Source organism: Oncorhynchus clarkii, chromosome 2 (assembly GCF_045791955.1).
Source record: "Oncorhynchus clarkii lewisi isolate Uvic-CL-2024 chromosome 2, UVic_Ocla_1.0, whole genome shotgun sequence".
NCBI lineage: Eukaryota > Metazoa > Chordata > Actinopteri > Salmoniformes > Salmonidae > Oncorhynchus > Oncorhynchus clarkii.
Window position 1 is genome coordinate 76,008,592 of NC_092148.1, and position 129,662 is coordinate 76,138,253.

Sequence of the window (129,662 nt, forward strand, 5' to 3'; positions counted from 1 at the left end):
CCCCGTCCCCGTCCCACACACACTCCTCCAACCCCTCTTATTTAAAGTCCCAGCTCCTATGAACACTTGTTGGCCAGTTTCAGAACTTTTCTGATCTGTGTCTTCCTCCACTGGCCCTGGGAACTCCAACATGCCCACATGATTAGGTTTTTAGGAAACTACTTACAGAGAGTGCTACCTTAGATTCTATTTTTCCACACATTACGATCACTTTCTCATTTCAATCCCCCATTTTTGCTAAGATGCCTTTTTATTTTATTTTTCTCAAAAAAGTTGCCTACTGAAAACCATCGACATTTGATCAGCTACACACTAGAAATTAGTCCAAAATGGCACGAGTGTGAATTTTTTTCAGTTTTCCCCATACTCCCTCTCTCTTTGAGGCAACCTTATTTTAGTGAGCCTCGGAGGAGAGCGCTGGCCACAAAGGGGGGAAGTAAAAGTGCAAAGCCTGAGGCTGGGGGCTCTGATGGAGTGCCTGTGAGCTGGAGAAGGGAAAGCTGTGATTAGAATATGAATGGAACCACAGGAGAGAGGGGGGAGAGGGCGAAGGAGAAAGGAGGAGAAAAGGGGATTACGGCTGAATTACTCACCACACCGTGGATGGCAGTGGAAGACTTTCTCCTCCTCTTCAGGGTTGCCAGTCCGTAGGCGTGGGGACACTGTCGGTGTCAGTGCTCCTACCATGCATCCAGAACAGTTGGGATAGAGCATGTGGGAGAATATGTGTGGTGTCCATGAGAGCACAGGTCATGTGGAGACTCACCAACATGCATTACAACACACGATACTTATAGCTAGCTATGCAGGATATACAGTGCCTTCAGAAAGTATTCATACCCCTTGACTTATTCCACATTTTGTTGTGTTACAGCCTGAATTCTAAATTGACAAAATATTTTTTTTCCTCACCCATTCACACAATACCCAATAATAAAAACATATTAGAAATGTTTGTGAATTATTGAAAATTAATTTACATAAGATTTCACACCCTTGAGTCAATACTTTGTAGAAGCACCTTTGGTAGCGATTACAGCTTTGAGTCAAATCCAGTGTAGATTTGGCTTGTGCTTTAGGTTTTTGTCCTGCTGAAAGGTGAATTCATCTTCCAGTGTCTGTTGAATAGCAGACTGAACCAGGTTTTCCTCTACAATTTTGCCTGTACTTAGCTCCTGTTCCTTTTCTATCCTGAAAAACTCCCCAGTACTTAATGATTACACGCATACCCACAACCTGATGCAGCCACCATTAAGCTTGATAATATGGAGAGTGGTGCTCAGTAAGGTGTTTAATTGGATTTTCGCCAAACATAACACTTCGTATTCAGGACAAAAAGTGAATTGCTTTACCACATTTTCTGCAGTATTACTTTAGTGCCTTGTTGCAAATAGGATGTATGTTTTGTAATATATTTTTTCTGTACAGGCTTCCGTCATTTTTCCTCTGTCAATTAGGTTAATATTGTGGAGAAATTGCAATGTTGTTGCAGTTTTTTTTATTTTACAGCCATTAAAACCTTGACGGGATCGGTGTCCCCCCTCGCGGGATGGTTGAGCTAACGTGGGCTAATGTGATTAGCATGAGGTTGTAAGTAACAAGAACATTTCCCAGGACATAGACATATCTGATATGGGCTGAAAGGTTAAATTCTTGTTAATCTAACTGCACTGTCCAATTTACAGAACTTATAACAGTGAAATAATATTGTTGTTTTGAGGGGAGTGCACAATTATGAACTTGAAAATGTATTAATAAACCAATTAGGCACATTTGGGCAGTCTTGATACAACATTTTGAACAGAAATACAATGGTTCATTGGATCAGTCTAAAACTTTGCACATACACTGCTGCCATCTAGTGGCCAAAATATAAATTGTGCCTAACCTGGGCTGATACATTATGGTCTTTCTCTTGCATTTCAAAGATGATGAAAAAAAAACAAGTTTTTTCTTTGTATTATCTTTTACCAGATCTAATGTGTTATATTCTCCTACATTAATTTCACATTTCCACAAACGTGTGGAAACACAAAAAGTGTTTCCTTTCAAATGATATCAAGAACATGCATATCCTTGCTTCAGGTCCTGAGCTACAGGCAGTTAGATTTGGGTATGTCATTTTAGACATAACATTTTTTAAAGGTCCGATCCTCAAGAGTTAAACTCCGTAACTGTTTTAAATTCACAATTTGGAGAAATTCCTACACGGTTTCCTTCCTCTCCAGCAACTGAGTTCGGAAGGAAGCCTGTATCTTTCTAGTGACTGGGTGTATCGATAAACCATCCAAAGTGTAATTAATAACTTCACCAATCTCAAAGGGATATTCAATGTCTGCCTTTTAACTTTTTTACCCATCCGCCAAAGATGCTCGTATCATATATCCTGATGCCTAGTCACCTTACCCCTATACATATCTACCTCTATCACTCCAGTATCCCTGCACATTGTAAATATGGTGCTGGATCTGACTGACCTTGTGCTTACTAACTTTCTCGTGTTCTTCTTATTTCTTATGTATTTTTAGTATTACATTGTTATTGTTGACTGCATAGTTAGGTTTAGAGCTTGCAAAGTATTTCACTGTACTTGTGCACATGACATAAAAACTTTAAACTTCTTTGCAAGGCATTGGAAAATCTCCCAGGTCTTTGTGGTTAAATCTGTGTTTGAAATTCACTGCTCGACTGAGGGTCCTTCCAGATAGTTGTATGTGTGGGGTACTTGTTAAGCACATGTTAACTCCTGAACTTATTTAGGCTTGGCAAAACAAAGGGTTGGAATCGTTATTGCCTAATTCGTACTTAATTAATTTGTACAAATTTCAAAAAACACCATTTCAATTTGACATTATGGGGTATTGTGTGTAAGCCAGTAACACAAACATCTCAATTTAATCCATTTTGAATTCAGGCTGTAACACAACTGTGGAAAAAGTCAAGGGGTGTAATACTTTCAGAAGGCACTGTATCCAGAATGATCAGGATGTGTATAGATCCGAGACACTCTACAAGTGAGTTACAACACAATACAGCCCTACCAAGCAAAAGGCAGTAACTGCTCATAGCGTGGAACTGAGAAGATTTTATTTTATTTACCTTGGTTTCACAGTAACTTTATGCAGTTACTGCTAACATCAATCAATCAAATGTATTTATAAAGCCCTTCTTACATCAGCTGATGTCACAAAGTGCTGTACAGAAACCCAGCCTAAAACCCCAAACAGCAAGCAATGCACGTGTAGAAGCACGGTGGCTTGGAAAAACTCCCTAGAAAGGCCAGAACCTAGGAAGAAACCTAGAGAGGAACCAGGCTATGAGGGGTGGCCAGTCCTCTTCTGGCTGTGCCAGGTGGAGATTATAACAGAACATGGCCAAGATGTTCAAATGCTCATAGATGACCAGCAAGGTCAAATAATAATAATCACAGTGTTTGTAGAGGGTGCAACAGGTCAGGACCTCAGGAGTAAATGTCAGTTGGCTTTTCATAGCAGATCATTCAGAGTATCTCTACCGCTCCTGCTGTCTCTAGACAGTTGAAAACAGCAGGTCTGGGACAGGTAGCACGTCCGGTGAACAGGTCAGGGTTCCATAGCTGCAGGCAGAACAGTTGAAACTGGAGCAGAAGCACAACCAGGTGGACTGGGGACAGAAAGGAGTCATCAGGCCAGGTAGTCATGAGGCATGGTCCTAGGGCTCAGGTCCTCAGAGAGAGAGAAAGAAAGAGAGAAAAAGAGACAATTAGAGAGAGCATATTTAAATTCACATAGGACACCGGATAGACGGGAGAAATATTCCAGATATAACAGATTGACCCTAGCCCCCAGACACATAAACTATTGCAGCATAAATACTGGAGGCTGAGACAGGAAGGGTCGGGAGACACTGTGGCCCCATCGGACGATACCCTCCAAAACACAACAGAGGCAGGATACTTGTCCACATGATTAAGCATTGAATGTAGCAAAAAATACATTAACTCATTTTTGACCAAATGAGCAGTAACTGCCTTTTTGCTTGGCAAGGCAAAATAGTACATGAAGCAAAACTGCTAAACATAACATTGGTATAACAGTATTACAGGTTGGGCTACTAAAGAAACCCGTTATCTAATCAATGTATGTGTGTATTTATAGTCGGCATTCAAATCACAGCCTTTAATGTTAGCTAGGTTTCCATCCAACTGGAGACAGATTTTCATGTGATTATTCTAAAATGAACATAAAAACAATATCCTGATATGTAATACTGTTAGGTTTATGTACTCTTGTTTGTATATTTCAGTTTTTTTGTTGTATTTGTTGTGTTCATAAAAACCACAACAATAAACAAACAAACAAAAAAAATATCCGTATTTTCCCACCAGAGATGTTTCAGTCAAATTGACTTGTTGCAGATAAAACTGTGTGTGACGACGTCGTGCACATAAAAATACCATTTGCGGTCAAATAAAGTTAAATGGGTTTCCATCGCATTTTCAACTTTGATGGTTAAAAAAAAAAACACGTTGAGTTATTCGCACACTTCGGTATTGGCACGTGTGGTCTAGCCAACAGCGCACATTTTGCCTACATAATGAGATTATGGTGTACTAAAGAGCGAGATTATTTGTATTTATCAAACGGCAACCAAGCATTACGATCATGTCACTAGAACAAGACTCTCGATATTTATTGGAAATGAGTATCAATCTCATCACATGGCACTTTCACCACCCAGTGAAGTTCATTATGTATTTAATCTGCAGCCTAATAAACTGCATGCTTTCCTGAATTACTATCAAAATAATGGCAATTATATCAATATTTTTCCCATAATTCATTTTACCGACACAAAATTATCCCACCTTGTCGACAATACAAAATACGCTAGACATTTGGAAAGTTTACCATAAATTTTTCGGTTTCCATCAGACCGGTCATGACATTTTATCCGACAAGTAGACTACTTTACTCGTGTAAAAAGGTTGGCTGGAAACCTGTTTGAGAGATGATCTGCTCGGTCAACAGTTTGCCTGCTGATAGAATAGGAACAGGATCAATACATCTGTAAATAACTAATTAGTTAACGTTATAACCGCCTAATTAAGGTGTCTTCAAGAGTCTTCAACATCCTAACACAACATCAAACGAGCCCAGAGACTCCCGTTGAGTTGGTCACGGTAAACTACAGCCCTAAATGAGGATCTAATTAATTTAGTAAAAAAAGGAACAAGAAGGCGGAGTCTTGTCTCCCCCTCGGCGGACATCCTTTTCCCATCCAGCCCTTTACTGGCTCTTTAGAGCCTCATTAGCTAGGACAGGTGCAGCCACCCTCTCTACCCTCCTCGCGGTCCTATTGATGTGCGCTGCTTTTGTCCAATCAAAAAGCTTCAATTCAACTTTGTGGGTGGGGGTAAACTTTAAACTGTGTATATGTTAGTGGTGTTAATTAAAGCTTTGCATTGAAACGGGATGACACAAAATAGTCAATGTATTGCTGTGTTGTTAATAAGAAGGACAATAGGCTTCTTTAGTGTTCACACTGAACACATCCTCAGTGGTGTCTGGTATTCAGTGTCAAACTCATCTACCCATACACATTGGGTCATCCTGTGTCAAATGTAAATATCCTCACATTTGCTATCCTTAGTCATAGAATACTGCTAAATGACAACCAATTTCTTATGTACCTTATCTTAAGATTATTGCCCATATTTTACCATTCAAAACTACCTGTAATCAAAGAGAGAAACTTCAAAATGTAATGTCCAACATCCCATTCAAGAAGAGTTTGGTTCCTGTATATTTTAACAATGTCTCCAACTATTTGAAAGGATGATTGGAGGCCCACAATAAAAATACAAAGTGAAACAAATCCTGAAATAATATTTGTTTATTAATTACACAACAAAACAAGAGTCAAAAAAGTACAAATGTAGCTAAACATGCATTCAAAACTCTTGAAATGTTTTAGAAATATTTAAACAATAAAAAATGTCAAACAAAAGCAAACCAAAAAATGTATTCCAGTAGCCAATATTTTTCTGTTCTGCAAACAAAAACAAGTACTTTTTGTATGCTTTTACATGAACTAATTTTCTGACATACTGTAGACATTCCATTATTGTAACAGTGCTATAGTATTTCCTGCTTCATTATATTGACAGTTGTCAATTTGGATAATCAATGCCGCTTGTTGTTGTCCGTCTCTTTTCTAGCTCCACCCACCAACAGCCAGCTCCCTCCCTCTCTGTGTCAAACTCGGTATGTGGTAGCAATATGCCTGGGGACAAGGTTACTCGTTGTAGCGTGCCAGTTTGAGGCGGGGAATGATGTTCATGGACTGCAGCTCCTGGAAGAGCAGTTTGCAGGCGTAGGGTATCCGTAACGAGGACACGTGACAGGAGGACTTACAGTAGTGGCACCTGGAGACACACATATCAAATATTTTATTGGTTGTAAGCAGCTAAATCTGCAGCTACAGTACAAGGAAACAGATCCTTGGCATCAAGGTCAAGTCTGACTACTATTATACAGAATCACAGACGGACCAAAAAGGACACTCACCACCCGGAGTATCCCAGCAGGCCACACTGACCGCACACGTCCACCTCGAAGGCGTCACTGGAGATCATGAGGCGCTCCAGCAGCAACATGCTGGCACCGTAGCCAATCAGACAGTCACGTTCCATCTCCCCCAGACGTAGGCCTCCGTCTCTAGAGCGCCCCTCCGTGGGCTGTCTGAGGTGAACAGCAGCATTTGACACGGCAGGTAAGATGGGGGGGGGGGGGGGGGGGGGGGGTTATTGGGTCAGGTATGGCTCATGGATTACTTTCTGTACTTAGTGGACAAATTATTTTTAAGTTTCAATATGACAGAGTACAAAACTGTAATATTAGATAGGGGAGGTATCATACAAACACAACCAAGTAGACATTTTGGGGTCTATGGTATTACTCCATCACCAACCATTTGGAAAAAGGTACCAAAATGGCATCCTGAGTAAAAGTTAGCCAAACTCTGTATATAACTTTTTGGGATTTATCTTACCTGGTGAGCACAGCTCGGGGGCCGCGGGCTCTGGCGTGCATCTTGTCCAGCACCATGTGCTTTAGTTTCTGATAATACACAGGTCCAAAGTAGATATAGGCCTCAATTGGCTCTCTGAGGGAGAGAACAACCCATCAAATTCTGGGACTTCACAGATAGCGCAGTGTTTCTCAATCCTAACCCCTGGGGACCCAAACAGGTGCACATTTTTGTTTTTGCCAAGACACCGGATTCAAATCAAAGACCTGATGAGTTGAATCAACTGTGTTAGTGCTAGTGAAAAAAATACAATGTATACCCCCGTTGGGTCCCCAGGACAAGGATTGAAAAAACAGAGCTAGAGAATGGCTATAATAGTAATAATAATATAATAGTTTATTAGGTACACCCATCTAATACCGGGTCGGCACACCACTTTTGTACTTCGCCATTATGTGGCCTGCCTGTCAGCTTGCACGATTCTTGCCATTCACCTTATCAACAAGCTGTTTTCACCCACAGGACTGCTGCTGACTAGATGTTTTTTTTGGTTTGTCGCACCATTGTCGGTAAACCCTAAACACTGTCGTGAGTGAAAAGCACAGGAGGTTGGCCGTTTCTGAGATACTGGAACCAGCGCGCCTGGCACCGACGATCATACCAAGCTCAAAGTCGCTAAGGTCACTCGTTTTGACCATTCTAACGCTCAATCGAACAGTAACGGAATTCCTCGATGCCTGTCTGCCTGCTTTATATAGCAAGCCACAGCCACCTGACTCACTGTCTGTAGGACCGAACCATTTTTCATGAAAGGGGTGGTCTGCCTAATAAAGTGAATAATACTGTTAAATCAGTGGATACAGAAGTCATGTTCGCAGCCATGCTGCAATGCTCATACATGATGTATACATTGATAAATACAACTAGCCTGGTTAAACCAGACTGAACAATGGACTAACCATTGTTTCACTTCTTGTATCAAACAGTACAATTTAACCAGGCTAACATACACTCATCCATTCCATGTCTCCTACTCAAAACATGTCTGTGTGTTTACCCAGTGATGCCCGAGGTGACGTAATCCTTGCCCTGGTAGTTGTACCCATAGCGGATCAGGTCCTCGCACACGTCCTTTACCTTGCTGCCCCCGAAGGCCGTGCCGTAGTGGAACCTCCCGTCCATCACCCCCGCTTTACCAGCCAGCAGCTCAATCAGCTTCCCCACCTGGTGGAGGAGATTGGTGCCTAATGAATAGGACCCTAACAGGGCAAAAAAACTGACTCAAAATGGGAGGGACTACCTGAACTTGTCCGATAAGGAATGCTAATTTTCTAAACATTTTGCTACGGTGTACTCTAATGAATACAACTAGTCTCATCACAATCATTTCAAGACAGTACATAAACTCAGCAAAAAAATAAACATCCCTTTTTCAGGACACGGTCTTTCAAAGATAATTCGTAAAAATCCAAATAACTTCAGATCTTCATTGTAAAATGTTTAAACACTGTTTCCCATGCTTGTTCAACGAACCATAAACAATTAATGAACATGCACCTGTGGAACGGTCGTTAAGACGGTAGGCAATTAAGGTCACAGTTCTGAAAACTTAGGACACTAAAGAGGCTTTTCGACTGACTCTGAAAAACACCAAAAAGAAAGATGCCCAGGTCCCTGCTCATCTGCGTGAACGTGCCTTAGACATGCCGCAAGGAGGCATGCAGATGTGGCCAGGGCAATAAATTGCAATGTCCGTACTGTGAGCACTTTTAGCGCCCTGTAGCGCCTAAGACAGCGCTACAGGGAGACAGGACGAACAGCTGATCGTCCTCGCAGTGGCAGACCACGTGTAACAACACCTGCACAGGATTGGTACATCCAAACGTTACACCTGCGAGACAGGTACAGGATGGCAACAACAACTGCCCGAGTTACACCAGGAATGCATTATCCCTCCAGCAGTGCTCAGACTGTCTGCAATAGGCTGGACTGAGGGCTTGTAGGCCTGTTGTAAGGCAGGTCCTCACCAGACATCACCGGCAAAAATGTTGCCTATGGGCACAAACCCACAGTCACTGGACCAGACAGGACTGACAAAAAGTGCTGACGAGTCACGGTTTTGTCTCACCAGGGGTGATGGTCGGATTCACGTTTATCGTCGAAGGAACGAGCATTACACCGAGGCCTGTACTCTGGAGCGGGATCGATTTGGAGGTGGAGGGTCCGTCATGGTCTGGAGCGGTGTGTCACAGCATCATCGGATTGAGCTTGTTGTCATTGCAGGCAATCTCATGTGGTACCCTTCCTGCAAGCTCATTCTGACATGACCCGCCAGAATGACAATGCCACCAGCCATACTCATTCTGTGCGTGATTTCAAGCAAGACAGGAACGTCAGTGTTCTGCCATGGCCAGCGAAGAGCCCGGATCTCAATCCCATTGAGCACGTCTGGGACCTGTTGGATCAGAGGGTGATGGCTAGGGCCATTCGCCCCAGAAATGTCCTGGAACTTGCAGGTGCCTTGGTGGAAGAGTGGGGCAACATCTCACAGCAAGAACTGGCAAATCTGGTGCAGTCCATGAGGAGGAGATGCGCTGCAGTACTTAATGCAGCTGGTGGCCACACCAGATACCGACTGGTACTTTTGATTCCGCCACTTGTTCAGGGATACATTCCATTTATGTTAGTCACATGTCTGTGGAACTTGTTCAGTTTATGTCTCAGTTGTTGAATCTTATGTTCATACAAATATGTTTACGTTAAGTTTGCTGAAAATAAACACAGTTGACAGTGAGAGGATGTTTCATGATGATAATGAACACAACTGTTTAAGATTGCTCTTTTATCTAATAACAGTTGTGTTGTAGAGCATTTACTGTTACAGGCCTACAGGTTCAGTGGTTTATGTCCTTATTTTAATGAGACCAATTTAGAACTGGCTAACCAGTGTGTGCATTCTCTAGCTAATCAATAACTTTGATTGATCAATTAAGGGCCAGAGAGAAACAAAAACCCAGCAGGAGTGTGGCTGTTGTGGGTTGTGCAGAGCAGTAGCTACCACTAAGGTCACAGGCAGAAGGACCCTCTGACCTCTAACTTTAGCACATATGATCATCCTCGCCGGCCAACCATTGATGTGTCCTGTCCATGACAACGCTAGCCAATGATAAGGGACTACTGTCAACAAGGCAGATCAAATTAAACTGTATATAAAACAAATGTAAACAGAGACAGTGTAAGTGCTTAATTCAAGTTCTCTAATTCGCTTGACACCGAAAAAAACTATAAAAACGTGCCTGATATTCCAAGAATTGATTAGTGTTGGGCCAGCCTGGGTTTAGTTTATGGTGTGATTAACATTGTAGCCAATATAGACCATGGCAATTGCTGTGGTGAGTGAGAAGCGCATCTGTATCGCTCACAGAACTAGAATAACAAACACTTTTTGACTGTTCTCTCTCCCCCCTCTGCTCTGATAGACATGAGCCTGCAACTTTCATCCCTCCAATGTTGCACATAATTTATTTCCTTATAGAATCATAGCCGTGGGAAGGGTGCTGGAGGTGCCCCAGCATGCTTGATAAATTGAAATACATTTGCCAAATATTACTGCGGTCTGTTCAGAAAGAAAGACATTCAATAATGCTTCTTAAAAAAATTGCCCAGCTGTGGATTGTGTTTAGCCCAACAACAATAGTTGGGAACGGGCAGCAAATCTGTCAGTGTCAAATGATGATGGGGCCGAAAAACATGGCTGACGTTTTACATTCTCCCAACCAATTGTGCTATTTTGTTAGTTTTTTTATTTTAATTTTACCCCTTTTTCTCCCCAATTTCGTGGTATCCAATTGTTGTAGTAGCTACTATCTTGTCTCATTGCTACAACTCCCGTACGGGCTCGGGAGAGACGAAGGCTGAATGTCATGCGTCCTCCGATACACAACCCAACCAGCCGTACTGCTTCTTAACACAGCGCGCATCCAACCCGGAAGCCAGCCGCACCAATGTGTCGGAGGCTACACCGTGCACCTGGCAACCTTGGCTAGCGCGCACTGCGCCCGGCCCGCCACAGGAGTCGCTGGTGCGCGATAAGACAAGGAGATCCCTACCGTCCAATCCCTCCCTAACCCGGACGACGCTAGGCCAATTGTGCGTCGCCCCACGGACCTCCCGGTCGCGGCCGGTTACGAAAGAGCCTGGGCGCGAACCCAGGGACTCTGATGGCACAGCTGGCGCTGCAGCCCTTAACCACTGCGCCACCCGGGAGGCCATTTTGTTAGTTTTTTAGCACAACTTATTTTTTAACTTATTATGTACATAATGTTGCTGCTACCGTCTCTTATAACCGAAAATAATTATGGACATCAGAACAGCGATTACTCACCGCGGACTGGGAAAAAAAAGTTTTCCTTTAACGAGTCCGACAAGAAGGATATCCTGCTTTCACGGGAACAGGCCCAGATACCCGCCTTTCGCATGAAGAAAAGATTGAGGAAAAGGGGAGCAGATCGGGCAGCCTCCTGAGAATCTGGAGGCAAGCGAGTAAACTCCCACCCGTTCTTCTTGCTAACGTGCAATCATTGGAAAATAAAATGTATGACCTACGATTAAGATTATCCTACCAACGGGATATTAAAAACTAACATCTTATGTTCCCCTGAGACGTGGCTGAATGAAGATGCAGACAATAGAGCTAGCAGGATTTTCCATGCACCGGCAGAACAGAGACTCTACCTCTGGTAAGACGAGGGGTGGGTGTGTGTGCATTTGTCAATAACAGCTGGTTTGCAATGTCTAATATTAAAGAAGTTTAAGGTATTGCTCACCTGAGGAAGAGTACTTTATGATAAGCTGTAGACCACACTGTCTATATTATTCGTAGCAGTCTACTTACCGCCACAGAACGAAGCTGGCACTAAGACCGCTCTCAACCAACTCTACAAGGCCAAAAGTAAACAAGAAAATGCTCACTCAGAAGTGGCGGTCCTAGTGGCCAGGGACTTTAATGCAGGCAAACTTAAATCAGTTTTACCAAATTTTTACCAGCATGTCACATGTGCAACCATAGAAAAATAAAATCCTAGACCACCTCTCCCCCACCCTCCATTTGGCAAATCTGACCATAATTCTATCCTCCCGATTCCGTCTTTTAAGCAAAAACTAAAGCAGGAAGAACCAGTGACTCGCTCAATACGGAAGTGGTCAGATGACAGATGCTAGGACAGGACTGTTTCGCAAGCACAGACTGGAATATGTTCCTGGATTCATCCAATGGCATTGAGGAGTACACCACCTCGGTCATCGGCTTCATCAATAAGTGCATTGACAACATCATCCCCACAGTGACTGTACGTACATATCCCAACCAGAAGCCATGGATTACAGGCAACATGCGCACCGAGTTAAAGGCTAGACCTAACGCTTTCAAGGAGTGGGAGACTAATCGAGACGCTTATAAGAAATCCCGCTATGCCCTCAGATGAACCATCAAACAAGCAAAGCATCAATACAGGATAAAGATTGAATCCGACTACACCGGCTCTGACAAGGCTTGAAACGATTACAGACTACAAAGGGAAACCCAGACATGAGCTGCCCACTGACGCCAGCCTACAAGACAACCAAAATGCCCTTTATGCTTGCTTAGAGGCAAGCTACACTGAAGCATGCACGAGAGCACCAGCTGTTCTGGATAACTGTGTGATAACGCTCAACAGGTCAACTTTCAAAGCCGCTGGGCCAGACGGATTACCAGGACATGTACTCAAAGCATGCACGGACCAACTGTCAAGAGTCTTCATTTACATTTTCAACCTCTCCCTTACCGAGTCTGTAATACCTACATGTTTCAAGCAGACCACCATAGTCCCTGTGCCCAAGGAAGCTAAGGTAACCTGCCTAAATGATTACCACCCCATGGCACTCACATCAGTAGCCATTAAGTGCTTTGAAAGGCTGGCCATGGCTCACATCAACAGCATCCTCCCGGACACCATAGACCCACTCCAATTCGCATACCGCCCCAACAGATGATGCAATCTCAATCGCACTCCACACTGCCCTTTCTCACCTGGACAAAAGGAACACCTATGTGAGAATGCTGTTCATTGACTACAGCTCAGCATTCAACACCATAGTGCCCATGAAGCTCATCACTAAGCTAAGGACTCTGGGACTAAACACCTCCCTCTGCAACTGGATCCTGGACTTTCTGACGGGCCGCCCCCATGTGGTAAGAGTAGGCAACAGTGGTAGGCCTGATCACTGACAACGATGAGATGGCCTATAGGGAGGTCAGAGAACTGGCAGTGTGGTGCCAGGACAACAACCTCTCCCTCAAAGTGTGCAAGACAAAGGAGCCGATTGTGGACTACAAGAAAAGACAGGCTGAACAGGCCCCCATTGACATCGACAGGCTGTAGTGGAGCAGGTCAAGAGTTAAGTAACTTGGTGTCCACATCACCAACGAACTATCATGGTCCAAACACACCAAGACAGTCGTGAAGAGGGCACGGCAAAACCTTTTCCCCCTCAGGAAACTGAAAAGATTTGAGGATCTGGGGACCCATGTAAAAAGGTTCTACAGCTGCACCATCGAGAGCATCCTGACCGTTTGCGTCACCGCCTGGTACGGCAACTGCTCGGCATCAGACCTTAAGGTACCACAGATGGTAGTGCGAACGGCCCAGTACATCACTGGGACCAATGTTCCTGCCATCCAGGACCTAAATAATAGGCGGTGTCAGAGGAAAGCCCATAAAATTGTCAGAGAATCCAGTCACCCAAGTTAGACTGTTCTCTCTGCTACCGCAGATTCCGGAGTGCCAAGTCTAAGACAAAAAGGCTCCTCAAAAGCTTCTATCCCCAAGCCATAAGACTGCTGAACAATTAATAAAAATCACCACCGGACAATTTACATCGACCCAACCCCCCCTCCCCCCCTCCCCCCCCCCCCTTTGTGCACTGCTGCTACTCGCAGTTTGCTTGTTATCTATGCATAGTCACTTCACCCCCACCTACATGTAATCTCAACTAGCCTGTACCCCCGCACACTGACTTGGTACCGGTGCCCCCTGTATATAGCCTCATTATTGTTATTCTTAAATTGTGTTACTTTTATTTTAGTCTACTTGGCAAAAAAAATGTTTTACCAACAGTGCAGTTCAAGAAGAGTTAAGGGCTTGTAAGTAAGCATTTCATGGTGAAGTCTAGACTTATTGTATTCAGTGCATGTGACAAATAAAGTTTGATCTGAATTGAACAGCATGCAGACAAAAACAGCCTTTTGCAATATTTCAAATACAGGTTGGGAAGCAAATGGATCCTACTGAAAAAAAACTAAATCGGTCTTTAGGCTACCAAGACAGAAGCTTCTTCCAAATAGGTCTATTGAGCGAACAGCACTTTACAAAGTAAAACAAGAGAAGCTTTTGGCACAAGCGAATTGGCCATCACCGGTGAGTGAGCTGCGCATCATTGGGTGAGTCAGTGAAACTGGAACTGTAATGTCCTCTTCATATTGTACAATATTTCTGTCTTTACACACCTAGGCCTAGACTATTGATGGATTCAAGGTTGTTTTTGTTGACCTCAGATTGTCAGTGTTAATGTAGCCTGTAATTTCAATCACTTGAGGTATTAAAAAATATTCTGCTCAAGTCTCCAGTCTTCTAAAATGATGTAGAATTGCATGAAATGCGTTTCTCCAGAAAACCATCCTCTGCAAAACATGCTGCAGGCCGGTCTCGACAACAGGCTCAAACACTACTAACCTCTTACCACCTACGCAATAATCATGTGAAATGTAGTCGAGTGCTCAAAACAAACCCCCGACTCAGACATTGCAAGAGGCTTTTGCACGCGGCACACTATATGGAAAAGAATAACGAAGATGGAAGGAGATAACAGCTGCCGTTACAATTTACATCTGCAAAGACATGGCCCCAATTTACACGGTCCAGAAATAGGGGTTTCGTGAGTTGGTGGCAACACTCGACCCAAGGTACCAAATTCCGGCGCCGACAGAGATGGCCGCCTCGCTTCGCGTTCCTAGGAAACTATGCAGTTTTTTGTTTTTTTACGTGTTATTTCTTACATTAGTACCCCAGGTCATCTTAGGTTTCATTACATACAGTCGAGAAGAACTACTGAATATAAGATCAGCATCAACTCACCATCAGTACGACCAAGAATATGTTTTTCGCGACGCGGATCCTGTGTTCTGCCTTACGAACAGGACAACGGAGTGGATCCTATGCAGCGACCCAAAAAAACGACTCCGAAAGAGAGGGAAACGAGGCGGTCTTCTGGTCAGACTCCGGAGACGGGCACAGCGCACACCACTCCCTAGCATTCTTCTTGCCAATGTCCAGTCTCTTGACAACAAGGTTGATGAAATCCGAGCAAGGGTAGCATTCCAGAGGGACATCAGAGACTGTAACGTTCTTTGCTTCACGGAAACGTGGCTTACTGGAGAGACGCAATCCGAAGCGGTGCAGCCAACAGGTTTCTCCACGCATCGCGCAGACAGGAAAAAACATCTTTCTGGTAAAAAGAGGGGCGGGGGCGTATGCCTTATGACTAACGTGACATGGTGCGATGAAAGAAACATACAGGAACTCAAATCCTTCTGTTCACCTGATTTAGAATTCCTCACAATCAAATGTAGACCGCATTATCTACCAAGAGAATTCTCTTCGATTATAATCACAGCCGTATATATCCCCCCCCAAGCAGACACATCGATGGCTCTGAACGAACTTTATTTAACTCTCTGCAAACTGGAAACAATTTATCCGGAGGCTGCATTCATTGTAGCTGGGGATTTTAACAAGGCTAATCTGAAAACAAGACTCCCCAAATTTTATCAGCATATCGATTGCGCAACCAGGGGAGGAAAGACCTTGGACCATTGTTACTCTAACTTCCGCGACGCATATAAGGCCCTGCCCCGCCCCCCTTTCGGAAAAGCTGACCACGACTCCATTTTGTTGATCCCTGCCTACAGACAGAAACTAAAACAAGAGGCTCCCACGCTGAGGTCTGTCCAACGCTGGTCCGACCAAGCTGACTCCACACTCCAAGACTGCTTCCATCACGTGGACTGGGAGATGTTTCGTATTGCGTCAGATAACAACATTGACGAATACGCTGATTCGGTGTGCAAGTTCATTAGAACGTGCGTTGAAGATGTCGTTCCCATAGCAACGATTAAAACATTCCCTAACCAGAAACCGTGGATTGATGGCAGCATTCGTGTGAAACTGAAAGCGCGAACCACTGCTTTTAATCAGGGCAAGGTGTCTGGTAACATGACCGAATACAAACAGTGCAGCTATTCCCTCCGCAAGGCTATCAAACAAGCTAAGCGCCAGTACAGAGACAAAGTAGAATCTCAATTCAACGGCTCAGACACAAGAGGCATGTGGCAGGGTCTACAGTCAATCACGGACTACAGGAAGAAACCCAGCCCAGTCACGGACCAGGATGTCTTGCTCCCAGGCAGACTAAATAACTTTTTTGCCCGCTTTGAGGACAATACAGTGCCACTGACACGGCCTGCAACGAAAACATGCGGTCTCTCCTTCACTGCAGCCGAGGTGAGTAAGACATTTAAACGTGTTAACCCTCGCAAGGCTGCAGGCCCAGATGGCATCCCCAGCCGCGCCCTCAGAGCATGCGCAGACCAGCTGGCCGGTGTGTTCACGGACATATTCAATCAATCCCTATACCAGTCTGCTGTTCCCACATGCTTCAAGAGGGCCACCATTGTTCCTGTTCCCAAGAAAGCTAAGGTAACTGAGCTAAATGACTACCGCCCCGTAGCACTCACATCCGTCATCATGAAGTGCTTTGAGAGACTAGTCAAGGACCATATCACCTCCACCCTACCTGACACCCTAGACCCACTCCAATTTGCTTACCGCCCAAATAGGTCCACAGACGATGCAATCTCAACCACACTGCACACTGCCCTAACCCATCTGGACAAGAGGAATACCTATGTGAGAATGCTGTTCATCGACTACAGCTCGGCATTCAACACCATAGTACCCTCCAAGCTCGTCATCAAGCTCGAGACCCTGGGTCTCGACCCCGCCCTGTGCAACTGGGTACTGGACTTCCTGACGGGCCGCCCCCAGGTGGTGAGGGTAGGCAACAACATCTCCTCCCCGCTGATCCTCAACACTGGGGCCCCACAAGGTTGCGTTCTGAGCCCTCTCCTGTACTCCCTGTTCACCCACGACTGCGTGGCCACGCACGCCTCCAACTCAATCATCAAGTTTGCGGACGACACAACAGTGGTAGGCTTGATTACCAACAACGATGAGACGGCCTACAGGGAGGAGGTGAGGGCCCTCGGAGTGTGGTGTCAGGAAAACAACCTCACACTCAACGTCAACAAAACTAAGGAGATGATTGTGGACTTCAGGAAACAGCAGAGGGAACACCCCCCTATCCACATCGATGGAACAGTAGTGGAGAGGGTAGCAAGTTTTAAGTTCCTCGGCATACACATCACAGACAAACTGAATTGGTCCACTCACACAGACAGCATCGTGAAGAAGGCGCAGCAGCGCCTCTTCAACCTCAGGAGGCTGAAGAAATTCGGCTTGTCACCAAAAGCACTCACAAACTTCTACAGATGCACAATCGAGAGCATCCTGGCGGGCTGTATCACCGCCTGGTATGGCAACTGCACCGCCCTCAACCGTAAGGCTCTCCAGAGGGTAGTGAGGTCTGCACAACGCATCACCGGGGGCAAACTACCTGCCCTCCAGGACACCTACACCACCCGATGTCACAGGAAGGCCATAAAGATCATCAAGGACATCAACCACCCGAGCCACTGCCTGTTCACCCCGCTATCATCCAGAAGGCGAGGTCAGTACAGGTGCATCAAAGCTGGGACCGAGAGACTGAAAAACAGCTTCTATCTCAAGGCCATCAGACTGTTAAACAGCCACCACTAACACTGAGTGGCTGCTGCCAACACACTGACACTGACTCAACTCCAGCCACTTTAATAATGGGAATTGATGGGAAATGATGTAAATATATCACTAGCCACTTTAAACAATGCTACCTTATATAAATGTTACTTACCCTACATTATTCATCTCATACGCATACGTATATACTGTACTCTATATCATCGACGGTATCCTTATGTAATACATGTATCACTAGCCACTTTATACTATACTATGCCACTTTGTTTACATACTCATCTCATTTGTACATACTGTACCCGATACCATCTACTGTATCTTGCCTATGCTGCTCTGTACCATCACTCATTCATATATCCTTATGTACATATTCTTTATCCCCTTACACTGTGTACAAGACAGTAGTTTTGGAATTGTTAGTTAGATTACTTGTTATTACTGCATTGTCGGAACTAGAAGCACAAGCATTTCGCTACACTCGCATTAACATCTGCTAACCATGTGTATGTGACAAATAAAATTTGATTTGATTTGATTTGATTTGATATGGGACACGTATTAATGCCAAAATAACATGCAAGCTCCCAGAAATAAATATTTTTTAGGTCTCCATTTTGTTTGCAACTATAGTTGAAGTGTTTATTTACCTTTAGATTTTATACATTAATATTGTTACATGCTTAATTGAAAATTTGCACAGATGTTCTAAATAAAAGGAGAAATAATCAAATGAGTAAGTACCTTTTATTTGTTGAGTATAATTCAACATGTAATAAGAAAAAGGCCTTTACGTGTGGTCATTAAAAACATACTATTTATTCATTGAATTTACAGAAAATGTGCTATATCGTGATATGCATTGTTATCGGGATATGAGATTTGGGCAATATCGCCCAGCCCTATAGTGAACAGTAAGATTGCCTGCTTACTGTTGTCAATGGGCGTTTTTTCATTTATTTAACTAGGCAAGTCAGTTAAGAACAAGTTCTTATTTACGATTGTGGCCTATCCCGGCGACACTGGGCCAATTGTGCGCCACCCTATGGGACCACCCAAATGACAGCTGGAAGTGATATAGCCTGGATTCAAACCAGGGACTGTAGCGACGCCTCCTGCACTGAGAAGCAGTGCCTCATATCGCTACACCACTCGGGAGTCCAAGCCCAGCCAATGGACATGTGTTCTGGAGGCCAATGATACTCCAGCCAATAGAGTGGGGGGAATAATGAGCACTTTGTCTAAAAAAGAGCCAATTGAAACTTGAAGAATGAGAGTTGGGCTTCTGCTTGTGTATCAAATAAATTAAGTGGAGAAAGTGAGTGAGAGCTGTCGAAGGCTTTGGGGGCTAGGTTTTAAACTATAAACTCTTAACAAAACAATTCATTTTTCGCACAAGTTAAAAGCCAGGTGAACCTTGGGATATTTTGACATTTCACATTCAGTTCCCATGAGTGGGTCCTTGTATCCCCCAAAGCAAAGAATAGGTGATGTTGAATTGTGTGGTGGTACCGTACCGTCATTCTGGAGGGGTAGCCGTGCGGGTTCATGATGATATCAGGGCAGATGCCCGAGTCACAGAAGGGCATGTCCTCCTGAGGAACGATAAGGCCACATACACCTGTAACAAACCACAGAGAGGGAGAGAGTTAGAGGCCCAAATGTAGGTACAGATTATACTGGATATTTAGCATAAGCATATCAGCATTTTTAATGCGTGGATGAAAAGTACCCACTGTAATCAATAAGATATGCTATAGTGAGTGAGTGAAGTGAGCTTGCAATGCTGAAGTGTCTTTAAATCCATTTCAAGAGTTTCTAGCCACGTCTCTGAAGCGTTTAATTGCCAGTGGCTTGCGCTTTTAATTTCTGCCTCCGATTACTGCTTCTAGCGAAGAATGCTAAAAACACCAATAACCAAAGAAAAACATGACACTTGCAGGGTAGTTCCACGCTAACCGTTACCCCCAGTGCAACATACACTTCAATGCTGCTGTGGTCTGGTGGGGCCTTCTTTAAAGTCACATGTGAGAAGGGCTCCAGACAACCAGTAGCTGCCTGGGACTGGAGGCCTTAAGTGTGAGTGTAAATGTTTGCCCAGGGACCGAGGCACTCTTCCTTACCTGGCCAGAGCAAACAGATTGTAGGCCCATTTGCAAATGAAAAAAAAAAAGAATGAGAAGAAGAGCATGAGCAGGAAGTGGAGAAGTGCTTAACCTGACAGTGAGACCAGGATTACGCACACAGCTTTGTCAGTCCAGCCCAGAGAGGAAGTGGAGAGGGATCAACTCAACAGGACACCAAAAAAATAATTCAGTGCACAGGGGAAAATCCAGTCTGGCAACACACTCTAGGACCGGTTGTTCTCTAGATGGGGAATGACACGGCCTGGTTCAAAACGTCACTTAAACAAATGTTCCTGTAGTTGTGTGTATTATATGTGAGGATAACAAAACAAAGTTAGAATATTACATAAAACAGAAATGCCTTCAACCCATTTCCCTGGAGTGACATATATCATTAAGATGTGGAGCAGTCATTCACTAGTGCATGAGAGCCTGCAGAGAGCATATCCTACTGACAATCTTTTAGGAAAAAAATATGAACTACTGGAACTTAGACTAAAAAAATAACTGATGTTGGCACAAGATGGAGGGAAAGTTGGAGCATAACTAACAAAATTAGTTACCTTAACCGTATTGAATTTATTATACAAGAGACAAAATTCACAAATTCTACAGCACAATGGCAGAGTCATGTCTTAAGTGTAAAACAAATAATAATTAAACAGTCCATGATTTATGAGAATGCTATAAAGTCCGGAAGTTGTGGGCAGAGGTAGAAAGTTGGCTGTCAGAAGTATTACAATATAAACATACTTTTAATCCATCTGTCTGCATATTTCAAGTCATTAGGGGTGTAATGAGATACAATGGGCTGGATGATTCTCTAGTCATCACTCATCTGGAAAAAATGTATAATAAAAGACAATCAAACTCCCATCATAAACACAATGGAAAAATCTAAATGATTTATTATTAAATATTGAAATAGCATGGGTGACCAAGAAAAACTAACTGGTACAATTTAAGGCCACATGGCAAACAATAATGCATTGGGCAGATACTATTTAGACATTGTTCGAAAGTGTCTAAGTTGTTGTTTGTTTATATAAGTGTGTATCTGGAGTGTAAAATATAAATGTACCAAAAAGTAAAACATACACAGTACCAGTCAAAGGTTTGGACTAGAGGTGGACCGATTAATCGGAATGGCCGATTAATTAGGGCCGATTTCAAGTTTTCATAACAATCGGAAATTTCTGGACACCGATTTTGCAGATTTTTTTTCCGCCTTTATTTAACCTTTATTTAACTAGGCAAGTCAGTTAAAAACACATTCTTATTTTCAATGATGGCCTAGGAATGGTGGGTTAACTGCCTTGTTCAGGGGCAGAACGACAGATTTTTACCTTGTCAGCTCAGGGATTCAATCTTGCAACCTTACGGTTAACTAGTCCAACGCTCTAACCACCTGCCTCACGAGGAGCCCGCCTGTTACGCGAATGCAGTAAGACGCCAAGGTAAGTTGCTAGCTAGCATTAAACTTATTCAATCATAATCACTAGTTATAACTACACATGGTTGATGATATTACTAGTTTATCTAGCGTATAATCGATGCAGTGCACATTCGCGAAAAAGGACGGTCGTTGCTCCAAAGAGTACCTAACCATAAACACCAATGCCATCCTGAAAATCAATACACAGAAGTATATATATATTTTTAAACCTGCATATTTAGCTAAAAGAAATCCAGGTCAGCAGGCAATATTAACCAGGTGAAATTGTCACATCTATTGCTTTCATTGCACGCAGAGTCAGGGTATATGCAACAGTTTGGGCAGCCTGGCTCATTGCGAACTAATTTGCCAGAATTTTACGTAATTATGACATAACATTGAAGGTTGTGCAATGTAACAGGAATATTTAGACTGATGGATGCCACCCGTTAGATAAAATACGGAACGGTTCCGTATTTCACTGAAAGAATAAACGTCTTGTTTTCGAGATGATAGTTTCCGGATTCGACCATAATGACCTGAGGCTCCCATTTCTGTGTGTTATTATGTTATAATTAAGTCTATGATTTGATAGAGCAGTCTGACTGAGCGATGGTAGGCACCAGCAGGCTCATTTGAATGAATGCTAACAGCACTTTCGTGCGTTTTGCCAGCAGCTCCGCTGTTTATGACTTCAAGCCTATCAACTCCCGAGATTAGGCTGGTGTAACGACGTGATGTGAAATGGCTAGCTAGTTAGCGGGGTGCGCGCTAATAGCGTTTCAAACGTCACTCGCTCTAAAACTTGGAGTAGTTGTTCCCCTTGCTCTGCATGGGTAACGCTGCTTCGAGGGTGGCTGTTGTCGTTGTGTTCCTGGTTCGAGCCCAGGTAGGAATGAGGAGAGGTACGTAAGCTATACTGTTACACTGGCAATACTAAAGTGCCTATAAAGAACATCCAATAGTCAAAGGTTAATGAAATACAAATGGTATAGAAAGAAATATCCCTGTAATTCCTATAATAACTACAACCTAAAACTTCTTACCTGGGAATATTGAAGACTCATGTTAAAAGGAACCACCAGCTTTCATATGTTCTCATGTTCTGAGCAAGGAACTTAAACGTTAGCTTTCTTACATGGCACATATTGCACTTTTACTTTCTTCTCCAACACTTTGTTTTTGCATTATTTAAACCAAATTGAACATGTTTCATTATTTATTTGAGGCTAAACTGATTTTATTGATGTATTATATTAAGTTAAAATAAGTGTTCATTCAGTATTGTTGTAATTGTCATTATTACAAATAAATAATAAATATTCGGTATCAGCTTTTTTTGTCCTCCAATAAAATCGGTATCGTCGTTGAAAAATCATAAAATCGGTCGACCTCTAATTTGGACACACCAACTCAATCAAGGGTTTCTTTATTTTTTTTTACTATTTTCTACATTGTAGAATAATAGTGAAGACATTAAAACTATGAAATAACACATATGGAATCATGTAGTAACCAAAAGTGTTAAATCAAAATATTCACCCTTTGACAGCTTTGCACACTCTTGGCATTCTCTCAACCAACTTCACCTATAATGATTTTCCAACCGTCTTGAATGTGTTCCCATATATACTGAGCACTCGTTGGCTGCTTTTCCGTCACTCTATGGTCCAACTCATCCCAAACATCTCAATTGGGTTGAGGTCGGGGGATTGTTGAGGCCAGGTCATCTGATGCAGCACTCCATCACTCTCCTTCTTGGTCAAATAGCCCTTACACAGCCTGGGAGGTGTGTTTTGGGTCATTGTTCTGTTGAAAAACAAATTATGGTCCTACTAAGAGCAAACCAGATGGGATGGCGTAAAGCTGCAGAATGCTGTGGTAGCCATGCTGGTTAAGAGTACCTTGAATTCTAAATAATTCACTGACAGTGTCACTGGCAAAACACCCCCACACCACCTCCTCCATGCTTCACAGTGGGAACCACACATGCCGAGATCATCCGTTCACCTACTCTACGTCTCACAAAGAAACAGCGGTTGGAACCATCAGGCCAAAGGACAGATTTCACCAGTCTAATGTCCATTGCTCGTGTGTCTTGGCCCAAGCAAGTCTATTTTTCTTATTGGTGTCCTTTAGTTAGTAGTGGTTTCTTTGCAGCAATTCAACCATGAAGGTCTCCTTCACGCAGTCTCCTCTGAACAGTTTATGATGATATGTGTGTGTTACTTGAACTCTGAAGCATTTATTTGGGCTGCAACTAATGAACTTATCCTCTGCAGCAAAAATAACTCTGGGTCTTCCTTTCCTGTGGCAGTCCTTATGAGAGTCAGTTTCATCATAGTGCTTGGTTTTAGCGACTGCACTTTAGATAAAAGGAAAATGTCAAGAACTTTAAAAGTTGACTGACCTTCATGTCTTAACTTCTTGGTGACAGGCAGCAGTATTTTCACGTCCGGATGAAATGCATGCCCAAATTCAACTGCCTGCTACTCATCCCCAGAAGATAACATATGCATATTATTAGTAGATTGGTATAGAAAACACTGAAGTTTCTAAAACTGTTTGAATCATGTCTGTGAGTATAACAGAACTTATTTAGCAGGCGAAACCCAGAGGGCAAACTATTCAGATTTTTTTTAAGTCACTCTTTTCAATGAGTTTTCATTGGGAATCCAGATTTCTAAGGGACCTTCTTGCAGTTCCTATCGCTTCCACTGGATGTCAACAGTTTTTAGAAATTGGTTGAGGTTATTCCTGTGTGTAATGAAGAAGTACGGCCATCTTGAACGAGGGTCACTTGAAGTGTACTGTTAGATAGAGGCGCGTGACCAAAAAGCATGCTACAGTTTGTTTTACTCCTGTATTGAACACAGATCATCCAGTCTTCAATTTTATCGATTATTTATATTAAAATATACCTAAAGTTGTATTACACAAGTAGTTTGAAATGTTTTGGCAAAGTTTACAGGTAACTTTTGAGATATTTTGTAGTCCCGTTGCTCAAGTTGGAACCGGTGTTTTTCTGGATCAAACGCGCCAAATAAATCGAACAAATGGACCATTCGTGATGTTTATGGGACATAATGGAGTTCCAACAAAAGATCCTCGTCAAAGGTAAGGAATGAATTATATTTTTATTTCTGCGTTTTGTGTCGTGCCTGCAGGGTTGAAATATGCTTGCTCTTTGTTTACGGAGGTGCTATCCTCAGATAATAGCATTGTTTGCTTTCGCAGAAAAGCCTTTTTGAAATCTGACATGTTGGCTGGATTCACAACAAGTGTAGCTTTAACTTGCTATCTTGCATGTGTGATTTAATTAATGAAAGTTAGATTTTTACAGTAATTTATTTGAATTTGGCGCTCTGCATTTTCCCTGGCTTTAGGCCAGGTAGGATGCTAGCGCCCCACATATCCCAGAGAGGTTAAAGTAATGGACTGTCATTTCTCTTTGATTATTTGAGATGTTCTTGCCATAATATGGTATTGATCTTTACATTTAAAAAAAGGGGTATCTTCTGTATACCACCTCTACCTTGTCACAACACAACTGACAACGCATTAATGAAGAAATTCCAAATGAACTTTTAAAAAGGCACACCTGTCAATTGAAATGCATTCCAGTTGACTACCTCATGAAGTTGGTTGAGAGAATGCCAAGAGTGTGCGAAGCTGTCATCAAGGCAAAGGGTGGCTAATTTGAAGAATCTCAAATATAAAATATATTTTGATTTGTTTAACACGTTTTTTGGTTACATGATTCCATGTGTTAATTCATATATATATTTTTTACACTTTATTTTTATTGCAGAACAAAAAAAGTACAAACAAAGTAAGTTATCAAGTATTTCACCCAAGTACAAAGAAATGAATGTTTGTTCTATGTCAAATCCCATTATTTTTCCAATGTTAGAACTAATTTCTCCCCAGTTAGTTTTGATTGCGGGGCAGGCCCAAAAGATATGAGAGTGATCCACCCTCAAGACAGCATTCTCTCCAACAAGGGTGTAGGGAGTCAGTCTTTTGATTTCAGTTTAGGTGTTATGAAGAAACGTATAACATTCTTCCAACAGAATTCTCCATGATCTTGAATTGGTGGAGCTTTGTTGAGTGACATACAGTATGTTCAACCATGTTTCATCAATGTTAAGTTCCTCCTCCCATTTCTTTTTAACATAGTATGCTTCTTTGAGGATTGAATACCAGAGTAGAGATTTGAAGTAGTTTGTTTCTCCAAGTTGTATGTGTTAGTGAATACTTGGATTAATTTGAGGTGCTTGAGGGTCAATCACTTTTATCTCCCTTAAGAAATAGTGTCGAACTTGTAATGTTGTATATCTAATTTTTGGTCTCTTACTGTTCCAGACAAACCTTGATATCCATTTATCCCATTCACTAAACTGTTTAGGCGGGATTTCTATGGGCAGTGATTGGAACAAATGCAGTAACCTCGGCAGGATGTTCATTTTGATTGTTTCAATTCTACTACTAAGATCAATGAGAAGTGAATTCCACCTGTACAGGTTATCATATATTTTCTTTTTGATGTGATCATAATTTATGTAATAAAGTTTGGGTGTATCTTTTGGTAGATATACTCCAAGATATTTAATGGATGAATAGGTCCAGTGGAAGTTAAACCTACTCTTCAGCTCTTCCTGTGGGGTATAATTATATACTAGGGCTTGGGTCTTGTGTACAGTCGTGGCCAAAAGGTTTGAGAATGACACAAATATTAATTTTCAAAAAGTTTTCAGCTTCAGTATCTCTAGATATTTTTGTCAGATGTTACTATGGAATACTGAAGTATAATAACAAGTGTCAAAGGCTTTTATTGACAATTACATGGAAGTTGATGCAGAGAGTCAATATTTGCAATGCAGCCCATTCTTGCATAATCAATTCTTGGAGTTTGTCAGAACTCGTGGGTTTTTGTTTGTCCACCCGCCTCTTGAGGATTGACCACATGTTCAATGGGATTAAGGTCTGGGGGGTGTCCTGGCCATGGACCCAAAATATCAATGTTTCGTTCCCCGAGCCACTTAGTTATCACTTTTGCCTTATGGCAAGGTGCTCCATCATGCTGGAAAAGGCGTTGTTCATCACCAAACTGTTCCTGGATGGTTGGGAGAAGTTGCTCTCGGAGGATGTGTTGGTACCATTCTTTATTCATGGCTGTGTTCTTGGGCAAAATTGTGAGTGAGCCCACTCCCTTGGCCCAAACAATCGGAAAGGGGATTCAGAGAAAATTACTTTACCCTAGTTCTCAGCAGTCCAATCCCTGTACCTTTTGCAGAATATCAGTCTGTCCCTGATGTTTTTCCTGGAGAGAAGTGGCTTCTTTGATGCCCTTCTTGACACCAGGCCATTCTCCAAAAGTATTTGCCTCACTGTGCATGCAGATGCACTCACACCTGCCTGCTGCCATTCCTGAGCAAGCTCTGTACTGTATCCCGCAGCTGAATCAACTTTAGGAGAAGGTCCTGGCGCTTGCTGGACTTTCTTGGGGGCCCTGAAGCCTTCTTCACAACAATTGAACATTGAAGTTCTTGATGATCCGATAAATGGTTGATTTAGGTGCAATCTTACTGGCAGCAATATCCTTGCCTGTGAAACTCCTTTTTGTGCAAAGCAATGATGACGGCACATGTTTCCTTGCAGTTAACCATGGTTGACAGAGGAATAACAATGATTCCAAGCACCATCCTACTTTTGAAGCTTCCAGTCTGTTATTCGAACTCTACCAGCATGACAGAGTGATCTCCAGCCTTGTCCTCGTCAACACTCACACCTGTGTTAACAAAATAATCACTGACATGTCAGCTGGTCCTTTTGTGGCAGGGCTGAAATGCAGTGGAAATGTTTTTGGGGGATTCAGTTAATTTGCATGGCAAAGGCGGACTTTGCAATTAATTGCAATTCATCTGATCACTCTTCATAACATTCTGGAGTATATGCAAATTGCCATCATACACACTGAGGCAACAGACTTTGAAAATGTATATTTGTGTCACTCTCTAAACTTTTGGCCACGACTGTACGTTAAGCACATACACTGAATATGTTCCAAATGTTTGTAAAATATCCATCAATCTAGGTACACTTGAGCCTGGGTCTTTAAGGAATAACAGAACGTCATCAGCATACATGCATATCTTATGTTCACTGCCTCTTATTGTTATTCCCTCTAAGGTTGGGTCCTGTCTTATTGCCTGTGCTAATAGTTCGAGGTACAAGGAGAAGAGTGTGGGTGAAAGATTACAGCCTTGTCTTGCCTGTCGCTCTTTTTTTATTTATTCGTGACTAATGTCCATTTATCTTTATTCTAGCAGTCAGACATGAATACAGTGATTTGATGCACTATCACTTCTTTATGAAACCAAATCATTCCAATACTTGGAATAGGTAATCCCTTCCCACTGAATCAAATGCTTTTTCTGCATCTATTCTGATTAATATTGCACGTGTCTTATTCGGAGTAATGTGGTCCATAACATGTAGTGTTCTCCACGTCCTGTGTCTGCCTATTTTGTATGAAACCAGTTTGATCTCCGTCAATCAATTCTGGGATTATGTTCTCCATTCTTTTGGCTATTATTGATGCATATAGTTCATAAGCAGTGTTAAGAATTGCGATAGGTCTATATCTACCAGTGGTGTGGGGGCTGTGCTTTGGCAAAGTGGGTGGGGTTATATCCTGCCTGTTTGGCCCGGTCCGGGGGTATCATCGGATGGGGCCACAGTGTCTCTAGACCCCTCCTGTCTCAGCCTCCAGTATTTATGCTGCAGTAGTTTATGTGTCGGGGGGCTAGGGTCAGTTTGTTATATCTGGAGTACTCCTGTCTTATCCGGTGTCCTGTGTGAATTTAAGTATGCTCGCTCTAATTCTCTCTCTCGAAGGACCATGCCTCAGGACTACCTGGCATGATGACTCCTTGCTCTCCCCAGTCCACCTGGCCGTGCTGCTGCTCCAGTTTCAACTGTTCTGCCTGCAGCTATGGAAACCTGACCTGTTCACCGGACGTGCTACCTGTCCCAGACCTGCTGTTTTCAACGGTCTAGAGACAGCAGGAGCGGTAGAGATACTCTGAATGATCGGCCATGAAAAGCCAACTGACATTTACTCCTGAGGTGCTGACTTTCTGCACCCTCGACAACTACTGTGATTATTATTATTTGACTATGCTGGTCATTTATGAACATCTTGGCCATGTTCTGTTATAATCTCCAACCGGCACAGACAGAAGAGGACTGGCCATCCCTCATAGCCTGGTTCCTCTAGGTTTCGGCCTTTCTAGGGAGTTTTTCCTAGCCACCGTGCTTCTACACCTGCATTGCTTGCTGTTTGGGGTTTTGGGCTGGGTTTCTGTACAGCACTGAGATATCAGCTGATGAAAGAAGGGCTATATAAATACATTTGATATATGAACTGCATTCCATCTGATCTTTACCCGCTTTTGGGATTACATATATGGATGGCCTCTCTCCATGATGGTGGAAGCCCCCCCCCCCGCCGTAGAGTCCAATTAAAGCAGGCTTGAAGTAGAGGTGTTAGTAGTTCTCTGAAGGTCTTGAACCATTCTGAAGGGAAGCCATCAGGGCCTGGAGACTTGTTGACTTTTAGTTGAGATATTGCTTTATTAATTTCTCCGGTGGATATTTCTAAAGTAAGTATCATTTTGCTCTGTCCCAATTGAGGGGAGATCAAATGAGTTCAAAGAATGCTCTATTGTCTGTGCATCTGCCTTCTCTGGTTGCTTGTACAGATGTGTAACATGATTCAAATGCATTCTGTATTTCATCTAATTTACATGTAATCTTCTTTGATTTGGGGTCTTTTATTTTAAAAATGGTTTTCTGTGCTGCTTGTTTCCTGAGTCTCCATGCTAGTAATGTGGTAGCCTTTGAGCCTGCTTCATAATATAGTTGTTTCAGGAACCTGAGCTTTTTCTCTACTTCTCCATAAATCTGGTCAATTTCCTCTTTTACCTTTTGAATCTCTCGTAATATAAGAGGGTCTTTCTATGGACTATGAGACCGTTCTAATGTTTCCTGTAATTTCAGTAGTTTCTGTGCTTTAATCTTTTTCTTGAGAGATGATGTGGTTATGATCTTTCCTCTAATAACCGCCTTAGCTGCATCCCACAATGTAGCAGGGGATACTTCCCCATTATCATTATTCTCCAGATAGATGTTCAATTCTGTCTTTATTGAGTCCTTGAATGCTGGATCATTCAGCATGCTTGTATTAAGTCGCCATATAGTATTTATTGGTTTGCTATCAAGGTGTAGAGGAAGGTAAACTCCATTATGATCTGATAAGGATTGCAGGATCGGGCAGAGTGACTTAAGCCTGTGTCTATCTGCATTGTACATGAAAAAGTAGTCTAACCTGTAGTATTCAGTGTGGTGGGTGTGGATGTCACACCATACATCAAGCAGTCCTAAATCCTATTTATCTTTATTTTCCTATTTTGATTTGTGCTGTCCAATTGAGTTTAAAATCCCCTCCACAGACAGAATAACAGTGAAGACAAACTACAATGTAGAAAATAGTAAAAATAAAGAAAAACCCTGGGTAGAGAGGGGGGGGGGGGGGGGGGAACAGTTGTAAAGATAAATGAGGACAGGAAAAGGGCAGAGCAACAGGCAAGAGGACCAAGGAGAGAGAGGAGCAGGCAAGAGAGGGAGAGACTAGTTCTCATAGCAGACATCCTTGGTGTTGTTGGTTGTGTGTGAAAGTGAATGATAAAAGAGGCATATAAATCAGACAAGGCAAGACAACAGTGATGGTCTAGAGGCCTCCATCACACCCTATACAGGTCCACACTGGCAGCAAGGACAATGGGCACACAGCACTCAACAACCCCCACCCACCACCCCTGGCCTGCACAGCCAACATCTTTGTGTGGTAAATAATTAACTTATTCTGCTGACCAGAGAATATGAGACTAGTCATGAGCAGTGGCTTCTTGCTTGCTGAGTGGCCTTTCAGGTTAGGGCGATATAGGACTCGTTTTACTGTGGATATAGATACTTTTGTACCCGTTTCCTCCAGCATCTTCACAAGGTCCTTTGCTGTTGTTCTGGGATTGATTTGCAGTTCACACCAAAGTACATTCATCTCTAGGAGACAATGCGTCTCCTTCCTGAGCGGTATTATGGCTGTGTGGTCCAATGGTGTTTATACTTGTTCATCTGTACAAACAATAGTACACGTGTTACCTTCAGACGTGTGGAAATTGCTCCCAAGGATGAACCTGACTTGAGTGATTTCTTCCGATTTTCCCATGATGTCAAGCAGAGGCATTGAGTTTGAAGGTAGGCATTGAAATACATCCACAGGTACACCTCCAATTGCCTCAAATGATCTCAATTAGCCTATCAGAAGCTTCTAAAGCCATGAAATTTTCTGGAATTTTCCAAGCTGTTTAAAGGCACAGTCAACTAAGTGTATGTAAACTTCTGACCCAGTGGAATTGTGATACAGTGAAATAATCTGTCTGTAAACAATTGTTGGAAAAATGACTTGTGTCATGCACAAAGTAGATGTTCTATCTAACTTGCCAAAACTATAGTTTTTTAACAAGAATTTTGAGGAGTGGTTGAAAAACGAGTTGATGACTCCAACCTAAGTATGTAAACTTCCAACTTCAACTGTATATGCACCACGTCGTTGTGCTCTCCCTCACTCTGCTGTGTGTGCATCTTACTAGCTGTCACTCAAATTGTAAGAGGCTGAAGCTCATTGGCAAACATCTAGGGGGCTGGCCCATGTAAATTACTACTTTGAGACATTTGCCCCTACAAAGCTAATTCCATCCCAACAGTATAGTCAGCCAGAACATAACCCTCCTAAAGATGGCTGCAAAAACATCTCTTCAGCCCCAAATAACTCTTCAGTGCAGTAACACCAAACAACCCAAAACATTCCACCACTGCCACAGTACAATACTACCATTTCTTCACTCCATCCTTTCCCAAATGCTAGGCCTAAGCCCTTGGAGATCTTTCACTCCTCCTGTAAGAGACAGTGGACATAGTCACGGGACTATACTGACCGGTCTGCCCCAGCAGCGATCCCTTTAATGAAGTGAGTAAATTATGCACTGCGCCAGTTGGCTTTCTGATTAAAAGCAACATACAGGCCTCATCTAGAGGGAGGTGCAGCAGCAAAATGGTGGTTGTAAACATTTTTTCCCAGGAGCGGCAGTGTACGGCTAGGGTCTAATACATTTGCATAGTCTGGCGCAGGACAAAGAGCCAATTAATTGAAAAGAAGAACCCCTCTAAAAGATGAGAAGGGGGCGCTGACTCAACACACGTGCACGCAGACACACAGATTGTTGCAAAGGAATGTCCTATTTCAGTTTGTAAACAATGTGTAATATGTATGCCCTCTAGTGTCAGAGTTCATGCAGATGTCTCAGGCTTTGCCCCCCCCCCATGAGTACTATATGAATATGGTTTGTCCCACCTAGCGACCTTAATATGAATGCACCAACTAAGTAGCTCTGGATAAGAGCGTCTGCTAAATGGCCCGGAGGGTAGATCAGGGAGGGTCAGTTGTACCTTTCTGTCCGTGCCGACTGCTGAACTTGTCTCCTATCTCTGGTCTCCTGGTCTGTCTCAGCAGGATCTTGATGAGGAAAGCATCGTCTGCGTTGGAGGAGATCATCACCTTCTCGATGTAGGAGTCTGTGGAGCCCTTGTAACTGTAGACAAGAGAACAGAGGTAACAGCTGACCTGATCTGACAAGGCTGAATACGTGAAGAGCGGACCTGAAAGGACTGGGTTGTTTACCGTCATATGTGTTTACCGTCATATGTGTTTACCGTCATATGGGGGAAACTAAGTATTTTGCTCAACGGTCAGAGGAGATGGTAGTAGGGCCGGGACAAAAACAGTATCGGGATACTCATTCGTATCGTGCAAAGGAAACAAAAACAGCAGGGAGATTTAACTTTTTTAGGAAGACAGCCCTAAAATGTTGGAAACATCTGATTTTTAAAACAGGACCAAAAAGTGAAGTCTGTTTCATGTTAAAATGTTTGCCATGGTAAAAAAATATTGTGATAGTGGTATAGTCATAGCCCTAGGTAGATGAGGAACGAACGTTATATTAATAGTTCAGGGAGTTTGTGGTATTGTTAACCAGTGGTATTGGGGGGGGGGGGGGCAGGGATGTATGAGTGATGAGGGGAGAAGGCACACCCACCTGACGGGCACATCTCTGTACTGGGGCTGTCCTGGCTGGGCACTGCCCTCCAGTGGTGTCTGGGTGACAGTGGGCATGGATTTGTTCACCAGCACCTGCTTATTCTCCACCTTCTCACCTGGGAGACACACAATATTGATGAATTACATATTTACTAATTCTGTATGCATGAATATCAAATCAAAGACATCAAATGTTTTAGGTTACTTTATACATAAAACACAAACACATGCTTCCACACGTTTCCATGTGGAGATAAGGATGTAACCAAATGGTTGTAATAATCAAATGGGTGACAGTGAGATTCTAGAGTAACAGAGCGGGTTGGGTCCTTCTCCAGGAGTCCTGCTGAAGGGTGCTACTCACCAGGGCAGCAGATGCCGTCAGCATCCAGGATACTGTGCCTCCAGATGGGCTTGCGTGTGGCCGCATCCAGCATGGGACCCATAACCTTGTCAAAGGTCTGGTTGGTGTAGCGCCTCAACGTGCACTTAGCGTTCTTGTAGACCAGGCATCTTCCAAATCCTGAGGCCGAAATAAATGGAAGATGAGGGACAGAGAGTTCAGTAACGCAAATAATTATTTATACTAGTACTTTTTGTATTTCAGGACAGTAACAAGAGCACTACATCAATGACTATGTTCAGAAGAGGGCAGCAGCCAGGAGCCAGGCAGCCAGGAGGCCAGGCAGCCAGGAGGCCAGCAGCCAGGAGGCCAGGAGGGCAGCAGCCAGGAGGCCAGCAGCCAGGAGGCCAGCAGCCAGGAAGTTATTGACACTTGTAATTTAAACACTTTACATTGTATTGAGAGTACATTGTTAGTTATTCGTCAAATATTCCTTCTTAGCCTATAGACATAGATCAGTAACTCACCTCTGTCTAGAGAGGCCTTGTTGAGGATCAGAGCGTCCTCTATGTCGTAGCCGCTGTAGCTCATCACAGCCACTGTGGCGTTCTGGCCCGCAGGCAGCTTCTCAAAGTCTATCAGCTCTATGGTTCTAGTCTTGACCATGGGCTTCTGAGGGTAGCCCAGCAGGTACATCAGAGTGTCTATACGGTTCCTCTGGTTATAGCCAATCGTACCTGACAGGAGAAACCATGGAAATAAAATTACAATGGACTTTTTAAAATGTATTCTTCAAAACGTAAAATATTTGATTACTCAATTGTCTGAGAAATCATTCAAAACTCATAAGAGCAAAGAATAAACAAAAGTAATTACTAATTTTAAATTTAAGGAAACATTTAAATCCCAGATTTACTCCATTGCGTGTGCGTCTTAACCAAACAGTGTATCACATCAGAGAGTATCCTAAAAGTGGACGAGTGGTTTTTAATCCTGCTTCTCCAGAGGCCGGGGTTGAGCCAGGGCCAGCTCCCTGGTACAAACACAGTGGAGAGAAGATGGGCAGGCCATGGAATAATGGCTGGCCTCCCTGGAGGCCTTGACATTTGTCAAATGCTATTACTTCACAATTAGGCAACAGAGCCCTGTGATAATAGGCCCCTGGTCACACACACATATTAGCACATGTATAGGCCTGGCCACACAAAACAGACACAGCAGAGGATATTAGGCCAAATATAGTCCTAGTCGCAGTGTTTTTGTGTAAAGATGGGGAGGGAGGGGGATGGGGGTGAATGGAGGGAGGGGGATGGGGGTGACTGGGCTCGTGTGAATGCTAGTGGAGTGATTTGGAGAAGTTTTGGTTCAGGGAGCTCCTGGGCTCCTCTGTGGTCTCTCCCTCACAGCTGAGCACACTTAACAGCAGACACAATGAATTGCTAATGACACTGGGTGACTAGCAGGGAAAGGCCTCTGCACACACAGGACACAAAGGAGGGCCTACGTAGGCACCTCATGTTTGGATGTCTATGTGCAGATACAAAAACACTCCATCACACAAAGTGCATTCTGACAAGAAATGTGTTCACATCGGTACACACTGCTCCCGTGGAGGATGTCTGAGGAGTCCTGATGCCTGATCAAAGGTGCAGCTTAAAAACAGCCACCCTCTACAGACCGAAGCAGAGGAACCAGCGAGTCTGTAGAACTGGAGAAATGTCTCACCCATGGCCTGCTTGCCCATAGCACACTGGTATGTGTTCCTGGGGGACTGATTATGATGGGGGTAGGGGATCAGACCAGCACAGACCCCTAGTAGTGTGAAGGGCTCAATCTCCAAGTGTGTAGTATCCCTACGTACAAAACAAGAACATTGGGACTGAGAATTACATCCAGCAGCAGAGACTATATTGAGTGCATATGAAAACAACTAGACCAGAGGGGCATAACGTGTCAGACATTATAGAGCCATGGCCAGAAGTTACTTATTAATCATGTGCTCATAGAGGGCGATCTGACAGTCATTCTCCTCGTTCACGTCCAGGTACTCCACCAGGCTCTCATGGAGGAAATCCTCAAAGGTTCTGACAGCAACAAAACAGAAAGATCATCAACACAAGCATTTCAAAAAGCCCACAACGTCCACCACTAATGTAAACATTTTAACCCTCTAGCAAGTACACTGGGCTGAGCTTAAAATCCAATCATATACAAGCTAAATTCATTGGTGGCAGATGCTAGTTTCTTTGTATTGAATAACGTTAGCTGTATGAGATAAAAACGGAGCCCACCTGTATCCCTGGGTCAACTCCTCGATGTGTTTGTTCTTAACCATTGGCTGTCCTTTCTTCACAATGATATACGGTCTGGCAGGAGCAAGAACATCAGTTAAAAAACGAGTTAAACTCACTTAAACCTTCAGAATGTGTTGAAAACGTTTTGGTGCTGAACCCAGGCTGTGTTATAACTCTGCTCCATGCACAGACAGTGGCGGGGTGTCATGTCGTCCCTGGTGCCCCTACCTGCAGAGGCGTCCTCCATCTGAGGAGACGTAGACACAGCGGTCGGTTAGGTTGGTAGAGATGGACACAAACTCGTTGATGAATCCAGCCCGTCGCATCAGTCTGAAGGTGTACACCAGCCTTTGGTGGTCCCGGATCACCCCCAGGATGTTACCTGTGAAGGATGGACACACCCAGAGAGACCGACTTTGAGGCACAGAGCGCCTTACACTAAATACTTACGGACTTGACTTTATTAGGGGTTATTTGACAGGGACAATGAAAGGATCAACATTTCTCTAAATGTGTCAGATTTAAATCAGCTGGCACATTTGCCTCTGCAGTCCCCCCTGGACTACAGATGAACACACCCACACACAGAAATAATGCATAATGCAGGACTTGGAGCTTGTCACTGAATAAATCCGATGTGTGCAGGGCCACAGACTCCAGCAGGGGATCTGGGAATAATATGAAACTTGAAGAAACGGAGGAGCCACAGTGTGGAAGGGTTTGCGAGCACTCTGGTGCTTTGACACCTGCTGTTACTAATTAATAAAGCCTGGTTAGTCAGTCAACATAATTTGACAGTTATCATTGGCTAGAAAAACAGACACTAATTAAAGGAACCAGTCCAATCTTTCTCATAGCGTACTAGTAGCACTAACTGAATAGCTTATCATCATCAAAACACACTGCATTAAGCACAACATATGCATTCCGGAAACTGGACGTTCCATGTTCTTTCCCTTCATGTTTGAGGCATTGTATTGAAAAGCAGAGGAAGGCTTAAGATTTAAGTAATCAAACAAGGGAAAAGCCAACAGCAACAACCATCCTGGCTTGAAAGCCTACTGCTGATTATATGTAACAAGCACTTATGTGTATGCCTCTGGATGCCTGGTGTGTATGCGCAACTGTGTGTGTGCAGTCACCATTGAGGAAGACCAGGAAGACACTTGGGTAGGAGAGCTCCTCTCCACACAGCAGGTTGACATCCTCCACTCCCAGGTTGAAGGCCAGCTTGACGATGGGGCCGTCCTCCATGTCTGTGGTGATGTGGGTCATCAGGGCCAGGTTCTTCACCAGACCACATGCCTAGGACACAACACAACAACTGGTCAGAACCTGTTATACACAGGCCAAGGCAACACCACCTAGAACTGGGTGAAAACTGGCATTAGGGTTAGGGTTGTCCACAACACCTTGTGAGCTGCAGTTCAAATTTCAGACAGTTTTCACACAGTAGGAGTGTTTGCACGAATGTGTGTGTGTGTGGAGTTTATGCAGGCCACGGTGGGTGGGTGTGTGGAGTTTATGCAGGCCACTGTGGGTGGGGGTGTGGAGTTTATGCAGGCCACGGTGGGTGGGGGTGTGGAGTTTATGCAGGCCACGTGGGTGGGGGTATGGAGTTTATGCAGGCCACGGTGGGTGTGTGTGTATGGAGTTTATGCAGGCCACGGTGGGTGTGTGTGTATGGAGTTTATGCAGGCCATGGTGTGTGTGGGTGTGTGTGTGTATGCTTGCCAATGTGTATGTATGTGACTGTCTGTCTGTGTATCCCTCTGACTCACCTCTCCCTCAGGGGTGTCAGAGGGGCACAGCATGCCCCACTGGGAGGGCTGCAGGGAGCGGGGTCCGCTGACCTTCCTGGTCTTCTCAAACTGGGAGGAGATCCTGGTCATCATGCCCAGAGCAGAGATGAAGGAGAGACGGGACAGCACCTGGGTCACACCCTGACGGTCCATCTTAAACCTCTTCAGGGACCAGTTCCCCTGGGGGGCACAGAGAGAGAGAGACAGGTCAACTGCTTGGAGCAATAAACATATTTAGCATGTGTGACAACACTGCTGATGTTAAAATGGCTTTAAAAATAAACACCTTATATTGATTGATGTCCCTAACTGCAATTCACTGTGGCATCAGCTTTTACACAATATCTTCATGATATTTACAAAATTGAAAGAATAGAAGACCAACCTCACACTCGTGTAATGTACAGAAACATTACATTCAAAATTGGATGCAAAAAAACCTGACAACCTAGAATGCCCTTTTGACATACGTCAATCCGTATGGATACCTATGCACTGTCTGGCATAAAGGACCAGAGCTTGAAATGGGGCGGAGAGCAGCACTCACGGTGGAGATAGCGTTGACCATGCCGTTGGTGATCTGGTCCTGGCGCATGTGTTTGACAATGTCAAACTGTGCCGCCCGCTGCTTGGGGATGATCTGGTCTGAGATCTTCTTCAGCTCAGAGTTGAACTTCTTAAAGAGATCCTCAAACAGCAGAGACAGCAGCTAGCCAGGTGGGGCGAGAGATTGTCAGTAGTACAGTCAGAACAATACGTTTTAAGTGTCTCAGAGTAGGAGTGCTGATCTAAGATCAGGTCCTCCATCCATAAAAGTCACTGTGATCTAAAAGGCAAAACTGACACAGTGGAAACATCGAGTCTCTGATGCAAATAACTAGACGTGAAATAACAATACTCGGAGAGCTAGTCGTATCCCCTGGAGACACAGACAAGGCAAACCCTCTGTTCTCCTGGCTTCTGCTCACAGCTGTTCTGTTCCTCTCCGCTATCAGCTCAGAGACAATGACCAGGTCCTGGGAGACAGATTTAATAACCAGGTGTGCCAACCCTGAGATAAGCCTGACTTGGCCTCTCTCCCAGGTCTCTCTCCTCAGTAAGGCCTTTAGTGGGGCACCTCTCTCACTCTCTCAACCCCCAACAAATTTGCATACATCAAAACAAACAAGCAGTCCTGGCAAAATGTATAATAAAGAAAAACAGCTTCTGTCGCACAGCTGGGCCAATTAGCTGAATGTCAGGGAATCATAATTGGAGAGAGGAGAGATTGCTGGGCGTTGTGAGTACTTAAGCTCTCTATTGAAAAGAGCCCCTGCGCCCCCCTCACAGAAGGTCGGGTGGGGGGAAATTAAAGGCCTTAAGACAGCCGTAATTACATTATCAGAGCCGGGGCCTGTAGGATTAGCTCAATCGCTCCAGTCAAGGCGGCCATTCCTTTGTCAAGGCTCGGAAAAATGCCTCCGCTTCCTCGGCCCTGGGATTTTGGTGCTGCTGCTGCGTATCTCTCCCCCCTGACAACGCCAGCCGAGGCGGGAATACAGAGCGAGGCGGAGAGGGATGAGGAAGAAAACAAAACAGGCAAAAACAAAGTGGGAATTAATAGAGGGAGAGGGGTGACAGACAGGTGAAAGATCAGGGCAAGGGGAGACTGGATTAGAGTCCGTATCGATTAGCACAGGCCTGGGATCAGTTCTCAGAGAAGTACGAAGCACTGCATATAGAGAATTGTTTTGACTGGGGAGGAAGAAAGGATTAAAACCTCTGTGGGATGAAGAGACTCTGGACACAGTACATGCACACAATAATATGATTATTGCGAATACTCAGATTAATATAATAGTTTGAGTAAAACTTTTGCTTTGCAAGAAGAAAGAATTCCCTAATAATCCTGTTTACATGGACACATCTAAAAATCAGGCTACGAATGGGACTTGATAATTGTAAAACATAGCAAATCAAAATAAACGTTCTATCAGTGACAGAAAGGCTATTTGATTCAGAGTTCGGAGACAAAGTTTGTATGTAAAAATACATCTAAAAGGTGCATAGTTCTATACAAAGAAACTAGCATCATCGTACGCAAAAGAGGCTCATGCTGCTGGGCCTGTACAACAGTCACACAACCTACCCTTTAATCCATTAGTAATAAATGCTGCAACTCATCTTTCATTTAATTACAGAGCAGCGTGAGGGAGTCCTACTGTGTAGACAGACCCAGAGAAGGCTCTGCTTACTGTGGAGCTGCATACTGTAGGCCACTGTGCTGGAGGAAGGCTGTGCAGGCAAATGTTGTAAAGGAAGTCTGCACAGGCAAATGTACTCAGGTAACTCTGCGCCTCCCGATGTGATAGAGTAAGTCACCATAGGACTGTTCGCACAGACAATGTGCTGGAGACCACTAACGGAGGGTGTAAACTAAAAACAGAAGGTCACAGGAGTTCTATTTAGCGTACTTGTGATTATTCCATGGGACATTCAATGTAGCGTAAGGGGTCAGGAGGACAGAGGTTATATTAAGATAGAGACCAACAGACACTGGTGCTTCAGATGGAGCTACAGTAGAGGATACCGAGAGGTATTCATTCACCTGTCCAGCCAACTCCAGGCGCTTGTTGCCATAGTAGTCTCTGTCATCCACCTTGTTCTCTCCTTGGGCTAGGATCACCCTGCGCACCATCACCGCTAGGTAGATACACTTGGCCCGGAAGTTAAACTCCTTCACCTGGAGGTGGAATAGAAAACAGAGTTTGAGTCGATCCCATTTCTATGTCAATCCAGGGAGTAAACTGAAATTGTAGTTTATTCTCAGAGAATTGAGGAAAACTGGAATTTGAACTTTAGTTCACTTCCTGAATTGACCCCAACCCTGGTAGTAAAGTCACTGAATCATGTTAACACAAGTGTGTACCTTACAAATGTGTCCACTCATAGCCATATTAATAAAGACTAGATAAGGGTACAGGTGAAAACTAAATCATCTTATGGTATGGTGAGCATAGTGCTTTAACCCTATCAACACCTGATACTACTGATCTTTCCATAGTAAATCCCAGGCCAGAGAGCGTTTTTTGGTGTGGTCAATCTGACAGCACTTACAGGTACATGAGTGAGGATGAGGGAAGCCAACAGCTCTCTGGCCTCCTCCATCTTGGTCTTCTTGGGCCCTCCCCACATGCGCTGTCTCCGCACCTTATTCCCAATGTATTTCAGAGCCTAGGGAACACAGAGGGATGAGAATACAACATCTTTAACTGCACACCATTAATAAAAAAACTATCTCAGATCAAAAGAGACAAACTTAAAAATAACTGGAGACGTAATTCCAAAGTGATGAAAAATGTGTGACATGCACATTCATTGTGTGGAGAAGAAAAGGACCCAAATGAACACTGAGGGGTCAGAGTTGTAACGGGTCAAGTGAATCCACAACCGGATACGAGTCAGCCCTTATGCCCCCACACAACTATCACACCTGTGTCAGTGATCTTCTGTGTCATGCTCTAGAGAGAAGGTCAGAGGTCAGTGAGACTGAGCGCATCCTCCAGACCACCCACCCTGCAGGCTATAACTATTGGCTACTGAGGACACCAGTGAAGAGGCATGCCATCCTGACCTGTGTATTATGCTACCATAATGGCAAAGGAGGTCACTCAGAACAGAATCACAGTTTATGTTCATGTGTAAAAACATGGGTAAAATGTGCATGGCTCTCTGTTGAATTTCAAAGTTTCAATGTGACTCTGGATCCAACAGGTTTGCCCACCCCTGGGCTAATATCTATTTTATAGATCTACTGAGGCTTAGCTTGACGTATCGCGCATCAGAGGTATAATAACACTGAAAAGACATGAAAAACATGCATTCAAATCTAGTCCAAAGGCCATTGCTAGAATGCTAATATGGCCCTCATCAATGCATTGCTGGTTCCTCCTGCTAGACAAGGGTGTTAATTTCAGACAAATTGGTCCACTGCATTCAACAACACATGTCAAAGAGGACATGTTGGCCTATTAAGTAATGACTTGATGAGGCGGAATATTCTTTAATTGCTAGGCATTACAAAGGCTGTGTCCCAAACTCAAGACATCAACACATTCTATTGAGAGCTGTTAAAATCTGGGTATTTGAAACAGTCAAGTCCTACTCCTTAGACAATATAATCAGGTCAAATGGTCAGGGGAAAAGGCATAGTAAAGCCATGCATTCACTGGTTGTCAGAGTTCACTCAAATCACAAAATTACTTTTCCTTTCTTTGAAAGAACAGGACAAAGGAGAGACTGCAATCCATGCTTTGGGTTTATTTACCTAACCACTGTCACCAACTTAACTTTGTCAATGTACCCCAAATAACAATGCTAAACATGTAATTAATTCCAAAATCATCTCAAAGTAACTTGAAAAATGGATTGATTTAAAGTTTTGTTGAGTTGGTTTGGGCATCACAACATGCTAACAACTTAAGTTACATGTATCACCTGTTCCTCCCAGGCCAGTGTGATTTAGAAACCTCTGACATAGGTTCACCAGACTGAAGCAGGTTCCAGAGAAGGAAGAGAGGGAATCATGTACCTGTATCTCAGTGAAGATCTGGGCTTTCTGGCACTCTTCCAGGCTGGGGGAGAAGTTAGCCATGACGTGCTCCTCTGTCCCAATCATCTGCACTATCTCCTGGTCACTCTCCACACCCATAGCCTGTGTGAGGAGGATAGAGGGGGTTGAGGTACAGGAGGACATTCTATTATTAGAGGGTTTGATATAAAGGAGATTAAATGTGGGAGGGAAGGGATGGAGGGAAGGTATGAGGGCAGAATAGGAGGAGGTAGAGGTTTAAGGGTGAGGATTGAGGTGGATGACAGAGGTATCAGGGAAGTATGGAGGGTTGGGGTAATTTGAAGGAGGGCATATGGTGGAGAGGTACAAGTGAAAGAATGATGAAGTGGAAGAGAAAGAGGTATAAAGGACTTAAAGAGGATGGGAGAAGAAAAGAGGAGTGGCTGGAAGATGGAGGAGATAAAGGGACAAGTACAGACAAGCAAAGAGATGAGGCAGAAGTCACAAGGTTCTGATTTTTGCTTATGCTAATGAGGAGCTGTGGGATTGGGGCTGGTTGGCCCACAATGCATCTTGGACCATGCTGGTCGGCAGCGTTGCAGAAAGCAACGAGGGCCAGGAGGAATTCACTCAGGATGCATGAGGGCAGGAGAAACAAACCAGCAAGGCCAACACGCCACACTGGTGAAAAGACAAACTCAAAATGCTACACTGCCACATTGGACATGTTGTTTGGAGTGGGCTGTCCAAGGGGAAACTCATTGATGACACTGCTGCCAACAGGTTAATAGAGACATTTTAATCTGGAGTCACGGATATGGACCTTATTGAGTGTCAGATGTCCAAATCTGTAAGACTGGAAGACTGAAAGCTGGGACAACTTTAAATGTATGTACAGTCCCCACAGTGACTGTACGTACATACCCAAACCAGAAGCCATGGATTACAGGCAATATTCACACTGAGCTAAAGGGTAGAGCTGCCGCTTTCAAGGAGCAGGACTCTAACCCGGAAGCTTATAAGAAATCCGGATATTCCCCACGAACCATCAAACAGGCAAATCGTCAATACAGGAATAAGATCGAATCGTACTACACCGGCACTGACGCTCGTCTGATGTGGCAGGGCTTGCAAACTATTACAGACTACGTGCACACCGAGCATGCGCTGACCAACTGGCAAGTGTCTTCACCAACGTTTTCAACCTCTCCCTGTCGGAGTTTGTAATACCAACAGGTTTCAAGCAGACCACCATAGGCCCTATGCCCAAGAACACTAAGGTAACCTGCCTAAATGACTACTGACCCAAAGCACTCACAGTTGTAGCCATGAAATGCTTTGAAAGACTCACATCAACATCATTATCCCAGAAACCCTAGGCCCACTCCAATGTGCATACTGCACCAACAGATCTAATGCAATCTCTATTGCACTCCACACTGCCCTTTCCCATCTGGACAAAAGGAACACCTATGTCAGAATGCAATTCATTGACTCCAGCTCAGCATTCAACACCATAGTGCCCTCAAAGCTGATCAAGAAGCTAAGGACCCTGGGACTAAACACCTCCCTCTGCAACTGGATCCTGGACTTCTTGACGGGCCGCCCCCAGGTGGTATGGGTAGGTAAAAAAACATCTGCCACGCTGATCCTCAACACGGGGGCCCCTCAGGTGTGTGTGCTCAGTCCCATCCCGTTCACTCATCATTGCACAAACAGACAAGACTCCAACACTATCATTAAGTTTGCTGATGACAACAGTGGTAGGCCTGATCACAGACAACAAACAATGAGACAGCCTATAGCAGGGGTGTCAAAGTCAAATGGACGGAGGGCCAAATAAAAAAATCAGCTACAAGACGAGGGCCGGACTGTTCGAATGTTCATTGAAAAATTTTTAAATGACGCATATAGTCTAGTGAACCTAATTGAACCTACTGAAAACCTAACAAATATATTACAATATGATCAGATAAATAAAGCAATATTTTCTTATGGCTCTGTCAGTAATCTTTAATTTTCAACAGACACAAAAGACAAATTTCCTTTATATAAATATCCCCATAACATGAACATTAAATGAAAGAAACCGGTATTCAAGGCACCATCAGTAGACTATATTTTCTATTTTAGCAAAAGTGGGCTAAATTTACTTCAAAGAAAAAACAATAATAGCAATTTTCTATCATCCACTCAACTGAAATATTTTTAAAATATAATTGGATTGAAATACAAAAAAATAAAGTGCAAAAATCTATTAATCAAAAACAACACTTTGTTTAAGGAGAAGTAACATGCAGTGAAAACAAATATTAAATTTTAACTTTTAAACTTGAACTGAGTAAAAACTCTAAATATGTGATTGCACAGTAATGTTCACTTGTTTGAGGTTGAGGGTGATACTTGGTGGTGTCCCATCTTTTCCACAAGTTCATCAATGTTCGGGGTAAGGCTCTGAGCTGAAGAAATCCTCAGAATTGAGTGGAGGTGTTCAGCAGTAAGTCGACTTCTGTGTGATGCTTTGTTCAGGTTCATCAAAGAAAACAGTTGTTCACACAGGTATGTGCTGCCAAACATAGACAACGTTTGAGCAGCCTGGATGCGCAGCTGGGGCATTGTGCCGGGGAGGAAACGGGCGAACTCCGCAGCACCCACTGCCGCATATTTTGCCCTCAGTGCATCATTGCATTGGAGGTCAATCAACTCCATTTGGAGGTTTGGTGGTGAGCTTTCCACGTCAACAGCAAATGGGTTACCGAGCAGTTCCAACCTGCTTTTTTGTGCTTCAAAGTCAGCAAATCGGCGTCGAAAGTCAGCGGCAAGCATACCTATTTTATCAGCCAACTGTGTGCTCGGGAACGCACTGGTAGAGAGCTTCTCTTTCATGGTCTGGCAGCTGGGAAAGTGGCTCAAATTTTCTTTCCGCATCTGCGTCTCCCACAGAGTCAGTTTGGTTTTAAATGCCTTCACTGTACTGTACATATCAGAGATGACACGATCCCGACCCTGCAGCTGCAAGTTTATTGCATTCAGATGACTCGTAATGTCACACAGAAAAGCCATTTCACACAGAAACATTTCGTCTCGGAGTTGTGTTGTGTCTTTCCCTTTGCTGTCCAAGAACAGACAAATCTCCTCACGAAGCTCGAAACATCTTTGAAGCACCTTTCCCTGGCTTAGCCATCGCACCTCTGTGTGATAAGGCAAATCACCATGCTCCGTTTCTAACTCCGTCAGAAATGCCTTGAACTGGCGGTGATTCAAACCTTTGGCTCTGATAAAGTTAACTGTGCGCGTGATGATGCTCATTACATGCTCCATTTTCAAGGCTTTACCGCACAACGCTTCCTGGTGTATGATACAATGATAAGCTGTCAGCTCACCTGTCGCGTTTTCCTCTTGCATCTTTTCCCGTATCTTCGCCACCAGTCCGCTCCTGTGTCCACACATCGCAGGTGCTCCGTCGGTTGTCAAACCCACGAGTTTTTCCCAAGGCAGCTCCATCTCATTTACACATCTTGACACCTCTTCATACAAATCATGCCCCGTAGTTGTGCCATGCATAGGACGTAAAGCCAAAAACTCCTCTGTCACGCTTAGGTTGGAGTCCACTCCGCGGATGAAAATTGACAACTGGGCAATGTCAGAAATGTCGGTGCTCTCATCCACAGCCAAGGAATATGCAATAAAATCTTTTCCCTTTTTCACAAGCTGCTCTTTTAGATTGATGGACAACTGGTCTACTCTCTCGGCAATGGTGTTTCTGCTCAGACTCACATTTAAAAAGAGTTGCCTTTTTTCTGGGCAAACTTCGTCACAAACTTTAATCATGCAGTTTTTGATGAAATCCCCCTCCGTAAATGGCCGGGCTGATTTAGCGATCTCTTCTGCCAAAATAAAACTGGCCTTGACAGCAGCCTGGCCTTGTGATTTGGCTTTTTTGAACAGAGCCTGTCGAGATTTGAGGCCTCGTTTTAATTCCTCTGCCTTTTGTAGCCTTTGTTCCATGTCCATATTCTTGTTTTTGTCCGCGTGTTTCGTTTCATAATGTCGTCTCAGATTATACTCTTTCAGTACCGCCACACTTTCTCCACACAGAAGACACACAGGTTTTCCAGCTACCTTCGTGAACATATACTCCGACTCCCACCTTGTTTGAAACCCCCGGTTCTCAGTATCCACCTTCCGTTTTGCCATTTTTGATGGGTATCTGAAAGTTAATTTTACTGTGATGCTGACGACTGCTGTGCCAATAAATATTGAAATGAAGCAGCCTACTGCTCGGTGCGTCACCTTTGCATTGTGGGAAATGTAGTATTGGTGCGTGTAAAAGATCTGCGGGCTGCCGGCTTGCTGCGGGCCGGTTCTAATAATAAATCAAGATCATCCCAGGGGCCGTAAAAAACCTTCTTGCGGGCCGGATGTGGCCCGCGGGCCTTGACTCTGACATATGTGGCCTATAGGGAGGTCAGAGACCTGACCGTGTGGTGCAAGGACAACAACCTCTCTCTCAACGCAATCAGGACAAAGGAGATGATTGTGGACTATAGGAAAAGGAGGACCTAGCAAGCACGACCCCATTCTCATCGACGGGGCTGTATTTGTATTTTTGATACGGTCGCAAAGCTAAATAAAAAGCAGCATTCCCCAAGAGACGATGGCTTTCACTTCAGCAGTGATAAATTCATGAACTTCTTTGAGGAAAAGATCATGATCATTAGAAAGCAAATTACAGACTCCTCTTTAAATCTGCGTATTCCTCCAAAGCTCAGTTGTCCTGAGTCTGCACAACTCTGCCAGGACCTAGGATCAAGGGAGACACTCAAGTGTTTTAGTACTATATCTCTTGACACAATGATGAAAATAATCATTGCCTCTAAACCTTCAAGCTGCATACTGGACCCTATTCCAACTAAACTACTGAAAGAGCTGCTTCCTGTGCTTGGCCCTCCTATGTTGAACATAATAAATGGCTCTCTATCCACCGGATGTGTACCAAACTCACTAAAAGTGGCAGTAATAAAGCCTCTCTTGAAAAAGCCAAACCTTGACCCAGAAAATATAAAAATCTATCGGCCTATATCGAATCTCCCATTCCTCTGAATTTTTTGGGAAAAAGATGTTGCGCAGCAACTCACTGCCTTCCTGGAGACAAACAATGTATACGAAACGCTTCAGTCTGGTTGTAGACCCCATCATAGCACTGAGACTGCACTTGTGAAGGTGGTAATGACCTTTTAATGGCGTCAGACCGAGGCTCTGCATCTGTCCTCGTGCTCCTAGACCTTAGTGCTGCTTTTGATGCCATCGATCATCACATTCTTTTGGAGAGATTGGAAACCCAAATGGGTCTACATGGACAAGTTCTGGCCTGGTTTAGATCTTATCTGTTGGGAAAGATATCAGTTTGTCTCTGTAGATGGTTTGTCCTCTGACAAATCAACTGTGAATTTCAGTGTTCCTCAAGGTTCCATTTTAGGACCACTATTGTTTTCACACACACATTATTTATGTGTATATATATATATTTATGTGTATATATTTATGTGTATATATATATATATATATATGTGTATATATATATATATATATATGTGTATATATATATATATATATATATATATATATATATACACACACACACGTATACACACACACACACAACCTCTTGGTGATGTCATTTGGAAACATAATGTTAACATAATGTTAACTGCTATGCGGATGACACACAGATAGCTGTACATTTCGGTGAAACGTTGTGAAGCCCCAAAATTGCCCTCGCTGGAAGCCTGTGTTTCAGACATAAGGAAGTGGATGGCTGCAAATGTTCTACTTTTAAACTTGGACAAAACAGAGATGCTTGTTCTCGGTCTCAAGAAACAGATCTTCTGTTGAATCTGACAATTAATCTTGATGGTTGTACAGTAGTCTCAAATAAAACTGTGAAGGAGCTCGGCGTTACTCTGGACCCTGATCTGCCTTTTGACGAACATATCAAGACTGTTTCAAGGACAGCCTTTTTCCATCTACGTAACATCGCAAAAATCTGAAACTTTCTGTCCAAAAATGATGCAGAAAAATGTATCCAGGCTTTTGTCACTTCTAGGTTAGACTATTGCAATGCTCTACTCTCCGGCTACAGCACTAAATAAACTTCAGTTAGTTCTAAACACGGCTGCTAGAATCTTGACTAGAAGAAAACAAAACTGATCATATTTCTCCAGTGCTAGCCTCTCTACACTGGCTTCCTGTTAAGGCAAGGGCTGATTTCAATGTTTTACTGCTAACCTACAAAGCATTACACGGGCTTGCTCCTACCCATCTTTCCGGTCCTGCCGTACATACCTACACGTACGCTATGGTCACAAGACGCAGGCCTCCTAATTGTCCCTAGAATTTCTAAGCAAACAGCTGGAGGCAGTGCTTTCTCCTATAGAGCTCCATTTTTATGGAATGGTCTGCCGACCCGTGTGAGAGACGCAGACTCGGTCTCAACTTTTAAGTCTTTATTGAAGACTCATCTCTTCAGTAGATCCTATGATTGAGTGTAGTCTGGCCCAGGAGTGTGAAGGTGAACGGAAAGGCACTGGAGCAACGAACCGCTTTGCTGTCTCTGCCTGGCCGGTTCCCCTCTCTCCACTAGGATTCTCTGCCTCTAACCCTATTACAGGGGCTGAGTCACTGGCTTACTGGTGCCCTTCCATGCCTTCTTTAAGGGGGTGATCTTCCTGTCTGGGTTGGCGCCCCCCCCCCCGGGTTGTGCCATGGTGGAGATCTTTGTGGGCTATACTTGGCCTTGACTCAGGATGGTAAGTTGATGGATGAAGATATCCCTCTTGTGGTGTGGGGGGTGTGCTTTGGCAAAGTGGGTGGGGTTATATCCTGCCTGTTTGGCCCTGTCCGGAGGTTACATCGGATGGGGCCACAGTGTCTCCCAACCCCCCGTGTCACAGCCTTCAGTTTCGGAAGGGGGGGCTAGGGTTAGTCGGTTATATCTGGAGTATTTTGACAGACAGGCTCCCTCTCTGACTCATTGCTGTCCCCAGTCCACCTGGCCGTGCTGCTGCTCCAGTTTCAACTGATCTGCCTGCAGCTATGGAACCCTGACCTGTTCACCGGACGTGCTACCTGTCCCAGACCTGCTGTTTTCAACTTTCTAGAGACAGCAGGAGCAGTAGAGATACTCTGAATGCTCGGCTATGAAAAGCCAACTGACATTTACTCCTGAGGTGCTGACCTGTTGCACCCTCGACAAGCACTGTGATTATTATTATTTGACCCTGCTGGTCATCTATGAACATTTGAACATCTTGGCCATGTTCTGTTATAATCTCCACCCGGCACAGCCAGAAGAGGACTGGCCACCCCTCATAGCCTGGTTCCTCTCTAGGTTTCTTCCTAGGTTCTGGCCTTTCTAGGGAGTTTTTCCGAGCCACCGTTCTTCTACACCTGCATTGCTTGCTGTTTGGGGTTTTAGGCTGGGTTTCTGTATATATAAATAAATTAGATTTAAAGTTCCTTGGCGTTCACATCACCAACAAACTGTCATGGTGCAAGTACACCAAGACAGTTGTGAAGAGGGCACGAAAAAACCTATTCCCCTCGGGAGACTGAAAAGACTTGACATGGGTCCTCAGAGCCTCAAAAGTTTTACACCACCGAGAGCATCCTGATGGGTTGCATCACTGCCTGGTATGGCAACTGCTCAGCCTCTGACCACAAGGCACTACAGAGGGTAGTGCGTACATCACCAGGGCCAAGCTTCCTGCCATCCAGGACCTCTATACCAGGCAATGTCAGAGGAAGGCCCTAAAAATCGTCAAAGATTCCAGCCACCCTAGTCATAGACTGTTCACTCTGCTACTGCACAGCAAGTGGTACTGGAGCGCCAAGTCCTGGTCCAAGAGGCTTCTAAACAGCTTCTACCTCCAAGCCATAAGACTCCTGAACAGCTAATCAAATGGATACCCAGACTATTTGCATTGCTGCCCCCCCCCCCCCCACACACACACACACGCTGCTGCTACTCTGTCATCCACTTTAATAACTCTACCTACATGTACATAATTACAGACACCCCCTGCCTCCGCACATTGACTCTGTACCGGTACCCCCTGTATATAATTCCACTATTGTTATTACCGCTGCTCTTTAATTATTTGTTATTTTCTGTATTCTTTATGGTTTTTCTTAGAACTGCATTGTTGGTTAAGGGCTTGTAAGTAAGCATTTCACTACCTGTTGTATTCGGCACAGGTGACAAATAATCTTGTTGGGTCATAAAATCAAATGTTATCACACAAACATTTCAGTAAAATTGTGTTCTGCTGTTGCTTGAATGAAGCAAATCTAATTTTGAACTCAAATTAGAAGCAATTGTTACACAGAGCTAATGGCTGCAGCATGTCCATAAACTCATTTTGATAGTAGATTAGCTAATTTCATATCAGCTAATTAGTTGTTAATTGGTAGCACAAGTGGGTTCCACTACCAACACATTGAACAACAACGCCGAACAGGTTAGAGAGGTGGCAGAGGCTGGCATTATCTGTATTCTGTAGTCAGACTGTAGTCATATTCTGTAGTCGAACAGCGCCACCATGTGGACTTGAAATTCTTACCTTGAATATAATGGCAATGGGGGCATCCTCTGACAGTGCGTTGTGTCTTAGGTAGAAGCGTCCCTGCTTAACGATCATATTGGTCCTGCTCTTCTTCTCATGGGTGGAACTGTAACCTCATGACAAAGCATGAGTGGAGAATGATGGTTAGTGAACTGAGGGTTGGATAAACACATGCGGATACAGAGTATACAGTCTTACAATGATAAAGCACTCAAGTAAGCAATACATGAGAAAACAATAAACTGCATCAATCCTGAAAGAAAGTAGGCATTGTTGGGTTCTGAGAATATGAAATATACTTATTCATGTCACTGAGGGAGAGAGGGTCATGTATAATGTTTACATTATGTCAGGATATGTTATTGTAAGCCATCAGGTATCCTTTGGGAGGGATCCTCTGGGAGAAGAGACACAGTCTCGTACCAGTCACCATGACAGCCGTGAGTTGGGGAGGAGTGAGCACTTTGGGGCAGAGGTCAGGTCAGATGAAGTGAGGAAGAACAGATATCACTAAGGTTCTGTCTAGCAACAGAGATGCATTGGCTGTTCAGATGTGTAGGAGGAGACTCAGCAGAGGAGAAAGGGTTAAATATCAGTGCTTGTGTGAACACGTCGTCATCTGTACAGCCGTTTGACCCTTTGGGATGAATAAACTTGGTTTAAGCTTTCATAGTGTCTGTCGAGTTGTTACTCTAATAATTAGAACCTAACAGTATGAAAATACCAACAAGAGCAAAGTGTTTCCACCAACTGCAGCTGGAGCCTAAGTAGGGAGGCTAACAATCGGGTCGAGTCATTCTAAATACGAGTGACATCACCTGGTCACAGAGGCTCCTACTGCCCCCTTCCTGTCCTGTTCCACAATGATGCGGTTCTTTGACAGCTGCTCCTGGATCAGAATGACCTTCTCCTGACCTTTGACAATGAAATAGCCACCTATGGATGTAGAGACAAGGACACAAATTCACACCTTTGCATTCTGATGCTCGGCACTACAGCAATCATTCTTGGGATGGGCAATTCTGGTCCTACAAGGACACCGTGTGCATGTTTTTGATCTATCCCAGCTCTAACACACCTGGTTAGACTAACGTGGTCTAAATTGAAAATCGTCACTAGTTGATTACTTGAATCAGTGCTGGGCTGGAACAAGTCTTCACATACTGCAGGTGGCCCTCCAGGAGAAGAGTGCCCCCCCTGCCCATGCAAAGGTGTTCAGCTAGGTGTTGCTTACCTGGGTCCAGAGGGCACTCGTTGAGTTTGGAGTACTCCATGGACGTCTTCCCCGTAAGGACACAGTTAGAGCTGCGCAGCATGATGGGCATCCTGGGTAGAATATAGTTCAACACACTGTTAGTAGGAAAATCTCAGAGAGAGTGGTGCAAACAATACATATTCTATAGGAAGTTAAACATGTACTGCCAAAGCACTGAACTTCAGTGAGGTAAGAACTGGTTAGTACCTTCCCAATAGTGTGATAAAGAGAGGGCTTGCAGAGAGGGAGAGAGCAGTACCTTCCGATGGGCAGAGCATTGCGGATGATTCTCTGACTGCCACGGGTGTACTCGATGTCCACTGTGATGGGTGCAGAGTAAGTCATGTCCCTGAGACGACACTGGTGGATACAATGTGGCTTCAATGAGTTGTATTCACAAATGTGTGCTAAAATTCAGCCGTGGGTTGAGGAAGACCCAATATGTATATATTGTAATGTCCTCCTAGTTAAGCACAGAGACTATTCAACTGTGTGACACTATAATGCAATGGTTTGTGATATTTTTGCGGGGAAGGGGAAACAGACTAGATTCACCTCGTGTGGAGACACTGGTCTGGTTACATTGAAGCTCTCTTCAACATCAGGCATGCCAACGTATATATTGAGGTACCTGGAAATGGGACGTTGGTGTTATTTTAGTTTTAGAAATGATAGTGTAGTTTGCCATGGATTTTAAGTAAGCACATTCTTAAAAAAAATAGTCTTGACTGCTTGTTGCGTGTCTGCCTTGTAAGTAAAAAGTTGCTGGTCTAAGAAGGCTTTGAACCAGCAACATCGCATTCCCACCAATGTTTGTTGTTGTTGGATGGCATGTATAGGGAGTAGGACCAGCAGCTTACTTTAGGTACCACATGGGATCAGCATCACTTGTGATCTTTTCATTTGCTTTCATTATCTTCTTTATCTGTAATAAACCACACAAAGGCTCAAATTTAGACATAGCTTGGGTAGCTAGCTACACAATACACGTGCAAAATAATGCCATATGGAAGTAGGCCTTGAACCAGAATCTGGCCTTACAAGAGACTCTGATATGGCAAAACTCCTTTAAGCCCAGGAAACAGCCATTCACCAGCTTTTCAAGCTTAATGTCAAAATATGTTCGTTACTCACCAATTATGGAGTTTTGATTAGCAACTATAGTCGTTTACTGCAGTCACAGCCAGTGTGTACTTCCAAAAAAGATCTAAATACAAAGTTACATGCAGCTGAAAAAAATGCCTCCTCGGCACCTCCAAGCTGTTGAAGACTTAAAACATGTGCATAGCACTAAGGTTTGTGCTATTGGGGATCCTTGGGACGTGAGCAATTGACATTGGCAGTGTAACCTTACTATCATGCACAGGTCATGAGTCTCCAGCTCACTACAGAGGTGCCGAAGAGGCATTTTTTCAGTTGCATGTAACCTTTCATTTAGACCTTTTTTGGAAGTACATACCGACCGTGACCGCAGTAAGTGACTATAGTTGCTAATCGAAAATCTGTATTTTGTGAGTAACGAACGTATTTTGACATTAAGCTTGACAAATTGAATGGCTACTTCCTGGGCTTAAAGGAGATTCACCGTATCAATGTCTTCTGTAAGCCCAGATTCTGGTTCAGCCCAGCGTAAACTGCTGATATGTTTTTTTCATGTGGCCATTCTATACATTATATTTCTATCCATATGTTACACCAAGTGATGAAACTGTTGCTTTACCTCCACATTGATGAAGTAGTTGAAGGAGTCAATGTGCTGTTTCACCAGACCTTTCACCTGAAATATCAGACATTAATAGAGGGACTAGAGATGGCAAAGAGACAGTAAAAGTGAAGAATGAAGTGAAAGACAATTATCCGGGTGCATGTGGAATTCACTATCATTAGCTATATCCACTATATAGTAGAAATAGCAAAAACTCTTCCTTACCTTCAAAAAAGCTGGCAATAGTTTCCATTTTTCCTATGGGATCCAAGTAAAGAAACAATAATACACATCAGGATGTAGCTAGGAGTTGGTACCTAGCTGGCTCCCTAGGCGGCATTCTGCCTTCTCCCTACAGTTTTCAGCCATTAGCTTCGCCTGGCTCATGTGAACTACAATCCCGACACTGTTTTAAAACGTCAATAATCATCTCTTACTATACAGCTTTCTAAACGTTTGGCCCTCATCTTTCAGTTTTGCACAGATCCATACACTGTTAGTGTTCAGATAGAGCATTGCCACTCTTAACAAAAATCCCCCTTACAGAAGATGCTTTGTCCAATGATTTATGTGTAATGGAACTAAGTTAAGATCAAGAGCTAGTATCTAGCTAGCCTGGCACCCAGAAATAAGTTTGAATCAGGTAAATTTCCTATTAGGACCTCTACAAGACAGAATATTGAATAATAAAAATACATTTGCCCGTATGGTTGGTCCTTTTGGCAGTAGGAATGGGAGACAATATAGCCACAGGAAAGTATAATAAACTTTTCAAAGCGCTGGTAGCGCATTCAACTTTTTATCAACTGAAGCATGCGCACAAGATACAAATACATGCATCAGATGCATGCATACTTAGAGATTGTGCATGTGTTTACATGGTTCTGCCCATATGATTTTTATCAATGGCCCCCCCATTGATCCGGAATGCTGATTGGCTAAAACCACATTCCAGCCGGTGTTAATTCCACAAATTATCACCAGCTAAATCTTTGACATTAAAATGCCTATTTAATCTGTTCCATCTGACTGCGCAATCCACTGTCGCATCAGCCCAGCAATTTATATACTTGATCTCCACTATAAAAACCATCTAGACATTCTCACAATTATTTTAGACTAACATTTAGTTTTCAACAGGGGAGAATTGTATAAACCTTGCTGTCCGTCTCTCCGACATTGTTTCAATATTCAAATTCGATCTCCAGCTGTCCCATATAATGAACGAGTCTGGAGACAGATAGGCAGGCAGCCGAAATCATGAATCAGCTGGCATCCATTTTTATGGATATATACAGTCGTGGCCAAAAGTTGAGAATGACACTAATATTAATCTTCAAAGTCTGCTGCCTCAGTTTGTATGATGGCAATTTGCATATATTCCAAAATGTTATGAAGAGTGATCAGATGAATTGCAATTAATTGCAAAGTACCTCTTTGCCATGCAAATGAACTGAATCCCCCAAAAACATGTCCACTGCATTTCAGCCCTGCCACAAAAGGACCAGCTGACATCATGTCAGTGATTCTCTCATTAACACAGGTGTGAGTGTTGACGAGGACAAGGCTGGAGATCACTCTGTCATGATGGTAAAGTTTGAATAATAGACTGGAAGCTTCAAAAGTTGGGTGGAGCTTGGAATCATTGTTCTTCCTCTGTCAACCATGGTTATATGCAAGGAAACACATGCCGTCATCATTACTTTGCTCAAAAAGGGATTCACAGGCAAGGATATTGCTCCCAGTAATACTGCACCTAAATCAACCATTAATCGGATCATCAAGAACTTCAAGGAGAGCGGTTCAATTGTTGTGAAGAAGGCTTCAGGGCACCCAAGAAAGTCCAGCAAGCGCCAGGACTATCTCCTAAAGTTGATTCAGCTGCAGGATACAGTACAGAGCTTGCTCAGGAATGGCAGCAGGCAGGTGTGAGTTAATCTGCACGCACAGTGAGGCAAAGACTTTTGGAGAATGGCCTGGTGTCAAGAAGGGCAGTAAAGAAGCCACTTCTCTCCAGGAAAAACATCAGGGAAAGACTGATATTCCGCAAAAGATACAGGGATTGGACTGCTGAGGACTGAGGTAAAGTCATTTTCTCTGAATCCCCTTTCCGATTGTTTGGGGCATCCGGAAAAAAGCTTGTCCGGAGAAGACAAGGAGAGCGCTACCATCAGTCCTGTGTCATGCCAACAGTAAAGCATCCAGAGACCATTCATGTGTGGGGTTTCTTCTCAGCCAAGGGAGTGGGCTCACTCACAATTTTGCCCAAGAACACAGCCATGAATAAAGAATGGTACCAATGGTACATGCTCCGAGAGCAACTTCTCCCAACCATCCAGGAACAGTTTAGTGACGAACAATGCCTTTTCCAGCATGATGGAGCACCTTGCCATAAGGCAAAAGTGATAACCAAGTGTCTCGGAAACAAAACATCGATATTTTGGGTCCATGGCCAGGAAACTCCCCAGACTTTAATCCCATTGAACTTGTGGTCAATCCTCAAGAGGCGGGTGGACAAACAAAAACACACATTCAGACAAACTCCAAGAATTGATTATGCAAGAATGGGCTGCCAAGTCAGGATGTGGCCCAGAAGTTAATTGATAGCATGCCAGGGCAGATTGCAGTGGTCTTTAAAAAGAAGGGTCGACACTGCAAATATTGACTCTTTGCATCAACTTCATGTAATTGTCAATAAAAGCCTTTGACACTTATGAAATGCGTGTAATTATACTTCCGTAGTCCATAGTAACATCTGACAAAAATATCTAAAGACACCGAGGCAGCAACCTTTGAAAATGAATGTGTCATTCTCAAAATTGTTGGCCACGACTGTACAAAGAAATGTCAATTGAAAAAAGGTCAAATTAACCCAAGGGCATCTAGTTTGCAGTCTTTCCAGCTTCAGTTTGATGTGATTGTGTTAACTGAGTTGTTGGCTAGCTTCTCTGAACAACAGTGTCCAGTGACGAGTGAGCACATTTTCGATGCCAGGCAAAATTGCGCTCATTGTTATCGATGTATCCAAATAAATGTCACTAGAAAACAGCTTAAACAAATACGGCTACTTTGCTGTTATTCCTTTAGCACGAACGACCAGCCGGCTTGGGTAGCAACGCTAGATTTGTGTCGTGACTATATCTTGTGGAAGGATGAAATAGTACCCACAAATTCATCAAAATAACTATTTTAATCTAAATCTGTCAATCATTATTTGAATGTTGGTAACCCGTTGTACAAAAGTGATAATGCGGTGTTTGGAGGATATATTGGCACGGTTTGCCGGTACTCGACATCGTCACGGGCCTAGCACCCGTGCCAATATATCCTCCAAACACCGGCATCTCGGGCATTTTCACTTAATTCTGACTTGTAAAGGTCGTGAGGGAGCTTTCCTGATTCAAACGCAGATTTCTGCCTTAGAACTCAATGCAATTCAACGTCGGGTTTCTAGGCAAGTAGCTAGCTAACTTAACTAAAAACTACATGCGCTCGCTAACGTTACATTGAAAATGAAAACAACACATGTTTTGCTATGTGCAAACTGCACACCACTCCCGCTTATCTGTTCGCCCAGTCATCATATTGTGCTAATGCAACAATATAATTACCTCTATAGTATTGACAGGAGCCGCGAGCTGCTGGTGAGTCATATCTCCAAACTCATCTCCAAGGATTTCCATGATTTTTATTGTTTGTGTGAAAACGTGTAAACACCAGAACACATTTCCAATGTTTCTCCTGCAACCGGAAGCCGCTACAGCATGTACGCTTCGATGTGTCACAGCAAAAGACTACCGTGCTGAACAAGAAAACTTTACCAGATACTTCTTCTGTGGTTTGTATATGGCTGTTGGTGGACATCTTTAAGTGTATGACCACGACCAACTGGACTGGAGTGTGGACCAGACAGGAAAGGTATAAATGCGAAACGAAATACATAATTACTTACACCCCCTGAAGATTTTCTCAGCAGTTCACTTATGCTTGGCTCTTCAACACCATTACTCATTAAATCTGATAACAATCTCTCCCTTTCCCTCCCATATGGCTGGCACTGAAATAGCACATGTTCCACTGTCTCAATCTCCTCCTGACAGTGATCACACTTCCCAGTCAATGTTTTCCTACCAATTTCAATATACTGTTGTGTGTCCCAGTCTTAGTCTTGTGATTACACTTTCTCTCTTGACCAGAGGACCTCCCCGCCCCCATCAGTGCATATATTCAAGACACCATAGTACTGAGTTCTTAAATGTTCACTTACAATATTTACTGGATATACTCCTTCCTCACCAGCTCTTACCCTCTCAAGAAACCCTAGGTTTATAATTGACTTAGTGAGCAACCAAGGTGGGATAGCAGGAAGAACCACAGAGGGGCTGAACTCCTTCCCAAACAGTCCCATCTCTGTCGCCATGGCTCATGCCATTACCTATCCACACAAAACTTGTATTCAGATCTTGTTCATGCTCCCAGCACTCTAGGAGCACTTTTTTTGTAGGATGTGTAACCTTATGTCCTTGAAGATTTACCCAATATGTCATGGTTAGTTGTTGTTGTCTTGTCAACTTTAACAGCATTATGAGATACTGAGTTTCACAAATATTTTTTACCACACATGTAATCCAGCTATGGAATGTATAGGGCAATTCCATGGTAACGAAACTGGGCTGAATTGCTCAGTAGAGTACAGTACAGAAGAGAGCAGTAGAGTACATACAGCAGTACAGCAATACTCAACTTTTTTTTTAACTTTACTGTACTCTACTGTACTGTGTTCTCTAAACTTGTGAAAACTTAGACGTCTACGATTGGTTTAGATTTGGTCTGGTCCGGACCAAATCTGAACCAATCATGGAGGTCTAGGTTTTGACCAAATCAAGGCTGGTCTGAACCGGACCAAAAATCAACATCTGTGGATGTTGAAAAAGAACACCGGACCAAAAATCAACATCTGTGGATGTTGAAAAAGAACACCGGACCATAACAAAAAATGATGTCTGTGTGCGTTGAAATCAAGGCCAGGGGGGACTGACCAAATTTCAACTACTTTTCAAGGTCCATGGGTCCATTGGTCGGTGCTCAGTGGGTAAGGATGCTCGTTACAGTAAAGGAAAAGAGAGGTGGCATTAGGGAGAGAAATGTATAAATATCTCAAAGAAATGTGGGATTTTGGTAATGAAATTTCAAGGCACAGGGCAATGTTTCTTATACTTACAGAAGGCAAATAATTTATCCAAAATTAAATCAACAGTTTGATTTATTAGGGAAGTATTCAGACCCCTTGACATTTCCCAAAGTTTGTTACGTTACACCCTTATTCTAAAATTGATTAAATATATTTTTTCCCCTTAACAATCTACACACAATACCCCATAATGGCAAAGCAAAAACTGAAAATCACATTTACATAAGTATGCAGACCCTTTACTCAGTACTTTGTTGAAGCACCTTTGGCAGCGATTACAGCCTCGAGTCGTCTTGGGTATGATGCTACAAGCTTGGCACACCTGTATTTGGGGAGTTTCTCCCATTCTTCTCTGCAGACCCTCTCAAGCTCTGTCAGGTTGGATGTGGAGTGTTCCTGCACAGCTATTTTCAGGTCTCTCCAGAGATGTTTGATCGGGTTCAAGTCCGGGCTCTGGCTGGGCCACTCAGACTTGTCCCAAAGCCACTGCTGCATTGTCTTGGCTGTGTGCTTAGGGTTGCTTTTCTGTTGGAAGGTGAACCTTCACCCCCGTCTGAGGTTCTGAGTGCTCTGGAGCAGGTTTTCAACAAGGTTAAAACTCTGTACTTTGATCAGTTCATCTTTCCCTCAATCCTGACTTGTCTCCCGGTCCCTGTCGCTGAAAAACATCCCCACAGCATGATTCTGCCACCCCCATGCTTCACCGTAGGGATGGTGCTAGGTTTCCTCCAGACATGACGCTTGGCATTCAGGCCAAAGAGTTCAATCTTGGTTTCATCAGACCAGAGAATCTTGTTCCTCGTGGTTTGAGAGTCCTTTAGGTCCCCTTTGGCAAACTCCAAGTGGGCTGTCATGTGCCTTCTACTGAGGACTGGCTTCTGTTAGGCTACTCTACCATAAAGGCCTGATTGGTGGAGTGCTGCAGAGATGGGAGAACCTTCCAGAGAGGAACTCTGTCAGAGTGACCATTGGGTTCTTGGTCACCTCCCTGACCAAGGCCCTTCTCCCCTGATTGCTCATTTCTGCCAGGCGGCCAGCTCTAGGGAGAGTCTTGGTGGTTTCAAACTTCTTCCATTTAAGCATGATGGAGGCCACTGTGTTCTTGGGACCTTCAATGCTGCAGATATTTTTGGTACCCTTCCCCAGATCTGTTCCTTGACACAATCCTGTCTTGGAGCTCTACGGACAATTCCTTCGACCTCATGGCTTGGTTTTTGCTCTGACATGCACTGTCAACCGTGGGACCTTATATAGACAGATGTGTGCCATTCCAAATCATGTCCAATTAATTGAATTTACCACAGGTGGACTCCAATCAATTTGTAGAAACATCTCAAGGATGATCAATGGAAATAGGATGCACCTGAGCTCAATTTCGTGTTTCATAGCAAAGGGTGTGAATACTTATGTAAAAAAGGTATTTCTGTTTTTTTATTTGTAATACATTTGCAAAAATGTCTAAAAACCTGTTTTAGCTTTGTCATTATGGGGCATTGTGTGTAGATTGATGGAAAAAAAAGATTTACCGGTAATCAATTTTAGAATTTGGAAAAAGTAAAGGGGTCTAAATACTTTGATATTAGCTGGTAGGAGTCTTTACTTAAAGATGATTGTGTTTTGATGTATTTATAATACCTTTTAAGACTTTTTCTGGTAGATGTTTTCTAAGACCCCCTTTCCATCTGTTTGATCATGGTTCTTCTGTTCTACATGTTATGTCTGATGGTTTAATGGATCCTGGTACTGCTCTCTGACCTAACCCACCTCTGACATCCCTCTGACTATCAGAAAATGTTCAGTTAATCTTTACCATGTTCAATTTTCCATTGGGGCTGTTGAGCACAGTGACACCGGAAGCTGTGAGGGCACTAACTGTCAGGGCCATTAGGTGCTGTAGAGAGCTCTCAGCCTCCTCCCCCTAACAGGATGGTCCATAGGCACATATTTAAAACTGTGCCAGAACCTCCACAGGAACACAGTACCTCCCTGGAGAGCACAGGCAAGATGTAACCAACTATCTGGGCACAAAACCAAAGCATAAATTGCTGTCTTACCTTGTCCATAGACAACTTAGGGTAAGGAAACCAACGTATCATTTTCTAAAATGGGTGAATAATCCCTTTAATATGTTCATTTTAACTGCCATATTGATTACTTCTCATGACAGATTTGAATATTCTAGTGTTGTATAGAATACATACAACAAACAAGTGATTGGTGGAGCACTTAGCATTTGGCTATGTACATACCTATTAAGGACAATACATCCACCTTGCTGACCATTTTCTCTTTCTCAAGCTGTTGCTTGGATCCTTCTTGGTTGAAGACCCTTGACATCATCAGTCCAAAGATGGACCCAAAGATGTGGAGCAGCATGATGATATTCAGGGACCCTGCCTGTGTGTTGACATTACAATCCTATAGATTTTGTTGTTTTAGCTTTGAAACAAATTGAACGAAGCCAAGTAAAACCAAAAACCAGATATTTCCTCTGTACTACAAAGACTCAAAGCCATTTAGGATAACTGCCCACTACACAGCCATCGCTGCCACCAGGAGGGTAAATCCAGATCTTCTGAATCAATATCGCACCAGTAATGTGGCCAGAAAGCCAAATCCCAGAATCACCATCATGTTCAAACCTGGAATTCAGTATATAGATACAAATGGTACACATAATGTTGGTGTCATAGAAAGAAAGGGAGAGTGGGGAAATAAGTGTAGACCCTACAATATCATCCATTAAATGTCAATAATTACAACAAAACCATTTAAGGGTACAACACTTCTGCTGAGCCCTGTTCATGTCACCTGCTTTTTGAGGCCTACCAGGGTGGCTTGACAGGTCAGGGTGGCAGATGGACTTACCTAACCTCCTGCCCATCAGGCCTGTTATGGAAGACTATGAGCGGGTTTCCCAGACAATGATTAAGCATTGTCCTGGACAACAACAACAAAATTCAATGGAGAAACTGTGTAGTGCCTTTTATTTCCCTCTGACATTATATTAATTAATTATTTATGAACATTTGAACATCTTGGCCATGTTCTGTTATAATCTCCACCCGGCACAGCCAGAAGAGGACTGGCCACCCCACATAGCCTGGTTCCTCTCTAGGTTTCTTCTTAGGTTTTGGCCTTTCTAGGGAGTTTTTCCTAGCCACCGTGCTTCTACACCTGCATTGCTTGCTGTTTGGGGTTTTAGGCTGGGTTTCTGTACAGCACTTTGAGATATCAGCTGATGTACGAAGGGCTATATAAATAAATTTGATTTGATTTGATTTGATAAGTCAGTCCATGATTAGAGGGGAATAATTTAAAAAAGCAGTGATACTAGCTTGGAGATCCAGATTTAAATTTGGGGGGGCAATAATATAACCTTATTGTTAGGTACAACTTGGTAGCTAAAAATGACATTAGCCCTTTAAATCAATTTCAATTGAAAGCCACACCCCCACAAATGATTGCTGGAGCATCTATAAGCCAGGCCCATTTTACAATTTGTTTTGTGTTTTAGGTTAGTGGGCTCTTGTGGTGTGATTTTGACAAATCTGGTTTAGCTAAAACTTAATGGTTGATATGAAATATTTTTGACTGTTTGCACTTGGGATTTACATGAAGAATCTGCTGAACTGTTTCAGGATTTGGTCAAGTGTTCATTCCTCAGTTATATTCCATTTGTAGCTGCTGAACAATGGTGAGCTGAAGTTTACTTCTATGCTTTGGCATCTTACTAATTTAGTGATCTTTTCTAATCTAATATGCATTTTGAGCTTTTCTCTGGAGTTATGTCTGTGCCAGTGGAGGCTATTGGAGAGAGGATGGCTCATAATGGTTGGGACTGCATCAAATGTATGGAAACTGTGTCTTGTATTTGATACCATTCTGCTACAGCCATTGCATGAGCCTGTCTTCCCCAATTAAGGTGCACCAACCTCCTGTGGTTTGCACTAGTATTCAGGCCAAAAGTACATTTTAAGTTGAGCAACTCTGTCATGACCCCAAATAGTTGGGCTACAACATGCAATATAGCACAGTTTGAAAATGGTAGGCTATGCACTTAAAATTCAGTTACTCTTGTCTTGACAGAGGGAGTGCATTTCTATACACATTGGTCAAGCAGGTGTCCAGATGGGCAATGCATGTTGGGAGTTGTATTGCCTGGAGCATGGTTTCCAACCAGATGGGAGACTACATGAATCCAGTACTGCTTCCCTGGCTGATTCCTCGTTTGGTACCTTCTTCAGTGAGACAGGCGGTGGGAAATATGTTCCCAGGGCTGTCTTCATAGATTTGGAGCCTACAGTTGTGGGTAAGGAACATATAGTTGTATAGCTAGCTCTACAACCCCAAATGGTAAGAAATGGCATGGCGTACATTGACATGTATTATCTTGAATTGTTTGTACAGCACCTAGTTGAGAAAAATATATATAACACTACTTGTCTTTTCTGCATATGCCAATATAATGTATTCTAGATGAAATAAGGAATGGACACTACCGTCAGCTTTATCACCCTGAACAACTCATCAGTGGCAAGGAGGATGCTGCCAATAACTACGCACGTGGCCATTACACAATTGGCAAGGAGATTGTGGAATCTGTACTGGACAGAATGCGTAAAATGGTGAGTGGTTCACTCTCTAGTTGCAAGTCCCACCATGGTGCAATTTGGATGAATTGTTAATGAGTGCTTGTTTTCCTCAGGCTGACCTGTGCATTGGACTACAAGGATTCCTTATATTTCATAGTTTTGGAGGTGGGACTGGCTCTGGCTTCGCTTCGCTCTTAATGGAGCGCCTGTCTGTAGATTACGGGAAGAAGTCCAAACTGGAATTCTCAGTCTACCCTGCACCCCAAGTGTCCACAGCAGTTGTGGAGCCCTACAACTCCATCCTGACAACTCATACCACTCTGGAGCACTCGGATTGCTCTTTCATGGTGGACAATGAGGCCATCTTTGACATCTGCAAGCGTAATCTTGGTGTGGAGCGTCCATCTTACACCAATCTGAACCGCCTCGTTGCCCAGATCGTCTCCTCAATTACTGCCTCTTTGCGCTTTGATGGCGCACTCAATGTGGATCTGACAGAGTTCCAGACCAACCTGGTTCCTTACCCCCGTATCCACTTCCCCCTGGTCACTTATGCTCCCATCATCTCAGCAGAAAGGGCCTATCACGAGCAACTCTCTGTTCCTGAGATCACAAATGCCTGCTTTGAACCGGCTAACCAGATGGTAAAGTGTGATCCCAGGCATGGCAAGTACATGGCCTGCTGCTTGCTGTACCGTGGTGACGTGGTGCCCAAAGATGTCAACGCAGCCATCGCCCACATCAAGACCCGCAAATCCATCCAATTTGTGGATTGGTGTCCGACAGGTTTCAAGGTGGGGATCAACTACCAGCCGCCTACTGTTGTGCCTGGGGGTGATCTGGCCAAGGTGCAGAGGGCTGTGTGCATGCTGAGTAACACCACAGCTATTGCAGAGGCTTGGAGTCGTCTGGACCACAAGTTTGACCTGATGTATGCCAGGCGGGCCTTTGTGCACTGGTATGTGGGTGAAGGCATGGAGGAGGGGGAGTTCTCTGAGGCCAGAGAGGACATGGCTGCTCTGGAGAAGGATTATGAAGAGGTGGGGGCAGACTCTGGTGCTGGTTGTGAGGCGGAAGAGGATGAATACTAAATCTGCCTCCCAACCAGCATTTCTACTTGTTCTCCAAGCAGCCTCGTGTCTAATTATAATAAAACTCAGTGTTTGAATTCTTGCATGTGTCATTTACTTTAGATTTTTTTTACTTGATAAAGCTGACGATTTGGTTGGCAGGTGTGAATGTGTATAACTGGAATGAAAAGGTCCTGGAATGGCGCATAAGCTTTGTGGGTGGCATGTAAATTGGTCATGAAAGATTAGCCTTGACAAGATGGCGGGAGTTGTTGGTTCATCTGCCCTGAACATTTTGTGTGCATTCTGACTACTTGACTGTAGTGAAGCCTTAAACTGTGCATCTTGCACCATTAATTATGATGGGTAGGATTATCTTAATTGACTAGTGTAAATCAACCTTTGTCAATGGGACCACAACCTGTCCGTGACTGCACATACTATGCATTACATTGACAAGATTGAACCTGATAATGCACTTTGCCCGCATATTGCAGTATCTCAGCTGTCATCTAGTGGTTGCCTGTTTAATATGCAAATAGAAAAAAATAGCAACTTTTGCATTACGTACGTTTAAATTATACCCCGTTATCATTGTAGAGCTACATTTATATAAATCGACACCTTAAAAGATTAGCATATGGGCTTTTTCAAAGACAACATTTGTACTACTACGTTGGAAAATGTGCCAAGTTATCCCACCACAGCCCTGAGCTGCTCCACCCCGTTAATATCGGGCAGACTATATACGCGCATGAGGTCTAACACCAACAGGCTCAGACGGCTTGTAGACAGAAACTATCAGACTGCTGAACATGTGAACTGGGCTGACCACCTGCACTGTAGCATACACACAACTACTGCTACCAGACTCTGATAAAAGCTAATTACTAAATGTAAACATGTATCCCGTTTCCCCAAAACACTAAATATTGGACTATAAATTGTTCCTGTATTATACTTATACAAATTGTTTGTTCTATTCTACCGTGCCATTTACTTAGTATGATCTTGTATTTCTTGTGGCAAAGTACCTCGTTTACTGGCTACTTGAGCCATCTCCATTGTAGCTAGTTTGTTCCCAATAAGAAAAAAACGTTGCTGACAGTTGAGTATAGCTGCAACGTCAGAGAACAGACACAGAAAAAACAAGGTAATTGTACTTTTAACGCGCGATAATTTAAGACATATGAATCGATTTATATAAACGTGTTATAAGATACAAAAGGAAAAAGCTATTTTACCCTTGCAATCTCAATAAATTAGCGTTAACTAGTTTGCAATTGATCTAGCTACTGTTAGTTAGCTAACGTTAGCTATCCATGCAGTTTCCAATATGAGTGATTTCGCTAGCTAGCTAGTAAAAAGTTTGCTAACAAAGTTGCTTTTCGCCCTTGCCCCACTAACTAGCTAATTTGAAACTATATATATATATATATTCAGACAACTGTTTCAAGTAGAACGTTTTGTTTCAAATTGAGCTAGCTAATTGAATGAGAGGATAGCTATTTTGCTAAAACATAAAGCTAACTAACCATCTATGCTAGCCTTACAATTGAGCATGCTAACTAGCCTAGCTAGCTTGTCAAACTCAGTTGGAACACAGCTTGGTTGGGTTATGGCCTGCAAGTATTACTATTTGTATTCATCAGATAATAGTACCCAGCTAGCTAAGTAATCTGATATTTTTCAAACAGGACATTAATTATGTACTGTAACAAGTGTGTATGTCATCTAAACACTCAATAGTTTAGGAGTTAGCCGAATGACATTGGCAGCCTGCTGCCACGTCAGTGACCATACCCAGCTAAATAACAAATCTTATTTCTCTTAAGTATTTTAGATTGAACGTCTTTTGGATGTTCATTATGCTCACCAAACGATTTTCAAGTAACTAGTACTTAAATGTAAGTGTGAATAGATTAAATGTATTAAATTGTCTCCATCTCCACATATCTGAGTTAGGTACCACACATTCTGTCTACTGAAACTATATTCATACCAGCTTGGCTCTATGCCTAACTAGGCCTAAAAGGTGGCTTTATTAATGGTCTTCAATTGTTGCTTACTTAAGCACAACTGGACCCCTAACCCTTTTACGGTGAAATGAAGGTACTCTATCCAGCACCTAGATATTTTTTGGTCCATTTCTAATTTCCAGACTAGTGCTATGCCTAAAAGAAATATGATAATTAAAGCTTTTACAGCATGGTGTATCTGTGAGTGTGCTATGTTGAACTGTGGGGGGCACGTGAAGAGCGAAGTTTGCTTTAAGAAGAGGCTAGTTTACTGTAGTGTGAAGTACAGTTTGATGCCACTGTAACTGCCACATAGGAATGCCCTACAGGCTACATGCACATAGAGCTGTTGAACAGCACATGTTTCTACAACACTAATTAGGCCCTAAGATCATGTTCAATGGTCCTCAGCAAGCATATGACTTATGTTGACTCTGTTCAAGGCTTCCCTTCTTAAGAATTAGGCTTTATCATGTCTTTGTATTACTATCATGTGCATATCTTCTGTTTGGTGCCGGTAACTTGTCGCTCCGGTCTTGAAATGTCTTCGTGATCCTACTTTGCAGATGGTGCGCTCTGTCAGATAAGAACAAAAAAAAAGCTACCGATTGAGTAAAACAAATGAATTCCATGTTCTGTAAATTTCTTGATTTTCATCTTGTTGAGTTGAACATAACTGAGAGCCCAGTCATCCCCCCCACTTATTCTCTGTGCTTCAACAGTAAACAGGTCTGCCTTGTTTGGCGTTGTTAGAAGCAGGCAGCACACCCTGGCTTAAAGTCAGACAGAGGAATGGTTAGGCAATCCTTCCCCACCTTGTTTTTCAAGAACTTACCTAACCTAACGCCCAACTGCCAGAGGCAAAATGTTTGCTCTATGGTGCCTCATTTGGGAAGAAGTAATGATATAGCCTACTTAAGAGATAATGAATTGGTTGACTTTACCTGTTTTCTCTCCTGCCTAGAGGGAAGATGAGTCAAAGCGAGCAGCAACAGCAGGATGAAATCCCAGCAAACCTCAAAGATGAGCATCCAGCAGGTCAGTTCAGTCTCTTTAGTTGCCAAAAACAAGCTGATGAACATTGAATGGACAATGATAACACATATTGTTGTACACTGACACTCTAATGTAGGAGGCTACGTAACAGTAACTTGAATGCCATCCTATCACTGAAGATCTTATTAATAGGCCTAACTACAGTAAACCTGAACTTTTTTAAATGTCCTCACAAATTCGATGTCTGAGTGAATCTTAATATGTCTGAGGCATTTTTATTTGTACCAATAGGTGGCATTACCGTTCCATCTTCTGCATTGTTAGTGGCTCTACAGTTTCTGTCTAGCCCACCACACACTGATACCTTTGTCATTAGAAGCAATGAGGGCTATTGAGGGCCATCGTAGCTATATTTAGCTTTATCTTTCTAGTGGAGCTATTACTCTATCATGTGGTCACAATAGACCATTCTAAGCAGAAGACATGGTTCAATGACACAAACTTCCATGTAGGAGCCTATTCATCATTCTATTGTGGCACTGTCTGTACAATGTGGAACAGAGAGCTTTTTCCATAAACTGGGGAAGTTGCTCTGTTCCTCTGCTTAACTTCTCTCAACAATAACACCCCATTGTCTCTCATCAGACGGTAACAAGGATCACCCCGCGCCCCAGCCAGGCATGTTCTCCAGAGTGACTGGAGGACTCTTCAGTGTCACTAAAGGTGCTGTGGGAGCCACTGTGGGTGGGGTGGCCTGGATAGGAGGGAAGAGCTTCGACCTGACCAAGACCGCTGTCACCTCAGTGGCCGCTGTACCTGGCATTGGGGTGGGGCTGGTGAAAGGAGGGGTGTGTGCTGTAGCTGGATGCGTGTCTGCAGTAGGCTCAGCTGTGGCCAATAAAGTTCCTTTTGGAGGAGGCAAGAAGAAGGACAAGTCTGACTGAGGAGGGGACGGACGGCGATGCCGTTTTGGGTCTCATGTCTGTTTCGTCTACAGTGTGGAGGGGCCTGGAGGGCTACAGAGGATTCAAAGTCGTGTGTGTGTGTTCTCTTTTTGTGGAGGCCTACACTCTGATCCGCAAGTGTCTATGGACCACTCTCATTATGTGGCGGCCTGGTCACCGAGGGGGAGACTAAATAAGTGGTTTCCTGGTCAGTAGTGCAGGGGCCACCCCACCCGTCTTTGTCTGCAATAATAACCAGTGCCTCAAACTGTTGGAATATGAAATGACTGACTGTGAATGTTGTATTTACTCTGTAGATAAAAACCAGCCAAGAAAATATTAGGCCTATTATATTGCTTAGTATTTGTTCCATCTCCTGGTCGCTGTTTAAGAAACAGGCCAAGAACATTTTCACAATGTTTAAGGCGGTGTTCATGTTCATTGCTGTGTTTGGCAGTCAGACAATCAGTGATCAATGCCTAGTCCGGCACCTCTAACAGTAAATAAAAAGGATCTCATGGGGGGGGGTTTGGTGCTGGGACTGCACAGGGGGTTACTACCTTGACCCCCGAGCAGAGGTGTGGTTCAGATCGAAGAAGCCAGCACCGGGCTCCTCCAACCACCGAGGCAGCGCCTTGTTTTGAAAAGCATTGGTGACTGCGGGGAGTTGATGGCTGCACTCCATCTCTCTGATTGATTCTATTTCTGAGATTACGGACTCTATGCGTCTGGGGCCCAGCCGCTCAGCCTTAGTGCTCTTTCCCACAACAACACTCATCACTCTCCCACCCCTCCCCAATAATTACCGCGGCACGCTGGGGTTTCAACGCTACCTGCAAAGGCTATGGTAGACTGAACACTGCTAGGGAAGTCGATGTTCCTGACTAGATGTTTATGCTGGTGGATATTGTTTTCTTTTGTTTTTTCTTCTTCCCCTGTAAAGTATACGATTTATATCTCAAACTCCCCATTCCTGATGTGAGGGGGATTTTTTTTCTTTTTTCGTAGGGATATTATTTCTCCACCAGGGGAATGCTCTAAAGTGGACATGTTCATTTCCATTCATCTTTTTCATCTTCAGAAAACGCACTCTGGTGCAAGTAATGTAACCTTATGTTTTTCAATGACAAAGTAGTTTTAGGATCCGTTTCCCCTTTGATGGTATGGACTCTTCATTTTTTCACTGATGGTGCGTTGAATCACGGAGCTCTGTCACTGCTGTTCCTTCCTCTCTCGCTATATTTTGATCTTTCACTTTACAGCAAGGTGCCTTATTCCCACAAGAAAGCCTGAACTAAAGTAACTTATATATTTTTTAAACCTACCGCTAATATATCTATCATCTTACTCCGTAGTCCACGTTCTACTGCCAAAAAACAAACTAGCCTACTTTAGCATTAACCATTTATGAATACATTTAAGGAGTTGTCTTTTTCTATTGTTTGTATTAGAAATAAAATGTATTCATATTATTAGTATACATTTCCAGTCAAGTTTGAACACCCTTTGCCATGATGACAGCTTTGCACACTCGTGGCATTCTCTCAACCAGCTTCATGAGGTAGCTATTTGGAATGCATTTTAATTAACAGATGTGCCTTGTTAAAAGTACATTTTGGAAATGTATAGGTTTTAGCCCATCAGTTGTGTTGTGACAAGGTAGGGGTGGTATACAGAAGATACCCCTTTTTGGTGAAACACCAAGTCCATATTATGGCAAGAACCGCTCAATTAAGCAAAGAGAAATGACAGTACATCATTACTTTAAGACATGAAGGTCAGTCAATATGGAACATTTCATCAACTTTGAAAGTGTCTTCAAGTGCAGTTTGAAAAACCATCAAGCCTTATGATGAAACTGGCTCTCATGAGGACCGCCACAGGAAAAGACCCAGAGTTACCTCTGCTGCAGAGAATAAGTTCATTAGAGTTACCAGCCTCAGAAATGGCATCCCAAATAAATGCTTCACAGAGTTCAAGTACAAGACACATCTCAACATCAACTGTTCAGAGGAGACTGTGTGAATCAGGCCTTCATGGTTGAATTGCTGCAAAGAAACCACTACTAAAGGACACCAATAATAAGAATAGACTTGCTTGGGCCAAGAAACACTAGCAATGGATATTAGACCGGTGGAAATCTGTCCTTTGGTCTGATTTTTAGCCATGTCTTTGAGAGATGCAGAGAAGGTGAACGGATGATCTCGGCATGTGGTTCCCACCGTGAAACATGGAGGAGGAGGTGTGATAGTGTGGGCTGCTTTGCTGGTGACACTGATTTAATTAGAGTTCAAGGCAAGCTTAACCAGCATGGCTACCACAGCATTCTGCAGCGATACGCCATCCCAGCTGGTTTGCGCTTAGTGGGACTATCATTTGTCTTTCAACAGGATAATGACCCAACAAACCTCCAGGCTGTGTAAGGGATACTTGACCAAGCAGGAGCATAATGGAGTGCTACATCAGATGACCTGGCCTCCACAATCACCTGACCTCAACCCAATTGAGGTGGTTTGGGATGAGTTGGACCGCAGAGTGAAGGAAAAGCATCCAGCAAGTACTCAGCATATGTGGGAACTCCTTCAAGACTGCTGGAAAAGCATTTCAGGTGAAGCTGGTTGAGAGAATGCCAAAAGTGTGCAAAGCTGTCATCAAGGGAAAGGGTGGCTACTTTGAAGAATCTAAAATCTATTAAGATTTGTTTAACACTTTTTTGGTTACTACATGATTCCACGTGTCATTTCATAGTTTTGATGTCTTCACTATTTTTCTACAATGTAGAAAATAATACAAATAAAGAAAAACCCTTGAATGAGTAGGTGTGTCTAAACTTTTGACTGGTACTGTAGTTCTCTACCAAAGTATTTCAGTGGATTCTTAAAATTGGGTGTGTAACATCACATGGATATTTCTTGTATTCATGATTTGTCTATGATTTAATGGAAAAATGAATGAGCCTCAGAGCAGTTGTTTTGCCCGTTTGTCATTAAGGTTTGACGGTGTGAATAGGAACTAGGATAATCAGTTGTTTCCTATTTGTTTGGCTTGTCAACACTGCGGAGATGAATTTCTGTAGCCCCCTCCCCTAGCTCCTACCTCTGTTTTTTAATCTAAAATGTCTGTATAGTCAATATAACAGTAGAGCCACCTAGCCTGTAAAATTGGCTGCCTAATCCCAAATCTGACCCTTAGGCACTTTGTGTAGATGTGAGAGGATTGGATTATGCAATATGTTAATAGTGCCACGTTTCCCTCTGATATTGCTCTCCAATCCTTTCAGGTCTACACACATGCATAGGGGGTTGAGCCTAGGGGTCGATTTGGAAATAAACATTTGTGGTTCGCCTCCACCATGTCCCTTTTACTTACTCTGTATCTAGTCTTCTGTGAACACCGAATGGGTAAGGGCTAAGTGAAGGGTTTTAGAGTCCGAAATGGAACTGGTTCCATGACGATCAAAATGACAGTTATATTTTCAAAGCCAAACTGGTGGACGTTTCATCTTGAGATATTTCAGCAACAGAGCAGTAAATGAGTCCATTTGAGTACAGTTCCAGAGTCCAGTTGTAATATCAGTATACTGTCTGATAGTCTACTCTCAGGATGAGGCAACCTCAGGCTGTCACACTGGAATGACTGATTCCTCACCACGCTACATAGACATAGGCAAACAGTTGTGGTAATACAGACCTTTCACACTTTTCCAAAGCAGTTGTACACTGAGTATACATTAGGAAGACCTTCATAATATTGAGTTGCGCCCAGAACAGACTAAATTTGTCGGGGCGTGGACTCTACAAGTTGTCAAGTGTTCCACAGGGATGCTGGCCCATGTTGTCGCTAATGCTTCCCACAGTTGTGTCAAGTTGGCTGGATGTCCTTTGGGTGGTAGACCATTCTTGATACACACAGGAAATTGTTGGCTGTGAAAAACCCAGCAGCGTTGCAGTTCTTGACACAAACCGGTGCGCCTGGCACCTACTACCATACCCCGTTCAAAGGTACTTAAATCTTCTGTCTTGCCCATTTACCCTCTGAATGGCACACATACACTATCCATGTCTCAATTGTCTCCAGGCTTAAAAATCGTTCTTTAACCTGTCTCTTCCCCTTCACCTACAACAATTTGAAGTGGATTTAACAAGTGACATCAATATGGGATCATAATTTTCACCTGGATTCACCTGGTCAGTCTGTCATGGAAAGAGCAGGTGTATTTTATGTTTTTTTTATACTCTGTATATACTGTATGGCACTCACATAAAAACAAATTACTTGTAGAGAATGAATTGCCAAATGTTGTATGATATGACTTAAGGTTGAGCAGTTTTTTTTTACGGACGAAGCATGTATTTCAGTAGGAAAGTACAACTGTGAAATGGTACTAGATTTTCTATAGAATCTGCATGTCCATGACTCTCGTCATGAACTGTGTTAGTGCAGCATTTCAAGTCCAAATGTTCTCAATCTCAAACCTTTTGTCTTAGAAATGTGTCTGTTTCTCACTTATTATGAGGAAGAGGTGGTGAGAAATCTAGAATGGATCTCCCCTGCCGTCTAGACAGTCTAGAATTCACACACTTACGTCAATGTGTAACTGGGAAGCCCAGTTCTTCTTCCCTGTTCCACTGTCTATCAGTGCCTGGAGGGAATTGACGTGCGGCAGCTTCACACAGGGACTGTAACCTTGAGCCCCCTGTGCATTAGTCGTATGAGTTAGTGGCGATACCGTAGCTTTCACACTCGGCGGATGAAGGAGATGAAATGCCCCAGCCTTTTCCTCAGCTGCTAACAAGGTTGTGATTCAACCTTTTGGAGGAATCAATAATGAGGCCCATTGGTGCGAAGTCCAGGAGCTAGATATTTTACACTTCATAGACCCAATTTAAGTGGTGGCTGCTGAGAGCGAGGCTAAGGTGACTGTTCCAAGAGTGAAGAAGAAATAAATCACTTATACCTTTTTATATCACTGCTCACTGTTCCGCTTAACACTGTCATAATACCTCTTGACCATCATAGAAACAGAATCTAAGTAGATGTATGTGGATCATTGTAACTAGCGGTTGATTAATTATGTGTGATTAAAATATGCTTTAAATCTGAGACCTTGCCGTATTATTTTTAATTGACCAGACTTGGAAGCTTGTTTCGACCCAAGAAGCATAGATGGGGAAGATTAAGTGGTCTTTTTTGCCTTTTCGCTGTTGTCCCCATTTAATTACCCTAACCTGGCCTGATTACAGACACTGGGTACCTTCATGAATAGAAATCAGTAGAGAGCTAACTAGGGAATAAGGGAGATATATGCCTCAAGGTTATTCAATTTCCTAGACGCAGATGTGGTTCATTGAAAAAGACTTCTCCAAAATGGTTGTTCGCTAAAGCCAGACTTAAATGGTCGGTGACAGAGGATCCTGCACTAGTATTCTAGTATTTGAAATTCTATGTCGTATTTCACAGAACCAAGTCAGCTCAGACTCAATAGGCTTCAATGAAAGCTGACCAGTTGAATAATCTGGGATTAACTAACAGGCCTGTGATAATGAGATCACCTCAAATAGCATCAGAATCTCAATGTCCCCTGCTGCCAGGCTGCCATGAGTTTCATGACTCTTAATTAAGAAAAATAACTATCAAAGTCTATACACTTACTTCTGTAAATCGCTCTGGATAAGAGCGTCTGCTAAATGGTTAAAAGATGTAAAGATATATACAGTATGTGTGTGTGTACATATACACTGCTCAAAAAAATAAAGGGAACACTAAAATAACACATCCTAGATCTGAATGAATGAAATATTCTTATTAAATACTTTTTTCTTTACATAGTTGAATGTGCTGACAACAAAATCACACAAAAATTATCAATGGAAATCAAATGTATCAACCCATGGAGGTCTGGATTTGGAGTCACACTCAAAATTAAAGTGGAAAAACACACTACAGGCTGATCCAACTTTGATGTAATGTCCTTAAAACAAGTCAAAATGAGGCTCAGGAGTGTGTGTGGCCTCCACGTGCCTGTATGACCTCCCTACAACGCCTGGGCATGCTCCTAATGAGGTGGCGGATGTTCATGCTGGAGGATGTTGCAGGCAGCAGAACGTTCTCCACGGCGTCTCCAGACTGTCACGTCTGTCACATGTGCTCAGTGTGAACCTGCTTTCATCTGTGAAGAGCACAAGGCGCCAGTAGACTCCATCTCATGCTACCACTAGAGTGAAAGCACCGCCAGCATTCAAAAGTGACCAAAACATCAGCCAGGAAGCATAGGAACTGAGAAGTGGTCTGTGGTTGCCACCTGCAGAACCACTCCTTTATTGGGGGTGTCTTGCTAAATTCATGAAAATAATGTATAATGCGTCATTTGAGAGTCACTTTTATTGTAAATAACAATATGTTTCTAAACACTTCTAATGTGGATGCTACCATGATTACAGATAATCCCAAATTAATTGTGAATGATGATGAGTAAAAAAGTTAAAGGCATAAATATCAACCCCCCCCCCCCAAATGCTAACCTCCCCTGTTATTGTAATAGTGAGAGCTTAGCATGTCTTTGGGTTATGATATTTGTGTGTCTGTGACTCATTAGAAATGGATCTGACCTTACTTCACAGATAGATGACAAACTCAATGTATTCAAGGCCGAGACGGAGAGCTCTATACTGACATTGAGAGGACACAGAAGAATAGGTAAACCTACTGCAGTAGCGCAGATAACAGGCCTACCTATGTCCTCACAGTCCAGGATCAATGTCATGTCACATACTGTAACTGTGGAATGTGTGACGCAGTGTGGGTTAAAATAATAGAGGAACTCAGTGAAGAAAGTCCCTTGATGAAGCTGTAATCATTTTGAGAAACAACTACAGAAACACTTAAAGTAACACGGCTGAAAACTGAAAAAGTCTCCTGAATGTAGTAAAATGGCAAATTCCCCTCTGGGTTCCAGATGAGAGATTTCAGTTTTCCTCTGAACATGTTTGGTTTCATAAGACTAATCAGTGCAAGAGAGTTTGTTTAAAAAAAAAGGTCAATGCAGGTAGTCCGGGTAGCCATTTTATTAGCTATTTAGCACTCTTATGGCTTGGGGGTAGAAGCTGTTCAGGGTCCTTTTGGTCTCAGACTTGGTGCACTGGTACCGTTTTCCATGCGATAGCAGATAGAACAGTCTATAGCTTGGGTGGCTGGGAGCTCGGCCCCAGTGATGTACTGAGTCATACTCACCACCCTCTATAGTGCCTTGCAGCCGCGTGCCTTGCAGTTGCCATACCAAGCGTTGATGCAGCCAGGCAAGATTCTCTCAATGGTGCAGCTGTATAACTTTTTGAGGATCTAAGAGGCCATGCCAAATCTTTTCAGCCTCCTGAGGGGGAAGAGGTGCTGTTGTGCCCTCTTCACAACTGTGTGGTTGTGTGTGAACAATGTTACTTCCTTAGTGATGTGGACTCCAAGGATCTAGCTCTTGACCCGCTCTACTACAGCCCCATCAATGTGGAGGGGGCATGCTCGCCCCTCCTTTTCTTGTATTCCACAATCAGCTCCTTTTGTCTTTCTGATGTTGAAGGAGAGGTTGTTGTCCTGGCACCACACTGCCAGGTCTCTGATCTCCTCCCTATAGGCTGCCTCATCTTCATCGGTGATCAGTCTTACCACCGTTGTGTTGTCAGCAAACATAATGATGGTGTTGGAGTCGTGCCTGGCCGTGCAGTCAAGAGTGAACAGGAGGGAACTGAGGCTGCCCGTGTTGATGGTCAGTGTGGCCGATATGTTGTTACCTACCTTTACCGTTTGGGGGCAGCCCGTAAGGAAGTCCAAGATCCAGTTGCAGAGGGATGTGTTCATTCCCAGGGTCCTTAGCTTAGTGATGAGCTTGGAGGTCACTAAAATGTTGAACACTGAGCTGTAGTTAATGAACAGCATTCTCACGTAGGTGTTCCTTTTGTCCAGGTGGGAAAGGGCAGTGTGGAATGTAATAGAGTTTGCGCCATCTGTGGATGTGTTGGGGCGGTATGCGAATTGGAGTGGGTCCAGGGTTTCTGGGATAATGGTGTTGATGTGAGCCATGACCAGCCTTTCAAAGCATTTCATGGCTACAGATGTGACTGTTACGGAGTGGTAGATGAAGGGGAGAAGACAGGTTAGAGAAGGATTTTTAAGCCTTGAGACAATTGAGACATGGATTATGTGTGCCATTCAGAGACTGAATGGGCAAGACAAAATATTTAAGTGCCTTTGAACGGGGTTTGGTAGCAGGTGCAGTGGCAATTTCAGCATGTAAATCTTGGGGGTGGGGGGGTGGGTGGGACCGTAGGATAAATAAAGGGGGCATATAAGCAGACAATGAAAGCTCTTAAAATATTCAATGATTACATTTATCAAAAAGAGGTTATAGGGTACGGTACATGTGCACCACCAAGTCAGAACAGTAGAAAAAATTAAGAAGTGAAAATAGACAAAATTATTAGGGAGATGCACATGGGCTACTAACAGCTTACTACACAACATACACTTAGTAGGGCCTCCCGGGTGGCGCAGTGGTTAAGGGCGCTGTACTGCAGCGCCAGCTGTGCCACCAGAGACTCTGCCGCGACCGGGAGGTCTGTGGGGTGACCCACAATTGGCCTAGCATCGCCCGGGTTAGGGAGGGTTTGGCCCGTAGGGAAATCCTTGTCTCATCGCGCACCAGCGACTCCTGTGGCGGTTGCTAGGTGCACGGTGTTTCCTCCGACACATTGGTTGGATGGCGCTGTTTTAAGAAGCAGTGCGGCTTGGTTGGGTTGTGTATCGGAGGGCGCATGACTTTCAACCTTCGTCTCTCCCGAGCCCGTATGGGAGTTGTAACGATGAGACAAGATAGTAGCTACTAAACAATTGGATACCACGAAATTGGGGAGAAAATTCAAAAAATAAAAATATAAAATAAAAACATACAGTATACATATCTCCCTGGCATATTGCATAATTTATGCAGCAGCATACAATACATTTGTGGACTCACCTGCTGTGCTCACTTGAACAGGAAGGGGGCGCGGCACTCCTTTGTGGGCACATTTGGTCATCAAACTTTGTCATCAAAGTCTGGCATTCTCTGGATTTATGGTGCTTTCAAGACAACTGGGAACTCAACAACAAAAAAAGGTTGAATCGTGATGACGTCAGTGATCTTCATGTCGTAGCTCTAGAAAGAGGCCCGAGTTCCGAATATACAATTCCAAGTTGGATGAAAGTTCAAAATTTATTTTCCCAGTCGTAGCTCGTTTTTCCCGAGTTCCCAGTTGTCTTGAACTCACTAAATTCAGATTTTGCAGTTCCAAGTTAACAGTTGTTTTGAGCGCGGCACAAATCTTGTTTCATTGACAGCATAGCCAATGTTGAATGTTTATAATTTTAAACTAGAGAAAAGAGACCCTTAATCTTAGATTTGGGACCACACAGCTACTCCACTAAATAGTAGGCTAATGATTGCTTTGCAATACTTGCAGTTAGCCACACTGATTCCTTCTAAACCACTCATTGTTGAATTTGTGATTTCCAACTTGTTGTGTAATGTTTATGGCCGATGAGCAGCAATACATTTTATCTATAATTTCTCTTCATTATTTATCTTCATATGACAAGGATAGAAAAGGATTTGCCAGTAGATTGTCGACTTGATTCATGATGATGACTGCTAGCTAAGATTTTGAAAGTATGATGTTGACATGATCAGTCCAATTAAAGCTACTGTATAATGTGATTTGATGTAATTTTATCTGTGGCCAATAACCTTGAACCTTCTTGCATGTGCACTTCTAATATAACACAAGGGCAGCACCCAAGGGGCTAGAATTTTCGAGCTCTACCCGCAGACTTGGCGGTGATGTAGTGTCCCCATGAATGACAGAACACTGAGCCAATAACGGCGCAACGCTCCGTATTTTCTGCTGGCTTGCCCCACCACCACAAAAAGCACTAAGCTAGGCTGAAACACCTGCATTTTGGAGCTGACTTACTCAAGAAAAAAATAATAGACCACGTTTGTATGCGGCTTTATTAACTCAGTTATATATATATATTTTTTCATTGTTTGCAAACTGAAATTTGACACATATTCATTCCAAAACAATATGCAAAACAGGAAACCTACTCTGAATGACAGGTCGCCACTGTGTCAAGAACTTCAACGATGCTGGGTTTTTCATGCTCAACAACTTCCCGTGTGTATCATGAATGGTCCACCACCCAAAGGACATCCAGCCAACTTGACACAACTCCGGGATCCTTGGGATGTCCCTACCCCATTGAAGTTGAAATGTAAAATGTTTACGGTTCTGGTAACGGTAGGTATTAATGGTAGGGTTTAGGGTAGGGACGTCCTATGGATCTCGGATAGTACTGACCCTTCTTCAGTCTGGCCAGAGTCCGTCGAAGAACAGGAAGTTACTTGTGGTTGTGGTTTTTGACGATGGGTTTATTGGATCGCTAGCCAGCAACTTGTAAACAATTACACATTCCTATAAGTGAGTAGTATTTTAATAGTATGTTAAAAATAATGCACATTGGCTGTTAAGCCAATTATACTTTCCGACTGTTGCCTCCCGTTTTAGTTTATTGAGATGGTAATGACATTTGTTTTTGATTACAATTACTAAGTGGAAGTAGCTAGCTACAGAATAGCCTAGCTCAAGGATGGGAAACTAAGCGATGTCATAAATAATATCATAACTGCCATCGATAAAAGACAGTACTGTGCAGCCGTCTCCATCGACCTGGCCAAGGCTTTTGACTCTGTAAATCACCATATTCTTATCGGCAGACTCAACAGCCTTGGTTTTTCTAATGACTGCCTCACCTGGTTTACTAATTACTTCTCAGATCGAGTTCAGTGTGTCAAATCGGAGGGCCTGTTGTCCGGACCTCTGGCAGTCTCTATGGGGGTTCCACAGGATTCAATTCTCTGGCCGACTCTTGTCTCTATTTATCAACGATGTCGCTCTTGCTTCGGGTGATTCTTTGATCCACCTCTACGCAGACGACACCATTCTGCATACATCTGTCCCTGCTTTGGACTCTGTGTTAACAAACCTCCAAACAAGCTTCTGACCTAGAAATGAGGACTGACCTAAAACAGGGAATTTTTACTAGGATTAAATGTCAGGAGTTGTGTAAAACTGAGTTTAAATGTATTTGGCTAAGGTGTATGTAAACTTCTGACTTCAACTGTAGTTCCGTCTTATCTCAGCTCACTGATCACCATAGCAACACCCACCCATAGCACATGCTCCAGTAGGTATGTTTCACTGGTCATCCTTAAAGCCAACACCCCATTGGCCGCCTTTCCTTCCAGTTCTCTGCTGCAAATGACTGGACCGAATTGCAAAAATCACTGAAGTTGGAGACTTTTATTTCCCTCACTAACTTTAAGCATCAGCTGTCAGAGCAGCAGCTGTACACAGCCCATCTGTAAATAACCCATCCAACCAACTACCTACCTCATCCCCATATTTGTTTTTGTTTTTCTGCTCTTTTGCACACCAGTTTTTCTACTTGCACATCCTCATCTGCACATCTATCATTCCAGTGTAAATTGCTAAATTTTAATTACTTCGCCACTATTGGCCTATTTATTGCCTTACCTTCTTACTTAATTTGCACACACTGTATACAGATTTTTCTATTGTGTTATTGACTGTACATTTGTTTATTCCATGTGTAACTCTGTGTTGTTTTTGTTTGCACTGCTTTGCTTTATTTTGGCCAGGTCGCAGTTGTAATTGAGAACTTGTTCTCAACTGGCCTACCTGGTTAAACCAAGATGATTTTTTTTTTAAATGTCTCAACTTACTGTTGAGATTTTAGAGTAGTAGAATACACAAGGTGGAATTTTGACATTTGGTTGTGCATCAGCAGTTTCTCTTGTTAAGTCAGTCAATCAATTGGACCAAGTCTAGCCAGCTATCTAAACTTGTAGAAATAATTCCAGTTACCGATCGTGGGGAAAATTGATTTTGTTTGTCACGCTCACTCAGATATCATGTTAAAAATGTCAAACATTTCTCTTCGCCCAATGACAACATTTGTACAATTGCAGGAAATTAGCTGTAAAACTGCTGATTATTCTCTCCGCCCCATGGCAAAATTGGTAGAATAGCAGCCAACGTTTTTTTCAACATCATTTGTCAATGTATTGTGACATGGAATCTTCGTGAAAAATACATTGGACTTGAAAAAAGTAATCAACGAAAACTGTTCTTTTGAGAGTGACATTTCAACCACATGATTATGTCATCATTGTAACCAAATTTCAAATAGAGAAACAAACCTTGGCTCAGATGGAACTATCCAAGCAGTAGATACAGCTTCTTGAAATGATGATATTTGGTTGAGTTTTCAACCAAACAGAATTCAATATGATATTTTATATTACTGTAAATAGCCTAAGGTTAAGGCTTTACAAACCCGGCTGCGACAGAGCCTGGGCGCAAACCCAGAGTCTCTGGTGGCACAGCTAGCACTGCGATGCAGTGCCCTAGACCACTGCGCCACCCGGGAGGCCCTTAAGCTGCACTGCTTCTTGACACAATGCCCACTTAACCCGGAAGCCAGCCGCATCAATGTGTCAGAGGAAACACCGTACACCTGGTGACCGTGTCAGCATGCACTGCGCCCGGCCCGCCACAGGAATCGCTAGTGCGTGATGGGACAAGAACATCCCTGCCGGCTAAACCCTCCCCTAACCCGGACGATGCTGGGCCAATTGTTCGCCGCCCCATGGGTCTCCCAGTTGCAGCCAGCTGCGACAGAGCCTGGACACGGACCCAGAATTTCTAGTGGCACAGCTAGCAATGCGATGCAGTGCCTTAGAACCCCGACAAGGCTCGGGACGGCCCAACGATTACAAGCATACCCATAACACGATGCAGTCACCACCATGCTTGAAAATATGGAGAGTGGTATTCAGTAATGTTTTGTATCAGATTTGCCCCAAACATAACACTTTGTATTCAAGACAAAAAGTTATTTGCTTTGGCACATTTTTTTCAGTATTACTTTAGTGCCTTTTTGCAAACAGGATGCATGTTTTGGAATATATACAGGCTTATTTTCACTCTGTCAATTAGGTTAGTATTGTGGACTAACTACAATGTTGTTGAGCCATCCTCAGTTTTCTCCTATCACAGCCGTTAAACTCTATAACTGTTTTAAAGGCACCATTGGCCTTCTTCTACAGCAACTGAGTTAGGAAGAACGCCTAAATCTTTCTAGTGACTGGGTATATTGCTACACCATCCAAAGTATAATTAATAACGTCACCATGCTTAAAGGGATATTCAATGTCTGCTTAAAAAAAAAAAAAAAATTAGCTATCTACCAATAGGTGACATTTTTTGCGAGGCATTGGAAAACCTCCCTGGTCTTTGTGGGTGAACCTGTGTTTGAAATTCACTGCTCGACTGAGGGACCTTACAGATAATTGTATGTGTGGGGTACAGAGATGAGGTAGTCAGCCTTTCTAAGGTCTTCGAAAGCCAAGTCAACAAACAGATTACTGACCATTTCGAATCTCACCATACCCTCTCTGCTATGCAATCTGGTTTCAGAGCTGGTCATGGGTGCACCGCAGCCACGCTCAAGGACCTAAACGATATCTTAACCGCCACCGATAAGAAACATTACTGTGCAGCCGTTATTCATTGATCTGGCCAAGGCTTTTGACTCTGTCAATCACCACATCCTCATCGGCAGACTCGACTGCCTTGGTTTCTCAAATAATTGCCTCGCCTGGTTCACCAACTACTTCTCTGATAGAGTTCAGTGTGTCAAATCGGAGGGTCTGTTGTCCGGACCTCTGACAGTCTCTATGGGGGTGCCACAGGGTTCAATTCTTGGACCGACTCTCTTCTCTGTATACATCAATGATGTCGCTCTTGCTGCTGGTGCGTCTCTGATCCACCTCTACGCAGACGACACCATTCTGTATACTTCTGGCCCTTCTTTGGACACTGTGTTAACAAAACTCCAGGCAAGCTTCAATGCCATACAACTCTCCTTCCGTGGCCTCCAATTGCTCTTAAATGCAAGTAAAACTAAATGCATGCTCTTCAACCGATCGCTGCTTACACCTGCCCGCCTGTCCAACATCACTACTCAGGACGACTCTGACTTAGAATACGTGGACAACTACAAATACCTAGGTAATGTATTGACTGGTATTGACTGTAAACTCTCCTTCTAGACCCACATCAAACATCTCCAACCCAAAGTTAAATCTAGAATTGGCTTCCTATTTCGCAACAAAGCATCCTTCACTCATGCTGCCATACATACCCTTGTAAAACTGACCATTCTACCAATCCTCGACTTCGGCGATGACATTTACAAAATAGCCTCCAATACCCTACTCAACAAATTGCATGCAGTCTATCACAGTGCCATCCGTTTTGTCACCAAAGCCCCATATAATACCCACCATTGCGACCTGTAAGCTCTCGTTGGCTGGCCCTCGCTTCATACTCGTCGCCAAACCCACTGGCTCCAGGTCATCTACAAGACCCTGCTAGGTAAAGTCCCCCCTTATGTCAGCTCGCTGGTCACCATAGCATCACCCACCTGTAGCACACGCTCCAGCAGGTATATCTCTCTGGCCACCCCCAAAACAAATTCTTCCTTTGGCCGCCTCTCCTTCCAGTTCTCTGCTGCCAATGACTGGAACGAACTACAAAAATCTCTGAAACTGGAAACACTTATCTCCCTCACTAGCTTTAAGCACCAGCTGTCAGAGCAGCTCACAGATTACTGCACCTGTACATAGCCCATCTATAATTTAGCCCATCCAACTACCTCCCCCCTACTGTATTTATTTTATTTATTTATTTTGCTCCTTTGCACCCCATTATTTTTATTTCTACTTTGCACATTCTTCCACTGCAAATCTACCATTCCAGTGTTTTACTTGCTATATTGTATTTACTTTGCCACCATGGCCTTTTTTTGCCTTTACCATTATCTCACCTCATTTGCTTACATCGTATATAGACATGTTTCTACTGTATTATTGACTGTATGTTTGTTTTACTCCATGTGTAACTCTGTGTCATTGTATGTGTCGAACTGCTTTGTTTTATCTTGGCCAGGTCGCAGTTGTAAATGAGAATTTGTTCTCAACTTGCCCACCTGGTTAAACAAAGGTCAAATTAAAAATAAATAAAAATTAAAAAATTATGTTAAACACTTGTTGCAACTTATTATGTGACTTGTTAAGCACATTTTTACTCCTGAACTTATTTAGGCTGCCATATCAAAGGGGTTGAATACTTATTGACTCAAGATTTCAGCTTTTTGTTTTTTAATTCATTTGTAAAAATGTTAAAAATATATAATTCCACTTTGACATTACGGGGTATTGTGCATAGGCCAGTGACTAAAAAATATACATTTAATCCATTTAAAATTCAGCCTGTAACACAACAAAATGTGTAAAAAGTCAAGGTGCATGAATACTTTCTGAAGTCACTTTACATGTAAGCAGGGCTGAAAAGTGACTGGTATTTTCTCTGTACTATTTGAAGAGTTTTTCCTGACCACATGACCTGTTCAGGAAAAATTCCAGACCTCAAGGCTTTTTCAATCTCACCTCTTCTTTTTCTTATAACCCTAATTCACAGAACAACACAGGTTTCTTCTACTGCAGCACATTTGCAAAACAACAGGCCAACTTCTCTCTTAGTTGTAAAGACAAAGACACTCCTTGTATTGTAAAATACCCATTAGAGAACCTGTGGGGTAGAATCCAGGAAATCAAGTAAACAGTTCTCTGAAGGACTGACTTGGTTATTTCCCTTTATGGAGTGGAGTCGTAGTAACTGCACGGATGTGCCTTTGGGAAATACAACCCAGCCAAGAGGGTTGGCTAACCTTGTTAGTGTGTGTGTCTGCGTGTGCGTGTGGATGTTTGCAGGCGTTTGTGTGTGTGCAAAATAGTTTGTCTGAGGCTGTTGAACCATGTGTCTGGAGTTTCTGAAAATCTCAGTTTTAAGAAGTAATTTGCCTTTCAACTAATTTTAGAGTGTAATACGCTCTAAGCTCTGGGCATGCTGAATGGTGTTGGTACAGAGTCTCATTGTTTGGCCATCAGCAACCAGGTGCAGCGCCTTATACACAATCATTAAATAATACCCAATGACCTGCATGGATTGAGACTAGGGTAGCTCGACTAGACATTACAACAGGGTTGGATTGTTTGGATTGTTTATGGTTGTCACTCTTTTTCCATCCATGTTGGTGTACTGTACAGTTCAATAGTTAATTGTTCAACTCAGTAGTTCAACTCAGGTTATTATTGATCCCACACCATGATATCTCTTTGGTAAATGTTGTGATTGGTCCTTATTGGTAATTAAATGTCCCCTTTAATGGTCTTCAGGTCCATTTCTCCAGGACACTAGGTCAACAAGAAGGTCAGAGCCAAAGTTATTTTGTTCGTATTGTCTTGGTGATGTACTTAATCATACAAATGTCACCACAACAATAAAATGAAATAGGTTGTTTCCCCCTCTAATGACTCCTGCTCCAAAGGCAGCAGTGACACGATAGGAGGAATTCTGGCCTTCCTGGTGGATAGCACATGCAGAGGGAAGATGGATTGTGCAAGCAGCAGCAGACCCTCGTGCCTCTCTAAATATTCACCATGTTATAGTCGTAACATAATATCTTTGAGAAATTAGGACTTTGATTTGTGAGTTTTCTCATAGCCAAACTGGTTTTCCAAATGTAACCGGTGGAAATCAAACCTGGGTTTCTGGCTCGCTAACCCAAAGTCTTAACCTTCGACTTCCTTCGGGTTGAAGGGCAACAATTGAGTTTATGTCTTCCCTTCGCTATACACAAATATCCCTCTATTTAGACAGGAAACTTTTAGCACCTTATACCAATGAAGTAAAAAGACTGTCTTTCTGTATTCTTATAGTTAGCCAGCTTCCTCTCTCCATTTGGCAAGGTGTCATAGTACCCAATGGGACAAGGTCATTGATGTTGGATTGTGTAACTTCACAACCATTTAGTTAAACAAAGGCACAGATTATGGAATATGATATTATGAGTACTGTTAAATATCTGGATATTTGACAATTAAATGAACTGAAGACGTAGACTCAGGTGTCCTGACTCCACACAGCATTCCATTCACTGAGCACCCACTCTCTCAGACAACATTCTAGATAACATTTTATAAGACTGAGATTAGTGAGAAGCTCCCAGTGGATTTTTCGCTGGCTGATTAGTGAGAAGTTCCCAGAGGCTTTTTAGCTGGCTGATTGCTTGAGAGTTGTTATTGTAGAACACACAAACCTGATTTGGTTCTTGAATTATGTTCTGAAAGGCTGATTTGTTGTTATGTTGATGTATTCATGCTCTGTCCCGGCTGTATGCAGTCCAGCTCTAAGGATATTGATATGCTGTCTTACTGTTCCTATTAGCCTGATGGACAAGCCCAGCAATCCATGAATGCAATGGAGAAAAAGGGAGTAAAAATACAGGTACCTAAGAAACAAATTACACTGACAGATTACACTGACAGATTACACAAATTGAGAACACGTGGCTTTGAGTTTCTTTCACTCATGGTCATGGACCTGGCAGTATAAAGGTCTCATTTATTCCCATGTGATCAATAATGATCTTATAACTGGCCTAATTCAACTTGCTGCTCAAAGGTTTCATTGACTAATCTGTCAAACATACAATTTGCGCTGTGTGTGTTTTTAGATTCCCCGGAAAAATACAATCGAGCGGAGCTGACAGTTCATCTTGTGCAGACATCCGTAGACACCCTATTCATTCCACCTTTTGCTTTCAGCACACACAGCACAGATAATAGTAATGGAGAACAAACCCTCAGTCAGTGTTACAAGGAGACTTGTCTTGCAGAAGGGTGTGTTCCTCATTTTCTCCCCTTGTCTCGTCTTCAACACTTAATACACTGTATGAGTGGGAGGCTGCGGCAAACATGCTGTAAGCCTCTTTTCTCTCCAAAGAAGTGGGTGTCTGGGCTGGCTCGGTGTCCTGATTGGGGGAGAGAAGCAGGGTTCTCCTCCAGCAAAGTCACTGTGGCCCTCCCAGCTCACGTTGGCAATGGTGTGGGTCATGCGACAGGAGCACGGTCATTATGCTAAAAAAGCCCTGAGCAAGATGTAACAACCAACAGCCTCTGCCGCTGCTCAACACAGTTCATATGCACAGCCCATGGGCTGTGTGTAGTGTAGGTTCAGAACTTCTGTGAAATAGCAAAATTGAAAATATGTCAAATAAAAATCAGAACGGGATGCTCTTCAGAGATAGATGGAAGTGGTTGTGGGTAGCAGAAGGTAGGAATACTAACGAAAGAAAACTATTGTGAGATATACTGTGTCCGTCAAATGTATAAGCTGGAGGTTAACTGGCTTAACACGGAACCCAAACCGGCTGCACGCGTGCGCCATCGTGCATACATTTATTTTGTCCCCCTACACCAAACACTATTGTCTACTACTGTCTTTCAATCACCGACGTGGGTATAACCAATGAGGAGATGGCACATGGGTACCTGCTTCTATAAACCAATGAGGAGATGGGAGAGGCAGGACTTGCAGCGCGATCTGCGTCAGAAATAGGAATGACTTCTATTTTAGCCCTTAGCAATATAGACACTCATTGACGCGCGCGCGAGCAGTGTGGGTGCAATAATTAAATAACATAGTTTGACTCAAATTAAATAACCTCAAATTGACTCAAATGATGTAAATTAGCCTATCAGCAGCTTATAAAGCCATGACATAATTTTCTGTTTAAAGGCACAGTCAACTTAGTGTATGTAAACTTCTGACCCACTGAAATTGTGATAGAGTGAATTATAAGTGAAATAATCTGTCTGTAAACAATTGTTGGAAAAATGTCTTGGTTCATGCACAAGGTAGATGTCCTAAACGACTTGCCAAAACTATAGTTTGTTAACAAGAAATGTGTGGAGTGGTTGAAAAACAAGTTTTAATGACTCCAACCTAAGTGTATGTAAATTTCCGTCTTCAACTGTATATATACAAAAACATATATATGGTGGATTGGAAATAATGCTGACAATTACGTTGATGGAAGCTGATCTACCCCCTAAAAAATACAAATAAATATATATCAATGATTTCCCTCTGTGTGGGATGGGGAGAGGCTCAGAGATGTAGGCTATTTGCAGGGGGGCATCAAAATCCCAGTTGAGGTTCTTTGCTAAAGTGAACATAAGATAATTCAAGTATGGTAATGGACCACAGATGTTGAAGGCAGGTTTGTGATGGAGATTGCCAAGAAGAGTTTTTGCCCAGCATTGTGATGTATTTCCTTGAAATTCATACGCCAAGGGCAAGAATTAGCGCTCAAAGAAGATCCCATCCATAAAAGGATATATCCTGTGCCTACTACTTCTCTGAGGATATCCTTAACCATGGTGCCCTGTCTGAATTCAATAGAGTGAGGTTTAATCCATTCAAGTTTTATCTTCATTTTTTCCTTTTTCGAGTTCTGATCTCTTCTCAGAAAGAAAGATAATGTTGTATGAGATTTCACACTTACCATCATACGACATAAAGGCCTTTTCAAAATGGCGAAAGTGTGGCTTTCAGAGCCACAAATTTCCTGTGACTTTCGTGTTTATCAGAATAAAGGGGGCCCTTTCATGTTCTGCATGGTTGACAGAGTCAGTATTCATCTTTGGGAGCTGTAGAATGAGAGCCTTTTCATGGCTATATTCTTCTCTTTGACCGCAGAAGTCATTTCCCTCTCCTGAAACTGGAGATATAAACCAGTAGCCACACTACTAAGGAGAAGGTTGAATGCAGTCTAATGCTAACCATGCTGCATCTCTGTGTCTATGGTTTCTGACTTTAGTTGAAAAGTTTTCTTATTGATAATAAAGCCAGGCACTTTAATAACTTGAAAGTACAGCCACTCTTTACTTCCAAGAGTAGAACATCTAAGTTGTTCACTGTTGTAGATGGAAACATGTGCTCAAATGAAAATGTTTGTCATTTAGCAGGCACTCTTTTACAGAGTGATTTACAGGAGCAATTAGGATTAAGTGTCTTGCTCAAGGGCATGTCGACAGATTTTTCACCAGTGACCTTTCAGTTATTGGACCAACACTCTTAAACCGCTAGGCTACCTGCCACTATCAAATGCACAGAATTGTATTATTCTCTATTTGCGTTGTGAGGTAGCCTACATTTGGCTATAAGCCTATTTCAAACTAATTCAGATCAGTTCACTCAAATGCTTTCTCAAAAGGCAGCATACTATAGGACCTACAGTATGCTACTACACTAAATAGCTAAGTAAGGCTACTGCTGTAAAGATAATTTCCTTTTAAAGTAATTTAATTTCAACATTCAAGCCTACTTGAATGTTGGCAAGGGGCCTGCCAGCAGACACAAGCCTCAATCATTTTAATCAGATTTTTAAAATAGCATGTGCATGAGCCAATGCTTCTCGGTATCTTCTTTAATATATTTGTCCATTGGCAAGGGCGGATCTACACAATCACAATTTGAGACAAGACCATTGTGTTTATTCTATTAGTGGCAAGAACTGGGATTCTAAAAGCTTGCTTAAAAACCTGCTTTATGTCCCCGATAAGCCAATACATTCTTCTTCATCAGTTTAATGTTCAAATCCATTAGAGGGACCAAACTCTTAAGAAAAATTGCCCAAAATGCTTATAAAAAATACCACTTAAGTAATATGAAAACAGACACACAATAGTCCTGGGGTAAGAAAGGTATCTGGGGTACAAAAGCCTGCTTCACAGATATCATTTTCAGACAAATCAGATCCTGTAAATGTTTTTCTAATCTTTTGGGGCATATTGTGTGTGTGCGCTTGTTTGCATTTGTTTGTGTATCAGCCCCTGTGTGTGTGTGTGTGTGTGTGTGTGTGTGTGTGTGTGTGTGTGTGTGTGTGTGTGTGTATATATATATGTATATATATACTGTATATATATATATATATATATATATATATATATATATATATATATATATATATATATATATATATATATATATATATATATATATATATATATATATATATATGCTTCCTGGCCACCTGAGCCTTGGTCTCCACACAAAAGCACACACATACAGGTATATATATATATATATAAATATATATATATATACCTGTATGTATGTATGTATGTATGTATGTATGTATATATGTATATATATATATATGTATGTATATATGTGTGCTTTTGTGTGGAGACCAAGGCTCAGGTGGCCAGGAAGCATGCTAATTAATTCAGCAAGTGAACTCAACAATGTGAATTGGTCTGGAAATGCCTGTGAATCCCACGCTATGGGCCGCTCCGCAAGGAATGGTCTCCACCAGGTCTAACACATCTATGGGGAGGGAGATGAGATGGTTTACACTAATTAAACATGCCATATGTTGCCACTCTCCCCCAGCACAGCAGATGCTCTGACAAACTATCAATTATTGTGAAAATTAAACCTATTAGGAGGACATAGACAGCAGAGACCTTCAACACAATGATGACTGCTCAAATCTAGGCTGTCTTGGCGTATAAACTATATGTTAGCTCAGCTCTAGCACTGAATACTTGGTTTCTTCTGTTTGGGAGTCATTAACAGGTGCCCATCACTGTCCAAGTACCCATTAGCTACTTCTGCTCGTTTATATTAATCAAATGAGGTGAAGACATCATTTCCCACAGCTTTTCATAATACAAAGTTTCAGAATTCATCACTTGATTTTCTATGAGAATAGATATGATGTGCTTTGTTGGTGTTAACACCTAAAGAAATGGTAAGAAAAAGCAATGCTCACTCTGCTTACCGTAGCTAGCATCAAGAGCCTCCAGATCTCTTGCTGAGGGCAACGTGGGGAGCAGAGAAGATTTTCTGTTGTCAGGATACTGATGTTCTCAATGGACTTTCGGCTGCCTACATCTGTGCTAATTAGACCCTCCGTCTTTGAGAACCTGCTAGAACCCGTCAATTGCATCTTTGTTAAGATCATTTGCACCCCGACATGTTTTAAATCTACAGACTGAAGATCTGGAAGCCTAGTCGATATAGCTAGCGTTCTCATGGACCAAAAGCTGGGCCTCTAGATCGATGATGATGATCCTCAACAACCATCAACTGGGATTACCATTCTCAGGGTGCGTTTGAGGCCAAAGTAGCTAAGACTCGTTTAAAGCTAATTAGGTTTGCTATTATCTTTTGAAAGAGGCTCCGATTCAGCAGAACAGCAGAATTCCTAAAGATTCTGTCAACGTTGGAAAACATTAGTACACTATGTTCACGCAGGAACGAAGTATGTAAATTGCTAAATGGGCATAATAGCTGACTATGGTCAAATTATGAATGAGCCATGCCATTGTTTTCAAGTTCACTTCCATTCATTACTTGTGATTATTTATTTAACTAGGCAAGTCAGTTAAGAATTTTTTTTATTTTCAATGATGGTGGATTAACTGTTCAGGGGCAGAATGACAGATTTGTACCTTGTCAGTTTGGGGACTTGAACTTGCAACCTTCCGGTCATGAGTCCAACGCTCATGACTACCCTGACTACCCTGCCGCCCCAGCAGTAGTCACTTACCTTCTGGTACAGTATATTAATTCTCTTCATCAATGTAACTGTATCTGGTAGAGCAATACTATTCCCAGTCTCATACACAAAAACAAATAATCATGATTGCAGAGGGGGCATCAATTACTCTTCTATTAACCAATCAACCTAGCTGGGGCATGCTCACTTGTTACTTCCTTCTCCCATTAGATCGGCTGACAAATGGGCCGGTTGAATTGGTTTCCTGTTCATTATTCTTAGGACGCAAAACAACGTTGGGTCTGATGGATGAACATCAATAGCGTGAGTTTGCCATGTGGGCCCGTTCCCTGTTCTGTTGTTAATCTGGTTGCAGTATCTGTGTACTCTAAAAAACAGGACAGAGGAGAGAGCAGCAGTAAACAGACTCTCTGATTATATTTATGAAATTCAATTACTCTGACATAGACAGATGGAGCCGCTGTCAGGGGGGAGGCCCGTCATTTGTTAGCATCAGCTGATGTGTCAGCCAGGGGTGCCGATGGGACCCAAACTGTGTGACTGGAAACAAGAGGAGTGGGGGAGCAGAGAGGAAAGGAGAGGAGAGAGGAGGTCTGCAGTGAGGGCGGCTGGTCTGTCAGGTTCAGGGCAGATTTTCCATTGGTTGCTGAAAGCCCAGGATTAGACTGTATGCCATCTTTCCCAACAGTTACTCACAGGTCCATTCAAACTCTTACTACTTCCACTGAACTTGGATCTGTGGCATAAAAAATATAAACAGCATTAAAAACACTTAAATGACCACCTTTGAACCAAAAGAGACTTCTTCACGTGTGTGTCACAAAAAGCTATTGCTACAATATATTGTATATGGTTCTATCTCCCTCTCTTTGCCTGTTTCTATCCCTTTCGCGTATTGAAATTAGCAATACCTTGGGACTAGAAAGTTGTGTCTGACATTTTTGTCAAAAATTAGTTTGTCACATGTAATGGATCTTTAGATGGTTCTTCATAAGTCTGTGAAGTTCGATTTTTTGAATAAGTAAGTGAAAAAAATTAACAACTAGAAAATTCTGTCTGCATGAACCCATTTGAATTTATGGTTCTATCTGCAATCCAATCACAAGCCTGAATTGATACAGATGGACCAATCAGATCACGTCTTTGCCAGCTCCCTTTAAGTATGGTCTAGGCTAGTCTAACCAGCGATAATGGCACACAAAAAAAACAACTAAACTCAGAAATATTAAGGTAAATAATGTTGTCACATTGTTGTTCAGTGATGACAGTTATTAATCTTATTGTATTTCATGATGTGTTCTGACTATATCTTGGTAAATTAAGGATAGCATTTATGTATTCAAATAGCTACAGTTTTCTTAACCCAACATGTCTAATTCAGAAGTGTCAGAGAGAACCTCAAACCCAGATTGACATTTCAGAGCTTTAAGGTTCTATCTGCGATTGCATCCCCCTAAAGAATCTGATTTACAAATGTCTCAGGATTTTGATACTCTGTACTTTAGGTACCTTTAAAGTAAGGACCTTAATGGGTTATGAAAGAAGAATTCTCTACCAACAGTTCTGAGATATGGCATGTGAAAACTTTGATTCTCAATATCTCAGAACTATGCTACAGTGCCTTGCAAAAGTATTCATCACTCTTGGCGTTTTTCCTATTGTGTTGCATTACAACCTGTAATTTAAATGGATTTTTATTTGAATTTCATGTAACGGACATACACAAAATAGTCCAAATTGATGAAGTGAAATGTAAAAAATAACTTGTTAATTTTTTTTTTAAAGAATTACAAATAGAAAAGTGGTGCGTGCATATGTATTCATCCCCTTCGCTATGAAGCCCCTAAATAAGATCTGGTGCAACCAATTACCTTCAGAAGTTACATAATTAGTTAGATTGCACACAGGTGGACTTTATTTAAGTGTCACATGATCGATTACATGATCTCAGTATGCATACACCTGTTCTGAATGGCCCCAGAGTCTGCAATACCACCAAGCAAGCGGCACCATGAAGACCAATGAGCTCTCCAGACAGGTCAGGGACAAAGTTTTGTAGAAGTACAGATCAAGGTTGGGGTATAAAAAAATATCTGAAACTTTGAACATCCCACGGAGCACCATTAAATCCATTATTAAAAAATTGAAATAATATGGCACCACAACAAACCTGCCAAGAATAGGCCACCCACCAAAACTCACAGACCAGGTAAGGAGGGCATTAATCAGAGAGGCAACAAAGAAACCAAAGATAACCCTGAAGGAGCTGCAAAGCTCCACAGCGGAGATTGGAGTATCTGTCCATAGGACCACTTTAAGCCGTACACTCCACAGACCTGGGCTTTACGGAAGTGTTGCCAGAAAAAAGCCATTGCTTAAAGAAAAAAATAAGCAAACATGTTTGGTGTTCGCCAAAAGGCATCTGGGAGACTCCCCAAACATATGGAAGACTGTACTCTGGTCAGATGAGACTAAAATTGAGCTTTTTAGCCATCAAGGAAAACCCATTGTCTGGTGCAAACCCAACACCTCTCATCACCCCGAGAACACCATGTTTATCATCGGCAGGGAAACTGGTCAGAATTGAAGGAATGATGGATGGTGATGGATACAGGGAAATTCTTGAGGGAAACCTGTTTCAGTCTTCCAGAGATTTGAGACTGGGACGGAGGTTTACCTTCCAGCAGGACAATGACCCTAAGCATACTGCTAAAGCAACACTTGAGTGGTTTAAGGGGAAACATTTAAATGTCTTGGGAATTGAAGGAATGATGGATGGTGCTAAATACAGGGAAATTCTTGAGGGAAACCTGTTTCAGTCTTTCAGAGATGGGCCTAGTCAAAGCCCAGACCTCAATCCAATTGAGAATCTGTGGCATGACTTAAAGATTGCTGTACACCAGCGGAACCCATCCAACTTGAAGGAGCTGGAGCAGTTTTGCCTTGAAGAATGGGCAAACATCCCAGTGGCTAGATATGCCAAGCTTATAGAGACATACCCCAAGAGACTTGCAGCTGTAATTGCTGCAAAAGGTGGCCCTACAAAGTATTGACTTTGGGGGGTGAATAGTTATGCACGCATGTTTTCAGTTTTTTTGTCTTATTTCTTGTTTGTTTCACAAAAAAATATATTTTGCATCTTCAAAGTGGTAGGCATGTTGTGTAAATCAAATGATACAAACCCCCCAAAAATCTATTTTAATTCCAGGTTGTAAGGCAACAAAATTTTAAAAATGCCAAGGGGGTGAATACTTTCGCAAGCCACTGTATGCGCAGATTGAACCTTATAGTCACAATTCACTGCCTCGCTAATTTACACACATCCTATTGAAACAAGACCAAGAGGTAAAGTTAGTTGAAGAAGCATATCAGTTATACAGCTTCCCAGTTAGGTTCAGTTCCGTTCTGTGCCCTTTGCCAGTGAATTATGTATGAGTTTCCCTGTGAAGATGAGAGTAGTGTGGAATTCATTGAGGAACTGCTGACAGTTCTGGTGCACCTTTATCCAGAGGGGAAAAAGAAACAAATATAAAAGGAGTCCAATGTAAAGTGAGCCTATCCCCTTCAGGGTGTTGGAATATTAGCATAGAAGGAGAGAGTGCTGCAGCATTCCCTCAGAACCCACCATTTTTTGGCATAGCATGGAAGTTCTCTATAAGGCGGCGTGGAGCTCCCGGTAACAGGGGAGAGGTAAATGGTACTAATATAAGCAGCATGTGTGATCTGTTGAGATTCAGGGAGGTTGTGATCCTAGCACACATTAGTCTCTCAGATACATTATGTCTGAGGCCTTTACCCACTGGGCACAGACATTGTACTTTTTGAAAATCAAATCAGTTTTCCATGTTGATTCACCATCATCACATTACATTTTTGTGTTGAAATGATGTTGATTTAACCAGTTTTTGCCCAGTGGGTAGTCTCTAAGGTGCCAAACATACAATGTAACTCCTTACCTCCCCTAATCGTCAGGCCCGGTATTCATAAAGCATCTAAGACTAGGAGTGCTTAAAATTCAGGTCCCCCCTCTTATTCTTTATGACTTAAAAGGTGAATATGATCCTAGATCATCACTCCTTTTCTGAAATGATTACAGACCCAGCTCTAGAGTTCCATGAAAACAAAACAACTTCTTCCTTGAGATGTCTATTAAAAAGCAAAGCTGGATGAAATAGAAGAAGGGAGAGCTGCAAGCCAGTAGGGAACACTAGCCATGTTGAAAAAAAGAGTGTGGCCGCTCACTGTAAGGGATCTGCCTGATGGTAGATGTGAGTATCCCACTGAGATTGAAGACTTTTATAGTCTTGAAAAGTTTAGACGAGAGAAGATTCACAGGCACAAAGCAGCCTTTAGAACAGTGCTCTTAGCGATGTGCATTTCATATGTGAAACAGTGAAAGGATACATACTGTGGCCTACATTTAAAGAGCTACAGAATTTACTCTATAGCATCTAGATTTCCCTTTCTTCTTTAAACTGGAACTCAAGCACTTTAACCTTTTCATTTAATATACAGTATTGTTCCAATTTCAGTAGACCAATGTTATGTACAATAACTACAGTATTGGAATACTCACAACATCTATCCAAGCCTGTGTGAAGGTCTGTTTCTGATTTTGCTCATGGAATTGTCATGCCAAACGTGAGAAGAGAGCAGTAACAGACTGACACCCAGGCTACATCAATCCATACAAGGATGTACAACATGTGTCACTGTGTTTGCCTTTCTATTTCAAGCCCTTATCTCTCTCCTTTAATGCCATACTACATATAAAATACTTAAAATAGCTCTCCCCTCTTTATGAAAATACGACGCTGTTTGAAATGTAATTTTATGACATCTATTACCTCAAATTGTAATATGCCTAATTACCCTTAGCGTTATCACAGCAATTTAGCAATCACCATGTGCCCTTGTGGTGCAGTGAACATTCTACTCAATGGACCACTAAGGGATGGGATCAATTAGCCATTTAATTATTGTAATGATGTGGACCTATGATTTAGCTCCCACTGACAGTTTCGAGAGAGTCACAGATGTGTGTGTAGTATTTAAATGGGTTGCCATGGTTGACCTATATGTACAGTGCCTTGCGAAAGTATTCGGCCCCCTTGAACTTTGCGACCTTTTTCCACATTTCAGGCTTCAAACATAAAGATATAAAACTGTATTTTTTTGTGAAGAATCAACAACAAGTGGGACACAATCATGAAGTGGAACGACATTTATTGGATATTTCAAACTTTTTTAACAAATCAAAAACTGAAAAATTGGGCGTGCAAAATTATTCAGCCCCTTTACTTTCAGTGCAGCAAACTCTCTCCAGAAGTTCAGTGAGGATCTCTGAATGATCCAATGTTGACCTAAATGACTAATGATGATATATACAATCCACCTGTGTGTAATCAAGTCTCTGTATAAATGCACCTGCACTGTGATAGTCTCAGAGGTCCGTTAAAAGCGCAGAGAGCATCATGAAGAACAAGGAACACACCAGGCAGGTCCGAGATACTGTTGTGAAGAAGTTTAAAGCCGGATTTGGATACAAAAATATTTCCCAAGCTTTAAACATCCCAAGGAGCACTGTGCAAGCGATAATATTGAAATGGAAGGAGTATCAGACCACTGCAAATCTACCAAGACCTGGCCGTCCCTCTAAACTTTCAGCTCATACAAGGAGAAGACTGATCAGAGATGCAGCCAAGAGGCCCATGATCACTCTGGATGAACTGCAGAGATCTACAGCTGAGGTGGGAGACCATAGGACAACAATCAGTCGTATATTGCACAAATCTGGCCTTTATGGAAGAGTGGCAAGAAAGCCATTTCTTAAAGATATCCATAAAAAGTGCCGTTTAAAGTTTGCCACAAGCCACCTGGGAGACACACCAAACATGTGGAAGAAGGTGCTCTGGTCAGATGAAACCAAAATTGAACTTTTTGGCAACAATGCAAAACGTTATGTTTGGCGTAAAAGCAACACAGCTGAACACACCATCCCCACTGTCAAACATGGTGGTGGCAGCATCATGGTTTGGGCCTGCTTTTCTTCAGCAGGGACATGGAAGATGATTAAAATTGATGGGAAGATGGATGGAGCCAAATACAGGACCATTCTGGAAGAAAACCTGATGGAGTCTGCAAAAGACCTGAGACTGGGACGGAGATTTGTCTTCCAACAAGACAATGATCCAAAACATAAAGCAAAATCTACAATGGAATGGTTCAAAAATAAACATATCCAGGTGTTAGAATGGCCAAGTCAAAGTCCAGACCTGAATCCAATCGAGAATCTGTGGAAAGAACTGAAAACTGCTGTTCACAAATGCTCTCCATCCAACCTCACTGAGCTCGAGCTGTTTTGCAAGGAGGAATGGGAAAAAATGTCAGTCTCTCGATGTGCAAAACTGATAGAGACATACCCCAAGCGACTTACAGCTGTAATCGCAGCAAAAGGTGGCGCTACAAAGTATTAACTTAAGGGGGCTGAATAATTTTGCACGGCCAATTTTTCAGTTTTTGATTTGTTAAAAAAGTTTGAAATATCCAATAAATGTCGTTCCACTTCATGATTGTGTCCCACTTGTTGTTGATTCTTCACAAAAAAATACAGTTTTATATCTTTATGTTTGAAGCCTGAAATGTGGAAAAAGGTCGCAAAGTTCAAGGGGGCCGAATACTTTCGCAAGGCACTGTATAACGCTTCAGTGCATCCAATGGTATGGAGTGTTGTGAGTGCCTGAGTACATCATCGTGCTGCCTTTGTGAGCTGTGTAGTGTGTAGTATCGCTGACAGTACTACATTTGGTGTTACTGGCTCGCATTTAGCTTGAGGAGTTGTATTCAAGACGGTACTCTGCTGACTGGACTGCTCACTATGAAAAGCCTGGCTCATGTGAGTCAATGCAAAGAAGATACACCGGCTGCCAGCAATGGAATATAGGCCAGAGTACAAGACAATAGAATATAGGCCAGAGTACAAGACAATGGAAATAGGCCAGAGTACAAGACAAAGGAATATAGGCCAGAGTACAAGACAATGGAATATAGGCCAGAGTACAAGACAATGGAATATAGGCCAGAGTCCAAGACAATGGAATATAGGCCAGAGTACAAGACAATGGAATATAGGCCAGAGTACAAGACAATGGAATATAGGCCAGAGTACAAGACAATGGAATATAGACCAGAGTACAAGACAATGGAATATAGGCCAGAGTACAAGACAATGGAATATAGGCCAGAGTACAAGACAATGGAATATAGGCCAGAGTACAAGACAATGGAATATAGACCAGAGTACAAGACAATGGATTATAGGCCAGAGTACAAGACAATGGAATATAGACCAGAGTACAAGACAATGGAATATAGGCCAGAGTACAAGACAATGGAATATAGGCCAGAGTACAAGACAATGGAATAATAATAATGAAACTTAAACTTTAGAAACTAATATCTGATAGTGATGTTATACAGTGCCTTTGGTGCATGTCAGAGGAGGCTGGTGGGAGGAGCTATAGGAGAACAGGCACATTGTAATGTCTGGAAATGAATAAATGGAATGGTATCAAACAAATGTAAACCACGTTTGACTCCATTCCATGAATTCCATTCCAACCATTACAATGAGCTCATCTTCCTATAGCTCCTCCCACCAGCCTCCTCTGGTACATGTTACACAGACTGTATATAGGCCTAACCATGTTGAAAAATGTAGTGTGTTTGTGTGAGTTTGTGTGAGTGAGTGTGCCTTGCCCGTCGTGTGTGTGTGTGTACAGTATGCGTGCACCGTGTGCACACATGTGCGACCACATGTGAATGTCAGAATCTTCCCATTAAATCCATCATGAGGATTCCACTGTCAGTGCAGTAGGTGCGGAATGAAGTATAGTTGAGGTGTAGGACTATGAGTGGGCTAGAAGTGGTTAGGAGGCAGTGGCGGGATGAGGATGGAGGGTGCATCTCTGAGCAGAATAAAATAACAGTGTGTGAGTGATGAGGATGACAGAAGCTGATGTGTGCTCAGGGCCTGTGTGGCTCCTGTAATAAAGATACGGAGCCACAGAGTGGTCTCTTAACCGCTCCTTAATCCCTCAGTAAATGACATGTTCGGCTCCCCAAGAGGCGAGTGAAAAATGCTAACAGTTTGTCCACTGTTGGGACCTTGATAGCGTCTGGAAAACATTTAGCATACTGTATAATGTCAAGGAGAGATCATTTTTTTCATCTGGATTTTGTATAAAATAAATATGAACCTTTAGGAAGTCTAAGAACAAGGCGTAGCCTAATGCTAGAAATATCAAAGAAATGACAATTGATCATTTTGGCTGTGGACCGATCTTTGAGTGCAAGCTGATAGCATTTCACAATTGGTTTCCACAGCCGTTATAACTGAAAAGTCTGTGCTTTCTTCTTTCACCAGCGCGTGGCATCTACTTGATCAATGTTTCCTGAGAAGGAGGTCATTTGTGTCTTTCACTGAAGAGCAGAGATGGTTCTCTTATCACCCCCCATTGGCTGTAAAGTGTCTTCTTTATATTGGAATCAATGGAATGGAGTCGAACACGTTGTATCCATGTGTTTGATACCATTCCATTGATTTCATTCCAGTCATTACAATGAGCCCATCCCCCTATATCTTCTCCCACCAGCCTCCTCTGGTGCACACGCACACAAAGCACTCACACTTTACAATGTCAGCACTGCATCTGGTAACAGCCATTGGTGATGGCCAGCCTCGACAAGTCCAAATTTGTCAGCAGGGTTAAGGACAGGGAGAAGAGAGAGGGGTATCGAGTGTGAAGAGATGGGCGATTAGGTAGCGGACTGAGTCAGGCCACTCGCAGCTTTGTGTGTCAGAGTAGGATGGAAAAGCCAATGAAACACTTCTCTAAGGGTGTCATAAACCCTGCTTTATGGTTGGTTTGTGTAGCCTTGCAGATTAGGTTCAAAGAAAGACAGCTCCTCTCTTTCTCGCCACACATCTTAAATCCTGTTTCTATTCAGTTTCCTCTGTAGATAGATTCTCAGGGCGGCTGTGAAATATCCCCGGAGTCAGCAGCTATGGAACAGCTACGGGGTCGGGTGAAGTTACATTACCACAGGGGCTATTTAACTATTTGAGCACAGGAGAGAAGAGCATGACTATGCTAATCAAAGAACACATATTTCTGCCATTTTGGTATGATTTGCTCTTGTTATTGGCATTAATAGTTCCTAAGGAAGCTGAGAATATCTGTGTTCAAAGGGGAAAGCTGCAATTTGTGCACTTGAAAGGGTGGGAAATCAAAATCCAATCAATATTGCTAGCTATATACAATGATTAATGCAATCCCAGCAAGCACATTTGGCTCCTTGGAAGTGGTGGGAATGTACGTTTTTGGTTTCCCATTGTTTCTGGAAAAGAAGCCATGAATTTTTAGGTTGCAGGGAGGTTCTGAGAATGATTTACTATGGTTCCCTGGGAGGTTTTATTAATGTTCCGAAAACTAAAAATGATAGGTTATTTGAAGGCAATGAAATAACGTTCAGAGAACATGTTTCAATAACACTTTTAATAACACTGCTAGCTTAGGTTGATTGCTTTGAACCAATAAAAAAAATACATGTTTTTTCATGATTAATGTCTAAGAAAATGTCCATGTGTCCTATCTGTGCTTGGAGTTCCCACCTGAACACACTTAACAAGATAGAGGATAGAGAGAGTTATGTTGATGCTGAGAACGGAATGTATATGTTTTTAAATAACCTTTTTAGAACTCTGAACATTACTGAAGTTTTCTTGTGGGAGGAGGTCAGAGACCTGGCCGTGTGGTGCCAGGACAATAACCTCTCCCTCAACGTGATCAAGACTAAGAAACAACATTAAGAATGTTGTTTCTTAATGTTCTCTGAACTATTTGAGAACATTCCAAATGTTAAACCGGTTGGAGAGCATTGCTAGGACATTAACAACATTTTAATTCAATTGAACCATGTTTGAACTTTTAGGAAAGGTTTTGTTAAAGTAATGAAATACCAATATTTTTTTGTTTGTTGTCAAGTTACTTAAATGTGCTGAGAATGTTCCAAAGCCAAGAAACTATCCTACACCATTCCCAGAAAGTTGTGGGAAGGTTGTTTGCAAAATAACCATAGGACAACCATGCTATCATCAAGCTCTAAGAATCTTATGGTTTTTAGAACATTATGTGCTCGCTGGGCAATGCGTTTCCTTCAGGAACTACTTGCAGAACTCATCTCAATAAGTAAGTCTGAGGACAGTGTCTCAACAGTGAAATGCATGGGCTGGTGTCTCGAGATGGCACGTTACCTCTCACTGTTTTGGGCACTGAGGCCAATTGCAAATGGAAAACCTGGCAAAGGACCCATGGCTGTCTCCTCTCCTGTTTGTGAGATGCAGCCTGCCATAGAGAGGCTGTTAGATAAACTAATTGAATCATAGGCTGCCCAGCTAGCACATTTGGTTCCTTGGATGTTGTGGGAACGTACGTTTTTGGTTTCCCATTGGTACTGGGAATGAAGCCACACGTTTCCTGACAGATAGAACTGAGCATTTTTGAAAGGTTCTGAGACCATGAAAATTAATTTGCTTAGATTTTTCAAATATATATTTTTTTTATTGTGGCACGGTGTTGGTGAGATTTGAACTTATGTTCCCTATCCATGGAATTAGTCCACTGCACCACCAGGATAGAGCTAGCATGCCATGTTTTTTTTTTTATAATTCAAGCTGTTCATTTTAGTCTATACAAACCCCATTTTAACAGAAACAAGCACTCATTAAGATCAGCTGTGGCCAATTAGTGGGTGCGGCCAACACACCTGAACACGCTGAACAAGATAGAGGATAGAATTTTGTTGATGCTGAGAAAGGAATGTATGTTTTTAAATAACATTCTTAGAACGTTTTCTTGTTTTTTTTTAATGGAAAGTTTTCTTAATGTTCTGAGAACATGACTTTAAATAGAACCATGAGGAAACCTGTAGAAAATGTTATGATGAAGTACTGAAATTCTCACCAAAGAAACATATGGTTCTCAGAATAAGGTTGTATGCAAAATAACCATAGGAGAACCATGCTTTCACCAAACTTTAAGAAACATATGGTTCTCAGAACATTATGTGCTAGCTGGGCGTATTGTTATCAAACCTTTAACATTATACATCAATTCGGTCCACTAGGATTCTCTCAGAGTCAATACTATTGATTGTTTATTTCCCCACATCAGCAATGACAAGATTTAGGTTTAGTTTGAAGACAATCCAAATTCGATTGGAGCGGAAATAAAATGATAGATGTTGAATTAGCACCAGGCTCAGTTACATAAATTATTCTAACCACAATGTCCTTGTCTGTAGGTTTTCATTTTGATATTGAAGGATTGTCGTTTGACTGACTTCAGCACAATTAGCCTAACTTAATCAAATAAACAGAATTAGTTTGTTATGTTAAATCGATTTATTTAGAAAATATTAAATTTATAAAACAGAGCTTTATGATATTTTGACAAACCTGATTTACAGTTGACAGTTACAGACTTAAGACAAAGGACTGACACCTTTTCTTTTAATAACACATATATTATAGTATATACACTGTACCAACCAAAGGCCTCTGTCTGAAGTGTACATTTGAAATCAGGTTGCAATACAAAGTAGGATACAGGCTCTGATCTTCATGGTGTGGTTACCTGTGACATTTTAAGCCATTTCCAGGCATCATTCAGAGCATTTTCGAAGATGCTTTGTCAGGCAAGCACTATAATTTTCATTTCACAAAAATCCCCTCCATCCCTTTAAGGTGAGCATAAATGGATGACCTGCATCGAGCCATTCTTAGAAAACATAACACCATTAGAGTGACTTGAGGCTAGAATTACTGTACTAAGCGCTGACATCAGTGCAACGTCAGCAATTGTTATTCTAGGAAATAAAACATGAATACAAAGTGTTGGACATAGACACATTGAATTTCCAGGAAAAAGAACATAGAAACAATATTATTTCCAGGATTAAAAACATAACATTCTAAGGTAAAGTATAAATCTGACCTTAAGTATACATGTCATTGCTGTGAAAGAGAATATGAATGGAGCAGCACATAAACACGTACACTAAGAAGCTTTATCCAAGACAACTCAAAAACATGAGATTCTCCTCGATACTGGCAGGTAACATACTGGACTGGCAGTTGAGTTCTGTCGGTTTTTGGAGTGTAATTTTCAAACCACATGCAAACTGTAAATGAAATGCATTTAAATTCCCAACAATTTTGGGGGGAAATATCTTAAATTGCTTGGCATAAACAAAACATGCTTGGAGATATTAAATGTAATGAAGACACACACAGACAGAGTCATTGTCATAATCATAGTCATAAAACATTTCTGTGAAATAAAACTTTGTATCATTGGCTGCATTTACACAGGCAGTTCTGATTGTTTGCCCAATTATAGGCAAAAGAGCTGACCTGATTGGTCAAAAGACCAATTAGTGGAAAAATATCAAAATTGGATTGCCTGTGTTTGAGTGAAGACACAGACAACATATCAGTTACACTATGGAGCCATTGTAGCATTATATCCAACCACCTGCATGGTCACATTTATACGAGAGTCTGAAAAGGCCTGGGCTCCACCAGACTATTAGACATGTTTCTCAGATCAGCCACAGAGTGGACCACCCTGTAGCCTAGAAGAGAGAGTGTATCATTGCACAGAGTCTGCAAAGTCATCACTATATCAAACCCTAGTCTCAGTCTCCAGCTCTCTGCTGTGGCTTTGGAGTCTCTGGTGGTGGAATATTTATAGTTCCACTCGGATGTAGGAGGCGCGCTGTTCTTGGTGTTATGTGCAATCCACGAGTGCACGCTTTCATCCATCTCCAACCCCACAAACCTGTAGATCTCCAGAGCCTTCTCCTTGGGGTTGAGGGCCAGGTCCTCGTAGCGCACCAAGAGGTAGCGTCCACGCAGCCACGCCGGCCTCTGCAGCATTGTCTCTGCTGAGTCTGCCATGTCCCTGCAGGTGCTGGTGATCTGAGCTAGGTCTACGTAGTGCGGCTGCCTACCTGTAGCATTCCAGATCTTCCAGGCACGAAACTGCTCAGAGAATGCCATCATGCGCGAGGCCAGGATGGCTCTGGGGTCACGCACCAGGTGAACGATCCTTAGGTCTAGCCGCGGGTCCTCGGTCAAGGTGCGCAGGTCCCCCACCTCAGGGACACGCACCGTCTTGATGGCCACGTGGCCCCGTGAAAGACACGCGATGGAGGCCAGGGTGAGGTTCAGCGCCCCGCACTTCTTGGGGCACCAGGTCTCATCAGGCTGACTCCCAGAGGCCGAGGCCCCCTCACCACCCTCGGGGCACACAGGGGGGGAGCAGAGAGCTCGGCTGGAGCTCCGGCGGAAGAAAGACCCAGTGACGTGGTCCTGGGGCTCAGGACGGATGTAGTTCTCCAGGAAGCGTAGGTCACAGGTGTAGAGGTTGAGGAGGAGGTCCCGGTAGGCCCCCAGCAGGGCCCGGCGGTCCAGGGCCCGACGCAGTCTGCCGCTGGAGTTGGTGAAGGCCTGCTGGACGTGGTAGAGGGGCTCGAACGCATAGAAGATGGCCGGATGCTGGTTGAAGAGCTGACCGGTGAAGGAGGAGCCGCTGCGGGTGGTGGCAAACAGGAGGATGTGGCGCCGGGAGACCATGGCTGATGTTTCCATGGGCAACGTGTTGTCCTCACACATAGCTCTCCACCTGGAGTCTAGAAGGACAAGGGGACAAGGAGAGGATATCTGTACCCATGTAATACACATAGTAGCCTATTGTACTGTGATAGTTGCAATAACTACAATAGCTGCCTATGCTTCTAGAATATGATACAGTTGATTAAGTATTTAAAAAGTCTATATACAACAGTATGGGTCTTAATTGACTTATTTAGAGGGCAACTTCATGATTGTTCTTTATTTTACTACTTTATAAATACAACTGTTAATATTAATTGGTTGACTTTCATACAATTTCAGACAAAGACGTTCTGCAACCAATCCTAAGCTCTTGGCACATGGACACTTGGAATGAAAGAAGCTTATAAAAGTAAAATAGAATCCAGTATCATCATCATAACAGAGGACTAAGAAAAACCAACTGAAGACTCTATCCAGCCAATTTGCTTAAATAATTCAGAAAGTAGGCTAAACATGCATGAGTAAGATGCTTGTCTGCCGATGTTTACCCAAGGACTGGTGAAATGTCTCCTCTCTAAATATAGAGCGGATTGCTAACGTGTAATTACTGCTGATGAGGAGTTGATTGCAAAGGGGTCGTTACTTTTATCTGGAGACGATATACAGCCACCCCGCGAAAGCTGATTAATGAGGATAAACTGGAGGATAATTGTCAAATGAATAAAAATGAATCACAGATATTACATCTCTCTCATCCTCTCCTTCATGAAAAGGGGAATTCCCTTGGGTAAGGATTAGCTTACTATTTGCGCTCTCCCTCTGCTCCTCGAGACTCAGTGACTAATGACCCCACGCAAACAAACATTCTTCCTGTATGAATACCACATAAGGGTTTTATGTGGGCAAAAATTCCCAAAATTAAACTTGTGAACCCTGAATGTACAGTGGGGCAAAAAAGTATTTAGTCAGCCACCAATTGTGCAAGTTCTCCCACTTAAAAAGATGAGAGAAGCCTGTAATTTTCTGTTTTTCTGTTATATACCCTTTGTTGGCAATGACAGAGGTCAAACATTTTTTGTAAGTCTTCACAAGGTTTTCACACACTGTTGCTGGTATTTTGGCCCATTCCTCCATGCAGATCTCCCCTAAAGCAGTGATGTTTTGGGGCTGTTGCTGGGCAAGACGGACTTTCAACTCCCTCCAAAGATTTTCTATGGGGTTGAGATCTGGAGACTGGCTTCTTACGAAGCCACTCCTTCGTTGCCCGGGCGGTGCGTTTGGGATCATTGTCATGCTGAAAGACCCAGCCACATTTCATCTTCAATGCCCTTGCTGATGGAAGGAGGTTTTCACTCAAAATCTCACGATACATGGCCCCATTCATTCTTTCCTTTACACAGATCAGTCGTCACTGGTCCCTTTGCAGAAAAACAGCCCCAAAGCATGATGTTTCCACCCCCATGCTTCACAGCAGGTATGGTGTTCTTTGGATGCAACTCAGCATTCTTTGTCCTCCGACCATATGACATTCTCCCAATCTTCTGGATCATCCAAATGCTCTCTAGCAAACTTCAGACGGACCTGGACATGTACTGGCTTAAGCAGGGGGACACATCTGACACTGCAGGATTTGAGTCCCTGGCGGCGTAGTGTGTTACTGATGGTAGGCTTTGTTACTTTGGTCCCAGCTCTCTGCAGGTCATTCACTAGGTCCCCCCGTGTGGTTCTGGGATTTTTGCTCACCATTCTTGTGATCATTTTGACCCCACGGGGTGAGATCTTGCGTGGAGCCTCAGATCGAGGGAGATTATCAGTGGTCTTGTATGTCTTCCATTTCCTAATAATTGCTCCCACAGTTGATTTATTCAAACCAAGCTGCTTACCTATTGCAGATTCAGTCTTCCCAGCCTGGTGCAGGTCTACAATTTTGTTTCTGGTGTCCTTTGACAGCACTTTGGTCTTGGCCATAGTGGAGTTTGGAGTGTGACTGTTTGAGGTTGTGGACAAGTGTCTTTTATACTGATAACAAGTTCAAACAGGTGCCATTAATACAGGTAGCGAGTGGAGGACAGAGGAGCCTCTAAAAGAAGAAGTTACAGGTCTGTGAGAGCCAGAAATGTTGCTTGTTTGTAGGTGACCAAATACTTATTTTCCACCATAATTTGCAAATAAATTCATAAAAAATCATACAATGTGATTTTCTTGATTTTTTTTCCCTCATTTTGTCTGTCATAGTTGAAGTGTACCTATGATGAAAATTACAGGACTCTCATCTTTTTAAGTGGGAGAACTTGCACAATTGGTGGCTGACTAAATAATTGGTGGGGACATCGGGGTGGCGGAGGAACCTCCCGCACCTCATCTTCTTGAAGCGGACCAGCCACCACCGGCCTGAGGAGAGACACATAAAACGAGGGGTTAATACGGTAATAAGGGGGAGCTGTAACCTATAACACACCTCGTTTATTCTCCTCAGGACTTTGAATGGCCCCACAAACCGCGGACCCAGCTTCTGGCAGGGCAGGTGGAGGGGCAGGTGGAGGGTCGAGAGCCAGACCCGGTCCCCCGGTGTGTACGCCGGGGCCTCGCTGCGGTGGCGGTCGGCACTGGCCTTCTGCCGCCCTTCGGCCCGTTTAAGGTACCCATGGGCGGCTTCCCAGGTTTCCCTTGAGCGTCTCACCCAATCGTCCACCACAGGAGCCTCGATCTGGCTCTGATGCCATGGTACCAGGACCGGCTGATAGCCCAACACACATTGGAAGGGCGACAGGTTCGTAGAGGAGTAGCGGAGTGAGTTCTGGGCCATCTCTGCCCAGGGGATGTACTTCGCCCACTCCCCTGGCCGGTCCTGGCAATACGATCGCAGAAACCTACCCACATCCTGGTTCACTCTTTCCACCTGCCCATTACTCTCAGGGTGAAACCCAGTTGTAAGGCTGACCGAGACCCCCAAACGTTCCATGAACGTCTTCCACACCCTGGATGTGAACTGGGGACCCCGATCAGAAACAATATCCTCAGGCACCCCGTAGTGCCGGAAGACGTGAGTAAACAGGGCCTCCGCTGTCTGTAGGGTTGTACGGAGACCGGGCAAAGGGAGGAGACGACAGGACTTAGAAAACCGATCCACAACGACCAGGATCGTGGTGTTGCCCTGTGATGGTGGCAGATCGATCAAGAAGTCAACCGACAGGTGTGACCAAGGCCGCTGTGGAACGGGAAGGGATTGTAACTTCCCTTTGGGCAGGTGCCTAGGAGCCTTGCACTGAGCGCACACTGAGCAGGAGGACACAAAAACCCTCACATACTTGGCTAAAGTGGACCACCAGTACCTCCACTAAGACATCGCACCGTCCTACCGATCCCCGGGTGACCAGAGGAGGGGGACGTGTGAGCCCACCAAATTAGCCTGTCTCTAACCTCCAGCGGAACATACACCCGTCCCGCTGGACACTGTGGTGGAGTAGGCTCAACACGCGATGCTCGCTCAATGTCTGCGTCCACCTCCCACCTCACAGGTGCCACTAGACAAGAAGCCGGGAGGATGGGCGTAGGATCAATGGCCCGCTCCTCCGTATCATATAGTCGGGACAGTGCGTCTGCCTTAGTTTTCTGGGAGCCTGGTCTATAGGAGATGGTAAACCTAAATCGGGTGAAAAACATGGCCCACCTTGCCTGACGAGGGTTCAGTCTCCTCGCTGTCCGAATGTACTCTAGATTACGGTGGTCAGTCCAGATGAGAAAAGGGTGTTGGCCCCACTCAAGCCAATGTCTCCACACCTTCAGGGCTCTGACAACAGCCAGCAGCTCCCGATCCCCCACGTCATAGTTTCGCTCCGCCGAGCTGAGCTTCCGAGAAAAGAAAGCACAGGGGCGGAACTTCGGTGGTGTACCCGAGCACTGGGAGAGCATGGCTCCAACCCCAGCCTCGGATTCGTTCACCTCCACTATGAATGCCAAAGAGGGGTCCGGATGTGCCAGCACGGGAGCCGAGGTAAAAAGAGCCTTCAGGCGACCAAAATCCCTGTCCGCCTCAGCCGACCATCCCAGACGCGCCGGCCCCCCCTTCAGCAGTGACGTAATGGGAGCAGCCACCTGCACAAAACCCCGGATAAACCTCCGGTAGTAGTTGGCAAACCCTAAGAACCGCTGCACCTCCTTTACCGTGGTTGGAGTCGGCCAATTACGCACGGCTGCAATGCGGTCACCCTCCATCACCAACCCTGATGTGGAAATGCGATACCCAAGGAAGGAGACGGCCTGTTGGAAGAACAAGCATTTCTCAGCCTTGACGTACAGGTCATGCTCCAACAGTCGCCCAAGTACCTTGCGCACCAGAGACACATGCGCGGCGCGTGTAGCGGAATAGACCAGAATGTCATCGATGTAAACCACCACACCCTGACCGTGCAGGTCCCTGAGAATCTCGTCTACAAAAGATTGGAAGACTGCTGGAGCATTCTTCAACCCGTACGGCATGACGAGGTACTCATAATGGCCGGATGTGGTACTAAACGCTGTCTTCCACTCATCTCCCTTCTGGATACACACCAAGTTATATGCACTCCTGAGATCCAGTTTTGTGAAAAACCGTGCTCCGTGAAATGACTCAATCGCTGTGGCAATGAGAGGTAGCGGGTAACTATACCCCACCGTGATGGAATTTAACCCTCTATAGTCAATGCACGGACGCATACCTCCCTCCTTCTTCTTCACAAAAAAGAAACTTGAGGAGGCAGATGAGATGGAGGGCCGAATGAACCCCTGCCCCAGAGATTCAGATATGTATGTCTCCATAGCCACTGTCTCCTCCTGTGACAGGGGATACACGTGACTCCTGGGAAGTGCAGCGCCTACCAGGAGATTTATCGCACAATCCCCTCGTCGATGAGGTGGTAATTGGGTCGCCTTCTTTTTTACAGAAGGCGATAGCCAAATCGTCATATTCTGAGGGAATGCGCACGGTGGAGACTTGGTCTGGACTCTCCACCGTTGTAGCACCAATGGAAACTCCTACACACCTGCCTGAGCACTCCTCCGACCACCCCTGTTGCCACAAAATCCTGGGGTTGTGACGGGGCAACTAGGGGATCCCTAACACCACCGGAAACGCAGGAGTATCAATGATGAAGAGACTAATTCTCTCCTCATGACCCTCCTGCGTGACCATACCCAGTGGAGCCGTGGCCTCCCTGACTAGCCCTGACCCTAATGGTCGGCTATCTAAGGCGTGCACTGGGAAGGGTTTGTCAAGCTGAACAAGGGGAATCTACTAGCGCCTTATGCAGGGAAAGAGACTCACCTGAGGTGTCCGGGCAGTGCTCGGCCTGGCGTCTCGACTCCCTGGAGGACCCCCCCAGCACCGGTCAGCAGTGTGCCCTCTGCGACCACAGCTGGCAAAGGAAAGGCCCCCTCCTCCGGTCGCCCTCGCTGCAGCACCTCCTAGTTCCATGGGTGTTGGAGTGGTGGAGCTGGGGGATGGAACTGACAGAGCCTGATCTGGACGTCCGCGGGTCGCCAGCAAGTTGTCCAACCGAATGGACATGTTGATCAACTGGTCCAAGGAGAGGGTGGTGTCTCTACAGGCCAGCTCCCTACAGACGTCCTCACGCAAACTACACCTATAGTGATCGATCAAGGCCCTGTCGTTCCATCCCGCGCCAGCGGCCAAGGTCCGGAACTCTAGAGCAAAGTCCTGAGCACTCCTCTTCTCCTGCCTCAGATGGAACAGCTGTTCACCCGCCGCTCGACCCTCAGGTGGGTGATCGAACACGGCCCGAAAGCGGCGGGTGAACTCTGGGTAGTGGTCCCTCGCCGAGTCAGGATCGTTCCATACCACTTTGGCCCACTCAAGGGCTTTACCTGAGAGGCAAGAGACGAGGGCGTTCACGCTCTCACCCCCCGAAGGAGCCGGACGAACGGTCGCCAGGTATAGGTCCATCTGGAGTAAGAACCCCTGGCACCCGGCCGCCGTCCCATTGTACTCCCTTGGGAGGGCGAGTCGAATCCCCTGTGCTCAGGCAATGAAGGAGAGGGTAGTGGTACTGGTTGGGGTGTGGCTGATAAAGGTGTGGGAAGGCCACCTCTCTCCCATCTCTCCATCGTCGCCATCACCTGATCCATGGCGGTCCCCAGCCGGTGTAACACTGCCGTGTGGTGTTGAACTCGCTCCTCCACGGACCCTGGGAGTGCGTCTGCTCCTGCTGACTCCATAATTTATTTGGTGCAGGATTCTGTGCATCTCGGTGAGAGGTGTAGGAGTCAGGCGCAGGAGAGCAGGGATTTCTGAGAAGCGTGTTCAATGTTTAATATATATATATACGGTGCCTTGTTTAATGTTTAATATATATATATACGGTGCCTTGCGAAAGTATTCGGCCCCCTTGAACTTTGCGACCTTTTGCCACATTTCAGGCTTCAAACATAAAGATATAAAACTGTATTTTTTTGTGAAGAATCAACAACAAGTGGGACACAATCATGAAGTGGAACGACATTTATTGGATATTTCAAACTTTTTTAACAAATCAAAAACTGAAAAACTGAGCGTGCAAAATTATTCAGCCCCTTTACTTTCAGTGCAGCAAACTCTCTCCAGAAGTTCAGTGAGGATCTCTGAATGATCCAATGTTGACCTAAATGACTAATGATGATAAATACAATCCACCTGTGTGTAATCAAGTCTCCGTATAAATGCACCTGCACTGTGATAGTCTCAGAGGTCCGTTAAAAGCGCAGAGAGCATCATGAAAAACAAGGAACACACCAGGCAGGTCCGAGATACTGTTGTGAAGAAGTTTAAAGCCGGATTTGGATACGAAAAGATTTCCCAAGCTTTAAACATCCCAAGGAGCACTGTGCAAGCGATAATATTGAAATGGAAGGAGTATCCGACCACTGCAAATCTACCAAGACCTGGCCGTCCCTCTAAACGTTCAGCTCATACAAGGAGAAGACTGATCCGAGATGCAGCCAAGAGGCCCATGATCACTCTGGATGAACTGCAGAGATCTACAGCTGAGGTGGGAGACTCTGTCCATAGGACAACAATCAGTCGTATATTGCACAAATCTGGCCTTTATGGAAGAGTGGCAAGAAGAAAGCCATTTCTTAAAGATATCCATAAAAAGTGTTGTTTAAAGTTTGCCACAAGCCACCTGGGAGACACACCAAACATGTGGAAGAAGGTGCTCTGGTCAGATGAAACCAAAATTGAACTTTTTGGCAACAATGCAAAACATTATGTTTGGCGTAAAAGCAACACAGCTGAACACACCATCCCCACTGTCAAACATGGTGGTGGCAGCATCATGGTTTGGGCCTGCTTTTCTTCAGCAGGGACAGGGAAGATGGTTAAAATTGATGGGAAGATGGATGGAGCCAAATACAGGACCATTCTGGAAGAAAACCTGATGGAGTCTGCAAAAGACCTGAGACTGGGACGGAGATTTGTCTTCCAACAAGACAATGATCCAAAACATAAAGCAAAATCTACAATGGAATGGTTCAAAAATAAACATATCCAGGTGTTAGAATGGCCAAGTCAAAGTCCAGACCTGAATCCAATCGAGAATCTGTGGAAAGAACTGAAAACTGCTGTTCACAAATGCTCTCCATCCAACCTCACTGAGCTCGAGCTGTTTTGCAAGGAGGAATGGGAAAAAATGTCAGTCTCTCGATGTGCAAAACTGATAGAGACATACCCCAAGCGACTTACAGCTGTAATCGCAGCAAAAGGTGGCGCTACAAAGTATTAACTTAAGGGGGCTGAATAATTTTGCACGCCCAATTTTTCAGTTTTTGATTTGTTAAAAAAGTTTGAAATATCCAATAAATGTCGTTCCACTTCATGATTGTGTCCCACTTGTTGTTGATTCTTCACAAAAAAAATACAGTTTTATATCTTTATGTTTGAAGCCTGAAATGTGGCAAAAGGTCGCAAAGTTCAAAGGGGCCGAATACTTTCGCAAGGCACTGTACTCAGTTCCGAAACTTAACTACACATACGTAATAGCGAAAACAATAAACATCATAGATCATCGAACGCAAATACACACAAGCTTAATCCTGCACGAATTAAGGCAGGCAACAGGTGCCCTATATACACACAGAAATAAACGCAATTGAAACCAGGTGTGAAAAGGAACACAGAAAAAGGGATCGGTGGCGGCTAGTAAACCGGCGACGCCGAGCGCCGTCCGAACAGGGAGAGGAGTTACCTTCGGTAGAAGTCGTGACAACTGCTGAGCTAGCTGTAGGTTATGCTTTCAGTACTAGATTCATTCTCTGATCCATTGATTCAGGGGACAACATGTCAGTTCATGCTGCAAGAGCTCTGATAGTTTGGAGGATGTCCTCTGGAAGTTGTCATAATTACTGTGTAAGTCTATGGAAGGGGGTGAGAACCATGATCCTCCTAGGTTTTGTATTGAAGTCAATGTACACAGAGGAGGACGGAAGCTAGCTAGCTGTCCTCTGACTACACCATGGTGCTACCCTACAAAGTTGTTGAGGCTCCTGTAGACCTTCATTGCAAAACAGTGTGTTTAAATTAATTATTTGGTGGAATGTGAATATATTTTGTGTAGTTTTATCTATATAAAACATATTTTCTTAAATTAAATTCACTGTGGAGGAATTCCCTCCTCTGAGGAGGAGCCTCCACTAGTCTAGCTACATAATAGAGGCATCAGTTTAAACCCTACCAGTTACTGAGCAAAACTAGAACACAGCCTCAATGAAAATTCTACTTTAATTAAATAACAAAATACATACAGTTGAATGTATAGCTACTTCTGTTTGTTGCTCAGTCTTGTTATGTGCTTTGCAAATAGAGCCTTACCTCTGGGCTGTTGGCCCTCACAGCGGTAGACACACACTAAGTACATATAGTATAATGCATTCTCCCATGTGTGCTCCCTAAGCCATATATACAGTCCAGCCACTTTGCGTTTGTTCTGTATTAGTGGTTACATGCTTGGCAGAGATATGCCTATACCTTTGGGCAGCTGGCTCTGGCAGTGGTAGACACACACAAAGTAGGCTAGAACATACAGCAGAATGTGTGCTCCCTAAGCCATATACTAGCATAGCCACTTTGTGCTTGTTTTTCTGAGTTAGTGGGGACATTCTTGGCAGAGTTTTGACCCTACCTTTGGGCTGTGGGCTCTGGCAATGTAAGACTTCTCAGTAGACACACAAAGTAGATACACTGGAATGTGAGCTCCCTAAGTCATGTGGAGTACAGCCAATTGTGCTTGTTGTTGTGCATTAATGGTTTCATGCTTGAGCTTTCTCTTACCTTTGGGTTGTCGGTTTTGACAGTGGTAGACGCCACCGTGGCAGGGCCCGGACAGAGAGTCTCTTAGGGTGCGGATGGCTGTGTACTGGACCCCCAGAGAGGCACACACCAGCAGCAGCACTGTCTTCCAGGAGCACTCCATCCTGCGTCCTCCTCCGGCCTTACATCCTTCACGCTGCAACCACCAGGGGAAACACAGAGAGGTGACACTCCTCACACACTGTCCTCAGGGAGAACAAGAGCGATGCAGAAGAGTAGTCCTCTGGGATTTGAACTTTCTGCAGACATTCTGACCAGAGCAGGAAAGAAAACAAATATTTTACGAGCAGCTTTTTTTCTTCTTTGTAACGATGCAAAACTCCGAAACTTTATGTCAAAAATGTATGGAGAAAATGTATCCATGCCTTTGTCACAGATTAAACTACTGCAATGCTCTACTATCCGGCTACCTGGGTAAGCCTAGTGGTTAGAGTGTTGGACTAGTAACCGGAAGGTTGCAAGTTCAAACCCCTGAGCTGACAAAATACAAATCTGTTGTTCTGCCCCTGAACAGGCAGTTAACCCACTGTTCCTAGACCGTCATTGAAAATAAGAATTTGTTCTTAACTGACTTGTCTAGTTAAATAAAGGTAAAATAAAAAAAATAAAAAAAGTGCACACATGTGGCTATTCTGTGTTGAGCGGTTAACAAAGAAATAGGTACTCCCATATGCTTAATTTAGAGTTATTAATGTAACTTTAGTTCTACAAATGTAGAGCTATATGTTTTGATTTTTAATACGTTGTAAGGCTGCATGATGCAACAATAACGATGATTTTCTTTTAAAGTTGCTTGAAAAGCATGAGCTCTGCTTAGTTTTTTTGCACATGTGGTACACACTTCGTCAGTCTCTCATTCACTATTTTAGAAGCACTTGATAATGCCTCGAATTACCCTGCGGCATCCCCTTTGTGTGACCATGATGCACCCTAAAAAAAATCCAGGTCATTTGCAGCCCTTCACCCTAAATGCTGCTCGCTTTGAAGCACCTCATCTCACTTACACAGTTCTCCATCACGTGATCGGGTCTTACTCACAGGCTACAAGTGAACGTCTTGACCTATTCTATTCTGTGCAAGAAATAAATATTCCAAACATGGTCTGGGACAGTTGTGAGATGCGATAGATCCCAAATTAATACAACCACGCAATGAGGCTGACACAACAAATGAGAACGTTTAGCTTAAAATGATAAACTATTAGGCTATTTCTTCATATTATAAGCACAGCAATGCGCACATGGCAGTTGGCTTTAATAAGCGTGAATGATCCATTAGTGGGAAAACACCATTATCAAAAGTGACCACAAATGTGATTGTGCATGTAATGCTTTTATGATAAAGGTGCATTTTTATGGTGAAAATGATCTTTCCCAAACTTGAAACTCACACACTGCTTATGTATGCCAGTTAGGCTCTACACCCCTTGTAAAGCGGATTAATGTGCTTAACTTTAAGAAGTTATTTGGCCACTTTAGTTGTGATACAAACCTTATTAAAACATATAGGCCTATGGGCTAGGCTACATGAGGTGTGCGACTATGATTGAAAAAGTCACAAAAAAAGGCATTGTTTCTTATGGTAGGCATCATTCACAAGTGATAACATAATTCACAAGTGATAGGCTAATATTGTCAACAATCAGACTATTCTTGATTTAATATGTGTGAACAATTTTTTTATTTAGAATGAACCATTATCATGCACCTGTCTCGTAACAGGGGCAGCAGAAAAATAGCGAATGGAAGACACATTTCCCCGTGGTTCATTTTCATGCCAGCCAGGTAGGCTATACTCCTGCTGTAAAGAGAAGCAATGTGCTTAATATTAGGAGAGTTGAGAAATAAATATAGTAGGCCTAGCCTATAGAAAGCTGATGGTTTCCTTTTTAATAGAGGCTTTCACTCTGTTTTCTCATGCGATTGCATAGCCTATTGAAATGGGCTCTCATGAAGTGTTTGATTAGATTTTCGAATACATTTGTATTGGTGTCAGAGTGATTGGAGGGACAATAGAGTGCTGAGTACCAAGCAGTTAGCAAGTTTGATAGGCTACTAATGGCCATCAGCAGCATAAGAGCTTGGAGAAGCCTAATTATCGTGACTAAACGGTCACGTGGAATTTGACTGCCTTCATGACTCGTGACCGCCGGTAATACGGTCACCGCAACAGCCCTATTCCTGAGTGGCGTAGTTAAAGTTTTTAGCTTAAATCGGCTTGAAAATCTATTTCAAGACTTGAAAATGGCTGTCTAGCAATGATCAACAACCAAATTGACAGAGCTTGCAGAATTTAAAAAAATAATCATGTGCAAATATTGTGCAATCCAGGTGTGCAAAGCTCTTAGACTTACTCAAAATGACTCACAGCTGTAATCGCTGCCAAAAGGGATTCTAACATTCACTCAGGGGTGTGAACACTTAAGTAAATTAGATATTTCTGTTCTTCATTTACTATAAATGTGCCAACATTTCTAAAAACATATTTGAACTTTTTCACTATGGGGTATTGTGTGTAGATGGGTGAGAAAAAAATGTATATTTAATCAATTTTGAATTCAAGCTGTAATAGCAAAATGTTATTTTTCTGGTTTCCTGTATTAGGTATGCTCTCCCTCTCCCCTACCAGAGAACCTGAGCCCTAAGACCATGCCTCAGGACTACTTGGCCTGACGACTCCTGGCTGTCCCCGTCCCCAGTCCACCTGGTCGTGCTGCTGCTCCAGTTTCTGCTGTTCTGCCTGTGGCTATGGAAACCTGACCTGTTCACCGGAGGTGCTACCCAGACCTCTCTCTCTCTCTCTCTCTGCTCGGCTATGAAAAGCCAACTGACTTTTACTCCTGAGGTGCTGACCTGTTGAACCCTCTATCACCACTGTGATTATTATTTGACCTTGCTTGTCATCTATGAATGTTTGAACATCTTTGATGTGGCCTTAATGGCCATGTACTCTTATAATCTCCATCTGGCACAGCCCGAAGAGGACTGGCAAACCTTTGGGCCTGGTTTCTCTCTAGGTTTTTTCTTAGGTTCCTGCGTTTCTATGAAGTTTTTCCTAGCCACCGTGCTTCTACATTTGCATTGTTTGCTCTTTGGGGTTTAAGGCTGGGTATCTGTATAGGCACTTTGTGACAACTGCTAATGTAAAAAGGGCTTTATAAATACATTTGATAGATAGATAGATAGATAGATAGATAGATAGATAGATAGATAGATAGAGAGATAGAGAGATAGAGAGATAGATAGATAGATAGATAGATAGATAGATAGATAGATAGATAGATAGATAGATAGATAGCGGGGCTTTAGGGAAGCAGGTGAAAGAAGTGACAATGGACAATGCTGACAGCTAAAAGTATGAATACACAATTTTGTAAAAATGGTTAGGGCCCCCCTGAGTGGATCTTGCTTGCCAGAATCTCTCCCAACTCTCTCCTCTGCCAGGGGGGCAAGTCACATGCAGTAGCTGACATGCAACAGCCACAGGCAGAGCAGCTGAGAGAGAAGGGTGCACTCTCACAGAGAGAGAAGCTCTACTGACCTGAGGCTACAGACTAACCCCGGTGATATGACAGAAGATTAATTTAGTCCTACATGCTTCCCTGTGCCTCACAGAAACGAGAAATGCAAACTGGCACTTTGAGATGTGGAAAGGTCAATTGTGGATCTTATCTTGTACATTTTGACTTACAGCACCTGTCTTTACACTGAATGCATAGACATGATTATCAAACAGGACATAAATGGCTCATGCAACCTTATCACATAGGCTATATACACCCCATAGAGCAACATCAAGTAGTTAGACAGACAATAGATAAGCTACAAAGGAAATATCTAACATTTGGTGGTGATGGTGTTGGGGTGCTCATGAAAGTTTATAATCATCTCATGTAAAAATTTTAAAAAATGGCAAGTGTTAATAAAATATTGAACACATAGGTGCATATTAAACAAAATAGTGATATCTAAATGTTATTAAAATAAAACTTTATATATGTCTCCTCCATCAACTCAGAGCAACAGGGTGGAAGGCGTCGTGTACCTGGGTGCCAAGAAAAATGCACAGTCAATGACATGTTCTCTAGGATATAAGATAAGAAATCACACAATAATGCAAACTATCGATGGTGCAGCGACAACATCCTCCAACATAACCGTAGCCTATATGTTGCACGGTTCGGTAACCTGTGCCGTCCAGGTAAGCCTAAACGTGAGTTCAAGTCCGTCGTAATTCATCACTGCCAGTTACTATATCTGATAATAATAACAGTGTAGATAATATACTAGTTCACAGTCACACAAATGTTGCCGTATGAACCAATACTAAATACAAAACAGCAATAAATAAATGCATCTTACCATATAAACTCTGCCAAATCAGCTCGGTAAAGTCAAATTCATTGGTGGCACCCTTTTAGAGGGTAAGCATTTTCGTGTTCTCGACGGTTTGTCCAGTAGCGGAGTGGAATGAGCAGTAGGAACTGAGAGAGCAAGCAGCGCCTGGTTGTGGAAACGCGCGAAGGGATTGAGCAGCAGAGAACGCTTGAAGAAGCAAAGCAGTAAGCCTCCCCCGTGTCATTTTCAGCCCATAGCTGACTCAATAGTTGGTTTCTTTCGATGTCTTATATAATAGGCTTATAATAGGCTTTGAATCATCACACATTTTAGAATAACTGTAAAACTATACTAGATTTGGGCAAACATATTCATATGGTATCCAAAACAACCTGTCCAGATAGCACATTTGGTTCCTTTGAAGTTGTAGGAACAAATGTTTTTGGTTTCACATTGATTGTGGGATCAAAGCCATAGGTTTCCTGACCGGTAAAATGTAACGTTTTTTAAATGTTCTGAGAACAGATGTAAAAGTTTTCCCTGTTGGGGAACATTTATTTTTAGGTTGCATGGAGGGTCTGAGAACGTTTTACTCTGGTTCCTTGAACGTTTTCCTGGGAGGTTTTATTGACACCGAGAATGGAATTCATAGGTTATTTGGAGGTTTTGAATAACTTCCTCAACTTTAACTGAATTTTTCAGTGAGACTTAATGACACTGCTAGGTAAATTTTTAACTGTTTTAAACTCCAAGCACAGATAGAACACAGGGAAATTCATTTCCTTAGGCATGCAACCACATCAGTGAGACTCAAACCTATACTCCTCTGTTTTCTGTCCGTGGAATTAGTCCTTTGTGCCACCAGGATGGAGCTTTTTTCTACACATACAAAGCTGGTCATTTTAGTCTATTCAAACAGACCCCATTTCAAAGGAAAACAAGCACTCATTAAGATCAGGTGTGGCCAACACACCTGAACACACGTACCAAAATACTTCCTATGCCGACAGAGATGGCCGCCTCGCTTCGCGTTCCTAGGAAACTATGCAGTATTTTTTATTTTTTTTTACGTGTTATTTCTTACATTGGTATTCCAGGTGATCTTAGGTTTCATTAAATACAGTCGGGAAGAACTACTGAATATAAGAGCAGCGTCAACTCACCGTCAGTACTACCAGGAATATGACTTTCCCGAAGCAGATCCTGTGTTCTGTCTTCCACCCAGGACAACGAAATGGATCCCAGCCGGCAACCCAAAACAACGACGTTGTAAAAGAGGGAAACAAAGCGGTCTTCTGGTCAGGCTCCGGAGACGGGCACATCGCGCACCACTCCCTAGCATACTACTCGCCAATGTCCAGTCTCTTGACAACAAGGTTGATGAAATCCGAGCAAGGGTAGCATTCCAGAGAGACATCAGAGACTGTAACGTTCTTTGCTTCACGGAAACATGGCTCACTCGAGAGACGCTAACGGAATCGGTGCAGCCAGCTGGTTTCTTCACGCATCGCGCCGACAGAAACAAACATCTTTCTGGTAAGGAGAGGGGCGGGGGCGTATCCCTTATGGTTAACGAGACGTGGTGTGGTCACAACAACATACAGGAACTAAATTCCTTCTGTTCACCTGATTTAGAATTCCTCACAATCAAATGTCGACCGCATTTTCTACCAAGGGAATTCTCTTCGATTATAATCACAGCCGTATATATTCCCCCCCAAGCAGACACATCAATGGCCCTGAACAAACTTTATTTGACTCTTTGCAAACTGGAAACCACATATCCTGAGGCTGCAATCATTGTAGCTGGGGATTTTAACAAGGCTAATCTGAAAACAAGACTCTCTAAATTGTATCAGCATATCGATTGCCCAACCAGGGCTGGTAAAACCTTGGATCATTGCTATTCTAACTTACGTGACGTATATAAGGCCCTCCCCCTTCCTCCTTTCGGAAAATCTGACCACGACTCCGTTTTGTTGCTCCCTGCCTACAGACAGAAACTAAAACAAGAAGCTCCCGCGCTCAGGTCTGTTCAACGCTGGTCCGACCAATCTGATTCCACGCTTCAAGACTGCTTCGGTCACGTGGACTGGGATGTGTTCCGCATTGCGTCAAACAACAACATTGACGAATATGCTGATTCGGTGAGCGAGTTCATTAGAAAGTGCATTGATGATGTCGTTCTCATAGCAACGATTAAAACATTCCCAAACCAGAAACCGTGGATTGATGGCAGTATTCGCGTGAAACTGAAAGCGTGAACCACTGCTTTTAACCAGGGAAAGGTGACCGGAAACATTACCAAATACAAACAGTGTAGCTATTCCCTCCGCAAGGCAATCAAACAAGCTAAGCGTCAGTATAGAGACAAAGTAGTGTCACAATTCAACGGCTCAGACACAAGAGGTATGTGGCAGGGTCTACAGTCAATCACGGATTACAAAAAGAAAACCAGCCCTGTCTCGGACCAGGATGTCTTGCTCCCAGGCAGATTGAATAACTTTTTTGCCCGCTTTGAGGACAATACAGTGCCACTGACACGGCCTGCAACAAAAACCTGCGGACTCTCCTTCACTGCAGCCGACGTGAGTAAAACATTTAAACGTGTTAACCCTCGCAAGGCTGCAGGCCCAGACGGCATCCCCTGCCGCGCCCTCAGAGCATGCGCAGACCAGCTGGCTGGTGTGTTTACGGACATATTCAATCAATTCTTATCCCAGTTTGCTGTTCCCACATGCTTCAAGAGGGCCACCAATGTCCCTGTTCCCAAGAAAGCTAAGGTAACTGAGCTAAACGACTACCACCCCGTATCACTCACTTCCGTCATCATGAAGTACTTTGAGAGACTAGTCAAGGACCATATCACCTCCACCCTACCTAACACCCTAGACCCACTCCAATTTGCTTACCGCCCAAATAGGTCCACAGACGATGCAATCTCAACCACACTGCACACTGCCCTAACCCATCTGGACAAAAGGAATACCTATGTGAGAATGCTGTTCATCGACTACAGCTCAGCATTTAACACGAGACCCTGGGTCTCGACCGCGCCCTGTGCAACTGGGTACTGGACTTCCTGACGGGCCGCCCCCAGGTGGTGAAGCTAGGTAACAACATCTCCACCCCGCTGATCCTCAACACTGGGGACCCACAAGGGTGCGTTCTGAGCCCTCTCCTGTACTCCCTGTTCACCCACGACTGCGTGGCCATGCACGCCTCCAACTCAATCATCAAGTTTGTGGACGACAGTACAGTGGTAAGCTTGATTACCAACAACGACGAGACGGCCTACAGGGAGGAGGTGAGGGCCCTCGGAGTGTGGTGTCAGAAAAATAACCTCACACTCAACGTCAACAAAACAAAGGAGATGATTGTGGACTTCAGGAAACAGCAGAGGGAGCACCCCCCTATCCACATCGATGGGACAGTAGTGGAGAGGGTAGTAAGTTTTAAGTTCCTCAGCGTACACATCACGGACAAACTGAATTGGTCCACCCACACAGACAGCGTCGTGAAGAAGGCGCAGCAGCGCCTCTTCAACCTCAGGAGGCTGAAGAAATTTGGCTTGTCACCAAAAGCACTCACAAACTTCTACAGATGGACAATCGAGAGCATCCTGTTGGGCTGTATCACCGCCTGGTACGGCAACTGCTCCGCCCACAACCGTAAGGCTCTCCAGAGGGTAGTGAGGTCTGCACAACTCATCACCGGGGGCAAACTACCTGCCCTCCAGGACAACTACACCACCCGATGTCACAGGAAGGCCATAAAGATCATCAAGGACAACAACCACCCGAGCCACTGCCTGTTCACCCCGCTATCATCCAGAAGGCGAGGTCAGTACAGGTGCATTAAAGCAGGGACCGAGAGACTGAAAACAGCTTCTATCTCTATGCCATCAGACTGTTAAACAGCCACCACTAACATTGAGTGGCTGCTGCCAACACACTGACTCAACTCCAGCCACTTTAATAATGGGAATTGATGGAAATTGATGTAAAATATATCACTAGCCACTTTAAACAATGCTACTTAATATAATGTTTACATACCCTACATTACTCATCTTATATGTATATGTATATACTGTACTCTATATCATCTACTGCATCTTTATGTAATACATGTATCACTAGCCACTTTAAACAATGCTACTTTTGTTTACATACCCTACATTACTCATCTCATATGTATATACTGTACTCGATACCATATACTGCATCTTGCCTATGCTGTTCTGTACCATCACTCATTCATACATCTTTATGTATATATTCTTTATCCCTTTACACTTGTGTGTATAAGGTAGTAGTTTTGGAATTGTTAGGTTAGATTACTCGTTGGTTATTACTGCATTGTCGGAACTAGAAGCACAAGCATTTCGCTACACTCGCATTAACATCTGCTAACCATGTGTATGTGACAAATACATTTGATTTGATTTGAACAATATAGAGGATAGAGAGAGTTTTATTGATGCTGAGAACGGAATGTATATGTGTTTAAATAACATTCTTAGAATGTACTACATTTTTCTTGTGGTTTTAATGGAATGTTTTCTTAATGTTCTCGCAACAGTTTGAGGACATGACTTTAAATAAAACTATGAGGAAACCAGTAGGAAACGTTACGCTGAAGTACTGAAATTCCCACAGAAGAACGTTGTTTCTTAACATTCTCAGAACAATTTGAGAACACAACTTTAAATAGAACCATGAGGAAACCTGTGTAAAACCTTGTGCTGAAGTACTGAAAATTCCACAGAAGAATGTTGTTTCTTAACGTTCTCTGAAGTATTTGAGAACATTCCCAATGTCAAACCAGTTGGATAACATTCCTAGAACCCACTGGGCACAGACGTCAGTTCAATGTCTAGTTTTGTATTACGTTTGGTTGAGTTGTCAATTCACGTGAGTTCAATGTGAAATCAACCAAAATTGGGTGAAGAAAATAAGAAATCCCTGATGTTGATGACTTTTTTCACATCCAATCAGTTTTCCACGTTGATCCAGCAATTGTTTTGCCCAGTGGGTAACATTTTTTTTGTCAAGTCCCTTAAAAGTGCTGAGAATGTTCAAAATCCAAGCAACTATCCTGCACCATTCACAGAAAGTTGTGGGAAGGTTGAATGTAAAATAACCATAGGACAATCACGCTCTCACCAAGCTCTAAGAAGCATATGGTTCTCAGAACATTATGTGCTAGCTGGGTGATATGATATTTGTAACTATTGAAACTCTTCTCTAACAAAATATATCAGTGCAGTGTGTCCGTTTTGGTCAGCTTTATGTGGATATATACTGTAATTCGGCAGTGTGCAGAATATCTCAAAAGACACGGTCGCCCTAGTCAGACTCAAGCAGCGTTCATACCTGCCGAGTATATTACTCGCTAATGCTCAGTCCCTGGACAATTAAGTACATGAGCTCAGTGCAAGGATCTCCTTCCAAAGAGACATCAGGGACTGTAACATAATCTGTTTTACGGAATTATGGCTCTCTCTGAATATACTGTCTCTGTCCATCGCACTGACAGGAAGACAAAACTCAGGAAAATAAAATTGGTGTGATTGTGGTAATGTACAGGAACTCAAGTCCTCACCATTAACTGTCGACCGCATTATCAAATGTTGACCGCGTTACCTCCCAAGATTATTTTCTTCGGCCATCGTCACTACCGTTTATATTCCCCCCAAAGATGGCTCTCAAGGAACTACACTGGACTATATGCAAACTGGAAACCTGAGGCTACAAGGTCCTCACGCCCCCCCTTTGACAGATCATACCAAGCTTATATTCTGCTCCTCCCCACCTATAGGCAGAAACTTAAACAGGAAGCTCCCATGGTAAAGACTGTTCTGACCGATCGGAATCTATGCTTCAAGATTGTTTTGATCATGCGGACTGGGAAATGTTCCAGGGCACCTATGAGAATAGTATAAAAGTATACACTGACTCTGTGACGTGGTTCATCAGTATGTGCATAGAAGGTGTTGTTCCCACTGTGACAGTTAGAACTTATCCAAACCCCAAAAAATGGCTAGATGGCAGCATTTCTGTAAAATTGAAAGCGCAAACCACTGCTTTTAACAATGGCAAGGTGACTGGGAACATGGACGTGTACGAACAGACCAGCTTTGACCTCTGTAAGGCAAATAAAGACAAAGCGATAGTACAGGGACAAAGTGGAGTCGCAATTCAAAGGCTCAGACCCGAGACGTATGTGGCAGGGATTCCAGACAATCGCTTATTATAAAGGGAAAGTCAACCACGTCGTGGGCACCGACACCTCGCTCCCGGACAAGCTCAACACCTTCACCCGCTTCAAGGAAAACCACATCGAGAAGCAGATGTGGGCCCCCGATGCTTATGAGAACTGTGTGCTCTTGTTCTCTGTGGCCGGCGTGAGTAAGTAATTTAAATGTGTTAACCATTGCAAGGCTGCCGGCCCAGACGGCATCCCAAGCCGCATCCTCAGAGCATGTGCAGACCAGCTGGCAGGAGTGTTTACGGATATATTACATTTCTCCATATCCCAGTCTGTTGTACCCACTTGCTTCAAGATGTCCACCATTGTTCCTGTACCCAAGAAAGTGAAGGTAACTGAATTAAATGACAATTGCCCCATTGCACTCACTTCTGTCATCATGAAGTGCTTTGAGAGGCTAGTTAAGGATCATATCACCTCTACCTTACCCAACACCCTAGACCCACTACAATTCGCATATCGCCCCAACAGATCTATGAATGACGCAATCGCCATTGCACTTCACAATGTCCTATCCCACCTGGACAAGAGAAATATCTATGTAAGAATGCTATTCATCGACTACAGCTCAGCCTTCAACACCATAGTGCTCTCCAAGTTCATCACTAAGCTCAAGGCCCTCAGTTTGAACCCCTTCCTGTGCAACTGAGTCCTGGACTTCCTGACAAGCCGACCGCACGTAGTGAAGGAAGGCAACAACATCTCCGCCACGCTGATCTTCAACACGGGGGCCCCACAGGGGTGCGTGCTCAGCACCCACCTGTACTCCCTGTTCCCCCATGACTGCGTGGCCATGCATGTATCCAACTCAATCATTACGTTCGCTGATAACACATCACCAATAATGATGAGAAATCAAACAGGGAGCAGGTAAGAGCCCTGGCGGAGTGGGACCAGGAAAATAACCTCTCCTTCAATGTCAATAAAACGAAGGAGCAAATTGTAGATTACAGGAAACAGCAGAGAGAGCATTCCCTCATCCACATCAACGGAGCCACAGTGAAGAGGGTCAAAAGCTTCAAGTTCCTCGGCGTGCACATCACTGACACCCTGAAATGGTCCCTTCACACAGACAGCGTGGTGAAGAAGGCGCAACAGCACCTCTTCAACTTCAAGAGGCTGTAGAAATTTGGCTTGGCCACTAAGACCCTCAAACTTCTAAAGATACACCATTGAGAGAATCCTGTCGGGCTGTATCAATTGTACGACAATTGCATCGTCTGCAACCACAGGGTTCTCCAGAGGGTGGTGCGATCAGCTCAATGCACCACCCAGCACTCTACCCTGCACCTTATAGACTGCTGCCCTATGTACATCAAGTCATTGAACACTGGTCACTTTAAAAATGTTTACATACTGTTTTACCCACTGTATATGTACAGTGGGGAGAACAAGTATTTGATACACTGCCGATTTTGCAGGTTTTCCTACTTACAAAGCATGAAGAGGTCTGTCATTTTTATCATAGGTACACATAAACTGCGAGAGACGGAATCTAAAACAAAAATCCAGAAAATCACATTGTATGATTTTTAAGTAATTAATTTGCATTTTATTGCATGACACAAGTATTTGATCACCTACCAACCAGTAAGAATTCCAGCTCTCACAGACCTGTTAGTTTTTCTTTAAGAAGCCCTCCTGTTCTCCACTCATTACCTGTATTAACTGCACCTGTTTGAAATCGTTACCTGTATAAAAGACACCTGTCCACACACACAATCAAACAGACTCCAACCTCTGCACAATGGCCAAGACCAGAGAGCTGTGTAAGTACATCAGGGATAAAATTGTAGACCTGCACAGGGCTGGGATGGGCTACAGGACAATAGGCAAGCAGCTTGGTGAGAAGGCAACAACTGTTGGCGCAATTATTAGAAAATGGAAGAAGTTCAAGATGACGGTCAATCACCCTCGGTCTGGGGCTCCATGCAAGATCTCACCTTGTGGGGCATCAATGATTATGAGGAAGGTGAGGGATCAGCCCAGAACTATACGGCAGGACCTGGTCAATGACCTGAAGAGAGCTGGGACCACAGTCTCAAAGAAAACCATTAGTAACACACTACGCCGTCATGGATTAAAATCCTGCAGCGCACACAAGGTCCCCCTGCTCAAGCCAGCGCATGTCCATCTGAAGTTTGCCAATGACCATCTGGATGATCCAGATGAGGAATGGGAGATGATCAAGTGGTCTGATGAGACAAAAATAGAGCTTTTTCGTCTAAACTCCACTCGCCGTGTTTGGAGGAAGAAGAAGGATGAGTATAACCCCAAGAACACCATCCCAACCGTGAAGCATGGAGGTGGAAACATCATTTTTGGGGATGCTTTTCTGCAAAGGGGACAGGACGACTGCACCGTATCGAGGGGAGGATGGATGGGGCCATGTATCGCGAGATCTTGGTCCACAACCTTCTTCCCTCAGTAAGAGCATTGAAGATGGGTCGTGGTTGGGTCTTCCAGCATGACGACACGAAACACACTGCCAGGGAAACTAAGGAGTGGCTCCGTAACTAGCATCTCAAGGTCCTGGAGTGGCCTAGCCAGTCTCCAGACCTGAACTCAATAGAAAATCTTTGGAGGGAGCTGAAAGTCCGTATTGCCCAGCGACAGCCCCAAAACCTGAAGGATCTGGAGAAGTTCTGTATGGAGGAGTGGGACAAAATCTCTGCTGCAGTGTGTGCAAACCTGGACAAGAACTACAGGAAACGTATGATCTCTGTAATTGCAAACAAAGGTTTGCAATTAAGTTCTGCTTTTCTGATGTATCAAATACTTATGTCATGCAATAACATGCAAATTAATTACTTAAAAATCATACAATGTGATTTTCTGGATTTTTGTTTACCTATGATAAAAATTACAGACCTCTACATGCTTTGTAAGTAGGAAAACCTGCAAAATCTGCAGTGTATCAAATACTTTTTCTCCCCACTGGATGTGTGTCACGGCTGTTGGAAGGAGCGGACCAAGGTGCAGCGTGTGAGCGTACATTTCCTTTATTAATCCAAATGATGCCAAACAAAACAATAAGCACTACAAAAACAAACCGTGAAGCTCACAAGCAAAATGCTCTAAACAAAGTCAACCTCCCACAAACACAAGTGGGAAAAAGGGAACCTAAGTATGGTTCCCAATCAGAGACAACGATAGACAGCTGTCCCTGATTGAGAACCATACCCGGCCAACCACAAAGAAATAGAAAACATAGAACACAAAACATAGAATGCCCACCCCAACTCACGCCCTGACCAAACCAAAATAGAGACATAAAAAGGATCTCTAAGGTCAGGGCGTGACAATGTGTGCATATACTACCGGTCAAAAGTTTTAGAACACCTACTCATTCAAGGTTTTTAAATGATTTTTTAAAACTATTTTCTACATTGTAGAATAATAGTGAAGACATCAAAACTATGAAATAATACATATGGAATCATATACTAACCAATGAAGTTTTAAACAAATCAAAATATATTTTATATTTGAGATTCTTCAAATAGCCACCCTTTGCCTTGATGACAGCTTTGCACACAATTGGTATTCTCTCAACCAGCTTCATGAGGTAGTCACCTGGAATCCATTGAAAATTAACAGGTGTACCTTCTTAAAAGTTAATTTGTGGAATTTCTTTCCTTCTTAATGCGTTTCAGCCAATCAGTTGTGTTGTTAAAAGGTAGGAGTGGTATACAGAAGATGGTATTTTACCAAATAGGGCTAAGTCCGTATTATGGCAACAACAGCTCAAAAAAGAATAGTAGATGTTCTAAAACTTTTGACCGGTAGTGTATATACTGTATGAATATATATTTATATTCCAGTCTCTGACATTACTCGTACTGATATTTCTTAATTTCTCTGGATTATGTTTGTATTGTTTTAAACATTTGTAATGCTACTGCACTGTTGGAGCTAAAAACCCAAGCATTTCGCTGCACCTAACATCTGCAAATCTGTGTACGCGACCAATAAACTTTGATTTGATCATCAAGATCTATTTTCATCAATGCAGCCAGGAGAGATGCCCCACTGCTCACCCAGATCATCAGAGGCAGTTTACAATACATCACTGCCTCGCTATTTACCCTGGACCCGCTACTTACCCCTCAAGTGGAGAGCATTTCTCTCCATGTCAGCACACACACAGACTCCCGCCGAGATTACAGTGACACAATGACCCCTATTTTTGTTCATTTTCTGTGGAGGATACCTGCTGTCATAACCCATGTCGCCCTGATAGCAGCCTAGCTTCTTATGGCTGAAATCCCGCTACCGGGATCGATATGACAACAGCCAATGAAAGTTTTAGATCAACTTCTCCTTAATGCAACCGCTGTGTCAGATTTCAAAAAAACTTTACGGAAAAAGCACACCATGCAATAATCTGATTACAGCGCTCAGACAACAAAACAAGCCAAACAGATACCCGCCATGTTTTGGAGTCAACAGAAATAGCATTATAAATATTCCCTTACCTTTGATGGTTTACGTAACATTGCAAAAATCAGAAACTTTCTGTCCAAAAAATGCAGAAAAATGTATCCATGCTTTTGTCACTTCTAGGTTAGACTACTGCAATGCTCTACTTTCCGGCAACCCGGATAAAGCACTAAATAAACTTCAGTTAGTGCTAAATACTGCTGCTAGAATCCTGACTAGAACCAAAAAAATTGATCATATTACTCCAGTGCTAGCCTCTCTACACTGGCTTCCTGTCAAAGCAAGGGCTGATTTCAAGGTTTTACTGCTAACCTACAAAGCATTACATGGGCTTGCTCCTACCTATCTCTCTGATTTGGTCCTGCCGTACATACCTACACATACGCTACGGTCACAAGACGCAGGCCTCCTAATTGTCCCTAGAATTTCTAAGCAAACAGCTGGAGGCAGGGCTTTCTCCTATAGAGCTCCATTTTTATGGAACGGTCTGCCTACCCATGTCAGAGACGCAAACTCGGTCTCAACCTTTAAGTCTTTACTGAAGACTCATCTCTTCAGTGGGTCATATGATTGAGTGTAGTCTGGCCCAGGATTGGGAAGGTGAATGGAAAGGCTCTGGAGCAACGAACTGCCCTTGCTGTCTCTGCCTGGCCGGTTCCCCTCTTTCCACTGGGATTCTCTGCCTCTAACCCTATTACAGGGGCTGAGTCACTGGCTTACTGGGGCTCTCTCATGCCGTCCCTGGAGGGGGTGCGTCACCTGAGTGGGTTGATTCACTGATGTGGTCATCCTGTCTGGGTTGGCGCCCCCCCTTGGGTTGTGCTGTGGCGGAGGTCTTTGTGGGCTATACTC

The 129,662-nt window shown here is 43.3% G+C and overlaps 4 protein-coding genes and 1 pseudogene across 5 annotated transcripts; 2 read left to right on the forward strand and 3 right to left on the reverse strand.

The window, feature by feature from the left end:
* Positions 1-5,855: 5,855 nt before the first annotated feature.
* Positions 5,856-57,118, reverse strand: LOC139373814 (polymerase (RNA) III (DNA directed) polypeptide B). Its single transcript, XM_071114838.1, has 28 exons — positions 56,929-57,118; positions 53,543-53,575; positions 53,333-53,389; positions 52,473-52,537; positions 52,168-52,243; positions 51,872-51,972; positions 51,592-51,683; positions 51,176-51,293; positions 50,355-50,463; positions 41,752-41,874; positions 40,278-40,394; positions 39,769-39,903; positions 37,729-37,890; positions 37,161-37,361; positions 36,522-36,684; positions 35,608-35,761; positions 35,377-35,451; positions 35,071-35,169; positions 34,811-34,938; positions 33,613-33,822; positions 33,107-33,265; positions 32,741-32,858; positions 32,094-32,236; positions 19,478-19,581; positions 8,069-8,235; positions 7,033-7,146; positions 6,549-6,722; positions 5,856-6,406 (listed from the first exon to the last, which is right to left on the reverse strand). The coding sequence occupies exons 1-28, from the start codon at positions 56,998-57,000 to the stop codon at positions 6,277-6,279; spliced, it is 3,399 nt and encodes a 1,132-aa protein (XP_070970939.1). The 5' UTR covers positions 57,001-57,118; the 3' UTR covers positions 5,856-6,276.
* A 3,185-nt stretch (positions 57,119-60,303) lies between these two features.
* On the reverse strand, positions 60,304-61,142 carry LOC139378116 (ammonium transporter Rh type B-like; annotated as a pseudogene).
* A 999-nt stretch (positions 61,143-62,141) lies between these two features.
* LOC139382516 (tubulin alpha chain-like) lies at positions 62,142-64,194 on the forward strand. The gene is made up of 4 exons (XM_071126611.1): positions 62,142-62,205; positions 62,598-62,820; positions 62,988-63,136; positions 63,217-64,194. The coding sequence occupies exons 1-4, from the start codon at positions 62,203-62,205 to the stop codon at positions 64,192-64,194; spliced, it is 1,353 nt and encodes a 450-aa protein (XP_070982712.1). The 5' UTR covers positions 62,142-62,202.
* A 1,056-nt stretch (positions 64,195-65,250) lies between these two features.
* Positions 65,251-73,234, forward strand: LOC139373817 (transmembrane protein 263-like). Its single transcript, XM_071114854.1, has 3 exons — positions 65,251-65,326; positions 67,156-67,229; positions 67,833-73,234. Exons 2-3 carry the CDS (start codon positions 67,163-67,165, stop codon positions 68,129-68,131), a joined length of 366 nt encoding a protein of 121 aa, XP_070970955.1. The 5' UTR covers positions 65,251-65,326; positions 67,156-67,162; the 3' UTR covers positions 68,132-73,234.
* Positions 73,235-103,164: 29,930 nt separating this feature from the next.
* On the reverse strand, positions 103,165-118,276 carry LOC139382523 (carbohydrate sulfotransferase 1-like). 2 transcript variants are annotated; one of them, XM_071126624.1, is made up of 3 exons: positions 118,119-118,276; positions 113,719-113,893; positions 103,165-104,491 (listed from the first exon to the last, which is right to left on the reverse strand). In XM_071126624.1, exons 1-3 carry the CDS (start codon positions 118,119-118,121, stop codon positions 103,347-103,349), a joined length of 1,323 nt encoding a protein of 440 aa, XP_070982725.1. In that variant the 5' UTR covers positions 118,122-118,276; the 3' UTR covers positions 103,165-103,346. The 2 variants fall into 2 exon arrangements, with proteins under 2 accessions (XP_070982725.1, XP_070982731.1); XM_071126630.1 differs by lacking the exon at positions 118,119-118,276 and having other exon boundaries at positions 113,719-113,990.
* Between the last annotated feature and the right edge of the window lie 11,386 nt (positions 118,277-129,662).

Bases quoted from the DNA above. Each gene is read 5' to 3' on its own strand.
- LOC139373814 (XM_071114838.1), bottom strand. From the start codon at position 57,000: ATGGAAATCCTTGGAGATGAGTTTGGAGATATGACTCACCAGCAGCTC. The intron at 50,464-51,175 runs GTGATGTCACTC...ATGAGGTTACAG, and splicing joins GTAGGAGCCTCTGTGACCAG to TTCCACCCATGAGAAGAAGA. The intron at 8,236-19,477 runs GTACGGTACCAC...CTCCTCCACCAG, and splicing joins GCTACCCCTCCAGAATGACG to GTGGGGAAGCTGATTGAGCT.
- LOC139382516 (XM_071126611.1), top strand. The intron at 62,821-62,987 runs GTAAGGAACATA...AATGTATTCTAG, and splicing joins TTTGGAGCCTACAGTTGTGG to ATGAAATAAGGAATGGACAC. The intron at 63,137-63,216 runs GTGAGTGGTTCA...TGTTTTCCTCAG, and splicing joins TGGACAGAATGCGTAAAATG to GCTGACCTGTGCATTGGACT.
- LOC139373817 (XM_071114854.1), top strand. From the start codon at position 67,163: ATGAGTCAAAGCGAGCAGCAACAGCAGGATGAAATCCCAGCAAACCTC. The intron at 67,230-67,832 runs GTCAGTTCAGTC...GTCTCTCATCAG, and splicing joins CAAAGATGAGCATCCAGCAG to ACGGTAACAAGGATCACCCC.
- LOC139382523 (XM_071126624.1), bottom strand. The intron at 104,492-113,718 runs GTAAGAGAAAGC...TTGTCCTTCTAG, and splicing joins TCAAAACCGACAACCCAAAG to ACTCCAGGTGGAGAGCTATG.